The following is a 140,888-nucleotide window of genomic DNA, read 5'->3' as shown; positions in this document are numbered from 1 at the left end:
ATTTTCTTAACAAGCACAAATACGAACCTGTTTAACAAGCACAATTTCGAACCTGTTAGCTATGGAACTTCGTTAGCTATCTACCTATTTCTTGACCAGGCACATCTTTACATCATGTCATGACAAACAAAGTAAGACCAATGCCGGTTTTCTGAATGAATGCAATGTACTGTCTTATCTGGCAATAGATTTCACATTGTCGGTTTGATAGATCATTGACCCTTTACAAAAAAATATTGGCCAATTTATGTGCATAGACCCTGTATTGCACCTGTTCCGTGTCACATGGTTAATAATAACATGTTTCTGTTTCTTTCTCTACCTCTTTCTTCCTGTGGCGTTGGAATTTTCCAGGCATGTCTGCAGCGTTGCGTGTACTATATTCTGTGTCCCGGCCAGGTAAGACCTCACCTGAAGAGGGAGGGATGGAAAGATGGATGGATATTGATGATGTGGTGCACTGCTTTATTGATAGGAAAGTCAAATTGGTCATCAACAGTTCAAATTTAGGCTCTACTCAGTTATTTGGGGTAACAGTGGTTACAGATACCCAAAACACATCTCAACTGTCTATGAAGATACTGATTATAAGTCGCTCTGGATAAGAGTGTCTGCTAAATGTGAAACTGTAAGACGAGTCAATGCTATTATTTGTTAGTTGTCATTGAAGTCTTCTTGCTAATTGTTGACCTCTTGTGGTGAAAACATTTCCCTGGTAGCGCCATTCCATCCTCTGCCTTATGTCATAATTTTACTCCTTTCTTTTTTTTTTCACAGGCACCATTGCGGCTGGACACAATCTTGTGCGTCCAATCAGTCTGTCGGCCCAGAGAGAGGGATTCAGTAAGTACTGCCTCTTCCCCCGGCTCTCAAGGCACGTTAGTTTTGCATCACTGGGTGCCCCGGGTGGGCGGCATTTGCACATTCCATTAGTCCTCAAGGGACATCCCCCACCCATCCGGGGCACCGGGAAATTCAAAACGAGCACACCCAGTGTCTCTCAAATACACCTGACCACTGTATTCCCCACACAGCTGCACTTTATTTGCCTTTGATTAGTATGAATGTTCAGACACGCATTCAACATTAATATCACTCTTTTTCTCTCTACGCCCCTCTCTTTCTCCCTCCCGTCCCTCTCTCTGTAGAGTATGTGAATGCTCAGGATCTGCCCACAGACATGAAGTCCATAACAGACAGAGCCGCTCAGACTCTGCTATGGACGGAGCTCTTCAGAGGTCAGTTTCACTCCTGACTCTTCGTGACACCAACCCCCATGTCTGAAATGGTGCTATATTCCCTATATAGTCCACTACTTTTGACCAGGGCCCATAGGGTGTCATTTCAGACACAGCCACTGAATAACCTGGTCCCACATTTTTTTGTTGGTATTTTGCAAACTCCTATGACAACTTTCATAGGAGTTGACAAGAGGGCACCAAAAGATCAGGGACCAGCCTTGCAATGACTGTTATAAAGGCTACATACTGACAAAGTAGTCTTTACCTGAACTCTGTACTTGTACGGTGCCATTTTGGATGCAGCCGGTGTAGTGTATAACATCACTTCCTGCTCCGCCAGGATTGGGCATGACCATGAGCTACCTGTTCAGAGAGCCGGCCACCATAAACTACCCGTTTGAGAAGGGGCCCCTGTCTCCCCGTTTCCGCGGTGAGCACGCCCTGCGCAGGTACCCCTCTGGAGAGGAACGCTGCATCGCCTGCAAGCTGTGTGAAGCCATCTGCCCCGCCCAGGTACATAGAAACACACCTGTTTTGGCCTGTTGCACCAGTTGGGCGTAAAAACGTGGTCTTAAATGCTAGGTCAGGCGTAGCTACGTCAGACTTTGTGATCAGAATTTCCACCTGTTGCACCAACCTAAAATAAGACTCGTCGTAGCTAAGTCCCGTGTAAGCAATGTGCGTTCATGAGATTTAATGCTTCATAATCAGGGATGCAATCGAGTCACCTTTCGGCACAATTCGGCGTTTTGAAACCAAAATAGATGACCTACGTGATTCGTGTAGAGACGATGAGAAAAGTTTGGTGGGGGTGACTTTGGATCACTACTGGCTGGATCACTACTGGCTGTAAGCGAACGAGTGATGCGCATTTTGGAGCAATACTGTCTGTATCCAGGGCTCAGCGAATCGTTCACGTAACAGAATGCAGCGCAGCACGTGACTGAAGAGAGAAGAGAGAACCAACTTGTCCGTTACAGTATCAGTGCATGCTCTGGAAAGGCAGCTTGCCTGAACGATAACGAAGAGGCAATGTTAGGTGAGAAGCCTGACCACGGAGACGGGGGTGAGAAGGTGATGAAGTGTACAGTCGTGGCCAAAAGTTTTGAGAATGACACATATTAATTTCCACAAAGTTTGCTGCTTCAGTGTCTTTAGATATTTTTGTCAGACGTTACTATGGAATACTGAAGTATAATTACAAGCATTTCATAAGTGTCAAAGGCTTTTATTGACAATTACATGAAGTTGATGCAAAGAGTCAATATTTGCAGTGTTGACACTTCTTTTTTAAGACCTCTGCAATCCGCCCTGGCATGCTGTCAATTAACTTCTGGGCCACATCCTGATGGTAGCCCATTCTTACATAATCAATGCTTGGAGTTTGTCAGAATTTGTGCGTTTTTGTTTGTCCACCTGCCTCTTGAGGATTGACCACAAGTTCTCAATGGGATTAAGGTCTGGGGAGTTTCCTGACCATGGACCCAAAATATCTATGTTTTGTTCCCCAAGCCACTTAGTTATCACTTTTGCCTTATGGCAAGGTGCTCCATCATGCAGGAAAAGGCATTGTTCGTCACCAAACTGTTCCTGGATGGTTGGGAGAAGTTGCTATCAGAGGATGTGTTGGAACCATTCTTTATTCATGGCTGCGTTCTTAGGCAAAATTGTGAGTGAGCCCACTCCCTTGGCTGAGAAGCAACCCCACACATGAATGGTCTCAGGATGCTTTACTGTTGGCATGACACAGGACTGATGGTAGCGCTCACCTTGTCTTCTCCGGACAAGCTTTTTTCCGGATGCCCCAAACAATCGGAAAGGGGATTCATCAGAGAAAATTACTTTACCCCAGTCCTCAGCAGACCAATCCATGTACCTTTTGCAGAATATCAGTCTGTCCCTGATGTTTTTCCTGGAGAGAAGTGGCTTCTTTGCTGCCCTTCTTGACACCAGGCCATCCTCAAAGTCTTCGCCTCACTGTGCGTGCAGATGCACTCTCACCCGCTTGCTGCCATTCCTGAGCAAGCTCTGTACTGGTGGTGCCCCGATCCCGCAGCTGAATCAACTTTAGGAGACGGTCCTGATGCTTGCTGGACTTTCTTAGGCGCCCTGGAGCCTTCTTCACAACAATTGAACAGCTCTCCTTGAAGTTCTTGATGATCCGATAAATGGTTGATTTAGGTGCAATCTTACTGGCAGCAATATCCTTGCCTGTGAAGCACTTTTTGTGCAAAGCAATGATGATGGCACGTGTTTCCTTGCAGGTAACCATGTTTGACAGAGGAAGAACAATGATTCCAAGCACCACCCTCCTTTTGACGCTTCCAGTCTGTTATTCGAACTCAATCAGCATGACAGAGTGATCTCCAGCTTTGTCCTCGTCAACACTCACACCTGTGTTAACGAGATAATCACTAACATGATGTCAGCTGGTCCTTTTGTGGCAGGGCTGAAATGCAGTGGAAATATTTTGGGGGGATTCAGTTCATTTGCAAGACAAAGAGAGACTTTGCAATTCATCTGACCACGCTTCATAACATTCTGGAGTATATGCAAATTGCCATCATACAAACTAAGGCAGCAGACTTTGTGAAAATTAATATTTGTGTCATTCTCAAAACTTTTGGCCACGACTGTACTTCATGATTTGTAACCGAAAAACAACTGTCATTTGGAAAGTTTGAGGTGAGGGAGAAGGTGTGGCTTGTTAAGTATCTTGCTAGCTGGATCAAATTCTTCGTTAGCTAGCCAGAGACATGTTGAGCAAAATTTTCCAACTTCTCTGATCAAATAATTGAGTTTATGGTGTGAAAATTTGCTTGCTAATAAAGTCAGACAGCTATTAACATTAGTAACCTAACCAATTCGCTATAGTATTAACTGGTATACGACTCCTTGCTGTTATAACGTTTTAGTTGCTTACTGGACCCTGGCAATTGTTGATGATTAACTTACAGGAGAGTGAGACCAAATCATGGACGCTGGACAGAGTGGATTTCAGTTGTAACAAAAAGGCAGTTTATTGGTCAAAAGATATCTTGTCCTGCAGTTTAACGTGCACGGACCTGATTCATATAGCTCAGAAGGAGTTAGCTGAAAAAGGGGCTTAGACAAAGGTTACAGCAGTTTTTATACATAGAATAATGTAGGTAGAGTCTTGTCGTGACGCCTTCTGAATGGTCCCGAAGGGTTGGAGGCGGACCTGCTCTAGCCAGAGCAGGAGCCCCATTGGTGCACAGCAGAGTCTTCTGCTCTGGGCACCCGACCAGTAGAGGGGGGATGAAGTCATACTCCTGCTCCTTACTAGACAGCTCATAGACGGCTTACGCCCAGGTGGTGCAACGGGTATGATTTCTTTTTCGGCGTTAAGTGCATTTTACGTCTGAGTAGAGTTACGACCAACTGGAGCAACCATACCCTGTAGTGTTTACACGACTGTACTATTCACATCTGCATATCCCTACCATTCCCAGGGCATTAAAACACCTGCACTTTGCAATGTAAATACATTCATGGCTGCGCAGATCCCTACATATTGCACTCTATAGGCCCTGGTCAAAAGAAGTGCACCATTTACAGAATATGGTGCCATTTGGGACTAATCCTATGTCTGCCCCCCCCCCCCCCCCCTTCCCAATGCATAGGCCATCACCATTGAGGCAGAGCCCCGTTCAGACGGCAGCAGGAGGACAACGCGCTACGACATCGACATGACCAAATGTATTTACTGTGGCTTCTGCCAGGAGGCCTGTCCTGTTGATGCCATCGTGGAGGTGAGCAGAATCTTCTACACCTCTACTGTGGTCGGTGTCCCAAATGGCACCCTATTCCCTACTGAGTGCACTACATTTCACCAAAGAGAGTGCACTATGTAGGTTAAAGAGTGCCCCTCTATCATAGCTTCCTCTGTAGATGTTTGGATGTTCAAATTCCTGTGACTGAGGTTGGCGTGAAGGACCTGTAAAACTATTTGGTGTGGTGTCTCTCCTCCCCCCCCCCCCCCCCCCCTCTCTCTGTCTCTTTCACCTCTCTCTCCCTCAGGGCCCCAACTTTGAGTTTTCCACAGAGACCCATGAGGAGCTGCTCTACAACAAAGAGAAACTGCTCAACAACGGAGACAAGTGGGAGGCCGAGATCGCTGCCAACATACAAGCTGATTACCTCTATCGATAGACAGACAGGCTGGCTGACGAGCGCACACACACCGACAGACTGATCGACCGTGCTCTGTTGATAACTATGAAACACACACAGATGCGGTATGACAAACTGGCACACACATTGTATAGATATCCTTCAGCCTCTTTGACACAGACACACGTCCATCCATACTGTACTGTTGATCCAAATCAGTGTTCACACCCAGACCTGTTTCCAGAGATCCAGACAGCACTGTTTATCTATATTGCATAGATATTGAATGTGACTTGGATGATTGGGACAAAATAAACAGCAGGGAGCCACAGCTCTCCAGAACCAGGTCTGTGTGGACCACTGTCAAAATAAGCTCAGCTCACCTACAGAGAGATGCACCCTCGGTCTCCTGTACCGGCAGCCAGCCCACAGATACCTATCCTGGGGCACATTCAATAGGGATATGTTGTGGAAATTTTCATAAAGAAATTACATCAATAGAGTTGACATGATTCTTTATTCTACTTGTCAATGAGGCATGTTTGTTCTACATACCATATGTCTGAATGTTCCACAACGCTGTGCCCTGCTGAACGCACCCCTGATGTCTATGCTCAACAGTACTGTCTATCTGATTCGAGGTAAGATATTGCCCCAAACCACAGATCTAGGATCAGATCAAATTAACTTGAACCAGTAGGGACAAGGGAAAAAAATCTGACCATGTGTTAGTGGTTAGGGACAACTACCTACTCTGTGTCCCAAATGGTACCTTACCTCAAATATAGTGCACTACCTTTGACCAGGGCCCATAAGACTGGTCAAAAGTAATGCACTATATAAGGAATAGGGTGGCTTTTGAGACGCAGTCCTACTCTGTTTTAAGGGCGGCGTGTTATCATTTTGTCGGAGAGTAATGCACAACCAGTTGGCACATGATACTCGGGCTCTATTATAATTATTATTATTATTATCCTCAAACTAGAGAATATATTAGCCTGCTGCAAACACAAAGTTACATGGGGGTTTGTTGTCATGATAATTGTACAAAGGTTAAGTACTTGTGGACTTGAAATTATGAAGAATAAATATTGTTCTGTCCTAAGTTTTAAAATGGCCTGCAGCGTTGTCTTTTAAAGTCCCATTGAAGTCAAAGGTGTGATTTTCCTGTGTTTTTATATTTTCATACTATGAGGTTAGAAGAGTACTGTGGAATTGATAATGCCCTTTTAGTGTAATAGCTGTTGAAAAGACTGCATGTTACCAGGTGGTAAATTAGTTATACAGTGCATTCGGGAAGTATTCATTCCCTTTGACTTTATCCAGATTTTGTAACGTTACAGCCTTATTCTAAAATTGATCAAAAATGTTTTTCTCAATGACAAAGCGAAAACAGGTTTTTAGAAATGTTTGCGCATTTATAAAAAACAAAAACAAGTACCTTATTTACATAAGTATTCAGACCCCTATGATACTTGAAATTGTGCTCGGGTACATCCTGTTTCCATTCATCAATGTTAACATGTGAGAGGGGGAGGAGGAGTTGGGACTTAACAACCGGTCGTAAATTTAGAGAGAACTTTCTCTTTCTGGCCTGCAGTATTGGGAAAGAAATCCCTTTGTTACAGAGTGTGGCCTGCCTAAAAGGTCTAACGGCCAAAGAAGAACTTTGGAACAATTTTTCTAACATAAAGAATGTGGGAAATGGTCAGTGGGGACTTCAAGAATAAACCTGTCGCATTGTATATTTTGTGATGTCATTAAGGATGTTATATCAAGGTAACTGTAACTCTGAAAGTGTACGTGTCCTATGTATTAAGTTAGCATCTAAATGTTGTAGAAATTATATGATTAAATATGAGAATACTTTTGTGATTTTAGCCTTCTAAATTATAATAGTTTTTTATGAGAACTTGTGCCCAGTCAGTAGCCACGCCCAAGTGAGCTCAGTTCTTTTCAACATGACTGAATGACCTCCAAGGCCAGAGTGCTTAAAAGGACTCGCTAAGAATTAGCATACAGTCCAGAGAACGTGAGGCTGCGGTCCACATGTTGAAATGGTTAGAAACTTTGTGAACCAGACCAAAACATGCCAGGTTGCTGCTGGCGTGTAAAGTGGTCTCGAGCTGAACCCTGAATAATCAATTAGAGACCAAGCAGATGGACGGTATAAACCGGGCGTCACTTGCTTTTTCCTATTTTGTTGCCTTACAACCTGGAATTAAAATGGATTTTGGGGGGTTTGTATAATTTGATTTACACAACATGCTTTCCACTTTGAAGATGCAAAATATTTTTTTCTTGTGAAACAAACAATAAATAAGACAAACTGAAAACGTGCATAACTATATACCCCCCCCCCCCCCCCCCCCCCAAAAAAAAATGAGAGCATCTCCACAGAGAAACTCTGGAACTCTGACAGAGTGATCATCAGATTCCAAGGCCCTTTTCCCCCAATTGCTCAGTTTGGCCAGGATGCCAGCTCTATGAAGAGCCTTGGTGGTTCCAAACTTCTTCCATTCAAGAATGATGGAGGCCACTGTGTTCTTGGGGTCCTTCAATGCTGCAGAAATGTTTTGGTACCCTTCCCTGGGTCCATTGTGCGCTGCCCTATGTGACTCCCAAACATAGCCGGTTGTGATACAGACCAGGATCGAACCAGGGTCGGTAGTGACACCTCCAGCACTGAGATGCAGTGTCTTAGACCGCTGCGCCACTCGGGGGCCCTCATGGCTTTTTTTTTCACTGACTTGCACTGTCAACTGTGGGATCTTATATAGACAGGTATGTGCCTTTAAAAAATTGTGTCCAAATTATTTGAATTTACCACAGGTGGACTCTCAATCAAGTTGTAGAAACATCTCAAGGATGATTAATGGAAACAGGATACACCTAAGCTCAATTTCGAGTGTCATAGCAAAGGGTCTGCATACTTATGTAAATAAGGTATTTCTGTTGTTTATTTTTGATTCAGTTGGAAAAAAACTTTTTCGCTTTGTCATTATGGGGTATTGTGTGTAGATTGATGAGAGAACAATTATTAAATCCATTTTAGAATGAGGCTGTAACCTATCAAAATGTGGAAAAGGGGAAGGGGTCTGAATACATTCCCGAATGCACTGTATATTGTTTGTAGTTACTTCCTGATTTAATAGTGCTATTTAACCGTTATACCTTGATGTTAAGTGATTGTTTCCTCTGTTTGTTCCTAGACAAACCAGCTTTACTCACCTGTGACATTTCTTATAATTTGAAGCCTATAAAAGACCAACAAACCTGTTTCAATAAAAGGTCAAAAGGCTACCCTCTCCTTGTGTTCTTGCAGACATACCCATTGCGTTACCTCCCACCCATCTTACCCACACTTTAAGCTATTTTACCAACCATTACTACTGCAGGCACAATACCACTACTATAACTGATTTCAAAACCATACATATTTTAAAACAATTTAGCAAGCACTTCACATTCTCTTCAGGAAGTGTACTTTTCGGTGATCACTGTCAGCTGAAATAGAACTTACAGTAGCTATCTGTCTAATAAATAAACTATCAGTAGGTCTACATACAAACCAATTCTACATATTTTTGGTACCACAAAAATACTTTTAAAGATGCCCCCATATTTATGTCCCCAAATAATAGCCTAAAACATTTGAATCATTACATCATCATTCAAATAAAATCAAACTTAATTTACACTGAGCGTCGGAAGTTTACATACATTTAGGTTGGAGTCATTAAAACTTGTTTTTCAACCATTCCACAAATTTCTTGTTAATCTTGTTAACAAACTATAGTTTTGGCAAGTCGGTTAGGACATCTACTTTGTGCATGACACAAGTAATTTTTCCAACAATTGTTTACAGACAGATTATTTCACTTATAATTCACTGTATCACAATTCCAGTGGGTCAGAAGTTTACATACACTAAATTGACTGTGCCTTTAAACAGCTTGGACAATTCCAGAAAACGATGTCATGGCTTTAGAAGCTTCTGATAGGCTAACTAACATCATTTGAGTTAATTGGAGGTGTACCTGTAGATGTATTTCAAGCCCTACCTTCAACCTCAGTGCTTCATTGCTTGACATCATGGGAAAATCAAAAGAAATCAGCCAAGACCTCAGAAAAAATTGTCGACCTCCACAAGTTTGGTTCATCCTTGAGAGCAATTTCCAAAAGCCTGAAGGTACCACGTCCATCTGTACGAACCATAGTACGCAAGTATAAACACCATGGGACCACACAGCCGTCATAACGCTCAGGAAGGAGATGCGATCTGTCTCTCAGAGATGAATGTACTTTGGTGCGAAAGTGCAAATCAATCGCAGAACAACAGCAAAGGACCTTGTGAAGATGCTTGAGGAAACAGGTACAAAAGTATCTGTATCCACAGTAAAATTAGTCCTATAATCGACATAACTTGAAAGGCCGCTCAGCAAGGAAGAAGCCACTGCTCCAAAAGCGCCATAAAAAAGCCAGACTACGGTTTGCAACTGCATATGGGGACAAAGATCGTACTTTTTGGAGAAATGTCCTCTGGTCTGATGTAACAAAAATAGAACTGTTTGGCCATAATGACCATCGTTATGTTTGGAGAAGGGGGAGGCTTGCAAGCCAAAGAACACCATCCCAACCGTGAAGCATGGGGGTGGCAGCATCATGTTGTGGGGGTGCTTTGCTGCAGGAGGGACTGGTGCACTTCACAAAATAGATGGCATCATGAGGATGGAAAATTATGTGGATATATTGAAGCAACATCTCAACACATCAGTCAGGAAGTTAAAGCTTGGTCATAAATGGGTCTTCCAAATGGACAATGAGCCCAAGAATACTTCCAAAGTTGTGACAAAATGGCTTAAGCACAGAAAACAGGGGAGGAACTGGGGGAAGAAAGGTGACTTCTGTATTGTTGGAAATGGTGCCAGAGCTACAATGAGGGAGTTCAGTTCTTGTGCCCGACAGGATACAGCCAGACCCAGAAGATGGTATCCCGGAGAGGGTCTCATGGGGGAGACCTATTCTTTTCTTTTGAACTATTATTTAAATAAACACCTTTGAAACGGAGCTAATCCTACTCTGTCCGTGTCTGATCTGTGTAAACGTCTAGACCACAACCCCTGGTCTGCCACAAGGGACAAAGTTAAATCCCATTTCAACAGCTCAGACACGAGACGTATGTGCCAGGGTCTATAGACAATCACGGATTATAAAATTGAATCTGCCACATCGCAGACACCGTCTTGCTTCCGGACAGACTGAACACCTTCTTTGCTCACTTTGAGGATAAATCAAATCAAATCAAATTTATTTATATAGCCCTTCGTACATCAGCTGATATCTCAAAGTGCTGTACAGAAACCCAGCCTAATACCCCAAACAGCAAGCAATGCAGGTGTAGAAGCACGGTGGCTAGGAAAAACTCCCTAGAAAGGCCAAAACCTAGGAAGAAACCTAGAGAGGAACCAGGCTATGTGGGGTGGCCAGTCCTCTTCTGGATGTGCCGGGTGGAGATTATAACAGAACATGGCCAAGATGTTCAAATGTTCATAAATGACCAGCATGGTCGAATAATAATAAGGCAGAACAGTTTAAACTGGAGCAGCAGCACGATCAGGTGGACTGGGGACAGCAAGGAGTCATCATGTCAGGTATTCCTGGGGCATGGTCCTAGGGCTCAGGTCAGTTGAAACTGGAGCAGCAGCACGGCCAGGTGGACTGGGGACAGCAAGGAGTCATCATGTCAGGTAGTCCTGGGGCATGGTCCTAGGGCTCAGGTCCTCCGAGAGAGAGAAAGAGGGCCAAACAGGAAGGATATAACCCCACCCACTTTGCCAAAGCACAGCCCCCACACCACTAGAGGGATATCTTCAACCACCAACTTACCATCCTGAGACAAGGCTGAGTATAGCCCACAAAGACCTCCGCCACGGCACAACCCAAGGGGGGGGGGGCAACCCAGACAGGATGACCACATAAGTGAATCAACCCACTCAGGTGACGCACCCCCTCCAGGGACGGCATGAGAGAGCCCCAGTAAGCCAGTGACTCAGCCCCTGTAATAGGGTTAGAGGCAGAGAATCCCAGTGGAAAGAGGGGAACCGGCCAGGCAGAGACAGCAAGGGCGGTTCGTTGCTCCAGAGCCTTTCCGTTCACCTTCCCACTCCTGGGCCAGACTACACTCAATCATATGACCCACTGAAGAGATGGAAGGTTGAGACAGAGTTTGCGTCTCTGACATGGGTAGGCAGACCGCCTATAAACATAGATTAGGAATCATTACTAATGTCTCCGTATCTTGCATTACTTATCTCAAATGTATACACTGTACTCTATACTATTCTACTGTATTTTAGTCACTTTAATTGTGTGTAAATATTGCATCACCCATCTCATATGTATATACTGTATTCTATACTATGACACTATCTTAGTCCAATGCCGCTCTGACATATGTATATATTCTTAATCCATTCCTTACTTAGATGTACGTGTATTTTGGGTATATGTTGTGAAACTGTGAGATATTACTGGTTAGATATTACTGCACTGTCAGAGCTAGAAGCACAAGCATTTCGCTATACCCGCAATAACATCTGTTTAACACGTGTATGTGACCAATACATTTTATTTGAACTTTAGCTAGCTGGCTAACATTAGCTAGGTTACGGGTTAAGTTTAGGAGAGAGGTTAAAGGTTCAGGGGAAGGGTTAGCTAGTATGCTAAGTAGTTGCAAAGTAGCAAAAAAGTAAGTGATTGATAAAATGGTGATGAGATTCAAACGCGCATATTTTGGTTACTAGACGTTCGCATTATGTGCCTACCTATCCACCCCGACCAACCGCCCTCCTATCATATTTGCCTTAAGTAACTTTCTGTCTTATGTGACCATGCCAAACGTAACATATCATACTAATGAGTGTCCTGGGTGTATGTTTACAATGCCAGCCTAGTCTGAGACCGGGCTGTTTTTTCTTGATAACCTTGATAATCTGCTGATTTCATGATGCCTTGCACATGTTCATGGTCCCCAGTACCAGAGGCAGCAAACCAACCCCACAGCATTATCGAAACTCTCCCATGTTTGATTGTAGGGAGGAATGCTGTAGGAATGCTGCATTTGGTGATATGTTACTGTAGTCATACTTGAGATATCGTTTTTCAATGGGAGAAGTTTAAAAAAACAATTTTTTGAAGTGAGCCATCAAAACAACTTCATGGCTACCGACGTGAATGCTACGGGGCGGTAATCATTTAGGCAGATCACCATCGCTTCCTTGGGCACAGGGACTATGGTGGTGTGCTTGAAACAAGGAAGAGGTTGAAAATGTCAGTGAAGACACTTGTCAGTTGGTCCGGGCATGCTTTGAGTACACGTCCTGGTAATCTGTCTGGCCCCGCTGCTGTGTGAATGTTGACCTGTTTAAAGGTCATTCTCACGTCGGCTACCGAGAGCGTTATCACACAGTTGTCCAGAACAGCTGGTGCTTATGTGTTGCTTGCCTCGAAGCAAGCATAAAGGGCAGGCTGCGTATGGTGAGCTGTAGAAGCTGAGCTGGGGCCTGGTAGGGCTGAGCTGCGGTCAGGTAGGGCTGGGCCGGATACTGGTAGAGCTGGGGCCTGGGCTCCAGCCTGGTATGGATGGGCCGGAGGCTAATGGGGTTGAGCTGATTGCTGAGCTGGGGCCTTGGCTGGAGCCTGTTTTGGCTGGGCAAGAGGCTGGTAGGGCTGAGCTGGGGCCTTGGCTGGAGCCTGTTTTGGCTGGGCAAGAGGCCGGAAGGGTTGAGCTGGGGCCTGGTTTCGCTGGGCCAGGGGCTGGTAGGGCTGAGTTGGGGCCTGGTATGGCTGGGCCAGGGGTTGGTAGAGCTGAGCTGGGCCTGGTATGGCTGGGCCAGGGGCTGGTAGGGCTGAGTTGGGGCCTGGTTTGGCTGGGCCAGGGGCTGGTAGGGCTGAGTTGGGGCCTGGTATGGCTGGGCCAGGGGCTGGTAGGGCTGAGTTGGGGCCTGGTTTGGCTGGGCCAGGGGCTGGTAGGGCTGAGCTGGGGCCTGGGCTGGAACCTGGTGATGGTAACTGGCTGCCTGGAGAGTGTAAGAGTCCTGGGGGTAGGGTTGGCCACTCTGGTAGGGGCTGGTTTGACCAATTGGTTGGCCTAGATTGGAGCCTGGATAGCCTGGGTTGAACCATCAATTAACCAAGTTTTGAGATGCAAGAGCAAGCTTCATGTAATTGTAACCTTATTTGGAGCATAAAGCTAGAAAGTCATGTGTGACTTGAAGGTCCAATGCAGCCATTTTATCTCATTATCAAATCATTAACTACCTTACTGTGATTATTTTCTATTAAAATGACAAAAAAAGAAATAGCTTCTTAGCAAATAGCAATTTCTCAAGTAATCATTTTTCTAACACCGTCTGAGAGTGTTCTGAGTGGGGAGGGGAAAATGGAAAATGACCTGTTGTTGGCGGAGAGCCTTGTAACTCTCTTTCTAATTGGTCTATGAACTGGTCCTGTATGGCTCAGTTGGTAGAGCATGGTGCTCACACTATCAGGGTAGTGGGTTCAAATCCTGGAGTCTTCCCCACATAAAATGTATGCACGCGTGAATGTATGTTGCTTTGATTAAAGTGTCTGCTAACAGATGTATAAAATATAGAACTCATTTAATACATGGTGATGTCACCAGGCAGAGGACTTTCAGGCGATATTTTCTAACAGCTCTTACACTAAAAGGGCGTTAGCCACAATTTAACAGTATTATTCCAACCTCATAGTGTGGAAGTATATATAAAATAAAGTGTTTGAGCGCACTGGGCCTTTAAAAGAAGATGCCGCAGGCCATTTGAAAACATGATTTATTCAACATCGAGTCCACGAGTATGTAACCTTTGTACATTTCTCATGAAAAAAAAAAAACCTTGAACTTTGTTTGCAGAAGGCTAATATATCTACTAGAGTTTGAGGATAATATTAATAATAATGATAATAGTTCTAATAGAGCAACACACACGTGCCTGAGTCTATCATGTGCCAACTGGTTGTGTAAAGTTTTCTAACAAAATGACAACACTCTGCCCTTAAAACACAAAGAGTAGGACTGCGTCCCAAAAGCCACCCTATTCCTTATATAGGGCATTACTTTTTACCAGAGTCTTATGGGCCCTGGTCAAAAGTAGTGCACTATGTAGGAGGTAAGGTACCATTTGGAACACAATGTATGTAGAAGAAGAAGAGTCAGCCAGCCTGTCTGTCTATCGATAGAGATAATCAGCTTGTATGTTGGCAAAGATCTCGGCCTCCCACTTGTCAAGCAGTTCCCCTTTGTTGTGGGTTTCTGTAGAAAACAAAAAGATAACTAAGTTAGATGTCAGTGCTCGACTATCTGTAGGCATATTTAGTGAGGAAACTGTGGCACTTTTACACTCTCTATTCTATAGGCATTTTGAGTCTTCTATCAAAATGCCCGATAATGCTTGTAGGAGATGTCACGGCGACGTTGGTCAGCTAAGCTTATGTGCAGAAACACGTCATGGAGTCTAATGGTCGTCTTGCGCCGAACTGTGCATGTGCAGGCCGTCAAATCAAAGTCCCTCCTTCGATATGAAGTTGTTTTGACAAATGAAAACATTAGTTTGTCACAAGGTTGGAGTAATAACATGTTCAACTACTGAAGACAATGGCTCCAATCTAAGTTGTGCCTTTTAGATTGAGAAAATGAAAAACGAAGGAATCATTTTTCACTTCTCTCATTGGCTTCTCAAATGGCAAACCCTGGCCTGGTCTGCTTTTGTCTGTTTCACAAGCATTCTCAGAAGTCTCATGATGTTGTGACTCTGGGTTTAGAAACTCGGTGCTAGTATAGTTTTCTCAGCCGACACTATCGGCCTCTACGAGTAAACATTAGCCATGTTAAGAAATGCATCATAGACCAGCGCTCTTACATGAGACATGTTGAAATATTAGAGTAACTCCAGATAAAGTGTGGTCCAGCCAACCCCGCTGGCCACAATCTGCAAACCTCCAAAATGACCTGCACAATAACAAAGGTAATGCGTGCGTCTCTTTCAGGTGCTCACAAGCTACATTTCACAACGAACTCGTTACATTGTACAATACAAAAGTATCTCCTCGTCGTAACAAGAGCTGCGTTTCCATCAACTTGTCCAGTGAATTTGTTGACATTTAGAACGTTTACATAGGAAATAAATTTGACAATTGCCTGCTGCGATGTGTTTCCATTTAACAGTCTTGTCTCGATTTAAACAACTGGACATAATGACATCACAACAAAACAATTAAAATAAACTACAGTGTCGAATAAAAATGAAGTTGTTGAAGTGTTTGCCATTTAGGCAAATTGTGCATAAATAAATTGGCGACAGCCTGCATGTCCTCCCTCCTGCAGTACCTTCAGAAATTATTCACGCCCCTTGACTTTTGCCAAATTTGGTTGTGGTACAGCCTGAACATAAAATCGATTAAATTGAGATTTTGTGTTTGGCTAACTCTTGGCAAATTCTTCTGTATACCAACCCTATCTTGTCACAACTCAACTGATTGGCTCAAACGCATTACAAAGGAAAGAAATTCCACAAATGAACTTTTAACAAGGCACACCCGTTAATTGAAATGCATTCCAGGTGACTACCTCATGAAGCTGGTTGAGAGAATGCCAAGAATGCCAATTATAAAATATATTTGGTTCCTACATGATTCCATATGTGTTATTTCATAGTTTTGACGTCTTCACTATTATTCTACAATGTAGAAAATAGTACAAATAAAGAAAAACCCTTGAATAAGTAGGTGTGTCCAAACTTTTGACTGGTACTGTACATACAGTGCACTCAGAAAGTATTCAGACCCCTTGACTTTTCCACATTTTGTTACGTTACAGCCTTATTCTAAAATGGATTAACTATTTTTTTTCTCAATAATCTACACACAACGCCCCATAATGACAAAGCAAAAACATGTTTTTAGAAATGTTTGCACAAAAAAAAGCTGAAATATCACATTTACATAAGTATTCAGACCCTTTAACTCAGTACTTTGTTGAAGCACCTTTGGAGTCTTCTTGGGTATGATGCAACAAGCTTGAAGTACCTGTATTTGGAGAGTTTCTCCCATTCTTCTCTGCAGATCCAATTTGGCTCACTCTTCAGCTGCAAACTGCTCCTAAATCTTCAATGTTTGATGGTTGCCTTTGACCAACTGCTGTTTTCAGATCTCATCGTAAGTTTTCGATGGGACACAAATCTGGACTCATTGGTGGTCACTCCAGTCCAGTGTTTCTTATTGAACCATTCCTGGGTGCTTTTTTTATGTTCTTGGGTTCGTTGTCTTGCTGGATACCCACGACCTTCGACGGAGACCTAGTTTTTGGACACCGGGTTGAACACTCCACTCCAAAACCCCTTGATAATCTGCTGATTTCATGATGCCTTGCACATGTTCAAGGCCCCCAGTGCCAGAGGCAGTAAACCAACCCCACAGCATTATCGAAACTCTCCCATATTTGATTTTAGGGAGGAATGTTGTAGGAATGCTTAATTTGGTGATACATTACTGTAGATATTGTTTTCCAATGGGACAAGCAAAACAAATAACTGGAGATTTTTTGTTGTTGAAAAGTGCAAGGGGGACAACTGTAGCCAGGGATTGCACATACTGTCTAGACAAACCCAGAGGGGTTGCAACTTTTTATGTGTAAGAGATTGAGACAGCAGAAAAGAGGAAATACATCTGAGATTAGGATGGAGATTAAGAGGTATGGAATAGGTATATAAGGAAGCAGAGCTGAGTGAAAGAGAGCATCTGAAGCAAGGAGAAGCAAGAATAGAGGAAAAAGACGACATTTACATACACCAAGGTAAAACCCAAATATTTGATTCTGTAATGAGAAAATGCACCTCTCTCTCATTTGTCTCTGAGTGTGCCGGGGTCTGGTCGTGTGCCCCCACAGATCGGAACTCCCAGTTTCATTTAAAAAACACATATAATAACATTGATCTTTTCACAACAGCTGAAGAGAAGTGAAGATCCCATGATGAAGGTCCTACCCATTCTGGCCGTGATGCTACTCGGGACGTCTGCCATGGTGCTCAATGGTCTAAACTCCACCGGTACAGTAGCCTTCCCTCATCATCTCAACACCACAGTGACTGATGTAGATTCTCTCAGTAGAAGATGTATTTTCAAGGCCGGTTACTCTGACCCGAGAATAAGCCTAATCCTGGACTGAAAAGCACACTCAAATTAGAATAGCCATGTGAAGTTCTGTGTCTGCCCACATAAGAAAATATATGCTATAGTATACATGTAAATACTATAGTATTCACTGCAGCGTGAATACTATAGGGGTCTAAGACAGACCTCGATTCTGCTCTTTTCTATAACCTGTAGGGAACACAATATTTGGTATATACTTGGCATGCAGGTTTCTCACTTATGGGTGGAAAAATTGAATTGCAATATGGGTGAGGGAAATGGGCAGGTTATATGCAAATAAGATAGTATAGTATTTACTATAGTTTTAAAAAAGTGTCGTGTTTTGCGGAAAATACTGTACTATTTACAACAGTGTTTTTTTGTGTGGATAAAACTGTAGTATTTACTATAGAATTCTACAACATTCTATAGTAAGTACTACACATGCTTGAGAGATACAACAGTGTGTAGTGTAGTGTTCCACAGTTTACTATGGAATTCTATGGTAAGTACTGTAAGATTCTATAGTAAACTGTAGTTTTTTTTTCATGTGGGTGGGAAACCAGCCCTGTGAGTATATGGACGGAGCCTCTCTCTCATATCCGTCCTTTTAATCTCTCCCTTGTTCTCCCCTTGTCCTTTTAGAACCGAGGCAAGTCTCTGGGAAGGTCAAGGACTTTCCTCAATGTCCTGGCCATTCTACCTGGTATAAACTGGGGCACAAATGTGTTAAGCACTTCAGGGAGGAATTGGACTTTCAATCTGCTGAGGTAAATTCAGACTTCTCTAAGGTTTTAGTCTACAGACCCATGTTCTCTCAGTTACTTGACCTTTATTTAGGCAAGAGAGTCCCATTGAGACCAATGTCTCTTTTCGTTAAAGGTAGACATACCGTAGTGAACCTCTGTATCTCTGCATGATACGCAAAATTACCACCATAACTAACTCTCAAAGCCGCATGCTGTACTCTAGTTCAGGTTATCCACTCCATTGTCTTTACCCGTGTCCAGTGTTGTGCATTAGTGTCTAACTCTAAATGGATTTTGATGATGACAACTCTCTCTTTCGTTTTCTCATTCATTCATTCTCACCCACACAGGGTTTCTGCCACTCTCAAAAGGACAAATCTCATCTGATATCAATCCACTCCAGCCAGGAGAACAAGGATGTGGACGTTTTTGCTCAGACGTTCAGCAGAGATTCCCCTCGCATCTGGCTTGGCGGTTTTACAGTATCTGACCCCCTTCAGGTGGCGGTTTTAGACTAAAAAGGGGCAGTTTCCCGGACACAGATTGACCTGGACTAAAAATGATTATTGATGGAGTTTCTTTATTGAGTCTGCTTTTTAGTCCAGTACTAGGCTTAATCTGTATCCAGGAAACCACCCCAGAGATTCACCATTCAATTTGATCATCATTATAAAAACCAGGTGGACAACAGTGTTCATGCCCCCCAACGCCTTCTGTCATTATGCTTTGTCTCTTTGTCTGTCTGTCTGTCTGTCTGTCTGTCTGTCTGTCTGTCTGTCTGTCTGTCTGTCTGTCTGTCTGTCTGTCTGTCTGTCTGTCTGTCTGTCTCTGTCTGTCTGTCTGCCTGCCTGTCTGTCTGTCTGTCTGTCTGTCTGTCTGTCTGTCTGTCTGTCTGTCTGTCTGTCTGTCTGTCTGTCTGTCTGTCTGTCTGTCTGTCTGTCTGTCTGTCTGTCTGTCTGTCTGTCTGTCTGTCTCGGTCGGTCTGTCTCTCTCTGTATCGCTCTCTCTTTCTCTCTCTCTCACAGCCTCACCGCTACCTCTGGACTGATGGGTCCCCCATGAACTACTATTCCTGGCTTCAGAACCCCAGGCAGCCATCCGGTGACGGACAGTGCATGGAAATGAACTGGCAGCGTAAGCAAGAGAAGTCAGGGATAATGGGAGGGGAGGGAGAGAGTGATGGAGGGAAGGCAGGCGGAGAGGGAGGGAGTATTTTTTTAAATTTAACTAGGCAAGTCTGTTAAGAACAAATTCTTATTTAAAATGACAGCCTACCCTGGCTAAACCCTAACCAGGACGACGCTGGGCCAATTGTTCACCGCCCTATGGGACTCCCAATCACAGCTGGTTGTGATACAGCCTGGAATTGGACCAGTGCCTGTAGTGACACCTCTAGCACTGAGATGCAGTACCTTAGACCGCTGCGCCACCCGGGAGTAGGGGGCAAGGGAAAGAGGGGACATGACAGAGCGACTTACAGGAGCAATTAGGGTTAATTGCCTTAATCAAGGGCACATCGACAGATTTCTCACCTAGTCAGCTCTGGGATTTGAACCTATGCTCTTAACCGCTAAGCTACCAGCTACACCAAATTCAGTATGCTGATGTATTCAGAATTGTGTTAACTATTGTGGAAAAGGGAGTGGGATGTTTTTGATTTGAAGTATGACAAATCTCATAGCTTTGTGTTATATAGATCAGTGGCCATGTGGTTAGAGTGACTGTCCTGAGTTTGAGTCATACCAAAAAGCGGACAGATTCCTCATTGCTTGGCACTCAGCATTAAAGTGAGGTTTTGAGGGTAAGGCCCTGCGATAGACTAGTGTCAAGGCATTGTACTTGTATTAAATGATACGTCAAAAGCCTCATGCTACAGAAACAGTAGATAGGCTCATCTCGTTCTGTCTTGGACAAGGCTGCTTAGCTACTAATGTAGCTCAAAACTCTCTAAAAGGGATTTAATAATGGATAAAACTAACTTTTTCATTTTATCTCTCCATCTCTATTTATCTAGGCAAAGGGGACTGGAATGATAAGCCATGCAGCCAAACCAATTACTTTCTGTGTGCCTTCATACCTGGTGAAAGAGAGGAAACGAAAGGAGGAGAAGAAGAGGGGATGGTGGAAAAAGGGAGTGGGAGGTTTATCCTTTAAAGTAGATGACAGATGAGCAGTATAGCAGTATATACTACCTGTCAGATACGCTTTGCATTACAGCTTTCTCCGACATCACGACCCCAGGACCCTGTAAATTGTTAGAGAAAACCCACTGCTCAAAGACAAAGCCTTTGTCAGCTAAAAGTTCTCACCGTCACAGTCAGTTTCAGTCCGCCCAAAGATTTAATGAAACAACTGATTGTATTAGAAACTTCTAAACACATTGCATTTGAAAATTCTATCTAGGCCTATTGTCAGAAAACAGTAAAACAGTTATTTTCTTTAGGAATGTAGTGGAGTAAAAGTATGTTGTCAAAAATAGAAATAGTAAAGTAATGTACAGATTCCCCAGAAAACGACATAAGTCGGACTTTACACCACTGCAGTTGAGAATTCTATCTAGGCCTATTGTCAGAAAACAGTAAAACAGTTATTTTCTTTAGGAATGTAGTGGAGTAAAAGTATGTTGTCAAAAATAGAAATAGTAAAGTAATGTACAGATTCCCCAGAAAACGACATAAGTCGGACTTTACACCACTGCATTTGAGAATCCTATCTAGGCCTATTGTCAGAAAACAGTGTAACCCAATCTATTTTCAGGGGGAATTGTGTTGATAAAATGCTGCTTCACTTGTTTGTACTATGAAACACTGCGCATTGCTTGACTAGCAAATAAAAAAAGAATACAAAAATCTCTTCATTAATCAATAATCGTTGCATGACTTTCTTTTGTTGACCTGACCTTAATTAGCAACCAGATGGGGACAAGGGGTCAATACATAACAGTACAGCCTCATCTTATTTATAGATGGACAACCCACTGGGTGGACTTGACAGATTTAGAATTTAGCCTACTACCTTTCCATTCGGTGCCCTGTTTGAGTAGTGTGCCCAAAACAGAGAGCATGCGTGATATTTACTTTGCGTGTGTTTTTATGCATGCTATTGATCAGAGAGAGAGATTAATCTAAACTTCAGCGCCACAGGTAACTTCCACAAAGCTGTGAACGAGCTGAGAGACAAGGCAAGAAGGGCCTTCTATGCTATCAAAAGGAACATCACATTCGACATACCTATTAGGATCTGGCTAAAAATACTTGAATCAGTTATAGAACCCATTCCCCTTTATGGTTGTGAGGTTTGTGGTCCGCTCACCAACCAAGAATTCACAAAATGGGACAAACACCAAATTGAGACTCTGGAAGCAATTCCCAAACCTTCCATTACAAAGCCATCACCTACAGAGAGATGAACCTGGAGAAGAGTCCCCTAAGCAAGCTGGTCCTGGGGCTCTGTTCACAAACACAAACAGAACCCACAGAGACCCAGGACAGCAACACAATTAGACCCAACCAAATCATGAGAAAACAAGAAAGTATTACTTGACACATTGGAAGTAATTATTAAAAAACAGAGCAAACTAGAATGCTAATTGGCCCTGAACAGAGAGTACACAGTGGCAGAATACCTGACCACTGTGACTGACCTAAACTTAAGGACTATGCCTTGCTATTGAGAAAGATCACCATAGCCTGTTTTCTCTTGAGAGCCAGGTCTGCTTATGTGCAACACTGCCCACAAAACCTTCTGACAAATATACAGTACGACAATATTAGAGACACATATTTCCCTTAAATTACACAGATCCACAAAGAATTTGAAAACAAACCCCATTTTGGGTGAAATATCATTGTGCCATCACAGCAGCAAGACTGTGACCTAATTGCCACAAGAAAAGGGCAATCAGTGAAGAACAAACACCATTGTAAATTCAACCCATATTTCTGTTTGTTTATTTTCCCTTTCCTACTTTCACTATTTGCACATCGTTACAACACTGCATATACACGTAATATGACATTTGAAATGTCTTTATTCTATTGGAACTTCTGTGAGTGTAATGTTTACTGTAAATTTGAATTGTGTATTTCACTTTTGTTTATTATCTACTTTACTTGCTTTGGCAATGTTAACATATATGTTTCCCATAACAATAAAGCCATATTGAGCAGACATTTTGTAAAAAAGATTGCTTGTTTTGTTTGTTTAATGACCATATGCTAATGACCATTTAGCCTACTAAATCTTTTTACAACTAACTTTGAAGCTTATTTTTGGCCAAGTCACTGGATGTATCAGTAGGCTAATGAATTGTAATGGTCTAATTTGGTAACCGTTTAATTAGTGGTTGTAGATTAGAATATCTATTTTTGATAGTTTAGAGATTGTGACAGTGGCAACACAGTTTTGAAGATGAAGGACCGACTGGAACAGTTGAAGGCGGTAAGCTTAGTCTTTTTATACACTTGTTCATGTTTTCGTGGCCTTGCTTGCTATTAGCTTAACATATAACCGTTGCTAATCATATAGAATGATATAATAGGGATGGGGGGCGTATCTGATTTACTCGTTTGTTGTTGTCGAGGTATCTGATTTACTCGTTTGTTGTTGTCGAGGTATCTGATTTACTCGTTTGTTGTTGTCGAGGTATCTGATTTACTCGTTTGTTGTTGTCGAGGTATCTGATTTACTCGTTTGTTGTTGTCGAGGTATCTGATTTACTCGTTTGTTGTTGTCGAGGTATCTGATTTACTTGTTTGTTGTTGTCGAGGTATCTGATTTACTCGTTTGTTGTTGTCGAGGTATCCGATTTAGGAGTGTGTTTTTGTCGAGGTATCCGAGATTTAGGAGTGTGTTTTTGTCGAGGTATCCGAGATTTAGGAGTGTGTTTTTGTCGAGGTATCCGATTTACGAGTTTGTTTTTGCGCACCAGATGCAGTTGGTTCCGGATGAGCGGTTTGACCACACTGTTTGATCCCATTTTCAGGCCTAGATAAGCAGAAATAGCCTAGTTGAACATTGGGCTAATAAACATTAGAGTATTAAGTTATTCTAGGAAGGTGGTAGGCCTAATTGGGGTGTGATGATATTTAGGCTGTTTATTGGTGGTGCGTTACAAATGGAGTTGGGTGGGTAGAGAGAGGGGAACAGAAGGGTTGATTAAGGAAATATGAAATGATTGTTTTATCCTAATTTCCTCCACCTCTTCCAAGGTCTCAAGGTTATCGATGTACTGTAGGCTATTCATTGCAGCTTGTGTGCATCGCAAGCCTTATTCTGTCTGGTAATTATTTTTATAAAACTTTACAGTGGTTTTAAAACACATTGTTTCACTGACATAAGAACCACTAAAAAGCCTGTGAGTGTGATTATCTCACTACAAACCTACCACCACAACAACTCTGCTGGCTCTGTGTGTGTGTCAACAGAAAATGTGATGTGGCTGGGGACGATGTGGAGGTTCCAGTGGAGAACCAAGCCTTTATGGATGACTTCTTCGCCCAGGTATTTCTTCCACCGAAGTCAGTCCCTCTCCTTGTTCGGGCAGCGTTCGGCGGTCGATGTCACCGCCGCGCCACCTTTCATTTTCCATTTGTTTTGTCTTCTTTTCTTGCACACCTGGTTTACATCTCCTCATGATTACTATGTATATTTAGCCCTCTGTTCCCCCCCATGTCTGTGTGGGGTATTGTTTATTGTCTAGGTTGGCACGCTTCCGGCTGGTTTGCGCCTGGTTTTATTTGTTACCCGTGATTTGTGGCAGCCGGTACTTTGTACTTGGATGTTGTACTTTGTGCTGCCTCACTTGTTCTTTGGACATTTGTTTTTGTGACGCGGTTGGGTTCTGTTCTTACTAGAGGTCGACCGATTACGATTTTTCAACGCCGATACCGATACCAATTAACACATCGACAACAGCCACCCTTGAAGCAGCGTTACCCATCGCTCCACAAAAGCTGCGGGGAACAACTACTCCAAGTCTCAGAGCGAGTGACGTTTCAAACGCTATTAGCGCGCACCCCGCTAACTAGCTAGCCATTTCACATCGGTTACACCAGCCTAATCTCGGGAGTTGATAGGCTTGAAGTCATAAACAGTTCAATGCTTGAAGCACAGCGACGAGCTGCTGGCAAAACGCACAAAAGTGCTGTTTGTATGAATGCCCACGAGCCTGCTGGTGCCTACCACCGCTCAGTCAGACTGCTCTATAAAATCATAGACTTAATTATAACATAATAGCACACAGAAATACGAGCCTTTGGTCATTAATATGGTCGAATCCGGAAACTATAATCTCGAAAACAAGACGTTTATTCTTTCAGTGAACTGTTCCGTATTTTATCTAACGGGTGGCATCCATAAATCTAAATATTCCTGTTACATTGCACAACCTTCAATGTTATGTCATAATTATGTAAAATTCTGGCAAATTAGGCAGCCCAAACTGTTGCATATACAGTGGGGCAAAAAAGTATTTGGTCAGCCACCACTGTACGCTGACTCTGCGTGCAATGAACGTGAGAAGTGACACAATTTCACCTGGTTAATATTGCCTGCTAACCTGGATTTCTTTTAACTAAATATGCAGGTTTAAAAATATATACTTCTGTGTATTGATTTTAAGAAAGGCATTGATGTTTATGGTTAGGTACAGTCATGCAACGATTGTGAATTTTTTTCACAAATGCGCTTTTGTTAAATCATCCCCCGTTTGGCGAAGTTGGCTGTCTTTGTTAGGAAGAAATAGTCTTCACAGTTTGCAATGAGTCATGTTAGAATGCAATATTAACTAAATATGCAGGTTTAAAAATATATACTTGTGTGTTGATTTTAAGAAAGGCATTGATGTTTATGGTAAGTAAGCACCGCGAGTAAGCACCGCATCGATTATATGATTATATGCAACACAGGACACGCTAGATAAACTAGTAATATCATCAGCCATGTGTAGTTAACTAGTGATTATGATTGATTGTTTTTTATAAGATAAGTTTAATGCTAGCTAGAAACTTACCTTGGCTTCTTACTGCATTCGCTTAACAGGCAGTCTCCTCGTGGAGTGCAATGTAATCTGGTGGTTAGAGCGTTGGACTAGTTAACTGCAAGGTTGCAAGATTGAATCCCCGAGCTGACAAGGTTATGAAAACTTGAAATCGGCCCTAATTAATCGGCCATTCCGATTAATCAGTCGACCTCTAGTTCTTACTATTGCCTCTGTAAAGTGCTTTGTTGTTCACTCATCTCTGCTCTCCTGCGCCTAACTTCCATGCATCAACTGCACCCACCATTGACAGAATACCATACCCATGATGGATCAGCAGGAGCAGGTGCCCCTGTTATAGGGGTAGAGGAGTGCGTCCAGGAGCATGCAGCAATGCTCTACCATCTCGGCGCCGCCATTGACCGCGTCGTCCAAACAATGGACCGCTGGGAGAGACAGGGAGTCCCTCCAGCACCCCCAGCAGCACAACAGGGGCCTCCACTAATCGCTACTAACCACTAACCCTGCACCCGGTTCCGGTGGGATTCGTCTCGCCCTCCCCAGGGAGTACGATGGGACGGCTGCCCGCTGCCAGGGTTTCCTGTTGCAATTGGAGTTATATCTGGAGACCGTCCACCCGGCTCCCTCGGGCCGTGAGAGGGTGTCCGCCCTTGTCTCGTGCCTCTCGGTGAAAGCCCTGGAGTAGGCCAACGCCGTGTGGGTGGAAGGAGATGCGGTGCTGGACCACTTCGAGGAGTTTACCCATCGTTTCCGAGCAGTCTTCAACCACCCGCCTGAGGGTAGAGCGGCCCTCTGTTGCACACCTGTTTTTGCATGTAATTTTTCCTGAGTTTTCCCGCATTCCCAGCATTATAGACAGAGCATTCGCTCATAGTTTAGGGATCCCCATTGTTCCAGTGGCTGTGCCCTTCCCAATTCACGCTCTAGATAGCTGACCCTTAGGGTCCGGGTTTATTAGGGAGGCCACCGCTCCCCTGGGCATGGTGACGCAGGGGGGTCACAAGGAGAGAATCAGTCTCTTCCTCATTGATTCTCCTGTGTTTCCTGTGGTGCTAGGCCTTCCCTGGTTAGCCTGTCATGACCCCACTGTCTCGTGGCAGCGGAGGGCTCTCACGGGGTGGTCGCAAGAGTGCTTGGGGAGGTGTTTAGGGGTTTCCGTTGGTGCTACTACGGTGGAAAGTCCAGACCAGGTCTCCACCGTGCGCATTCCTTCCGAATATTCCGATTTGGCTCTCGCCTTCTCCAAGAAGAAGGCGACTCAATTACCACCCCATCGTAGGGGGGATTGTGCAATAAACCTCCAGGTAGATGCCACACTTCCCAGGAGTCACGTGTATCCCCTGTCACAGGCGGCGACGGCGGCTATGGAGACATGTCTCTGAATCCCTGCATCAGGGGTACATTCGGTCCTCCACTTCACCCGTCTCCTCGAGTTTATTTTTTGTGAAGAAGAAGGAGGGAGGTCTGTGCCCGTGTGTTGACTATCGTGCCCTAAACCAGATCACTGTGAAGTACAGTTACCTGCTACCTCTCATCGCCACAGCGATTGAGTCAATGCACGGGGCGCGCTTCTTCACCAAACTAGATCTCAGGAGCGCTTACAACCTGGTGCGTATCCGGGAGGGAGACGAATGGAAGACAGAGTTCAGTACTACCTCAGGGCATTATGAGTACCTCATCATGCCGTACGGGTTGATGAATGCCCCGTTAGTCTTCCGAGACACTTTTTTTTTGCACTGAAAAATGAAAAAAAAAAAAACTTATAAGGAGAAATGCAGGTTTTAACTAATTAAACAACAAAGAATATGATCTACATGATCAGTCTCTGTGTGTAAAATAAAGTGGTTAATGGGAACCTAACTCACAGCTAAAAAAATTCAAGATAGCAATCCAATGTCATTTGTTGCCTAAACTTTACTGCAAATGCCACTTAAGTCTTGAGAAAAAAACTATACACTAATATTGCAGTTAGCCATGACAGCCTTTATAATAGAACACTTGTGACCACACAAACATAAATATTGCACTTGGGAAAAAAACATCTTAAAGTAGAAAAGAATGAAACCAAAATGCATTCTATTTTTTCTCTATTATATATATATATATATATATACACACTATACTATAGACATCGATCAAGTGCACAAGGCTACATGTGTGCAAAAATAACGTTCACTAAATTAAAAAAATATATATACACTGCTCAAAAAAATAAAGGGAACACTTAAACAACACAATGTAACTCCAAGTCAGTCACACTTCTGTGAAATCAAACTGTCCACTTAGGAAGCAACACTGATTGACAATAAATTTCACATGCTGTTGTGCAAATGGATTAGACAACAGGTGGAAATGATAGGAAATTAGCAAGACAAAGGAGTGGTTCTGCAGGTGGGGACCACAGACCACTTCTCAGTTCCTATGCTTCCTGGCTGATGTTTTGGTCACTTTTGAATACCACTCTAGTGGTATTATGAGACGGAGTCTACAACCCACACAAGTGACTCAGGTAGTGCAGCTCATCCAGGATGGCACATCAATGCGAGCTGTGGCAAGAAGGTTTGCTGTGTCTGTCAGCGTAGTGTCCAGAGCATGGAGGCGCTACCAGGAGACAGGCCAGTACATCAGGAGACGTGGAGGAGGCCGTAGGAGGGCAACAACCCAGCAGCAGGACCGCTACCTCCGCCTTTGTGCAAGGAGGAGCAGGAGGAGCACTGCCAGAGCCCTGCAAAATGACCTCCAGCAGGCCACAAATGTGCATGTGTCTGCTCAAACGGTCAGAAACAGACTCTACGAGGGTGGTATGAGGGCCCGACGTCCACAGGTGAGGGTTGTGCTTACAGCCCAACACTGTGGAGGACGTTTTTCATTTGCCAGAGAACACCAAGATTGGCAAATTCGCCACTGGCGCCCTGTGCTCTTCACAGATGAAAGCAGGTTCACACTGAGCACATGTGACAGTCTGGAGACGCCGTGGAGAACGTTCTGCTGCCTACAACATCCTCCAGCATGACCGGTTTGGCGGTGGGTCAGTCATGGTGTGGGGTGGCATTTCTTTGGGGGGGCCGCACAGCCCTCCATGTGCTCTCCAGAGGTAGCCTGACTGCCATTAGGTACCGAGATGAGATCCTCAGACCCCTTGTGAGACCATATGCTGGTGCGGTTGCCGCTGGGTTCCTCCTTATGCAAGACAATGCTAGACCTCATGTGGCTGGAGTGTGTCAGCAGTTCCTGCAAGAGGAAGGCATTGATGCTATGGACTGGCCCACCCGTTCCCCAGACCTGAATCCAATTGAGCACATCTTGGACATCATGTCTCGCTCCATCCACCAACGCCACGTTGCACCACAGACTGTCCAGGAGTTGGCGGATGCTTTAGTCCAGGTCTGGGAGGAGATCCTTCAGGAGACCATCCGCCACCTGATCAGGAGCATGCCCAAGCATTGTAGGGAGGACATACAGGCACGTGGAGGCCACACACACACTACTGAGCCTCATTTTGACTTGTTTTAAGGACATTACATCAAAGTTGGATCAGCCTGTAGTGTGGTTTTCCACTTTAATTTTGAGTGTGACTCCAAATCCAGACCCCTATGGGTTGCTAAATTATATTTCCATTGATCATTTTTGTGTGATTTTGTTGTCAGCACATTCAACTATGTAAAGAAAAAAGTATTGAATAAGAAAATTTCATTCATTCAGATCTAGGATGTGTTATTTTAGTGTTCCCTTTATTTTTTTGAGCAGTATATAATCCCCCTCACTCACACACGTGTTACTGTCAAGTTCAACACAACAAAAACAATATATTTGGGCTACACTGCAAATTATACACTTTCTGCCTGTGGACATCTGTTCTACAATGTGTTTGAGCAAAAGTGAGAAAGAGGGAAAGTGTGTGGTGGTCCTTTCACATCTATAGTGGCATCCAGCTTAAGCCAGGCCCAGCTCCAGCTCCACTTGATCCCTGAATCCACTCATTTTCACCTAATTCTCTCATTCCAAAAATGAACCACATACTGTAGAGGGAAAACATTAGTTAACAGATAGTGTTTTGTTCGATAGCTATTTAACATTTCACACAGATTTCCAGGGTCCAGTAAGCATCTAACGTGTTATAACTTGAGCGGCAAGGAGTTGTATACCAGTTAATACTATAGCGAATTAGTTAGGTTCCTGATGTTAGCTCTGAGAGTAAACCGTTTTCTTTGCTTGCACCTAGTTTTTTAAAACTTTCGCCTTTCATGCTTTGCCGCAAAGTTTATTTTATGGCTAGCTACGGAATCAGTTTCATTAGCAGTTGACATGATGCAAGCAGTTTTCAACAATTAGCTCATTTGCTTAGTAAGAAATGCCTCCAGTCTGAGTGATTTAAGGAGACCATATAAAAAATGGATGCGTGATGAAAACGTTCCTTTTCCTCGACACACCAGGTCAAGCAGGAACATTAAAGTGTTGTTGTTATATTGCCTTCGCTCGGTGTGAGCTCTAGAAAACTAGATTCATTTTTTTATGTAGCTACAACCCTATTACTATTTGGTGTGTTCAATTGCTTATGCTATGCTGTTACTGGTATGTATACACTAGCTGTATATCTGCTAGCTAGATACAGTAGCTAATGAACTTGCTAGCTAGATGGTACACTGACAGTGTTTGTATTCAGTATCTAGTTTCTAGCTAGCTACTTACAAACCTCAATCAACATGGCTCTGATTATTTAGAGTCATGTTGACCCACACACACAGACATTCAGTTTCTTAGCCTCACCCTTGTGAAGTCAGTGTCATGTATTCTAGCTAATATTTTCATTAGATAATGTTCTGTGTTGGTTTTCTCTGTTACTTTTGTAGGACCCTCTAACACACCCCAATCAACCTGGCTCTGATGATTTAGACCGTGATGATGCCCTTGAGATGGTTAGTGTCAAGTGCACAAACACACGCACACACACACACATTTGTTTTTCTATCCTTATAGGGACTTGAGACCTAAACTTGACCCAAAAAACATGTTCCATAGCCCTAAACATAACCCTAACTCTGATCCTAACCCTAACCTCAATTACCTAATTGTTAAGGTTAAAAATCACCTGGCCCTAATGCCTAACCCTAAACTTAACCCGCAATGCCTCAAACTAATAGTAACCCCAATTCTAACTCTATATCCAATTGTATGCTTTCCCCTAAACTTAACACCCAAGCCAAAAATCGCAATTCCCCTCATGGGGACTTGCCAAATGTCCCCACAAGGTCCAATTTGTCAGGTTTCTGTATACATGTGTGGACATCAGGTACCCACATAAATGTGGTACAAACACACACAGCCATTCAGTTTTTAGCCTCACCCTTGTGAAGTCAGTGTTATGTATTCTAGCAAATATTTCAGTTAGATGTTCTGTGTTGGTTTTCTCCATGTATTCCTAATTTAGGACCCCCAGACACACCCCAGTCAACATGGCTCTGATCATTTAGACTATGATGATGCCCCTGAGATGGTTAGTGTCAGGTTATTATAGGTTTCCTTCTGGCTTAAACAAATGTCTAAATATACTTTGCATCTAACTCTTTTCAGAATGAAGAAAGGATTTACCCTGGGGAATCAGTAACAAAGGGGCAATGCCTTATGGCAATAATGCTCTTTTTTCTGCGTCATCACCTGACTGGAACTGCCCTGATAGACCTACTTGCCTTGCTGAATTTGCTTGTCTCCAACATCTAAATATCTATTCAAAAAGTTTTTGGGTAATCCAGCCCTGACAGCTGTCTCTCGTTTATTTTGTGATGAATGCCAAAATTACTTAGGAAAGCAACCCGAAGACACAAATTGCTCACATTGTGGAATGTTCTTCATCAGAGAAACGAAATGTTTTAATTTTGTCAATACCTTTGAGGCTCCTTCTGCGAGATACACTGGAGAACCATAGAATAGATGTTTTGAGGAAAACGGTGAAGGAAGAAGAATATGAAATCGAGGATGTCATGGATGGAAAGATGTACCAAACATTACTGAAAGAGAAGAGGCTATCTGCATGAACCTGGAACTGTGATGGAGTACCCATTTTTAACTCTTCAAATTACTCAGTTTGGCCCCTTCCAATTTACCATAAATGAACTGCCTCACATACATTGGAAAGAAAATGTGATGGTTGCAGAATGGATACCTTTTTATTGATTAATGTTGCGATTTAATCCCATAACTTTGGAGAGAGAACAGTGGGATTCTGAAGAGGACAAAGGTCTTCTCCTTGATTTGTTCCTCAGATGCAATTGCCAGGCCAATCCTTCATTACTGTAAGCAATTCAATGGTGAATATGGTTGTGACTGGTGCTTGCACCCCAGTAAAGTTGTCCCCAAAGGCAGATATGTAAGATCCTTACAGTCAACAACTCCAAATTGAAAGATCACACAATCAATTTAAGTGATAATGCATTTCACGCTGCTCGCACTGACATTCCGCAAAATGGTGCAAAGGGGTTGTCAACACTGTTTATGCTTCTGTTGTCCAACCGAAGAGACAGAAGTTGTAGAGTTATGACGAGGAATGCATGTAGTCAGGCACAAAACCAAACACAATGTTGAACAACGGAAGCAAAAACAGGATACATGCAACTGTTTGAATCCACGGTACATAGGTCGACAAATGGCAGAATTAGACTCTCGACTGCCAAATCTCAAGCCCTCAAAGGAAACCACAAGAATGCCGCGATCACTGCATATAAGAACATTCTGAAAAGCATCGGAGTGTTGTGGATTTCCTGTTTTATTCAATGACTGTTCTGCCATTCAGCATGCATATTTTGCTTCAAGGATCTATTTCACAGCGTGACCTTAGATTAGCTCACATTTCTTTAGTCGTATTTGTCAAGAAAATGTTTCTTTCAATTGTCATCAGCTAATCCACCTTACTGATAGTGTACTGAATTGGAGACATCTTAAGGCAATGTCATCTTTTACATTTGAGGGTAACAATGGGAGTCTGAAATCTCTTTTCCATGGGACGCAGTGCGTTCCGCAACGAATTTGCCAGCTTTTCTTTCTTTGGCGAGTCATTCCCAAGCGTCTTAGTGTTTTAGGATTTCACCCAGAGTTAGAGTTCGGTATATTCCTTACAAAGCTTGCAGACAGGAGACTGAAAGGAGAAAAAATCTCAGGCTCCCTCAACACTCTTGGAAAATCTGTACCTCTTCACCTCAGAGCTTGTGTAAAACTTGCTGTAGAATAACTAATTAGCAGATCTGCTTCGTCCCAGCCTGTGGAGACATAAGGCCAATTAATTTATGAACAGATTGTTTATCACACAACTAACTACAAAATCTCAGAAAAAAAGGGATAATACCTCAGTCGTGTTCAAAAATGGACGTTGTGGACAACTGCTGTTATTTTTCTTTGTTAGACTGAATTGCATTTGTCAAACAAACTGCTTATGTCCACCTGTTCCCATTGTTGTGGTTCAACCATATGTAATTCAAGCTGACAGCTTGTTCATCAACCGCAATCTAGGCATCTCATCATCAAAAAAAGTGTGAAGTTGAGAGGTCGAGACAACAACAAAAAAGATATCAAGTGTAAATGTATTTATGTGGATTGCTGGCTTGTCCCTCTGCCAAACACTTATGAGAGAGATTAGTTATGGCTGTTTTTTAGTGAGCTGGTTGATGTTATTGAGCTGAGTTGATCATTAGAGCTGATTCTCATTTGCAATGGTGACCTGGCCAAGAAAAGCATCAACATACAGTGCCTTGCGAAAGTATTCGGCCCCCTTGAACTTTGCGACCTTTTGCCACATTTCAGGCTTCAAACATAAAGATATAAAACTGTATTTTTTTGTGAAGAATCAACAACAAGTGGGACACAATCATGAAGTGGAACGACATTTATTGGATATTTCAAACTTTTTTATCAAATCAAAAACTGAAAAATTGGGCGTGCAAAATTATTCAGCCCCTTTACTTTCAGTGCAGCAAACTCTCTCCAGAAGTTCAGTGAGGATCTCTGAATGATCCAATGTTGACCTTAATAACTAATGATGATAAATACAATCCACGTGTGTGTAATCAAGTCTCCGTATAAATGCACCTGCACTGTGATAGTCTCAGAGGTCCGTTAAAAGCGCAGAGGGCATCATGAAGAACAAGGAACACACCAGGCAGGTCCGAGATACTGTTGTGAAGAAGTTTAAAGCCGGATTTGGATACAAAAAGATTTCCCAAGCTTTAAACATCCCAAGGAGCACTGTGCAAGCGATAATATTGAAATGGAAGGAGTATCAGACCACTGCAAATCTACCAAGACCTGGCCATCCCTCTAAACTTTCAGCTCATACAAGGAGAAGACTGATCAGAGATGCAGCCAAGAGGCCCATGATCACTCTGGATGAACTGCAGAGATCTACAGCTGAGGTGGGAGACTCTGTCCATAGGACAACAATCAGTCGTATATTGCACAAATCTGGCCTTTATGGAAGAGTGGCAAGAAGAAAGCCATTTCTTAAAGATATCCATAAAAAGTGTCGTTTAAAGTTTGCCACAAGCCACCTGGGAGACACACCAAACATGTGGAAGAAGGTGCTCTGGTCAGATGAAACCAAAATTGAACTTTTTGGCAACAATGCAAAATGTTATGTTTGGCGTAAAAGCAACACCCTGAACACACCATCCCCACTGTCAAACATGGTGGTGGCAGCATCATGGTTTGGGCCTGCTTTTCTTCAGCAGGGACAGGGAAGATGGTTAAAATTGATGGGAAGATGAATGGAGCCAAATACAGGACCATTCTGGAAGAAAACCTGATGGAGTCTGCAAAAGACCTGAGACTGGGACGGAGATTTGTCTTCCAACAAGACAATGATCCAAAACATAAAGCAAAATCTACAATGGAATGGTTCAAAAATAAACATATCCAGGTGTTAGAATGGCCAAGTCAAAGTCCAGACCTGAATCCAATCGAGAATCTGTGGAAAGAACTGAAAACTGCTGTTCACAAATGCTCTCCATCCAACCTCACTGAGCTTGAGCTGTTTTGCAAGGAGGAATGGGAAAAAATGTCAGTCTCTCGATGTGCAAAACTGATAGAGACATACCCCAAGCGACTTACAGCTGTAATCGCAGCAAAAGGTGGCGCTACAAAGTATTAACTTAAGGGGGCTGAATAATTTTGCACGTCCAATTTTTCAGTTTTTGATTTGTTAAAAAAGTTTGAAATATCCAATAAATGTCGTTCCACTTCATGATTGTGTCCCACTTGTTGTTGATTCTTCACAAAAAAATACAGTTTTATATCTTTATGTTTGAAGCCTGAAATGTGGCAAAAGGTCGCAAAGTTCAAGGGGGCCGAATACTTTCGCAAGGCACTGTACCTTAGTTCAGGTCTGTCCAGTGTGAGGACATGTTAGGGACGGGCAGCTTCCAGGTAAAACGCATGCATTTAGTTTTGAGTAATAGTTGGAGATCACAGAATGTGTGTTGAATTGAATCTGTGTGATTCTAATAGTATCACACATTGATAACTTATCAGGGACATACATCAGTGATGCAAGGGCCATGACTTATATATTGTATTGTACATGTTAACCACATGTTCAGTAAAAAAAAAAAATATTTAAATAAAAAATAAATTAACATTAATATTACTGGTCTGTTTTTACTAAGATGCAGCGTGTTTTTAATTGATGTAATGTATTGAAAGTATCCATTCCAAAAATGCACACTACTTTAAAAGTAACCTGGTTATACCCATGTTGGCATATAAAATAAATATTGGTTGGCTTTCTGTTTTTGCTTGCAGGAAATGTTTTGGCTTGGATCATTTTCATCGCCTCAACTAGAATACTATTACAAACCCGACAGGAATAGTCTTCAATAACTTAAAGGGGAATACTACAAAAAATAATGCAGGAACGCTATTTAAATTCAGAAGAATACTATAGAGATACTGCAGAATATGTATACCATTAATCTTCTTACCATTGAAAGTTATTATAGGTCAAAAATACATACTATAGAGACTCCTATAATCATTCTATAGTATTTTCATGGCAAAATAATATATCATAGCATACTATAAGCTATTATTCAAAACATACAGTTTCTTATAGGAATGCTATAGCACTTTTTCGTAATGTGTCGAAAGCTATCCACAGGGATGCTGGCCCATGTTGACTCCAATGCTTCCCACAGTTGTGTCAAATTGGATATATGTACTTTGGGTGGTGAGCCATTCTTGATACACAGGAAACTGTTGAACATGAACTGTTGGGCTCCTACTACCATACCCTGTTCAAAGGCACTTCAATATTTTGTCTTTCCCATTCATATTGTAACGACCCTGGGTTTATACGCGCGGAAATCGACTCTGCTATGTCCTATGAATAGCATACATACACAATCCATGTCTCAAGGCTTTAAAAATCCTTCTTTAACCTGTCTCCTACCCTTCATCTACATTATTTGAAGTGACATTAATAAGGGATCATAGCTTTCACCTGGATAGTCTGTCGTGGGAAAAGGTGTTCCTAATGTTTTGTACACTCACTCAGTGTCGTTTACATGTTGTCAACAATCTAGGCCAACCCCCGTCGGTTTTGTTGCTTAACAAACAACCCGTCTGTTGGAGAAGCAGTTTCTGCCTATACTCATATTGTACTCTTTGATAAAACCATCAACAACCTTCTCTGTTGACCGTCAGAGATCACGTGATAGACACAAAAGCGTCACATTCATTAGCCAAATTAATCGAAGGCCAATAGCGCCTAGCTAACTGTCCCATCCGAAATCGTGGGGGTAAGTGTGGACGTAAGATTTTTGAAAATATTCGAAATTTACTCATCCATGTCAGAACACAGACATCAATTCAAAGATCTGAATACAGAATTAGAATTGTTGTATTGACACTCGTGCCTCGTCCTAAACAACGTTTGCAATTATGTTATTTAGCTAGCTAACGTTGTATAGCTTGTTAGCATAGTCAGAGAAGACGTTGGTTCACGGTGGCTAACGTTAGCATATCGACTTGTTCCACTCGAGCTGAGATTTATCAGTGCATCATGGTCATGCAGGGTTGTAAATGCAACAGTTTTGTTTTGATACAATGTCGTAAAAACAAGTTGTTAGGTACTGGACCAAGTGTGACGCGAAGCCTCGTGAAAAAGTGCTGTAGTTCGCTAAATATAGGGGGTAGGCGGTTTGACTGGACTTATTGCATATGTAACTATATCACGCTATAACTGCAGCAAAACGGTGTATACAGTTGGACCACTTCCATAAGGCAACAGTAGGTAGGTTTCTATTGGCCCAGGTTTATTCGACAAAAATGTCGCAAATAAAATCATTGCAACTTGTAATGGAAACGATAGATATAATGGCTGTTTTTTAAAGCTCAACAACATTTGTATTCGTATGACCGGTGCGTTTTTCTTTAATAGAAATGTCCGTATTTGGAGGAGGGGCTGGTCCAGACTCAAGGTGTCATAAATATTGATTGGTTTCCTTAAATGAACTGTAACTCAGTAAAATCGTTGCGTTTATATTTTTGTTCAGTATATTTTCTACGCAAACGTTCGAATAGTTGCCATTTTAATGTAGATTTTTTGCATTGGATATATTTACCGTATCATATGGAGACAGAAACATAAACATTTTAACTTATCATAAGTAGACATAATTGCAAATGATTAAATCCTTCCAATAGAAATGTAAAAAAAAAAAAAAATTGAACTGTAATTCAATTATTTGACTCTCCCAAAAACGTTTTCAACATACATCTGTAAAATGATAGTCTAGAAATTAAAGCTTTGGTTGTCTTCCTCGGGCTTACATGTCTTCTCCCTGGACCTTCTCAATGTCCACCTCTTCAACATCAGACTCTGAGGCCTCATCTTCACTGTCACTTTCCAACCTTGATGATGGCTCGTTGTCAGGCTCAAAAAGCCTCAAAGTTGCCTGGCTGGCCACCAATTTTTCAACCCTTGTATTGGTCAGTGGGCAAGGCAGTATGGATTTTTTCTCTTACATCTGCACGCAGAGTCTGAACATCAGACAGGATGGCATTTTCTCCCTCAATTCGCACAATGGCTACTGCTATAGGTTTCAGGAGATTCAGACTGCTTACCACTCTTTCCAAAAATACATCATCCAGGAGGATCCTCTTGATGGTGCTGTCCATATCGGCAGACTGTGATATGGCCATTTCTTGGAGAGACTCCTTCCCCTCCAGGAGACAGGAGAGATGGTGACATCAACACAACCACAACGGGTGTTGCTGGGCAGCTTCAATGTGGTGCTCTTATTCTTCTCACTTTGCTTGGTGAGGTAGATTGCTGTTATAACTTGATGACCCTTCACATACCATTTAGGTATGTGTTGAAGCTGCCCAGCAACACCCGTTGTGGGGCGGCAGGCTAGCCTAGTGGTTAGAGTGTTGGACTAGTTGCAAGTTCAAACCCCCGAGCTGACAAGGTACAAATCTGTCGTCCTGCCCCTGACCAGGCAGTTAACCCACTGTTCCTCATTGAAAATAAGAATTTGTTCTTAACTGACTTGCCTAAATAAAGGTACAAAAATAATCCTTGGCTCTCTTGTAGAGTGTATCCATTGTTTTCAATGCCATGATGTCCTTGACGAGCAGATTCAAAGCACGAGGAGCAGATTCAATGCATGAGCAGCACAGCCAATGGGTGTGATGTGAGGGTAGGACTCCTCCACTTTAGACCAAGCAGCCTTCATGTTCGCAGCATTGTTTGTCACCAGTGCAAAAACCTTCTGTGGTCAAGGGTCATTGACTGCCTTCAGCTCATCTGCTCATTGTGCTCTTGTAGAGTACTGATTCAGGGGTGGAGATGATGTAGTTAATTATTCCTTGCCCACGAACATTCGACCACCCATCAGAGCTGATTGCAATACAGTCTGCTTTCTCTACGATTTGCTTGACCTTCACTTGAACTCTGTTGAACTCTGCATCCAGCAAATGAGTAGATAAAGCATGTCTGGTTAGAGGGGTGTATGCTGGGCGAAGAACATTCAGAAATCTCTTCCAATACACACTGCTTGTGAGCATCAGAGGTGAACCAGTTGCATATACAGCTCGAGCAAAACATGAATCAGCATTTCCCTGACTACGTTCCTCCGTTGAGTCAAAAACACTTCTGATTCCAGGAGGACCGTGAGCTGTTGCAAATCGATAAGGTGTCTGATTCACCATTTTCACCTCGAATAGAAGTAGATGGACTTTAGTCAGAGATTGCTTGTTGTGAGCGCTGAGGGAACTTTATGCACTTGGCCAGATGATTCTGCATCTTTGTTGCATTCTTGACATATGATTTGAAACAGTATTTGCAAAAGTACACCGCTTTTCATTCTACATCAGCTGCAGATAAATGTTGCTCTACATCAGATAGTGCCCGTGGCATTTTCCTGTAAAGATTAGAAAACCCAAATACAATTCCATGTACATATAAATACACTGCTCCAAAAAATAAAGGGAACACTAAAATAACACATCCTAGATCTGAATGAATGAAATATTCTTATTAGATACTTTTTTCTTTACATAGTTGAATGTGCTGACAACAAAATCACACAAATTATCAATGCAAATCAAATTTATCAACCCATGGAGGTCTGGATTTGGAGTCACACTCAAAATTAAAGTGGAAAACCACACTACAGGCTGATCCAACTTTGATGTAATGTCCTTAAAACAAGTCAAAATTAGGCTCAGTAGTGTGTGTGGCCTCCACGTGCCTGTATGACCTCCCTACAACGCCTGAGCATGCTCCTGATGAGGTGGCAGATGGTCTCCTGATGGATCTCCTCCCAGTCCTGGACTAAAGCATCCGCCAACTCCTGGACAGTCTGTGGTGGATGGAGCGAGACATGATGTCCCAGATGTGCTCAATTGGATTCAGGTCTGGGGAATGGGTGGGCCAGTCAGACCATCACCCCTGTTGAGACAAAACTGCGACTCGTCAGTGAAGAGCACTGCTGTCCAGTCCAGCGACAGTGGGTTTGTGTGCGTAGGCAACGTTGTTGCCGGTGATGTCTGGTGAGGACCTGCCTTACAACAGGCCTATACAAGCCCTCAGTCCAGCCTCTCTCAGCCTATTGCGGACAGTCTGAGCACTGATGGAGGGATTGTGCATTGTTGCCGTCCTGTACCTGTCCCGCAGGTATGATGTTCGGATGTACCTATCCTGTGCAGGTGTTGTTACACGTGATCTGCCACTGGGAGGACGATCATCTGTCTGCCCTGTCTCCCTGTAGCGCTATCTTAGGTGTCTCACAGTATGGAGATTGCAATTTATTGCCCTGGCCATATCTGCAGTCCTCATGCCTCCTTGCAGCATGCCTAAGGTATGTTCACGCAGATGAGTAGGGAGCTTTCTTTTGGTGTTTTTCAGAGTCCGTAGAAAGGCCTCTTTAGTGTCCTAAGTTTTCATGTCTTAACGACCGTTCCACAGGTTCATTAATTGTTTATGGTTCATTGAACAAGCACTTGAAACAGTGATTAAACCCTTTACAATGAAGATCTGTGACGTTATTTGGATTTTTTGGAATTATCTTTGAAAGACAGGGTCCTGAAAAGGGGCTCTTACTTTTTTGCTGAGTTTATATACTGTATTCTATACTATGCCACCATCTTAGTCCAATGCCGCTCTGACATATATGTAAATATATTCTTAATCATTCCTTACTTAGATTTACATGTATTTTGGATATATGTTGTGAAAATGTTAGATATTACTTCAAATCAAATTTCAAATCAAATTTATTTATATAGCCCTTCTTACATCAGCTGATATCTCAAAGTGCTGTACAGAAACCCAGCCTAAAACCCCAAACAGCAAGCAATGCAGGTGTAGAAGCACGGTGCAGTAATACTTGTTAGTTATTACTGCACCGTCGGAGCTAGAAGCACAAGCATTTCGCTACACCCGCAATAACATCTGCTAAACACGTATGCAACCAATACATTTGTAAAACTTTAGCTAGGTGTCTAACATTAGCTAGGTTAGGGGTTAAGTTTAGGGGTTAGGTTAAAGGTTTAGGGGAAGGGTTAGCTAGTATGCTAAGTAGTTGCAAAGTAGCTAAGAAGTAAGTGTTCGCGTGTTCGAATCTCATCACCATTTTAACAAACTTTGGTTGCTAGACGTTCGCATTATGTACCTACCTATCCACCCCGACCAACCACCCTCCTATCATATTTGCCTTAAGTAACATTCTGTCTTATGTAACCATGCCAAACGTAACATATCATACTAATTTGAGTGTCCTGGATGTATGTTTACAATGTTACGCCTAGTCTGAGACCAGGCTGGTTTTTCAGCCTCTTTCTCCACCATGTCTCAAACAAAACACATTGAAATGGCTTTCCTAGTGCCAAGACAGTCATGTCAACCAAGTGTCAATAACTGAATAACATGTGAATTACTCAAGTAGTTAACACTAATAGGACATGGTTGTCCGTCTGTTGCCACTTTTGGCAGGTATTGTTGTGACGCCACATCACACCAGCAGCACCCTTTGTGGCTTCTAATATTGATGATTGATGCTGTCTTTTGAGCAGCACTGTAAAGGGAAAAGGGTGGGACACAAAACACTACCAATTGTTGACCTGTTCTTCTTCTCCTCTTGTTATTCCAGTGTTTAATCACCAACTCATAGAACAGACCGCTATGGCAGAACCAGATGTACAATTTAAGGTGAGTCTTTGACTATAGTAGCCCATTATTGTAAATAAGAATTTGTTCTCAACTGACTAAAATAAAATACAGGTGTCATTTGGAATTGTTCCTTGGTCTAGCCCTAACCAGTAGTACATTGGTGTTTAGTTGCTAATCCTTTTAATCAATGCGTTGTTTAATTACTACCCGTGTTTCAGCTAGTGTTGTGTGGAGATGGAGGCACAGGAAAAACCACCTTCGTGAAGAGGCATTTAACGGGAGAGTTTGAAAAGAAATACGTTGGTGAGTTCCTTAGAATCCAGACAGTCCTCTCTCTCCCTCTTCTCTCTCTCTCAGCTTTACACACCTCTTATTTGCCGTCTTCTGCTTCTTCTCCTTCATAACCCCACCATACCTTCAATCAATAATCACACTTAATTCTCTCCGGAGGGAAATTGAGTTTGCAGGCAAGGGTAGCATGATGAACAAAATATGCTATCCATACAAGAGTTGAAACCCTTCTACATCCCTGAACCATGGCTGACCTGCCCTTCGCTCCCCCTCCTCTTCCCCCTGTAGCGACTCTGGGAGTAGAGGTGCACCCCTTGGTCTTCCACACCACTCGAGGGACCATCAAGTACAACGTCTGGGACACAGCCGGCCAGGAGAAGTTTGGGGGGCTCAGAGATGGCTACTACATACAGGGTACGTCACATTTGTGTGGGTCACATCTGTTTATAGGTCACATCCCGACGTCAGATCTCTACACAATCTTACCCTCTGGTGCAAAATGACTCAGATGATTACGGGCACCACACATTTAATGATTATCTGAAACACTCAATCACTCTCCCTCTTCTACTTTTCTGTACCCTACCTCTCTCCAGCCCAGTGTGCGATCATCATGTTCGACGTGACCTCTCGCGTCACCTACAAGAACGTGCCCAACTGGCACCGTGACCTGGTGCGCGTCTGCGAGAACATACCCATAGTCCTGTGCGGCAACAAGGTGGACATCAAGGACAGGAAGGTCAAAGCCAAGAGCATCGTGTTCCACCGCAAGAAGAACCTTCAGGTAACCGTGGCAACCCAACGCACACACTTTTAGAAAGTGTTTTGTACCTGCCAACTACCACACCTGTCTGTACAAGTCTATATTCCTCAGCTGGAGTGTTGTGTGTCTGCAGTGTTTCTCCATTCCTGGTTCATTTTTTTTTTAGATGTGTGTGTGTGTGTGTGTGTGTGTGTGTGGTATGTATATATATATATATATATATATATATACCACACACACACACACACACACACATACACATCTAAAAAAAAAATGAGAGATATGAGAGAGAGAGATATGACTATACCTAATCAAGACTCTCTCTCCACCTCCTCATCAGTACTACGACATTTCAGCCAAGAGTAACTACAACTTTGAGAAGCCCTTCCTGTGGCTGGCCAGGAAGCTGGTAGGAGACCCCAACTTGGAGTTTGTGGAGATGCCTGCCCTCGCCCCCCCGGAGGTCGTCATGGACGCCTCCCTGGCCGCGCAGTACGAGAACGACCTTAAAGTGAGTACACACACGCATGCTGAAAGCGTACACACACACACACACATGCAGGGGACCCGCAGGCAGAACACACACAAATGCAGAAGTTGCACATGCCGTACACACACAGGCTAGGTCATTTATTTACATCAGGAACTTGCATTCTAGTATTTAGTTTTACAGGTGACAAAAATAATGAATACACAATTTTTACTCACACCTCCAGGTTGCCGCAGAAACAGCGCTCCCAGATGAAGACGATGACCTTTAACCTGTGACCTCTCTCTGGCCTCTTCAGTGTTCTGGGGGTGTGGCCTATTGCTGACCTTGACCTTTAATTGTAAAAGCCCCCCCCAATGTTTTGTTTTTTTGTGTTTCAAACTGAAAATGCGTCTCTGGTAGCGTGAAGATTTTAGTAGAGACAAACAAGAGTAGAATTTCACACTGCTCACAGTAGGCGCTACACACACACACACATACAAACAAAATACTTTGTTCACTCGCTGTACGATACTGACTTAGGGTGATATGAAATCACACTAAAACAAAAAGTATTTGAATATAAACTATTTGCTGTATCAATTCATGTGAACAAAATGGGCGTGTGACTGGAATTTAGCAAAAAGCACATTTCACTTCCTTGTGGGACTGATTGTTTGACAGCATTTTATTCTTCAGAGGTGCCTGTGGTGTGGTTGATCAGGATTGAAAATGTACTGGTTCCACAACAAAGTTGTATAGTAAATACCTTAATACATATTTGTGTACAATAATCCATTTGTACTATTTGTAATATACAGTGCCTTCAAAGTATTCATACCTTTTGACTTATTCCACATTTTGTGTTGCAGCCGGAATTTTTAAAATGGATTTAAATAAAAAAATAACAAATTCTTACCCATCTACAAACAATACTCTGTAATGACATTACAAACCCCTGAGTCAATACACGTTAGAATCACCTTTTGCAGCGATTACATAAATACAATATTTTTTGAATTCTTCAAGCTCTGTCAAGTTTGCTGTTGATCATTGCTAGACAGCCATGTTCAAGTCTTCACATAGATTTTGTAGTGGATTTAAGTCAAAAATAAAGCTAGGCCACTCATGAACATTCAATGCCGTCTTGGTAAGAAACCCGTGTGTATGTTTGGGCTTGTGTTTTAGGTTATTGTCCGGCTGAAGGGTGAATTTGTCTCCCAATGTCTGGTGGAAAGCAGACTGAACCAGGTTTTCCTCTGGGATTTTGCCTGTGCTTAGGTCTATTCCGTTTATTTTTATTGCTGATGACAATGCTTGAAAATATGAAGAGTGGTACTAAGTGATGTTGTGTTGGATTTGACCCAAACGTAACGCTTTCTATTTAGGACATGAAGTTAATTTCTTTGCCACATTTTTTCAATTTTTACTTCAGGGCCTTTTGCATGTTTTGGAATATTTTAGTCTGTACAGGCTTCCTTCTTTCCACTCTGTCATTTTAGGTTAGTATTGTGGAGTAACTACAATGTTATTGAAACATCCATTAAACTGTTTTTAAGTCACCATTGGCCTCATGGTGTAATCCCTGAACGGTTTCCTTACTCTCCGGGAACTGAGTTAGGAAGTGTGTATTAATTACATTTTGGCTGGTGTGTTAACTTCACCACCACAGGAGGTTGGTGGCACCTTAAATGGGGAGGACGTGCTCGTGGTAATGGTCGGAGCGGAATAGGGGGAATGGTATCGAATGCATCAGGCACATGGTTGCCATGCGTTTGATCCCATTCCATTGGCTCCATTCCAGACATTATTATGAGCCGTCCTCCCCTCAGCAGCCTCCAGTGAACTTCACCATGCTCAAAGAGATATATTTAATGTATTTTTTTTGGTAAACATTTTTTGAGACCAATCTACCAATAGGTGCTATTTGTGAGTCATTGGAAAACCTCCCTGATCTGTGTGGTTGAATCTGTGTTTGAAATTCACTGCTCTACTGAGGGATCTTACAGATAATTGCATGTGTGGGGTACAGAGATGAGGTAGTCATTCAAAAATCCCTATTATTGAACACAGTGAGTCTATGTAACTTGTTAAGCACATTTTTACACCTTAACAAATTTAGGCTTGTCATAAAGGGGTTGAACACTTACTCAAGACAAGACATTTCAGCTTTTCGTATATATTTTTTTTGTCAACCTTTCTAAAATATAATTACACTTTGACATTATGGGGTATTGTGTGTAGACCGGTGACGCAAAACCTCAATCAATTTTAAATGCAGGCTTTAACACGACAAACTGTGGAAAAAGTCTAGGGATGTGAATACTTTCTGAAGGCACTAGGTACTTTTCTCATGTTTTGTTCTATCGTGAAAAGTTGTCTTGACAAGTTGCTCTCTTTTGAAACAACCAGCAGACAGGATGAACATTTTGTGGCCTAATATATTGCTACCCTTGCACTTTTCTTGAATAATTCATAATTCTGTCTAAAATAAGTTGAAATTGAAAATACATTTGTCTCCACACCTGGTTATTTCTTATTTCCACATTGCAGAACCATTTTTTTTGGGGGGGGTCTACAATTTACAACGGCTGTGTAGCACATTTTAGAAAAGAAAAACAAATGGCATTGACAGAATTATTATCACCCATTACTAGTACTTGGTTGCACAGCCTTTGGTCAGCATAACTGCCGGCAAAGGCTTCTTGTAGCCCTCCCTGAAGCTCACCTTGCTGTACCTTTCTACTGGCAATTTTGCTCACTCTTCAGCTGCAAACTGCTCCTAAATCTTCAATGTTTGATGGTTGCCTTTGACCAACTGCTGTTTTCAGATCTCACCGTAGGTTTTTGATGGGACACAAATCTGGACTCATTGGTGGCCATTCCAATCCAGTGTTTCTTCTTGAACCATTCCTGGGTGCTTTTTTATGTTCTTGGGTTCGTTGTCTTGCTGGATACCCACGACCATCGACGGAGACCTAGTTTTTGGACACCGGGTTGAACACTCCACTCCAAAACCCCTTGATAATCTGCTGATTTCATGATGCCTTGCACATGTTCAAGGCCCCCAGTACCAGAGGCAGCAAACCAACCCCACAGCATTATCGAAACTCTCCCATGTTTGATTGAAGGGAGGAATGCTGTAGGAATGCTGCATTTGGTGATATGTTACTGTAGTTATACTTGAGATATCATTTTTCAATGGGACAAGTAAAACAAATAACTGGAGATTTTTTGTTGTTGAAAAGTGAAAGGGTGACAACTGTAGCCAGGGATTGCACATACTGTCTAGACAAACTTTTTATATGTAAGAGGTTGAGACAGCAGAAAAGAGGAAATTTATTTGAGATTAGGATGGAGATTAAGAGGTATGGAATAGGTATATAAGGAAGCAGAGCTGAGTGAAAGAGAGCATCTGAAGCAAGGAGAAGCAAGAATAGAGGAAAAAGACGACATTTACATACACCAAGGTAAAACCCAAATATTTGATTCTGTAATGAGAAAATGCACCTCTCCCTCATTTGTCTCTGAGTGTGCCGGAGTCTGGTTGCGTGCCCTCACAGATCGGAACTCCCAGTTTCATTTAAAAAACACATATAATAGCATTGCTCTTTTCATAACAGCTGAAGAGAAGTGAAGATCCCATGATGAAGGTCCTACCCATTCTGGCCGTGATGCTACTCGGGACGTCTGCCATGGTGCTCAATGATCTAAACTCCACCGGTACAGTAGCCTTCCCTCATCATCTCAACACCACAGTGACTGATGTAGATTCTCTCAGTAGAAGATGTATTTTCAAGGCCGGTTACTCTGACCCGAGAATAAGCCTAATCCTGGACTGAAAAGCACGCTCAAATTAGAATAGCCATGTGAAGTTCTGTGTCTGCCCACATAAGAAAATATATACTATAGTATTCACTGTAGCGTTTTTGCTGACTTTACTGTAGTATTTACTGTAGTATACAGTTTTATTTACTGTAGTATTTACAGTTAATTGTAGTATATATACTGTAGTAAAATCTGTCGATGTGCCTTTGAGCAAAGCACTTCACCCTAAATCCTCCTGTAAGGCGCTCTGGACAAGGGCGTCTGCTAAATGACTAAAATGTACATGTATATACTATGGCAATTGACGTAGTGTTTTTGTGGATTGTAGTATACTGTAGTATTTACTGGAGTTTTTGTTTTATCATCTTTGACATAGAAGTCGAGGCTTTCTCCTCCAGGAAACCTACTGGAGAAATAAGAGCTAAGAGCTCATTTTCTATAACCTGTAGGGAACACAATATTTGTTATATACTTAACAACCCAAATTGCATGTAGGTTCTGGCATGTAAGTTTCTCACTTATGGGTGGAAAAAAATGCGAAATGGGTGAGGGAAATGGGCAGGTTATATGAAAATAAGATAGTGTAGTATTTACTGTAGTTAAAAAAAAGTGTAGTGTTTTTGCAGACTGGAGTGCTTTGCGGAAACTACTGTACTATTTACAAAATCTGTCGTTCTGCCCCTGAACAGGCAGTTAACCCACTGTTCCTAGGCCGTCATTGAAAATAAGAATTTGTTCTTAACTGACTTGCCTAGTAAAATAAAGGTAAAATTAAAAATATATTTTTTTTTACTACAATTTTTTTTTTTTGTGTGGATAATACTGTAGTATTTACTATAGTATTCTACAGTATACTACAACATTCTATAGTAAGTACTACTCATGTTTTCTCAGTTACTTAACCTTTATTTAGGCAAGCGAGTCCCATTGATACCAATGTCTCACTACATATTGTAGTGTACCTCTGTAACTCTACATGATATGCAGAATTACCAAAATTACCACCATAACTAACTCTCAAAGCAGCATGCTGTACAATTATTGTTGATGGAGATTCTTTATTGAGTCTGCTTTTTAGTCCAGGACTAGGCTTAATCTGTATCCAGGAACCCAAACCCATAGTGCTCACCATTCAATTTGACCATCTAGATAAAAACCAGGTGGACAACAGTGTCCATGCCCCCCAACTCCTTCTGTCCTTATACTTATACTATCTCTGTCTCTTTCATTCTCTCTCTCTCTCTCTCTCTCTCCTGTCTCTGTTTCTCTCTCTCTCTCCTGTCTCTGTTTCTCTCTCTCTCTCTCTCTCTCTCTCACAGCCTCACCGCTACCTCTGGACTGATGGGTCATGCATGGACTACTTTTCCTGGCTTCAGAAGCCCAAGCAACCATCCGGTGATGGACAGTGCATGGAAATAATCTGGCAGAGGAAGCAAGAGAAGGCAGGGATAATGTGAGGGAGAGAGAGGGGGTGATGGATGAAAGGGAGGGGGCAAGGGGAAGAGGGGACATTAAATGTTTTGAAAAGACATTTGACATTTTAGTCATTTAGAAGACGCTTTTATCCAGAGCGACTTACAGGAGCAATTAAGTTTAAGTGCCTTGATCAAGGGCACATCAACAGATTTTTCACTTAGTCAGCTCTGGGTTTTAAACCAACTCTCTTAACCTCTAAGCTACCATCTGCACCAGATCCAGTATGCTGATGTATTCAGAATTGTGTTAACTATTGTGGAAAAGGGAGTGGGAGGTTTTTGATTTGAAGCATGACAAATCTCACATGTTTTGTATTATATAACTCAGCGACCATGTGGCTAGAGTGACTGTCCTGAACTTGGAAGGTTGGGGGTTCGATCCCAGGTCGAGTCATACCAAAAGGGGCCAGATTCCTCTCTGCTTGGCACTCAGCATTAAAGAGAAGGATTCGGGGTAAGGCCCTGCGATAGACTAGTGTCCAGGTGGTGTACTTATATTAAACAACACATCAAAAGCCTCATGGTACAGAAACAGTAGATAGGCTCATGCCGTTCTGGCTTGGACAAGGCTGCTTAGCTAATTATATAGCTCAAAAAGGGACTAATAATGAATAAAAATAATGTTTTTGTTTCATCTACATCTCAGTCCAAGGGGGCTGGAATGATAAGTCATGCAGCCAAACCAATTACTTTCTGTGTGCCTTGAAACCTGAGGAAAGACAGGAACCGAATGGAGGAGAAGAAGAGGGGATGGTGGAAAAAGGGAGTGGGAGGTTTATCCTTTAAAGTAGATGACAGATGAGCAGTATAGCAGTATATACTACCTGTCAGATACGCTTTGCATTACAGCTTTCTCCGACATCACGACCCCAGGACCCTGTAAAATGTTAGAGAAAACCCACTGCTCAAAGACAAAGCCTTTGTCAGCTAAAAGTTCTCACCGTCACAGTCAGTTTCAGTCCGCCCAAAGATTTAATGAAACAACTGATTGTCTTAGAAACTTCTAAACACATTGCATTTGAGCAGTGGTGGAAAAAGGACCCAATTTTCATACTTGAGTAAAAGTAAAGATACTGTAAAAGTGAAAGTCACCCAGTAAACTTGAGTAAAAGTCTAAAAGTATTTGGTTTTAAATGTACTTAAGATTCAAAAGTATAAATCATTTATAATGTCTTATATTAATTAAGCAACATGATTTTCAGACAACATGATTTTATTTTTTTATTTTTTCTTTAAGCATAGCCATGGGCACAGTTCAACATTTCAACATGTGTGTTTAGTGAGTCTGCCAGATCAGAGGCAGTAGGGATGACCAGGGATGTTCTCTTGATAAGTGTGTGAATTAGACACTTTTCCTGTCCTACTAAGCATTCAAAATGTAAGGAGTATTTCTGGGTGTCGGGGAAAATTAAAGCAGTAAAAAGTACATTATTTTTTTTAGGAATGTAGTGGAGTAAAAGTATGTTGTCAAAAATAGAAATAGTAAAGTAATGTACAGATTCCCCAGAAAACGACATAAGTCGGACTTTACACCACTGCATTTGAGAATCCTATCTAGGCCTATTGTCAGAAAACAGTGTAACCCAATCTATTTTCAGGGGGAATTGTGTTGATAAAATGCTGCTTCACTTGTTTGTACTATGAAACACTGTGCATTGCTTGACTAGCAAATAAAAAAAGAATACAAAAATCTCTTCATTAATCAATAATCGTTGCATGACTTTCTTTTGTTGACCTAACCTTCATTTAGCAATATTTAGCAAGCAGATGTGTTCAAGAAATAACAATACAAATACAGCCTCAATTTTATTTATAGATGGACAATCCACTGGGTTGACTTTACAGATTTAGAATTTAACCTACTACCTTTCCATTCGGTGACATGTTTGAGTAGTGTGCCCAAAACAGAAAGCATGCGTGATATTTACTTTGCATACGTTTTTACGCATGCTATTGATCAGAGAGAGAGAGAGAGAGAGATTAATCTCCCTCTACACAACTGTTACTCTAATCCTCCTTGAGAGGATAGGCTTAGTAAAACTACAGGCTGGAAACACTGCTGCAGCCATATTGAACAGACATTTTGTAAAAAAAAAAATAAAAAAAAACGATTTATTTTATTTTATTTGATTACCATATTCTAATGACTATTTAGTCTACTGAGTATTTTTACAACTAACTTTGAAACTTATTTTCGGACAAATCACTGGATTAATCAGTAGGCTAATAAATTGTAATGGTCTCATTTGGTAAACGTTTAATTTAGTGGTTGTAGATTAGAATATCTATTTTTGATAGTTTAGAGATTGTGACAGTGGCAACACAGTTTTGAAGATGAAGGACCGACTGGAACAGTTGAAGGCGGTAAGCTTAGTCTTTTTATACACTTGTTCATGTTTTCGTGGCCTTGCTTGCTATTAGCTTAACATATAACCGTTGCTAATCATATAGAATGATATAATAGGGATGGGGGACGTATCTGATTTACTCGTTTGTTTTTGGGGAAGTATCTGAATTAATCGTTTTCTTTTTGCGCACTAGATGCGGTTGGTTGCGGTTGAGCGGTTTGACCACAACGTTCGATCAACTGTTGATCCCATTTTCAGGCCTAGAAAAGCAGAAATAGTCTAGTTGAATATTGCGCTAATAAACATTAGAGTATTAAGTTACTCTTGGAAGTAGGTAGGCCTAATTGGGGTGTGATGATATTTAGGCTGTGCACTTGTTTATTGGTGGTGAGTTACAAATGGAGGTGGGTGGGTAGAGAGAGGGGAACAGAAGGGTCGATTAAGGAAATATGAAATTATTGTTTTCTCCTCATTTCCTCCACCTCTTCCAAGGTCTCAAGGTTATCGATGTAGGCTATTCATTGTAGTTTATGTGCACCGCAAGCCTTATTGGGTCTGGTTTAAAAAAAAAAAAACGTTATAGTGTATTCAAATCACATTGTTTCACTGATGTAGGAACCGCTAAAAAGACTGTGAGTGTGATTATCTCACCACAAACGCACCACCACAACAACTCTGCTGGCTGTGTGTGTGTGTGTGTGTGTGTCAACAGAAAAGTGATGTGGCTGGGGACGATGTGGAGGTTCCAGTGGAGAACCAAGCCTTTATGGATGACTTCTTCGCCCAGGTATTTCCGGCCATACTCCTGATGTGTGTGCGTGTGTAGGTGTTCGCCATACTGTGTGCGTGTGTGTTCACCGGTGTGTCATCATTGCCCGTCTCGGTCTCAGATTGAGGAGATTCGCAGCTATATCGATAAGATAGATGAGAGTGTGGCGCAAGCAAAGAAGCTGTACTCGACCATCCTCTCCGCTCCTACATCAGAGCAGAGTAAACATCATCCTTCAATCCCTCTCTCTCTCTCTCTCTCTCTCTCTCTCTCTCTCTCCTTCACTCTCCCGCTCTTCGTCTCTTTGTTATCTCACCCCCTTTCATTCCCATTCCATATTTTTCCGTCCTTTGTGGCTTGTTGATACTTCTACGTTTCAACCTCTCTCTCTCTTTCTTTCTCTTTCTCTGTCTTCACCAGAGACGCAAGATGACTTGGAGGCGGTCACCAACGACATCAAGAAAGCAGCCGGCACCGCTCGCAACAAACTAAAGAGTAAGTCCTTCCTGCCCCTTTAAATATTAAACGCACCATTATCTTACCCCACAGTCTTTCTGACGACCAACCGTATTCTGACGACCAACATAAATGTATAAAGGTAGTTTTCCCTGTCAAGATCATGTGTGTTTCTTCATTGCCCATGGACGGCAAAACCATGGTTGTTATTGTTGTCGATGGCCGTAGTCATGGTAACGGGTGCCTGTTCCCATCCCTGGCAGGTATCGAGAAGCAACTTGAGACAAACACAGAGGAATGGTCGTCAGCAGACATGAGGATCCGGAAGTCCCAGGTAACCCTTTAAAAAACAAACTAACCTCAACCAGATCCTTTAACCCTATCGGTTTGCACGTCAATCATGTCCCCCATCATTTTTCCTGTTGGAGACCGGGGTTGGAGACTCGGGTTTCATTCCCACTGGTTACCATAACAACCTCTTTACCCATCTCCACCTTTTCCCCAGCATGCCATCCTGGCCAAGAAGTTTGTGGAGGTGATGACCAAGTACAACGAGGCTCAGACGGACTTTAGAGACAAGAGCAAAGGCCGCATCGCCCGGCAGCTGGAGATCAGTGAGTCTGATGCCAGTCGTAGAGACAAGATACCGGGTATAACTAGGGCCAGGGTTTTTGTTCCTGGACAAGTCAATTGTCAGGAAAAAAATCCAGGCCCAAGTTGCATTAAGTTGAAGACGGGAGTGCATGTTTCGACCTATCTCAGACAGACTCAAGCCAATACAGTGCTCTTTACCAGTTAAAATACTTGGAAAATCCTTTCAAATACTTTGAGTGTTTGCTTGAATCTGCCTGGAGTTGGGCAGGGTTGCAGTTTTGTTCATTTTCTTTTCTGGTTTATTAAGCCAGGCAAGCGGAAAAGGACACAGATAAAGTATTTGAAGTACAGTGCCTTGCGAAAGTATTCGGCCCCCTTGAACTTTGCGACCTTTTGCCACATTTCAGGCTTCAAACATAAAGATATAAAACTGTATTTTTTTTGTGAAGAATCAACAACAAGTGGGACACAATCATGAAGTGGAACGACATTTATTGGATATTTCAAACTTTTTTAACAAATCAAAAACTGAAAAATTGGGCGTGCAAAATTATTCAGCCCCTTTACTTTCAGTGCAGCAAACTCTCTCCAGAAGTTCAGTGAGGATCTCTGAATGATCCAATGTTGACCTAAATGACTAATGATGATAAATACAATCCACCTGTGTGCAATCAAGTCTCCGTATAAATGCACCTGCACTGTGATAGTCTCAGAGGTCCGTTAAAAGCGCAGAGAGCATCATGAAGAACAAGGAACACACCAGGCAGGTCCGAGATACTGTTGTGAAGAAGTTTAAAGCCGGATTTGGATACAAAAAGATTTCCCATGCTTTAAACATCCCAAGGAGCACTGTGCAAGCGATAATATTGAAATGGAAGGAGTATCAGACCACTGCAAATCTACCAAGACCTGGCCGTCCCTCTAAACTTTCAGCTCATACAAGGAGAAGACTGATCAGAGATGCAGCCAAGAGGCCCATGATCACTCTGGATGAACTGCAGAGATCTACAGCTGAGGTGGGAGACTCTGTCCATAGGACAACAATCAGTCAGTTGTATATTGCACAAATCTGGCCTTTATGGAAGAGTGGCAAGAAGAAAGCCCTTTCTTAAAGATATCCATAAAAAGTGTTGTTTAAAGTTTGCCACAAGCCACCTGGGAGACACATCAAACATGTGGAAGAAGGTGCTCTGGTCAGATGAAACCAAAATTGAACTTTTTGACAACAATGCAAAACGTTATGTTTGGCGTAAAAGCAACACAGCTGAACACACCATCCCCACTGTCAAACATGGTGGTGGCAGCATTATGGTTTGGGCCTGCTTTTCTTCAGCAGGGACAGGGAAGGGAAGATGGTTAAAATTGATGGGAAGATGGATGGAGCCAAATACAGGACCATTCTGGAAGAAAACCTGATGGAGTCTGCAAAAGACCTGAGACTGGGACGGAGATTTGTCTTCCAATGATCAATGATCCAAAACATAAAGCAAAATCTACAATGGAATGGTTCAAAAATAAACATATCCAGGTGTTAGAATGGCCAAGTCAAAGTCCAGACCTGAATCCAATCGAGAATCTGTGGAAAGAACTGAAAACTGCTGTTCACAAATGCTCTCCATCCAACCTCACTGAGCTCGAGCTGTTTTGCAAGGAGGAATGGGGAAAAATGTCAGTCTCTCGATGTGCAAAACTGATAGAGACATACCCCAAGCGACTTACAGCTGTAATCGCAGCAAAAGGTGGCGCTACAAAGTATTAACTTAAGGGGGCTGAATAATTTTGCACGCCCAATTTTTCAGTTTTTGATTTGTTAAAAAAGTTTGAAATATCCAATAAATGTCGTTCCACTTCATGATTGTGTCCCACTTGTTGTTGATTCTTCACAAAAAAATACAGTTTTATATCTTTATGTTTGAAGCCTGAAATGTGGCAAAAGGTCGCAAAGTTCAAGGGGGCCGAATACTTTCGCAAGGCACTGTATTTGTTTAAGTATTTGAAACCCAGATCTACTTTTGATGGTATGTATTAGTTTATTCTATGCCAGCATTAAGGGCCTATTATATGTTGTTAACTTGTCATTAAGCCTTTTAAACATGTTATTAACCCTTTCATACATGTTATTAACCCTTTTCTGTGATATCTTCATTCCACAGCGGGAAAAACAACAACCGACGAGGAGCTGGAGGAGATGCTGGAAGGAGGGAACGCAGCCGTCTTCACCGCAGGGGTAATTCTGTGTGTGTGTGTGTGTGTGTGTGTGTGTGTGTGTAACCAATGTGAAATGGCTAGCTAGTTAGCATTGGTACGCGCTAATAGCGTTTCAATCTGTGACGTCACTTGCTCTGAGACCTTGAAGTAGTGGTTCCCCTTGCTCTGCAAGGGCCGCGGCTTTTGTGGAGCGATGGGTAACGATGCTTCGTAGGTGACTGTTGTTGATGTGTGCAGAGGGTCCCTGGTTTGCGCCCGGGTATGGGCGAGGGGATGGTCTAAAGTTATACTGTTACATGTACAAGCGAGAATGCTTGTGATTGTGTGTGTACAAGCAAGAAAGCTTGTGAGTGTGTGTGTACAAGCGAGAATGATTGTGTGTGTGTGTGTGTGTGTGTGTGTGTGTGTGTGTGTGTGTGTGTGTGTACAAGTGAGAATGCTTGTGAGTGTGGGTGTGTACAAGCAAAAATGATTGTGAGTCCATGTATGTTCGTGCATGCATGCGAGTGTGGGTGTTAAACCGTTGTGTATATCCTCTCCAATGTGTGGGTGTTAAACCGTTGTGTATATCCTCTCCAATGTGTGTGTGTTAAACCGTTGTGTATATCCTCTCCAATGTGTGTGTGTTAAACCGTTGTGTATATCCTCTCCAATGTGTGGGTGTTAAACCGTTGTGTATATCCTCTCCAATGTGTGTGTGTTAAACCGTTGTGTATATCCTCTCCTATGTGTGTGTGTTAAACCGTTGTGTGTATACTCTCCTATGTGTGTGTTAAACCGTTGTGTGTATACTCTCCTATGTGTGTGTGTTAAACCGTTGTGTATATCTTCTCCTATGTGTGTGTGTTAAACCGTTGTGTGTATACTCTCCTATGTGTGTTTTAAACCGTTGTGTATATCCTCTCCTATGTGTGTGTGTTAAACCGTTGTGTGTCTACTCTCCTATGTGTGTGTGTTAAACCGTTGTGTATATCCTCTCCTATGTGTGTGTTAAACCGTTGTGTGTATACTCTCCTATGTGTGTGTGTTAAACCGTTGTGTATATCCTCTCCTATGTGTGTGTTAAACCGTTGTGTGTATACTCTCCTATGTGTGTGTGTTAAACCGTTGTGTATATCCTCTCCTATGTGTGTGTTAAACCGTTGTGTGTATACTCTCCTATGTGTGTGTTAAACCGTTGTGTATATCTTCTCCTATGTGTGTGTGTTAAACCGTTGTGTATATCTTCTCCTATGTGTGTGTGTTAAACCGTTGTGTATATCTTCTCCTATGTGTGTGTGTTAAACCGTTGTGTATATCTTCTCCTATGTGTGTGTGTGTGTTAAACCGTTGTGTATATCTTCTCCTATGTGTGTGTTAAACCGTTGTGTATATCTTCTCCTATGTGTGTGTGTTAAACCGTTGTGTATATCTTCTCCTATGTGTGTGTTAAACCATTGTGTGTATACTCTCCTATGTGTGTGTATTAAACCGTTGTGTATATCTTCTCATATGTGTGTGTTAAACCATTGTGTGTATACTCTCCTATGTGTGTGTATTAAACCGTTGTGTATATCCTCTCCTATGTGTGTGTTAAACCATTGTGTGTATACTCTCCTATGTGTGTGTTAAACCGTTGTGTATATCTTCTCCTATGTGTGTGTTAAACCGTTGTGTGTATATTCTCCTATGTGTGTGTTAAACCGTTCTGTATATCTTCTCCTATGTGTGTGTTAAACCGTTGTGTATATCTTCTCCTATGTGTGTGTGTTAAACCGTTGTGTGTATACTCTCCTATGTGTGTGTTAAACCGTTGTGTATATCTTCTCCTATGTGTGTGTTTTAAACCGTTGTGTATATCCTCTCCTATGTGTGTGTGTTAAACCGTTGTGTATATCTTCTCCTATGTGTGTGTTAAACCGTTGTGTATATCTTCTCCTATGTGTGTGTGTTAAACCGTTGTGTATATCTTCTCCTATGTGTGTGTTAAACCATTGTGTGTATACTCTCCTATGTGTGTGTATTAAACCGTTGTGTATATCTTCTCATATGTGTGTGTTAAACCATTGTGTGTATACTCTCCTATGTGTGTGTATTAAACCGTTGTGTATATCCTCTCCTATGTGTGTGTTAAACCATTGTGTGTATACTCTCCTATGTGTGTGTTAAACCGTTGTGTATATCTTCTCCTATGTGTGTGTTAAACCGTTGTGTGTATATTCTCCTATGTGTGTGTTAAACCGTTCTGTATATCTTCTCCTATGTGTGTGTTAAACCGTTGTGTATATCTTCTCCTATGTGTGTGTGTTAAACCGTTGTGTGTATACTCTCCTATGTGTGTGTTAAACCGTTGTGTATATCTTCTCCTATGTGTGTGTTTTAAACCGTTGTGTATATCCTCTCCTATGTGTGTGTGTTAAACCGTTGTGTGTATACTCTCCTATGTGTGTGTTAAACCGTTGTGTATATCTTCTCCTATGTGTGTGTGTTAAACCGTTGTGTATATCTTCTTGTATGTGTTTTGTAGATCATGGAGTCGGGTATATCAAAGCAGGCGTTGAATGAGATTGAGGCGCGGCACAAAGACATTGTGAGGCTGGAGAGCAGCATCAAAGAGCTTCATGACATGTTCGTGGACATTGCTATGCTGGTGGAGAACCAGGTAACCCTTCACACCTTTTAGTGTGCATCCCACACTATTCCGTACATAGTACACTGCTTTTGACTGCTGTTTGTGTGTGCGCCTCTCCCAACACTCCGCTCCGCCCACCCCCTTCAAAGGGCGGTATGATTGACAAGATTGAGAGCAACATGGACCAATCGGTGGGCTTCGTAGAGCGGGCGGTTGCCGACACCAAGAAAGCAGCCAAATTTCAGCAGGAGGCCCGTAGGGTGAGTGGGGCTGAAACCATAGAATTAGAATGAGGGTCGGTCGATGATGCGATAATAGGTGATTCTATTTCTACAGCTGAAACGTCCTGTTTATAGGTCCACTTCAGTCCGGACCCTAGACCTATTACCTATCACCTTGGTTCATACAGGTGAAGGGATACATTGGCTTTGTCCCAAATGGCACCCTATTACCTTCATAGTGCATTGCCTTTGAAAGTACTGCACTATACAGGAAAGTACTGCACTATGTAGGGAAAAGGGTGCCATTTGGGACGCACGCTAAATCTACTGTCTTGCTACAGGGGGTTCAGCATTCTCACTGATGCAAAGAATCTCTTAAAACTTCAGAACCTGCAATGCCACATTTAGTCTCGAAATACTTATCTTGGCTTATGTTTTCTCTCTATGCTCAGGTCAATTTTCCCGTTCGTTTTTCTGAGGTTTCTCTCGTTCTGTTTCTTCTCTCCCTTCCCTTCATTGTTTCTTTATATTTCTTCCTCCTCCACTTCCTCCTCTGTGTCCTCTTCCTCTCTCGCATCCTCTGTCTTTCTTTGACTGTTTCGTTCTGTCTTCCGACCCTTTAGAAGCAGATGATGATCATGTGTTGCTGTGTCATTCTCTGTGTCATCGGAGGGTCCTTCCTCTACAGCTTTATCAAATAGGAAATACCGTCCGGGTAAAACTGGTTGTAAAACTGAGATGTGTTCAAAACTCAAAACGTACACTTTTAAATCATGTAATGATGCAGAAGGATGTCAGCCTGGTCACAAATGTGTTTGTACTCTTGCAAACTCCATTCCTGTCCCTGTCAAGCCAAACGTGTGGCATGACGATGAGTGACAAGGCGTTGGCATGATAGCACAAACAGGCTGGCACTCAGGCTAAAAGGATGCAGATGTGCGTAAAGGATTTCCAGGTGTGATCAGGGCCTGTATTTATAAAGCCTTTCAAAGTATGAGTGCAGATCTGGGATCAGTTTAACCTTTTAGATCACAATGAATAAGATTACATGGACAGGCGGGGCAGGATCCTAGATCAGCACTCCTTACTCTGAGATGCTTTATGAATACGGGACCAGATTAGATAACGTTAGATCCAGGTTATTCTTAGTCTTTGTCCCACATGGCACCCTATTCCCTTTGTAGTACATAGGGAATAGGGTGCCATTTGGGATGTAGACTTAGGCTGTATCATTGGCCTCAATGTGATAATCACCTGTGACTCTGGCCTCAGGTGAAGTTGAAGAGGAGTGTCCCAGATTACCCCCAGTCTAACCTGGGTGGATGGATCAACAGTGGACACTGTCTGTCAAGAGATACATTCAGCGCTACTCAGAGGAGATACACCTCAGTCCGGCTAAAGGCCTTCCACCCTACATTGTCTTTCGTCTTCTCTCTCTCTCTTTCCTTCCATCTTTTTCTCTCTCTCACACACACACACACACACACACACACACTCTCTCTCCCTCTTTTCCCTCTCTCTCTCGTTCTTCTTTTAAGGCATGCTTCCCCCCACAGCTCCTTTTCCCACTTCAAGGATTTGTGTCAATTAACTTTGGTAGTGTGCTTCCTTAATAACCTTGGCGAAGACAGGTGAACGTTAACACTGTGTAGTCATGTCAAGTAGCCTAAAGATATTGGTAAACAAAATAATATGAAGATAAAACGATGATTAAAAAAACGATACAATTTCTCACTGCCCTACTGACAGCTAGTAATCAAAATGACCCCAAAATGGCACGCTTTTATGTTGTTATTGTATTATTGTGTGTTGAAGTTATTGCATAATATTTCACCCACGCATTTCATTTTTATCCTACATGTGTATCGATGCATGTACCACCAGGGGGCATGCCTGTGTCAAACTGTCACATGCACTCTCTCTAGGAATGATGTGTATAAACCCTGGATGACTGTCAGGGGGCGCTGTATTGAAGCCACCGTGCAGCCATCTTGGTAATCCTCCTCAAGCATTAAAAATATTTTGGAAGCAATAGAAATGGATTTGTTAATTAATGTCTACATTCGTTTTTGACACATTTTCTTTTTTTATTAAATACACTTTAATGCATACTTTTAAATAATATTATGTGAGCTAAAAAAAATATATATATATGGGGAGAGTACTTATGTTACTGTCACCACTACATAAAAACAACAACTTAAATACATGTAATTTTGTCCTTGAAATACCGTAGAATTCCATTCATTCCTATGGAGGACTGCGCCTTCAAGGGAATGCCAATATGGCCGACCGGTGGCTTCAAAGCATTTCATTGGCCAATACATAGCATCAACAGTCCAGGGTTTATTTATGTAAGTCATTGCTCTATCCTATCTAATAATAGATAAGATAGTATTTTTGTTGTGATGTGAGCAAGCAAGCAGTATCAAGTGAATAGCCAATATATGTGTTTGTGTCTTCAGTCGCATACGTTTGTTGTGATTTTGTAGGCATTTATATGGAAAATGTTATCTGATCAAAATGTAAGGTCAGATTTCAGTTTTTGTAGCCTTTCCCCTCTGTTGACAAAGAATAAAATAAAATAAAAAGATTCGCCCTTTGCCAAGTGTTTTTATTTGTAAGTTTTCATTATTCAATTATTTTAAACTGATTTGAAAAATAGAAAATAAAACGAAACGGATTGCCTTTGACATCTCTCGCCGTCTGTATATTGTTTAATTGGCAGGCCAAAGCCTCCAATTGCTGCCATCCACCCAACTGTGGGACCAATAGACAGCCGCTTCCGGATTACAACTGCCATGAATGGGCGGCTTTGCTGTAGCAACCCAAGACAGAAGTAGCTACCCAGAAAACGTGTCTCAGCAATGCAAAGCTCCGGGAGTCAAGACACAGCAGAAGCCAGGAAGCAGACTACGCAGACTGGCCCGGTCGACCGTCCTTGAACAGTTCTACTCAATCATGGTGGTGTGTAACAGAAATACATTTTATTTTTATGGGTTCATAAGTTGTACGGCTGGTCTGGCAATTTTTGTAAGGTTGAGTTGGGTAACACGATGTCTGAATTGCGTGATAGTTCATTGGCTGCCATATTGACCCCTTTTGTATGTTGACCAATTATTATTCTCCTCTGAAGACTGTAGCAAAATGGTCGCCAATTGGAGTTCGAGTCGTCCAATAACTTGCAATGTAATTGGTCATTCACGTGTCGTTTTCACTTTTTGTTGTATGTTTGTCCAATCCCTATCGACAATGTATTTCTGAGTGACATACTTACCGACCATTTAGCGCCTCGCCGGCTTTGCTGCCTTTGGACAATTTTATTGTTGTAGGCGGGTCTTGAGAAACTAGTGGTGTTTTGTGACGAGATGAAAATGGCGGCGGATGGCTGACCGCCGACTATCGGATATTATACATATATAACTGCGATTTAAACCGGCGTTCTCTGTCGATTTTAACAGAACTTAATTGTCACTTAATATTACCCGATTTTTTTAACGATTTCCTAAACTCTTTGACTAGAGTTTTCCAAAAGACAAAACGGAAAGTTCCCTTGGAAATAATAGGTTACTCGCTGTCTGCCGTTCCATTTTAAACTCGGACGTTCGTTTTAGTTTAGCTAACAGTTTGTTGTTCAGCATAAGAAAATGTGTGTGAACTAACGTTACTTGCCGCAAATAACCCAGGACTGGTAACCCCCTTACCCCCCTCACCACCCTAAAACTAGCCAGACAAGTGTCTAAATTGTGTCAATAGTAAGCTACACTCTATAGCTAACTTTAGCTATAACCACGCTAAACGCTAGATAATGAACCACACTATAATCCAAAATGCAATATTGGCGCTACAAACACAAACTAAAACTTGTTGGTTAATCCCATTCTATCGGTAGGGTTTTGTTTTGGTGATCGACAACAATGCTTCCCTTTAGTGGGGGATAGCTAGCCTCTTTACTATTTCACTAGCTATGTCCTAGTGGTAATTATCTATCGTTAGCTCTTTATTCGTACGGTGTTGTTGAATCAAATTAAAATGTCTTAACTTGGCTACATTGCTGACTGTGTATTTTAGATTTAGTTTGTCCGATTTGAAAGGCTGTTTTTAACCCGCAAGTGACAGGAGACACAGCTGATTTCTAGTAGTGCATTGTTTAAGTTAGCTTAGCTCTGTCAAATAAAGTCAAACTATTTCCAATCACGAGTTAGTTGTAGTGTTCAGCAGCTTGACAGCGCAGTCGGGGACCCACGTGTATCGGCGAATCGCCTACCAAAGCAGTCCACTGTCTCAAGTGACTGTCCATAAAATATGGAAGATAAGCGTCGTCCACGATTCAGCAAGCGACTGGTAAGTAACTATTTGGCCCAGCGTTATTTCAATGTCTCCTTGTTTTGTCTGTAGTAAGAGTTCTTAGCTAACGTTACTTTAGACGTTGGTGATGAACGATCTGAAATGGCATGGACTACCGGTAGTCACTAACTATGTTGAAAGGTGCGTGGTATGGATATTTAATTATTTGTTGTGTGTTTTTAAACTATGGATTGAGATGTTGGGATTATAAAGACAGTCAGAGAGGAAGTGAGTTAACGTTACTAGTCTACGTTTAAATTCCAATACCTCATCATTTAGGTTATGGGAATAACTAGTGTTTTTCCCCCCCCCCCTAAGTAACAATTTAATTTGTTTCCAATACCAAAAAGCTGAGAAGTTTGTCTCTGACTTGTCTTGCTTGATGGTGTCATGTAGTCCATATTGGCACTCTTGACTGCAATTTGAGAGAGCACGGAAAACAGGCTCTTTGGTCATAAGTAGTGCATTATAAAGGGGAGCGGGTGTCATTTTAAGACGACTCAGGTTCATGTGTCCATTGTTTGGGAGGTTAAACCCTGCCAGGAGTGTGCAATCATGTCACAGTCGCACCAAAACATTGTAAAAGCAAACCGAGCAGAAGACATTTGGTTAAAGAGGACCAGATCGACTATGTCTGGAGCAGTGATCACAGGGTTGGGTTGGGCAATGGCTGGGATTAGTGTCAGATCTAGCTAAAGCCTTGAAAAGGAATATTGCACATTTTTGTTACATGGTGCGTTTTTGATTGAGTGTCCAACATGTCAGATAAGATTATTGATTGTGTTTGAGGTGAGTTATCTTTTTTTGGGGGTTTTTTGCATTCGATTGTAATTGCATTTTTGGTTTGTTCTGGGTATCAGACAGGAGTATCCTTGGCTTCACGCCTGTTGAGCGAATTTGAATGTGTACTGCAGGGTTTAGTAAGGTGACTAGGATCTCAGCCTACCTGACTGTGTAGAATCTGGATAGTTACAGGTGAGGTGACACACAAAGGCTTTTACTAGACAGTGGACCGTGGACATTATGTTTATAATGTACAGTGTTGTGATTGTTAAAGTTGCATTTCAGACGATAGTCACGTTTTGTCGGAGGAGAAGCAGAACATGTATCGCTCAGAGCAGTAGCCAGGCACCATCACTCCTCTGATGCAGAGACAAAGTTTTATCAATTATGAATAGGATGAGATTTAGGCAGTAGTGGTCAGGTCTACATCTCTTAGTCTCTGGTCTGTTAGGGAGAGGGAGGGAGCTCTTTTTCTTTACCTGTACTTTGAGCCATGCATCTCCAGAAGGCATATTGCATGCAGTACAACGGTGTAAGTGGATTGGAGGGAGGGTGGTGTGTGTGTGTGTGTGTGTGGAGAAGACACTGTGGTGAGCGCACGCTGTCTGCTCTGTGTGAAGCGAGAGGAGAAGTTACTGGAGAGGCTGGCTGCCTGACTGGCCATGTGAGCAGAAATGCGGATGGAGGAGATGATGATGATGGGGGGGGGCACTGCAGAGGCGAAAGGATGACAGAGCTGGATAGACCGCAGGCCTTTTTTCCACTCTAAAAAGAGAGGCGAGGGGGAGCGGAGGATGGCGAACAGAGATGCTGCTGCACTACGAAGGGATGTGGGAAAAGAGGAGGAAGAAAGATAAAGAGAGGAAGAGGGATGTAATGGTGACACTGAAGGTGCGAGGTGTGTCGAGTCTCTCTCCATCCCACAGGATTCCCCAAGGCGCACTGCAAGAGAGGGAAAGGGCAAGAGAAAAGGAGAGAACTAGAATAAAATTGAGAGGAAAAAAGGATACTGGATTGCTGCAGTGAGGGGGAGAGAGCGCATCTGTAGCCCTGCTTGTACTGGCTCCGAGACCCACCGTCTCTTGGCGATGATCTTTGATAATAAACATGAACAATGCGGTTAGATACTGCGTCGGCCCTTACCCACTCTGGTTGCTCAGGCGTCGTGGTGTGATTGTGTAGCTCAGGGTCGTCCATTGTTTCTTCAGTAGCTGAGTGAGTGGGCGGCCTGGAGACCCAGGATCTAGACAGGGGCCATGGCTGTCCGTCGTTCCGCAGCCAAGGCATCTCCCAGACGGATCCCTCCCGCATCCCTCCAGACTGTTTCTCTCTCTAGAGTTTGTCGTCATGCAAGCCGAGTTCCCGCCTTGGGAATACTAGGTGGAGCTGGACACTGCGGTGTGTGTGTGACCAGCAGCTGGTCTGTGTGATGTCTCCGTTAAAGGTGGTTGGTTTCGCCGGGTGCTGTGGCAGCGTAGTGCGTCGCTGAGAGACGGTATGCTGTGTCATTGTCTGTGTCTCCAATGGCACCCTATTCCCTACGTCGTGCACTATCTAGGGAGCCATTTGGGTACACGCAGCCACTGTCCACTGTACTGGGCACTGGCCCAGGGGAGCACAGACGGACAGGCGCACTGCATTACACCGCTCGCTGCAATTCACTGCAATGCCGTTGTGTCCGTCTCCTCTACCAAACCGCCTGAATGGAACAAAGCTCTCTCGTCAAACCAGGCTTAAAGATGGATAATGGATTTTGAATTTACTGGGCCACGGTTGTCTTGTTGAAGGGCTGGGCTGCCCGGAGCCAAGGAGGATTGCGGCGGCTGGCAGATGGGCAGTGAGATATTGGAGGTAGGGCAGGTGCCTCGTGCTGCATCTGGTGTCACTGATTTGGCTGCTACAGCGGTGGATACTAGTGCTGTTTAATGTCCTGCTGTGGAGTGGCTGACTGGTGGACAATACAGTGAGGTCGTTTCACATTGTGCAGTGTTTGCAAGGAGTTGTGTGTGTCATGTTCAGGCTGAATATGTTTAGAGGTGTGTGTGTTCAGGGCCAGCTGAGGATGTTTGTATGTGTGAGAGACGGGTGGAGAGATTGCGTTCTCCGACATCTCTTATTGTTGTCACAGAGCTCTGGGCTGCTGGACCCCCCCCTCCCTCCCAGGGTCAGCTGGTGCATTGCTATGGCAACCCTGGCCCACTCCCTGGTCCACTTTGTGTAGCTGTTAGCGATACTGCTAATGATAACCATCTGCTGGTAGATGGAAAGGCTTTCTGAAAAACCTTCTCAGTTAAATGTTAACTAAAAAGTAGCCTCTGCCTTTCTGGCAGAATGATATCATGATTATTTGCGTCAATCCAATGGCCATTTGTTTTTGCAGAAACACTGCTAACCAAAGGGCATGCACACTTGCTTTAAAGGGTAACTACACACATAATTAAAAATGTCTTCGAATTTTCCAAGACCTCAAAAGTAGTCTCCTGATGTGGTGTATCCATTGTTGTGCACTTAGAACATTAAATGTTGTATTTCTTTAATTAAAAAAAAAATTTGTAATCAATATTTTAACAGAAACATGGAAAAACAAAACTGAGAAAATGGAATTTGGGGGGGAAATTATGTGGATTCAGGCCAAAAATTAACAATTTTATGGGGGCCTACATGTCACAGATTGCTTTCATTTTATTACCTACCTAGGTTTTTTGAAAAGTCCCCTTTGAACTCACCATGCTTTTTAAATCATTGAAGCTGTCAACCCAATGCAAGGCGGTGAGAATGGATGGACACTAAAAGGGGGTTTACTATAACCTAGCATGTGTTCTTGAGGATGATGAGTCGGGGTGGACATTGGATAACTAGATCATTTTTTCCCTCATATTTATCCAAATTTTATGTGTCCTCGTGAACTGCTTTACAAACTTAAAATCTATGGACTTCTACCTAATATCTTATAAACCTAGGTTGACAATATTGAGCGGAGGAGCAGGGGAAAGGGGCATGGTCCTTAAGTCAGGTTTAGGGGAGGGTGGGATATTATCCTTCTATCATCTGTTGTGCCCTTGAAGCACTGGGTAAAGAAAGGTTCCAAGTACCCCCCCTGTTCTTTCTCTCCCTCTCGCTTTATCCCCCCATCCCCGAGAGAAGGGAGAGTCAGTGTGAGGGGAAATTAATATAGGCTACATTAGAGAATTGATACCCTAGTCTGAACATCAATGTACTGTGTGTTGTCTGTGTTGATATGGGTTTGTGTGGGTATGTTCATTCTTCCTTGCCCCAGTGTGTGTTGTTGTATTGCGACTTCAATCTCTTGGCACGAGAGCAGGTTTCTTTTTGTAGGAGGGAGCAGCAGGCAACTGTGTGGGAGCATTGTTAACACAGCCAAACGCTGCTGTCTTTAAGTAGCGTTACATTTGACAGAAAGACCTTAAAGAACCTAGAAGTATTAAGCCTAACTATTACAAAGTACCGTAAATACCTGAAAATAGTGCTCAATGGGATTTAAAGGGTTTACAGCTGCTGAACACATTGAGGTAAATCTCTTCTCTTTATTCCCTCTTCCTCACATTCCTCTTTCCTATTCTATTTTGCTCCCCCTCTCCCCCCTCATCTCTTTCCTCTTCCCCCTCCTCACTCCAGCGGTCGGGCACGAGGCGGCGCTACCATGACGATGGTATCTCGGACGACGAGATCGAGGGGAAGAGGACCTTTGACCTGGAGGAGAAGTTGAGGAGCGAAAGGTTCACCTCAGACAGGGTGAAACGCATGGAGGGGAAAGGTCAGTGTTGGGGGGTCATCGTAATCCTATATCTGTGTCCTTCTACAGTGGAGGGTTTGGCTGTGGCTAAATATTGGAGACATTGGCTGCGTCTGAAATTGCACCCTATTCCCAATATAATGCACGTCTTTTGACAGTAGTAGTATGCTATTGGGTTACAAACTTGAGTAGCTTTGAGGATTCCTGTTTAGTTTATGGATTATCTTGTGTGTGTGTGGTTTTTCCAGACCTCACGTTTGAGTACATCCAAAGAGGTGGGTTGAGGGACCCGATCATCTTTGAGAAGCCAGACGGACTGGGTATCAAGTACGTCCCCCCCCCCCCCTCCAAACTCTGTTGGAAACGCACTCGCTTTATTCTCTCTGGGGCAATTAGAATGGCTGAAATTGCGTTAGTCTGTAAGTCTCCTTGAGTAGTATGTAACCCCGGTTTGTTGTGTTCTCTAAAGGATGCCAGATCCAGACTTCAGTGTGAATGACGTCAAGATATTTGTTGGTAAGATTCCACCCCCCTCCAGTGTTTCTATCCAATCACGCCTCTTCCCCTTTTTTCCACACTCTCTCCTTCACCCACACTCTATCTCTATGCTAACTCTTCCTCCATTTCTTTTGGCTTTTTAACACTCCCTCATTTACTCATCTCCTTTATTTCCCTCCCTCCCATTTTTAACCACACAGTCGAAGAAACAAGCCTGCAGGCTCTAGTTTGATCTAATAGTGATATGGTCAAGTGCTGCAAAGAAGGACTTAGAAAATCTGCAGCTGGCCCTAGAAAATCTGCAGCTGGCCCAGAACAGAGCAGCATGTCTTGTCCTTCAATGTGCACAGGGGGCTAATGTCAACTGTCTGCATGTCAGTCTCTCTCTGCTCAAAGTACAGGAGAGATTGACTGCATCAATTCTTGTGAGAAAGTGTTAATTTCCAAATTGGTTGTAAAATCATTTACATATAGCTCTGACAGGTGTACTTACCCACCAGACATGCCACCAGGGGTCTCTTCAGTCCCCAAATCGAGAACAAATTCAAGGCAACGCACAGTATTCTATAGAGCCATTATTTCATGGAACACCCATCTCAAAAATGTTGCTTCAAAACAAGACCTCACAGAACAAGGCCTCTCCCCATCTGACCTAATTAACCGATAGCCAGTATTCAGACCCCTTCACTTTCCCCACATTTTATCACATTATTCGTATTCTAAAATTGATGAAGTACCCCATAATGAAAAAGCAAAAACAGGTTTTTATGCATTGTCATGTTAGATGGGGAACATCGCTGCACAGCTATTTTCAGGTCTCCAGAGATGTTTGATCGGGTTCCAACCCGGGCTCTGGCTGGGCCACTCAAGGATATTTAGAGACTTGTCCCAAAGCCACTCCTGCATTGTCTTGGCTGTGTGCTTAGGGTCGATGTCCTGTTGGAAGGTGAACAGTCTGAGGACCTGAGCGCTCTGGAGCAGGTTTTCATCAAGGTTCTCTGTACTTTTCTCCATTCATCTTTCCCTCGATCCTGACTAGTCTCCTAGTCCGTGCCGTTGAAAAACATCCCCACAGCATGATGCTGTGCATGATGCCACCACCATTCTTCACCGTAGGGATGGTGCCGGGTTTCTTCCAGACATGACGCTTGGCATTCAGGCCAAAGAGTTCAATCTTGGTTTCATCAGACCAGAGAATCTTGTTTTTTAAGGTCAGAGTCCTTTAGGTGCTTTTTGGAAAACTCCAAGAGGACTGTCATGTGCCTTTTACTGATGAGGGGCTTCCGTCTGGCCACTCTACCATAAATGTCTGATTGGTGGAGTGCTGCAGAGATGATTGTCCTTCTGGAAGATTTTCCCATCTCCACAGAGGAATTCAAGCTCTGTTGGTGACCATTTGGTTCTTGGTCACCTCCCTGACCAATGCCCTTTTCCCCTGATTACTCAGTTTTGGCCGGGCGGCCAGCTCTACGAAGAGTCTTGGTGGTTCCTTAATTCTTCCATTTAAGGATGATGGAGGCCACTGTGTTATTGAGGACCTACAATGCTGCAGGAATGTTTTGGTACCCTTCTCCAGATCTGTGCCTCGACACAATCCTGTCTCGGAGCTCTACAGACAATACCTTCGACCTCATGGCTTGGTTTTTGCTCTGACATGACTGTCCACCTTATATAGACAGGTGTGTGTCTTTCCAAATCATGTACATTCAATTAAATTTACCACGGGTGGACTCCAATCAAGTTGTAGAAACATCACAAAGATGATCAATGGAAACAGGATGCACCTGATCTCAATTTCACATCTCTTAGCAAAGGGTCTGAATTCTGTTTTTGCTTTGCCATTATGGGGTATTGTGTGTAGATTTGATCCATTTGTGAGTACGGCTGTAACGTTACAAAAAGTGGAAACGGGCAACGTGTCTGAATGCTTTTAGAATGTACTGATGTGTGGGTACCTGTCAGCAGGACCTTTTTGTTGTTGTCCTGTTCTCATTTTAAATTGGTGTCGTTCAGTCCTTGAGCTGTTCTTGTCTGTTGATGTTCTGTATTATTTCACGTTCAGGAAGAGTTGCTGCTGCTGCTTCAGCAACAGTTAATGGGGATCCCAATAAAACACTAAATACACTCTGACCTTTTCCTCTCATCTTTTTGTCTGTCTCCTCTTTCTCTCCTTTGTTCCTCCCTCACCGTATCACCCATCTGTCTGTCCCCGTCCCCCCCCCCCCCCTTGGCTCTCCCAGGCAGCAGACGAATGATCGATGTGATGGATGTGAGCACTCAGAAGGGTATAGAGATGTCTATGGCCCAGTGGCGACGTTACTACGAGACGCCCCCCTCCCAGAGGGACAAACTCTACAACGTCATCAGCCTGGAGTTTAGCCACACCAAACTGGAGAACCTGGTCCAGAGGCCTACATCGGTCAGTCTGATATATATACGTACGCACGGACACTCTCTCACACACACACCGAGCTGACGATCCGGAGGCCCGCGTTTGCCAGTCTGAGACACACACACATAGGCATATTAGCACGCAGACACGCAAATCGGCGCACACACCCCCTCCTGTCTGTTCTTACCTCCTCCTGTGTATCTTATCAGGTGGACATCATAGACTGGGTGGACAACATGTGGCCTCGGCACCTGAAGGAGAGACAGAGAGACTCTACCAACTCCATCACAGACATGCAGTACCCCAAAGTGCAGAAGTAAGGCTCAAATGTGTCCCCAAATGTGCACTACATAGGGAATAGGGTGCCAACTATTGACCAGGGTTTGCAGGCTCTGCCAACTCCCATCACAGACATGCAGTACCCCAAAGTGCGGAAGTGAGACCCTCTCCCTCATCAACTGCATTCTCCTTCCCCCTTCTTTTCCCTCCTCCAACCTCTGTTCCAGGTACTGTCTAATGAGTGTGCAGGGCTGCTACACGGACTTCCACATTGACTTCGGAGGTTCCTCGGTCTGGTACCACATACTGCGGGGAGGCAAGGTAAGAGCGAAAGACTTAATCTCACACTGCAAGACTTGACTCGAGTCTCTACTTAAGACTCGGACCCCTACGACTTGGGATTTGAGTAAGAGCGACTTGTTTCCCCTCACTTCTTACCTCTGACCCCTTGCTTCCTGTCAGGTGTTCTGGCTGATCCCGCCCACGCCTCAGAACCTGGAGCTGTATGAGGACTGGGTGTTGTCAGGGAAACAGGGAGACATTTTCCTGGGAGACAAGGCCCAGGACTGTCAGAGGATAGAGCTGAAGCAGGGCTATACCTTCATGATACCTTCAGGTACCCACTTAATATGTAGTGAAATCTGGTGTACATATATTGTAATGCCTTGGCAGCAGCTAACGGGGATCCATAATAAATACACTTTGAATTGTACTTGTGCTTTGGTACATTCAGATATTTAACCGTTTGAACTTCAACCTAGTCTTGTGTGTTCCTGTTTCTGATGTTGATCTTTGTTTGTGTCCTGTCAGGTTGGATCCATGCGGTCTACACTCCAGTGGACACCCTGGTGTTTGGGGGGAACTTTCTCCACAGCTTCAACATCCCCATGCAACTCAACATCTACAGCATCGAGGACAGGACACGGGTGGGTCACACACACACACACACACTCTTCCATTTAATCTCTCTCTCCTAAATGTACTGAATGTTTTTATTCCTGAGCACTCGTAGAAGAGAAGTTCCTATGTATGTAGTGGCGGTTACTAATAAATTAAACTTGGTGTCTGTGCAGGTACCAGCTAAGTTCCGTTACCCGTTCTACTATGAGATGTGTTGGTACGTGTTGGAGAGATACCTCTTCAGTCTGACCAACACCTCCTACCTCACGCCTGACTTCCAGAAACACTCCCTGGGCATCGGTCAGTGCCAACACTACCTTCTCTCTGTTTCTGTCTCTTTGTTTCTCCGTTTCTCTCGTTTTCTCTCTTTGTTTCTATGTTCTCGCTCTCTCAACTCTCTCTCACCCCCCTCCCTCTCTCACCCCCCTCCCTCCCTCCCTCTCTCACCCCCCTCCCTCCCTCCCTCCCTCCCCCCCCTCCCTCCCTCCCTCCCCCCCCTCCCTCCCTCTCTCACCCCCCTCCCTCCCTCTCTCACCCCCCCTCCCTCCCTCTCTCACCCCCCCTCCCTCCCTCTCTCACCCCCCCTCCCTCCCTCTCTCACCCCCCCTCCCTCCCTCTCTCACCCCCCCTCCCTCCCTCTCTCACCCCCCCTCCCTCCCTCTCTCACCCCCCTCCCTCCCTCCCTCTCTCAACACTTCTCTAACCATCATTACTCTATATTAGGTGATTCCGTTTGAATGACAACACGAGATCTATAGCTTGAGGCGTGCGTTCTCCATATTGCATGTTAGACTACAAACCTTGAATTGCTCTGTGAAGTGTCTTCTCTTTCCAGCTACACTTCTTAATCTCTGTCTGCCCCCCCCCCCCTTCCAGGTCTTACGAGAGACCCCTCCACCTGTGAGTCAGTCAACGGCCACACCCAGAAGGAGGATGAAGAGGAGGCTCCCCCGACGCGGGGCTCTAAGCCCGGGGTGAAGGTTCACCTGACGCCCTTTGAGCTGGAGGGGCTGTGGAACCTGCTGGGGAAGCTGGAGTCGCTGCCCTCACAGAAGAACTGTGTCCCGGCGGGCATACACAATGCTCCCGCGCTGCTGCACGACATCAGGGTGGGTATGGGGTGTGTCTGACAGAGTTAAATATCCTAATATCAAAATGGATGCATGCAGGACTGACTGTAAGTCACTTTAGATGAAAGCGTCTGGTGATTGGCATGTATTATAAAGTGTGTGTCTTTTTTGTTCACGTATTAACCTTGCTGTCTTCTCTTAAGGCCCTGCTGAAGGAGCATGCTAATGACATCCCCAAACTGTCCTACACTGGGAAGCCCATCGTCAAGTGGCCCACTAGGGTGAGAAGGACACGCCACATTCAGTCACATGCTCATAGTAACCGTTTACACTCGTCGCCGTAAACAGGTTCAGATTGGCAGGTTTGGCCACTGATAAGCGCCTTAATTGGGACACCAGCGGCTGTACGGTAACATGCTGTACCTGACGTCAGAGCTCAGGTTCTCCACTTCACGGCTCCTGACAGCCATTATAAACTTGAGCACCGCACGACAAGAAGTTGACCTCCCACCCCTCCTTTTGGGGGGGGGGGATCGTCTGAGTGACGGAAATGCATTTTAAATTATGAGGACTCAATGTATTTTGAAAGATGAAGTGTTGAGGTTGATAATAAATACAGCTTTGACATCATACAAGCCAAACACCTGAACTGCACATTTCCATATAAAAGTCATGTCATATACAGCGTTAATGATCACTGTTTGATGTATAAGATGGCATGGTGTCATAGGCTCATTCTGTTCAGAACAGGGTATGTTTGTCTATCGTGAAGAGAATTTCTAGGCGCGTCACGCACACGAATGCACTCCCGACTCCGTTCTACGCACACCGAAATTCCCATCTGTTTCTCTGAATTGCCGTGTGAAAGCCTGACACCGTAAGATCGTATTTGACAACTTAGCCAGTCATGTTGGCAGTAGAAACACGTTTTCAAGTGATGCCCACTTGACCCAGACTGCAGTTTATAATGAGATGTTTTTGGACAGCGTGAACCACAGCAGTAATTGTGTGATGGCGGGGACACAGGGCTGTGTTCCAAACAAATCATCTACAAGTGTACTTGCTCTAGTTCCTCAACGGCACAACTAGGAGAGCTCAAAAAGGACCTTTATATAGTTGAAGACTCTTCACATAAAAGTGCATTGAATTAAATAAGTATCCAGAATACAGTAAATGTAAAATGCACATAAAATCAAGTTTAATTTTTGGATTCAATCTTGTCAGGTAAACTGTTGTCCTCAACTTTGGTTGAATCATTTTTCCATCATAACCCATAACTGTTGCTGCCATTCTTATGCATTTTGTTCTGTGAGAACCATTTCAATGTAGCCCTGTCCATATAGGCCTCTACCCACAAGTCTGAAGGGTTAACACGCGTGTACTGTACATTGTCATAAGACGAGAGCGAATCACGCCACGTTCTTAGACTTCTCCACACCCCAAACGCTTAAAATCCATGTACTTATCTGACTCCCAAATCGAAGGGTCATTTAATCCACAGAGGGATGCTTTTCCAGACAGAGATTAAGCCTTGTGCTGGACTGTTGCCTTCCTTCGCCCCCTAAAACTTTGAATGTGTCTTTATCCCATTCATTCTCATCCCTCCCACCCTTCCAGCCATCGTGGTACCAGCCTCCTCCCCCTCCTCCCCCGGTGGCTCGTCCCAAGCTGTCTGCCACGGTGGTGACCCCGCGACCTCAGAAGCCCGCCTCCTCCATGTCCGTGCTGCGGCGGCGGCGCGTGCGGTGTAAGCGCTGCGAGGCGTGCGTCAGGACGGAGTGCGGGGACTGTAACTTCTGCAGGGACATGAAGAAGTTCGGCGGGCCGGGGAAACTCAAACAGACCTGCGTGCTCCGACAGTGTCTGGCGGTGAGAGAAAGAGGGGTGGGGGGGGGGGTGTGTTTGATCTGTGTGAGCTGTCAGATTTGTACAGTTGAAGCATTGTCACTCTCCCTCTGCTAGCTGTGTGTGTCACTTACTGCTTGGATTTGATGCCTGTGTCCTTACTCTTTATCTGTTTCCCAGCTAGTATACTGTGTGTGTGTGTGTGTGTGTGTGTGTTTTTTGATTCTTTCTGACAGAATATACTAGTCTCGGTGTATTAACTCCTCTCTCTCTCTCTCTCCCCTAGCCGGGTCTGCCCCTGTCAGTGGTATGTGAGCTCTGTGGAGAGGGGAACCAGGAGGGAGGAGAGGGGCCAGTCTTCGCCCTCACCCTCATGGAGTGTTCCAACTGTGCCCAGATAGCCCACCCCGCCTGCCTCAAGGTAACCCCCGACACACTCCTCAAACTATACCTTACCTTCAAGTTTCAGCTTCATTCGCCGTAAGTACATCTTACTCACCAGAGCTCTCGCAATCTAATCCGCATGCAAACACGCATGACCACACACACAATCACTTTCTTGTTGTCTTGTGACATCAGTACAGATGAAAGTTAAACTCTCCCTCTTACCTCTTTCTTTTTGTTCTCAAACAAAATGCTCTCCACCTCTCGCTCTCTCTCTGTCTCTCTAGGTAACAGGGGAGGGTGTGGTGAACACAGATCTGCCCAGCTGCTGGGAGTGTCCAAAATGTGTTCTAGGAATCACCGATACTGAGGTAGACCCTCCTCCTTTATCTACACACTCTCTCACACACACACACACACACACCACTGTGTCCCGGCTAGCTAACGGCCGTGACTCTCTCCCTGTGCTGTGTGTCAGTCTTCGGGTACCGATGATGATGACGACAGCGGGGCGTCCGTTGGCCTCGGCGCTGGCGCAAGCACCCTCTCCCCCGCCGCCCTCTCCTCCTCCCAGGGGCCTCTAGGGGTCTCCATGGAGCCAGGCTCTGCTCCTGGGTTGGGGGATGAGGGCTGGGGCAGGGCGTTACTGCTACACCCAGGGCTGGTTCCCAACCACCCCCCCTCCTCCTCCTCCTGGTCCTCAGAGGCGCCCCTTCCCTCCCCTGGTCAGCTACTACCACAGCAGCGCGGCCTCAAGCGGGCGGGGAGATGGGCAAGCGGGCGCAGGAAGAGGGTGAGAGGCCTACCGCCGCCACCGTCCTTCCCCCCGCCCGTTACATCATCATCACGCGCCTATCGCTGCTCTGACTGACGAGGGGAGGGGCTGGGGGAGACGTGGTGCTTTGGGCTCCACAAATACTGGGCGAATGCAGAACCCTTTGCTTTAGGGTTGATATCAGACCTGAGTTTTAAGTCATTTCAAATACTTTATCTGTTCTTGTTTTGAGCTTCCCTAGCTTAATGTTCCAATAGAATAGTCCCAAATCTGCACACTCCAGGCAAACTCAAAAGTATTTCGAGGTTTTCAACCCTTTGAACCCAGGTCTAGTCCATATGAGACAGTATTTGTGAAGCAGAAAGTGTTTGTAGCCTGAACGAAAGCCCAAAGCATGCGGAGGTTGAGTGAGAGAAACGGCGGCTTGTGATGTGAATGTACTTGTCTGTCTTCACAGTGCAGCAGGCATTATGTCAACAGAGATGTTACAGTATTCAATGAACAGTGCATTTCTGTTGCATTGATGTTTTTCTTATTTGTTTGTTGATTTCAGGTGAAAGGGGACAAGAATAAAATGTTACACGCGGTAAGCATGCCAGCCAATAAAAATGTATTCAATTAAACCGAAGACCGTTTTTCATCCTTACCCTAACGGATACTTCGTTCCCTCTCTCCTTTCCTCTCTCCTTTCCTCCCTCTCTCCTTCCAGAAACGCAAGTCTTCTTCGTATCTCGACGGCCGCATAGCTAAGATCTACCGTCGCGGTGGTCACAGCGATGACTCGGGCAGCGATGATGATGATGACGACGATGATGAGGATGATGATGATGAAGGCTCCAGGGGCGGAGGAGGCGGCGCGGGAAGGAAGATGTCCGGACCACGCCCTCGCGGCAGTGGCTCCGCCTCTCGAAGAGGCTACGGGACTGGGAGGCGAGGCATTTGGAGAGGCTCCTCCCATAGAGGGGCAGGCCGTGGGAGTGGGCTGGCCCCTCACTCCTCCCTGAAGATGAGGCGTGGCAGAGGGGGGCTGGGGGTGGGGCGAGGGGACAGGGAGAGAGGCGGGAGAGTGCGCCTCCGGGGAGGCACCAGGATGCAGAGACGCAGGGACGAGTCAGAGGAGGACGACAACGATGATGATGATGATGATGACGATGAAGATGACGACAGCGAGGAAGATCCGCAGCATCACCACCGGCATAAAGACCACCGGCAACGCCGCAGGCGGAGGAGAACGGACGACGAAGAAGACGACGATGAAGACGATGAGGAAGACAGCTCGGCCCGGGACCTGGAGGGGGAGGATGAGGACGTGGACGATGAAGACGAGGATGAGGAAGATGACGAGAACCAGTCAGACTCCGAACCAGAGCCTCCTGTTCTCCTGGTGTCTGACCTTAACGACGACTTCCTAAATGGCTCGTACCTGACCGTGACCCTACAGCGCCCTCCAAGGGCTAAACGCCACCCCGGCTCCATCGTACCCAAGCTGGAGGCCGCCATGTCTCCCAGAACCCACGGCGGCGGTCCAGGTTACGTCCAACATAAAACCCTCGGGAAGACGCGGCACAAAAACGGCACGGTCGCCGCCGGCAATGGCCTGGCCCAGCCCGCCAAGAATCCAGTCGGCCGGCCGCCTCGTCACCGTATCAACAATCCCCACGGCGACACAGCAGACAGGGAGAGGGACACTGCCTCTCCTTCCTCCTCAGACTCCTCGGCCTCCCCCACCCCTCCTCCCCACTCCTCCCACTCTCCTTCCTCACTCTTGTCGCTGCCCTCCTTCAAGGATGTAGGAAATGAGAAAGGAGGGGAGAAGGAGGTGTGGGTGGCGGTGTTCCTTTACCTGAGCAGAGCCGAGCTGGCTAGCTGTATGACTGTCTGTAAGGCCTGGTACAAATGGTGAGTCACACCCGTCCCTCTGTTATTAGAGTAACATTCACAGCCATTCGCATGGCTTGTTTTAGTGAATTTTTTTGGGGGGGGGGGCTATACAGTTGCATATTGGGATATTATTTTTTGGCGATATATCGTATTAACAATATCGCAATATTATTTTTGTGCTCATTTTTCCTTCATAGCTTGTTCTCTGTCTTTTTTTCAAATATGGAGCAAATTTTGTTTTCAGCACTTATTTAAAACTCGTTTTCTCGTGGCTCTCTGAGCAAAACGTTTGGAACATCGAATCGCATTAAAATCACAGTATCGAATCGCGTTACAAATAGAATCTCATCGGCACCGAAGTGTTGCGATAATATCACACGGGGAGCTCCCTGGCAATTACCAGCCCTACTTATTGTTTCTATAGATAAAGGAGTTTATTTCCTCTTTCTGCTTCAATGCAGTTTTAGGATTTTTCATCCGATAAAGTTGCATGACTGTCTCCGTAATCTGTGGACTAAAGGACACTTTCTATGGGGCTTCTCCATAAAGCAGGGTTTTTTTTACACCTGAGGATGAGACGGTGATGTCATTTTTATGGCTGGGAAAATACTTGAGCTTTGTTGAACCAGAAACGGGAGACATCCAACAAGACTGTGTCCAGATCCTCATATCTTTACCCCCCCCACCCTGCTGGCTTCCCCCTCTCCTTTCCTGCCCTCTTCCTCCCTCTCTCTCCTCTGTAGGAGTTGTGACAAGCGTCTCTGGAGTGGTGTGGATGTATCGCGTTGTCCCTCCCTCTCCTCCCAGGCCCTGCAGGGCATCATCAAACGCCAGCCCACCTCCCTGGACCTCTCCTGGACCCCCGTGTCCAAGAAACAGATCACCCTGCTCATACACCGCCTGCCAGGTAGGACACACACACCTCAACCCTGCTGCCTGTCCGGTGTACACACACACACACACACCTGAACAATGAGAGATTAATTAACCTTCCCCACCTCCTCTCCTCTCTCAGGTCTGAAGGAGTTGATGATAGCAGGTTGCTCCTGGTCGTCCATGTCAGCCCTGTCCACCCCCAGCCTGCCGTGCCTCCGTACCCTGGACCTGCGCTGGGCAGAGGGGGTCAAAGACACCCAGATCAGGGACCTGGTCACACCACCAGGTCACTAGTCAATACTAACTGACTGAGGTGTTAGGAGTTACATCTCTCTCCTTTTCTGACAGGCTGTTGCAGGCCACCGGTTTGTGGGCGCGCGTGTGTTTTTGACTGTAGTGGTTTCTTTTGGGGAATTATCTAGCTGCCTCACCTCCCCTATGATAAATTAATCTAGTGTTTTAGGGGGTTGGGTTGGCAAGTAAGTATTTGTATTGAAGGGTGTACTGTATCTAACCCCTCTCTCCCTGCAGGCTGTGACAGTCGGTCCCGGCTGCGTGGCTGTGTGGTGCTGCGTCTAGCCGGCCTGGACATCAGTGACTCCACCCTGAGGCTGATTCTCCGTCACATGCCCCTGCTAGAGCGGCTGGACCTGGCTCACTGCGGAGACCTCACGGACCAGTCCGTCTGCCTGCTCACCGCCGCCGGCACACACACGCGTAACACACTCACGGAGATCAACCTCTCAGGTAGGCGCATACACACACGCATCCCATGAAAAACATAGAGATTAACCTTGGAGGTACACACACACACTGCAATCCCTGAGATCAACCTCGCAAGTACACACACTCAATTCCCTCTTACAGGTTGTTTGCCTCTACCTGTGTCACAGCCCTCCTCCTCCTCCCCCAGGCTGTAACAAGCTGACGGACGGCTGTCTGGCGTACCTGAAGAGGGCGTCTGGCCTGGCGCTGCTGGACCTGCGGGGCTGCAAAGGTGTGACGCGGCGGGGCTGTGAGGGCTTCATCTCGGACCTCTCTCACTGCGTCCTGTTCTGTATGACGGAGGAGAAACTCATCCAGAGGATATCGTAAAACTGACCCCCCCCCCCCCCCCCCCCTCTCGTTCGTACCCCTACGCAAGGGGCACAGAGACCCCACACCAGCCAGGCAGGGGGGAGAGAGGGGGAGCAGCAAACACCCCTCCCCCGATACGGAGAACAAGCGCTCCAGAAAAGGGGGGGCGTGAAAAGACGTTCACACTCCTCACTTAGGGTGATAGAAGGAAGACATGGAGGGATGGTGGAGGGAGAGGGTCGACTGTGCTGTTGCAGCATCATGTGTTTATTAGGCGGGTTAGGAGTTATGAATAGCACAGAGACACTTGTTAGTGTTGTTCACGCTACATGGCTGAAAATGGGAACCCGATGGATTGAATGTGGGTGTTTGTACGACGTGGTCCCACAAAGCAGTAGAGTGAATCAGGGTATAGATTTCAGAGGGGGTTGAGAGGGAAGGGGACTGGAGAAGACTCCGGACATGACTGGTGTCCCACTAGGTCTAGACTGAACTTTCCATGGACTCCTTGGGAAACCGAACAGGTGCCAAACCTGTCCTAGAAACCCCCCCGCCCCATCCTCACCCCTCTCCGTTTGATACGCTCACAGCCGTGAGTTTTGTTGGATGAAAACCGTACTGTATCGCTCATTAGGGTGCGTCCCAAATGGAGCCCTAGTTCAAAAGTAGTACACTATATAGGGAACAGGGTGCTATTTGGGATGAATACATAGTCTCTTCAGTTTTACTTGACTCCCTTTTCTCACTACCAGCCACTACAGGTCTTAACGTTATAGTCTTTGAATTCCCTTATTTGACAGAATATTTTCCTCCTCCTGTCGTATTCATCTCTTTCCTTTCTGTCACTCCTTTTCAGAGGGGTAACGTTTTGTTCATCCCTTTGCTCTATCACCCATAATGTTATTGTTGAACCGGAGGGCTCATGGGATGCGTCCCAAATGTCACCCTAGTCCCAGTATAGTGCACTACTTTTGAAAAAGTAGTGCACTATATAGAGTATAGGATACCATTTGGGATGCGGATCTTGGTATTGTGTTGGTTGCCCTACTGCAGTTGCTCAATGGGCTTGGAACATGCCTGTAGCATTGCAATCAATGATATAAATATTTTCTGAAATGTTTTGCAGAAATTCTTTTTTGTTTGTTGTTCATTTGTGGTTTTTACAAGAAAAAAAGAGAAATAAAACAAATCTTCAATGAGTAGTGTGCGTGCACGTCTTGATTTTTAAATTAAACGGAGGTCAGTATCCATATACAGTACCATTTCAAAAAAAAATTGGACACCTACTCATTCAAGGGTTTTTCACTATTATTCTACAATGTAGAAAATAGTAAAAATAGAGAAGACATCAACTATGAAATAACACAGTAACCAAAAAAGTGTTAAATAGATTTTAGATTCAAAGTAGCCACCCTTTCCCTTGATGACAGCTTTTCCAACAGTCTTGAAGGAGTTCCCACATATGCTGAGCACTTGTTGGCTGCTTTTCCTTCACTCTGCGGTCCAACTCATCCCAAATCATCTCAATTGGGTTGAGGTCAGGTGATTGTGGAAGCCAAGTCATCTGATGCAACACTCCATCACTCTCAAATAGACCTTACTCAGTCTGGAGGTGTGTTGGGTCATTGTCCTGTTGAAAAACAAATGTTAGTCCCACTAAGTGCAAACCAGATGGGATGGCGTTATTGCTGCAGAATGCTGTGGTAGCCATGCTGGTTAAGTGTGCCTTTTTTTTAAATTCTAAATAAATCGGTGTCACCAGCAAAGCTCCATCACACCACCACCTCCATGCTTCACGGTGGGAACCACACATGCGGAGATCATCCGTTCACCTACTCTGTGGCTCACAAAGACACGGATATTGGAACCACAAATCTCAAATTTAGACTCATCAGACCTAAGGACAGATTTCCTCCGCTCTATTGTCCATCGTGTTTCGTGGCCCAAGCAAGTCTTCTTAGTAGTGGTATCTTTGCAGCAATTTGACCATGAAGGCCTGATCCACACAGTATCCTCTGAACAGTTGATTTTGATGTGTCTGTTACTTGAACTCTGAAGCACTTATCCTCTGCAGCAGAGGTAACTCTGGGTCTTCCTTTCCTGTGGCGGTCCTCATGAGAGCCAGTTTCAACATAGCGCTTGATGGGTTCAAAGTTCTTAATGTTCTGTATTGACTGACCTTTCATGTCTTAAAGTAATGGACTCTCGTTTCTCTTTGCTTATTTGAGCTGTTGCCATAATATACCACCCCTACATTGTCACAACACAACTGATTGGCTCAAATGCATTAAGGAAGGAAATCACACAAATGAACTTTTAACAAGGCACACACGTTAATTGAAATGCATTCCAGGTGACTACCTCATGAAGCTGGTTGAGATTATGCAAAAGGTGGCTACTTTGAAGAATCTCTAATGTAAAATGTCGATTTAACACTTTTTGGTTACTACATGATTTCATAGTTTTGTCTTCATTCTACAATGTAGAAAATAGTAAAGAAACCCTTGAATAAGTAGGTATCTAAACTATCATTTATGTTGGCTGCCGTGTTTATACTCAACATTGTAGTGGATTTTCAGTAAAGTAGAGACAATCCACAAGCTTTTAGGGATTATAAAACAATCCTTTAATGGCATTCATTTATAAGTGGTAATAACATAGAAAGCTCCCATGCACATAATGGTGCCCCAGTTGTACCCTGGGAAACGTAGTGCACTCCTACAGTAGCCATCTTTGTTGTAGGCTCACCATTAAAGAGAAACTTGCAAGTCAAAAACCGCTTCCTGAGCAAAACAAACGCTAACTATATTCACAAGTTCCTCTCCTTTTTAAGAAGGATACCATCTGCAAGATGAAAATTCAAGTCAAAAATTGTTAGTATCAAACAATAGCTTATTAGGCTATACATGTATCTGAAATGGAACCCTAAAACCTATATAGTGCACAACCTTTGACCAGGATCCATAGGGCTCTTGTCAAAAGTAGTGCACTATATAAGGAATAGGTTGCCATCCCAAACACCCTACATCTGTCAGTATTTCATATGTAACATAACGTCCTGTGTTGAAAGCGGTATATAGAACAATGCAAGCTTATTATTGGGCTATATCTGTGTAGGTACTGCAATTCCTCTGTAACAATGTCCTGTGTTGAAAGCCTATACAGGGTTCAGGATGGAGGAGAAGGAGAAAGGGTTGAGCTTGTATCCCGTTCCACTGTAGAACTTATTCTGGAACTCCACCCTGGGAAGAGGAAAAATAGGAATATTAGGGATGGAGAATGGTGTGGCTTGAAGGACGTCACGCTGCTTATTCAGCGACGACCACTTCCTCCTGACGTGGCTCGAGCTGAGGCTCGAACCAAGCATCTCTGCTTTGCTAGCACACGTGACTGCCCTCCCGAAGCGTCTTACCATCCGCGCCACCGAAACGCTCACAATTCTGCGACACTTCAGGCTGAGAAGTTTCACATGTCCCCGTGTGTGCTGTGCGTGCGTGGGATACAAATCAACTGGTTGTGTTTGTGGGCGTGAGAGATGGAAAACATTGAGGGGCAACAGTTTGGTATGTGAATGACAACAGGGTGTGTGTGACCCACCAGTGCAATCTGAGGGCGTGCAGGAACGCGGACAGCCCCTCCATGACGAGCAGGATGGAGACGGTGAGTGTAGCGAAGAAGGAAAAGATGACGGCTAGAACTACAGATCCCACGTAGCCCTGCCACGACAGGCTGATACGCATCACCATCACCCATAGCACCTCCGACAGCTCTGCAACACACACAACTGGTATTATGCCGTACTCAAAACTACTGGGAACTCTGACTTGAGTGAGTTCAAGACAACTGGTAACTCTGAGAAAAACTAGCTCCGACTGGGAAAAGTCATTTTGAACGGTCATCCAACTCGGAAACTGTCATCTTTCTAGAGCGCCGACCTGAAGCTCACTGACGTCATGATTTGACCTTGTTTTTTTTAAAGAGTTCCCAGTTGTCTTGAAAGCACCATAAGTAGGCTGTCACTTTTCCATTTAGCAAAGAGCATACAAATATGTGGCTCTTATTTTATATAATCACCAGGTCACACAAATATATAAATGATTATGTATGTAGAAGAGCTGCTTAAAATGTACACTACTGTCAAAAGTTTGGGGTCCAGGGAGGTTAAAATGACATCAAATTGATCAGAAATGCAGTCTAGACATTGACAACAGTGAAGAGGCAACTCTGGGATGCTGGACTTCTAGGCAGAGTTGCAAATAAAAAAACATCTCAGACTGGCCAATAAAAAGATTAAGATGGGCAAAAGAACACACTCTGGACAGAGGAATCGCCTCTTCAATGTTGACGTTGACACTGGTGTTTTGCGGGTATTATTTAATGAAGCTGCCAGTTGACTAGTTTTTCAAACTAGACACTCTAAAGTACTTGTCCTCTTGCTTAGTTATGCACCGGGGCCTCCCACTCCCCTTTCTATTCTGGTTAGAGCCTGTTTGCGCTGTTCTGTGAAGGGAGTCGTACGAGATCTTCAGTTTCTTGGCAATTTCTCGCATGGAATAGCCTTCAATTGTCAGAACAAGAATAGACAGTTTCAGAAGAAAGGTCTTTGTTTCTGGCCATTTTGAGCCTGTAATCGAACCCACAAATACTGATGCTCCAGATACTCAACTAGTCTAAAGAAGGCCAGTTGTATTGCTTCTTTAATCAGGACAACAGTTTTCAGCTGTACTAACATAATTGCAAAAGGGTTTTCTAATGATCAAATAGCCTTTTAAAATGATACACTTGGATTAGCGAACACAAGAGTGATGGTTGCTGATAATGGGCCTCTGTACACATTCCATTTAAAAAAATCTGCCGTTTCCAGCTACAATAGTCATTTACACCATTAACAATGTCTACACTGTATTTCTGATCAATTTGATGTTATTTTATCGGACAACACATTTGCTCTTTCAAAAACAAGGACATTTCTAAGTGACCCCTAACTTTTGAACGGTAGTGAATATATGTGTACAGTACCGGCCAAAACTTTGGAGCCCTTGACTTTTTCCACATTGTGTTACGTTACATCCTTATTCTAAAATGGATTAAATAAATCAAAAATCCTCAAACAAAAATGTATAAAACATTTTTACGTAAGGATTCCACCCCTTTGCTATGATATTTGAAATTGAGCTCAGGTCCAGCCTGTTTCCATTGATCATCCTTAAGCTGTTTCTACAACTTGGAGTCCCCCTGTGGTAAATTCAAATGATTGGACATGATTTGGAACGACACACACCTGTCTATATAAGGTCCCATAGTTTAGTTGACAGTGCATGTCAGAGCAAAAACCAAGCCATAAGGTCGAAGGAATTTTCCATAGTGAGCCGAGACAGGATAGTGTCGAGGCACAGATCTGGGGAAGGGTACCAAAACATTTCTGGAGCATTGAAGGTCCCCAAGAAGAAAGTGGCCTACATCATTCCGCCCTAGAGCTGGCTGCCCAGCCAAATTGAGCAATTGGGGGAGAAGGGCCTTGGTCAGGGAGGTGACCAAGAACATAATGGTCACTCTGACAGAGCTCGAGAGTTCATCTGTGGAGATGGGAGAACCTTCCAGAAGGACAACCATCTCTGCAGCACTCCACCAATCAGGCCTTTATGGTAGAGTGGCCAGACAGAAGCCACTCATCGGTTAAAGGCACATGACAGCCCGCTTGGAGTTTGCCAAAAGGCACCTATAGACTCTTAGACCATGAGAAATAAGATTCTCTGGTCTGATGAAGACAATATTGAACTCTATGGCCTGAATGCCAAGCGGCACGTCTGGAGGAAACCTGGCACCATCCCTACGGTGAAGCATGGTGGTGGCAGCAGCATGCTGTGGGGATGTTTTTCAGCGGCAGGGACTGAGAGACTAGTCAGGATCAAGGCAAAGATGAACGGAGAAAAGTACAGAGAGATCCTTGATGAAAACCTGTTAAGACGCTCAGGACCTATGACTGCAGCGAATGTTCACCTTCCGACAGGACAACGCAGGAGTGGCTTTGGGGCAAGTGTGTCCTTGAGTGGCCCAGCCAGAGCCCGGACTTGAACCCGATCGAACATCTCTGGAGAGACCTGAAAATAGCTGTGCCGCAACCTGACAGAGATTGAGAGGATCTGCAGAGCAGAATGGGAGAAACTCCCCAAATACAGGTGTGCCAAGCTTGTAGCATCATACCCAAGACGACTCGATGCTGTAATAGTTATGTTACTTGTTATTTGGATATTGCATTCAAAATGGCATCCCGATAGCCTTTTAGTTTTGGACTCAACCACAACATACTGTGTGTCCATGAACTGCAGTGCTATGTTGGCATTGTTCAACATTTGGAGTCAACTTGGGAATAGAATGTGGGCTCTCGTTCGATTGCTTAAAGGTGATAGGAAAAGGGTTTCCTGATAAAAAATAAAATAAGTAGTCTTCTCCTTGTCTCCCGCCCTTTATCTATTCTGATAAGGAAGTACTTGACAGGTGAAAGAATGTCATGTGATGGAAGCTGGATTGCATTCAGTGCATTCAGTTGTCCAACTGACTAGGTATCCCCCCTTTCATCATTAGGCCAGCTTTCACCTGGTCAGTTCTTTCAGATCAGTGCCATGAAGGATGGATTTGAAAAACAATTGTGTAGATAAAGCAGGAGACTTAAGATTTAAGTTTATGTGTGTGCGTGTGTGTTATGACAATGTCACACACAGGCACAAACGTCACTGGCACAATGTGACTGTGTGTGTGTGTGTGAGTGTGTGAGAGAGAGAGTGAGACTCACGTGCATGTGCAAGGCTGAGGGCCCACAGTCGTAGATAGGAAGCTGTGTTGGAGATGCAGCCCAGACAGTACTCTATAGTGTGGATGGCCTGGTGCATGAACACATCCGCTGTATCAAACTCCTGCAGGGGAGGATAGAAAGGGTTAAAACCAGAATCCCAAATCAACACTTAGCCCTGGTCCATATTTACGAGACACAGACCGAAACCTGGAGGGACTACCTTGTCCAATAAGAAAAACCCATTTTCGTTTTCAGTTGGTACGGTTTACATTAATTAACAAGACCCAGTTTCCTCAAATGAACCCTCCTACTTTCTACCCCTCCCTCACCTCCTCCTCTCTGGTTCCTCCTTCTTCCAGGTCTCCTTGTAACGCGTTGATGGAGCTGGTGTCCGTCACAAGGTGGCGCCCTTCTCCCTGTCGCACACACACATGTGGCATCTATTACTTACAATCAGAGGGTTGAGGTCTAGAACCAATGACTCAGTGGGGTAAACAGGCTTCATGTCTCAATCACACACACTTAACTCCTTCGCCTACAAGCAAAAATGTAGTTATCCACTTCCAATCCCGGTCTTTCTCTCTCTCTCTCTCTCACTCTCTCTCTCTCTCTCTCTCTCCCTCCCCCCCCTTACCCCTCTTGTGTTGGCTCGTCTCCTGTGGTTGTAGTAGAGATAGAGTGGTTTCCCTAGTAACAGGACAGGCACTGACGCCAGAGCGACCACCACCAGGACCCTCTGGACTATCATCTAGAGGGAGGGAGGGGACAGAAGAGAAACAGACATTTGTTCAAGTTGTCCATTGCTAGAGCTTCAATGCAGCTAGGTGGAGAGGACAGGTACGATCACGTGTGTGTGTGCATGTCTGTCTGCCGTCCACACGTGACGTGCGTGCGGGTCTCACCTGTCCGCGGTAGAGGGGCGGATTATCCTCATTCTCAGTGAACAGGAACATATCTATGAAGTGTATGAGGATGCTGGGGGCCAGGTCGGAGTCCTGGGGGCTGAACACCACCCACTTCAACAACACCATGAAGACCAGGTAGCCAAACAGACACTGCATGAACAACAGCTCTGGGATCAGTACCAGGAACACACTGCTCAGCTGGTTCAAGTGACTGGAGGGTGTGAGAGAGACAAAGAACATGACTGTGATCAGATGTGTTACTAAGGTCTCCTTGGAAAAGACAGGGTTCATTATAATACAAACCTCAATTCATAGGGTTAGAAGAAATAATGCCAAAAGATGTAGACTATATATACAGTGGGGCAAAAAAGTATTTAGTCAGCCACCAATTGTGCAAGTTCTCCCACTTAAAAAGATGAGAGAGGCCTGTAATTTTCATCATAGGTACACTTCAACTATGACAGACAAAATGAGAATTGTTTTCTCTCCAGAAAATCACATTGTATGATTTTTAATGAATTTATTTGCAAATTATGGTGGAAAATAAGTATTTGGTCACCTACAAACAAGCAAGATTTTTGGCTCTCACAGACCTGTAACTTCTCTGTTCTAGGCTCCTCTGTCCTCCACTCGTTACCTGTATTAATGGCACCTGTTTAAACTTGTTATCAGTATAAAAGACACCTGTCCACAACCTCAAACAGTCACACTCCAAACTCCACTATGGCCAAGACCAAAGAGCTGTCAAAGGACACCAGAAACAAAATTGTAGACCTGCACCAGGCTGGGAAGACTGAATCTGAAATAGGTAAGCAGCTTGGTTTGAAGAAATCAACTGTGGGAGCAATTATTAGGAAATGGAAGACATACAAGACCACTGATAATCTCCCTCGATCTGGGGCTCCACGCAAGATCTCACCCCGTGGGGTAAAAATTATCACAAGAACGGTGAGCAAAAATCCCAGAACCACACGGGGGGACCTAGTGAATGACCTGCAGAGAGCTGGGACCAACGTAACAAAGCCTACCATCAGTAACACACTACGCCGCCAGGGACTCAAATCCTGCAGTGCCAGACATATCCCCCTGCTTAAGCCAGTACATGTCCAGGCCCGTCTGAAGTTTGCTAGAGAGCATTTGGATGATCCAGAAGAAGATTGGGAGAATGTCATATGGTCAGATGAAACCAAAATATAACTTTTTGGTAAAAACTCAACTCGTCGTGTTTGGAGGACAAAGAATGCTGAGTTGCATCCAAAGAACACCATACCTACTGTGAAGCATGGGGGTGGAAACATCATGCTTTGGGGCTGTTTTTCTGCAAAAGGACCAGGACGACTGATCCGTGTAAAGGAAAGAATTAATGGGGCCATGTATCGTGAGATTTTGAGTGAAAACCTCCTTCCATCAGCAAGGGCATTGAATATGAAACGTGGCTGGGTCTTTCAGCATGACAATGATCCCAAACACACCGCCCGGGCAACAAAGGAGTGGCTTCGTAAGAAGCATTTCAAGGTCCTGGAGTGGCCTAGCCAGTCTCCAGATCTCAACCCCATAGAAAATCTTTGGAGGGAGTTGAAAGTCCGTGTTGCCCAGCAACAGCCCCAAAACATCACTGCTCTAGAGGAGATCTGCATGGAGGAATGGGCCAATATACCAGCAACGGTGTGTGAAAACCTTGTGAAGACTTACAGAAAATGTTTGACCTCTGTTATATACCCTTTGTTGGCAATGACAAAGTATTGAGATAAACTTTTGTTATTGACCAAATACTTATTTTCCACCATAATTTGCAAATAAATTCATAAAAAATCCTACAATGTGATTTTCTGGATTTTTTTCCCTCATTTTGTCTGTCATAGTTGAAGTGTACCTATGATGAAAATTACAGGCCTCTGGGAGAGGAGAGGGAGAACTTGCACAATTGGTGGCTGACTAAATACTTTTTTGCCCCACAGTAAATCACTGTTGATTTGTTACGGTAATGGTTTTAGGGTGTGTTTGTGTCGGAGTAGAAGTGGAGACCTACATGTAGTTGAAAAAGGACAGGCAGACTCCGAAAGTCATGTGGACGACCCCGATGATGACGGACATCTTCATCTTGTACGAGTTCAGGAACGTCAGGTGGTTGTTGGCCAGCCGCCAGATCTACAGGTCAAAGGTCAGAAAACAGAGCCCGACAGACATCGTTTTGGAATGTGTCGAATTCAAGTATTCCGCACACAAGAATGTTTCTTTACGTTTAGTTTTGTTTCTCTTTTTCATTTCTTGTTGAAACCAGCACAGTACCTAACATATTTGTACGGTTATAGGCCTATGCCTGTTAGTAATCGCCATTGCAGGACAATAAAAGGAAATGGAATTGCGTAATGTTAACGCCATGTTTCCATTTGACTCAGTCCTGGAAAATGTTGATGTGGCATCACCAGAGCCGACTCACTCCAAAGCAGCAGTATGAAAGAGCTAGGATACATGTTTCAAGGGGGTTCCCAGTGCCGGCTCATTCAGTATGGAATGAAGACGTCGAACGGGAAAACAGGCCAAACCGATATAGATAAAAGAGATGGACGGATGTAGTTTAGAGTTAGTTACCGGGTCGATGCCAAACGGATAGGGTCCCTGGAACACTCCGGTCACGTTCGGGTCCAGAGTAAGATACTGGTTCTCTCTCAGAGTCTCATCACTGACACAGAATGGAGAGGACAATGTTAGCGTGTGTGTGCGTCTGTGTGTGTGTACGCATACATGTGTGTGTGTGTATCCATTTACGTCCAGTTGTAGTGCTGGAACATAGGTTGTAGGTGCCATCCCGACGGGAAGGGGCTGAGGCCTTTACTGAAACACTCGTTGTAGACGGCTCCGGTGTAGATAGAGAATAGACCCATCAACAAGATCAGATACCGACCACCAAACATCATCTGCCAGATCTGAGAGAGAGTGAGAGAGAGAGTGAGAGAGTTGCTCTTCAGTTGGATGAGGTACAGTGTGTGGCTGGGCCAGTTGAAACACTTTCATTTCCAGTACTGATTTTACATGAATACAAACTAGAGACAGGAAACTGGGATGATTGTGTGTTTGGGAAGAGGCTCTAGCTTCCGCTCCAGTCCTCCGGCGCCTGATGGGTGACACACCCTGGAGTCACCCACCCCTGCATTAGAGGGCTCTCCCCTCCTCCTGTTTACCTTGATGCTCCCGAGTGGCGCAGCGGTCTAAGGCACTGCATCTCAGTGCTAGAGGCGTCACTACAGACACCTTGGTTCGAATCCAGGCCATGATTGGGAGTCCCATAGGGCGGCGCATAATTGGCCCAGCGTCGTCCGGGTTTGGCCGGTGTAGGCCGTCATTGTAAATAAGAATTTGTTCTTAACTGACTTGCCGATTTAATTTTTTACATTTTTATTTTTTTTTAAATAAAATAGTCCTGAGTTTCGGGTCTTTCTCCTGTAGTACCATCCACAAGGAGAGTGGTAAGCTGTGTGTACCTCGTTGTCGTTGGTCCTGAGATTGAGGTCTCTTTCCTGCAGCACCATCCAGAGGGCGGCCATGGTCATGAGGAGGCCGTGGCCCACGTCCCCAAACATCACCGCAAACAGGAAGGGGAAGGTGATGATGGTGTACACCGCTACGGACGGAGCCACAGGAGGGACAAACACACAAAACATACACAGAGCGAGAGTTAGGGTTGACAGAGTTGGTGGATGACTGTTGAGTTTTCGTGTGTGTGTTTGTGTGTATGTATATATATATACCTGGGTTGACCTCTCTGTATCTGGCAACACCGTATGCGTCTACAATGCTCTGGAAGCCGGCTGTGAAGGAGTTGGTGTGGAAGAGGGTGGGAGGAGTAGTGCTGGGGTCCGGGAGGCGGTTATAGAATGAGTCCACACCACTACCGTTCTTCCTCTGTGGGAGAGGGAGAGATGCGAGAGAGAGATATTCCTGTTAAAGTAATCATAACACCAAAATCTGATTACGCATTCTTATGACGTTTCTACCTGACCAAAGTCTCATTTCTTTCACCTTGATCATCCCTGTCTATTCTTTCACATTGATCATCCCTGTCCTCCCTATCCCTCCCATCTCAGAGCAACTTTGATGGGGGTGGGGGCCACACAAAATCCTAACTGGTCATGAGGGGCTGCAGTAAACTTGCGGGTCTGCGTACCCACATCCATACACACACATGTAGTCGACTGATTTGTGCAATCAATCCATCTGTGCAGTTAAACTACATTGAACAAAAAATATAAAAGCAACATGCAACAATTTAAAAGATTTTTTTCAAATTATTATATTATTTATTTATTGGTATTTTACCCTCTTTTTTCCTCCCCAATTTCGATCTTCTCTCATCTCTGCAACTCCCGAAGTGGGTTTGGGATGCGGAGGTCGAGTCATACATCCTCCGAAACGTGACCAGTCAACACCCGCCCGCCCGCCCGCTCTTAACACCCGCCCGCTCAACCCGGAAGCCAGCCGCAACAATGTGTTGGAGGAAACACTGTTCACCTGACGACCGAGGTCAGCCTGCAGGCGCCCGGCCCGTCACGAGGAGTAACTAGAGCGCAATTAGCCAAGTAAAGCCCCCCCCCCCCACCAAACCCCTTCTCTAACCTGGACAACGCTGGGTCAATTGTGCGCCGCCCTATGGGACTGCCGATCACGGCCGGTTGTGATACAGCCCGGGAACGAACCAGGGTCTGTTGTGACGCCTCTAGCACTGAGATGCAGTGCCTTAGACTGCTGTGTCACTCGGGAGCCCAATTTCTATGATTTTACTGAGTTACAGGTCACAGAAGGAAATCAGTCAATTAAAATAATTAAATTAGACCCTAATCTATGGATTAGCTATTGATTGTGGCATGTGGAGTGTTGTCCCACTCCTCTTCAATGGCTGTGCGAAGTTGCTGGATATCGGCGGGAACTGGAACATGCTGCTGTACACGTCAATCCAGAGCAACCCAAACATGCACAATGGGTGACATGTCTGGTGAGTATGCAGGCCATGGACAAAATGGTCATTTGCAGCCTCCAGGAATTGTATATATAGTTGAAGTCGGAAGTTTACATACACTTAGGTTGGAGTCATTAAAACTCGTTTTTCAACCACTCCACAAATTTCTTGTAAACAAACTATAGTTTTGGCAAGTCGGTTAGACCATCTACTTTGTGTATGACACAAGTCATTTGTCCAACAATTGGTTACAGACAGATTATTTCACAGACTAATTTACCAATCTAAAAATGATGAGCTGACATGGATAATTGAGTGACTGTCAGTGACTGACATAACAAGAGGAAAAACTGCTGATGCACAACCAAATGTAGAAATTGCACCTTGTATATTCTACTATTCTAACTCGTAAGTTGAGACCTCGACTGAGTTCTTAAAAGAAATACAAAAAGAAATGTTTTTGGAAATTGATCCGAGGGCTTACAAAAGCTAAAAAAGAGAGAAAAAAAAGAGAGAGAGAGAAAGCCGCCATTTGCCCATCCCTCCTCTATCTCCTCCCCTCCCTCCTCCTCTCTCACCGTTCCCTCTATCAGGGCGCTCTGCAACAGTAGCAGTTTCCTGACGGGACACCAGGCCTCGGCGATCAGACACTTGTCAGTGACGGAGGGGCTGCAGAGGTTGAGCACGGCCTGGACGGCCTTACACTTCTGGACCCGCACCTTCCACTGGGGCAGCACGGACATCGAGCGACACAGCAACTGCTGCAGGTAGTGTTCCGTCTGGGAGAGGACCTGAGGGAAACCATGGAGGGAAGGAAGGGGTTTAATAAACACAGAATAGATAAGAATCCATACAAATAGAATGAGAACCATTCTAATGATATGAATAGAACACCTTCCACTGGGGCAGAACCTCCTGTCTGGGAGACCTGAAATAAATCATGGCGAAGAGGAAGGGGTTAACAAACCAGGGTGCTGCCATAGGAGTATTTTTTTAAATGTAAACTTTATTTAACTAGGCAAGTCAGTTAAGTCAGTCAAACCCAGACGACGCTGGGCCAATTGTGCGCCGCCCTATGGTACTCCCAAACACGGCCGGTTGTGATACAGCCTGGAATCGAACCCGGTTCTGTAGTCACACCTCGAGCACTGAGATGCAGTGCCTTAGACCGCTGCGCCACTTGCGAGCCCAAGGTAGAACAGGCGTAGCCTGATATCTACCCAACATCGATGACGACTGACGAAGACACAGAAAACTGAGAGATAATGATTGTTCCAGCTCAAAATGATCTGCTTGTCTCTGCCCATCTCTCTCTATCGCTCAATCTCGCTCTCTTTTCTTACCGTTTTGATGTCTACTATCCTTCCCTGCAGCCCGTGCAGAATCTTCTCTCTCTCCGTCGTACCCTCTGGGTAGTCAAAGGTGTGGGTGTGGAAACTGAGAGAAGGACAGAAGAAGAAAGAGACGGAGGAAAGAAAGAAAGAGAGACAGGAAGAGAGAGAGAGAGAAGGGGTAAGAAAAAAAAGGAGACCAAGAATCATTAGATTAGACAATAAATTAGACAAATTCAACATGTAACTGAAAATTGTTAGAAACTTTGGATCTGCTCTCACTAACCAATCACAGATCTTCTTGACTTTCTGTCCAATTTGCTCGCCCCAGAAAGAGATGAGGAAAACTGTCCACTGGACCATCTCACCCTGTGATTGGTCGTAAAAAAAATGAAGTAAGGAAGTGGGATTTAGAAGGGGGGGAAACATAATTTTGCTGATGTGTGTGGAAAGGGAAATACGTCCATTCTTCATAAGGATCCTCCGACATTCTTTCCTTGGCTCGTCCATCTTTATTCCTTATTTCCTGTATTCATCCCTCTACTGTCCACCCTCTCATTTGTTACCGTTTCAGGAAGCTCCAGACTCTCCTCCATCTCCCTGAAGTCGACGATGATGTAACCGCGGCACGCTCGCCAGAGCAGCCGCTCAAACGACGGAACCTTCCACGGGTGGACCACGCCAGCCACAAAACTGGGAAGGAGACGAAAGAAGACACGTGAGGGAAAAAAATACCCGGAAACACTTTATTTGGATAGTCCGCCTGTCTACTGACTATCAGTAACATTTCGGCCAACTATCTACTAACCCTAACCCTAGCTCTAACACTAACCTTGACCCTTATCTTAACCTTGACCCTTATCCTAACCCGTACTCTAACCCCAACTTTAACCCTTAACCTTATGCTTAACCTAACCCTAACCCTAGCTCTAACCCTAACCTTGACCCTTATCTTAACCTCGACCCTTATCCTAACCCGTACTCTAACCCCAACTTTAACCCTTAACCTTATGCTTAACCTAACCCTAACCTTAGAAAGCAGTTGCTTATCAACAGATAGTCTATTGATCATATGAAAATCCGGAATATACAAATAACGTTTGACCAAATATCTTTCATCTTTTCTCCTCTTGACACTGGTTGCGTCAAATGGCAACCTATTCACTATATAGTGTACTTATTTTGATCGGGGCCCTTAGGGAATAGAATGCCACTTGGGACGCAACCACTTTTGCTGATCACATATTCTCTTTTATATATTGCAATGCGAACTCTATTTAGGCTGCTTGTCAAGCCAGCAGGGAAAGTCCATTGGATAGTGTTCTTCCCAAATGGCACCCAGCCCAATTGCCTTTATAGTGCATTACTTTTGACCAGAGCCAGACCACTGCATAGGAATTAGGGTTCTATTTGAGATGCAGCCATTGACAAGGAAGTGATTGATATCAAAGGAGGCTGGTGGGAGGAGCTATAGGAGGACAGGCTCCTTTGTAACGGCTGGAATGGAAGGAACGGAGTCCAACGTGGTTTCCATATGTTTGATGTACAGTGGGGCAAAAAAGTATTTAGTCAGTCACCAAGTGTGCAAGTTCTCCCACTTAAAAAGATGAGAGAGGCCTGTAATTTTCATCATAGGTACACTTCAACTATCACAGACAAAATTAGAAAATAAATCCAGAAATTCACATTGTAGGATTTTTAATGAATTTATTTGCAAATTATGGTGGAAAATAAGTATTTGGTCAATAACAAAAGTTTATCTCAATACTTTGTTATATACCCTTTGTTGGCAATGACAGAGGTCAAACGTTGTCTGTAAGTCTTCACAAGGTTTTCACACACTGTTGCTGGTATTTTGGCCCATTCCTCCATGCAGATCTCCTCTAGAGCAGTGATGTTTTGGGGCTGTTGCTGGGCAACACGGACTTTCAACTCCCTCCGAAGATTTTCTATAGGATTGAGATCTGGAGACTGGCTAGGCCACTCCAGGACCTTGAAATGCTTCTTACGAAGCCACTCCTTCGTTGCCCGGGCGGTGTGTTTGGGATCATTGTCATGCTTTAAGACCTAGCCACGTTTCATCTTCAATGCCCTTGCTGATGGAAGGAGGTTTTCACTCGAAATCTCACGATACATGGCCCCATTCATTCTTTCCTTTACACGGATCAGTCGTCCTGGTCCCCTTGCAGAAAAACAGCCCCAAAGCATGATGTTTCCACTCCCATGCTTCACAGTAGGTATGGTGTTCTTTGGATGCAACTCAGCATTCTTTGTCCTCCAAACACGACGAGTTGAGTTTTTACCAAAAAGTTATATTTTGGTTTCATCTGACCATATGACATTCTCCCAATCTTCTTCTGGATCATCCAAATGCTCTCTAGCAAACTTCAGACGGGCCTGGACATGTACTGGCTTAAGCAGGGGGACACGTCTGGCACTGCAGGATTTGAGTCCCTGGCGGCGTAGTGTGTTACTGATGGTAGGCTTTGTTACTTTGGTCCCAGCTCTCTGCAGGTCATTCACTAGGTCCCGCCGTGTGGTTCTGGGATTTTTGCTCACCGTTCTTGAGATCATTTTGACCCCACGGGGTGAGATCTTGCGTGGAGCCCCAGATCGAGGGAGATTATCAGTGGTCTTGTATGTCTTCCATTTCCTAATAATTGCTCCCAGTTGATTTCTTCAAACCAAGCTGCTTATCTATTGCAGATTCAGTCTTCCCAGCCTGGTGCAGGTCTACAATTTTGTTTCTGGTGTCCTTTGACAGCTCTTTGGTCTTGGCCATAGTGGGGTTTGGAGTGTGACTGTTTGAGGTTGTGGACAGGTGTCTTTTATACTGATAACAAGTTCAAACAGGTGCCATTAATACAGGTAACGAGTGGAGGACAGAGGAGCCTCTTAAAGAAGAAGTTACAGGTCTGTGAGAGCCAGAGATCTTGCTTGTTTGTAGGTGACCAAATACTTATTTTCCACCATAATGTGCAAATTAATTAATTAAAAATCCTACAATGTGATTTTCTGGATTTTTTTCTCATTTTGTCTGTCATAGTTGAAGTGTAGCTATGATGAAAATTACAGGCCTCTCTCATATTTTTAAGTGGGAGAACTTGCACAATTGGTGGCTGACTAAATACTTTTTTGCCCCACTGTATATATATATATATATATTTGTCCGTCTGTCACCTCAGCCTGATGTCTTGTCTGTTGTCCAGTAAGGCAGCAGTCTCCAGAGTAGAGGGAGGATGAGCCTGACAAGAGAGGGAGATAGGAGAAGAGTACAAGGCGCTCAACCAATGAGAGAATAAGTACAACCAAAAATCATGAGAACATTTGGAAGGAATAGGTGCAACTCTCGCTTAAAATTCTAATCTTGATCCATTATTTATCAAATTCGAGGTAAAATCATGATGTTTTGGCCGTCAATGTCCTTTATCAGAATGAAAGCTTCAGCTAAAGAAATCAACGCTTTTCCATACACATCTGCTGTGTTCATGAGTTCCTCGGAAACTTGGCCCATCCCGTTTGAAAATAACCGAGGTTTACTTGAATCGTTTTTTTTTACATTGGAAACTCAGAATTCCAAGAGTGTGTGAGTGCAACAATGGCCGACCACAGAGCAGCAGAGAGAACACTGGGATCTGTAGTTCATACCTGTGAGGTGATTAGAGGCCATGCTGCGAGCTGTCGTTCCTACCTGTGAGACAGTGAGAGTGTGTGTCTGGATCAGAACCCCTCTGTATTGGCTGAGCTGGATCAGCTGGTTCATCAGGCAGTCTCTGTTCCTGGACACCTGGACCAATCAGACAGCAGAACAGTATGAATAGCCCAAACAATGAAAGGAATCAAAAATAACCTGGCGTACAGCTGTATATGGTCCTGTAGAGTCAATTGCAACGTTTCGACTGGAATGTCTAAGGAGGGATATATTTTCAAAGTAGGAAAACAATGCCCCCTCACTTCCTCTCCCATTTTCCCCATCCATTTTCTCCCATCTCCCCTCTCCCTCTCCCTCTCCCATTTTCTCCCCCCTCCTAGCTTCTCTTTCTCCCCTCCTCACCTCTCGTAGCTCCCGGGCCAGCCTCTCGCTCTCCTCCTCGATGGCCATGAGTTCTCTGGGCTGGGGGGCGGCGGGCAAAGGGCTGGGGGTGGGGAGAGGACCCGCCTGCGGGGGGAACAGGGACCGAACGATCTCCTGCTCCAGGTACGCTGGGGAGAGAGGGACGAAGAGAAGGAAAGGTGGGGCGGAGAGATGAATGAACGGAGTAGGCGATGAACAGAAGGGCGGATGGAGGGATGGAGAAGGGAAAGAAGATGTGCAGAAAAGGAGAGTGGAAGAGGGGTGAGGGAGCAAGTGGACATCAGGTGCAGATTATCAAAGAGGAAGTGAGGATATGTAGAGGAGGCTTGATGAATATCCCATATGGGAATGCTCTCTGATCGTATGGTGTGAAGGTCAGAGGTCAGAGACTCACTGAAGGTCTTCTCCATCTCCTCACAGCGCCGCACCTCGTTCACAAACTTCCTCTGGAACGAGTTGACATTGGGGTTCAACTGGAGTGGAGGGGAGGGGAAGAAAAGAAGGAGAAGGAAGAAGAGGAGGAGTTAGAATACTAGAATGGACGTGAGCCTTCTTATGACGGATTAAAAAGTCAGCCATTTTAGTAAGGGAGTTGGTCAACCATAGTTTGCCAGTGCTGTAATAAGATAATTGTGTAAAACAATGAATGTGAATATTATCTGCACTGTATGTTCGCTAGCTAGCTAGCCAGCCATACAGTCTTAGAGGAATAATCCCGTTATTTGTTCCAGATTAACTGCCAATATCCCAACACTCCATTCAAACAACGCAGTCAATTCACAGCCACACACTGGCTGAAATCAGTTGATGATAGGACTTAGACAATTTATGTCGTACTACATACCTTAATTTCACTTTACTGCTTAAGTATAAGCAGGAAATGCATCTCCTATGCATTTAATACCATTCATTCCAATTAGACTGGTTTGGATTTCTCACTGACCCCAATGGCTGATATTTTCACCCCAGTCTGGAACTGAGGATTTGTGGCATAGCCCCTCCGGTAATTTAATAGGATATCTATGGTTTTGACGTTAATTATACATTTATAAGCCAAGTAAGCTTATTGTCTAATTAGTCTACTATCAGCGTTTACAATAGATGTTCAATACTAAAATGTCAAAGTTAAGAACTCACGTCTCGGAATTCGACCAGTCCCAGCTCTCCAAGCTCGCTGACGCAGTTGTAGGCTGACCCCGATTGGAGAAAGAGCTGCACGAGACAGACCTCCTCGCTCCGAAAGAAAGCGCCCATGGCGGCCTGCAGAAATGAGTGTCAAATAAACAATCAACTATAAAAGACATTATAAATGACCTGTTCAAAACTTCCGATAGACTCATTATTGGAAAAAGACAATAGCCTGAGTGTCAATGTTTGGCCTGACGCTGACCAGCGATGGAGTTCGCAAAGAACACAAACAGATCTGGGACCAGGCTAAAAAAAAGAAAAGGTGTTTCTTCTCAACTTTACCTGTCAGGTTGGTTAACTAACGGTGACAAAAATGTCAATAAATAAAAGCTAATATAGACCGTCCGGAGAGGAGCGTAAGCATCAAGAGATGGAGAGTAAGAAGAGGTAAGACCAGGCAAGAGGAGTTGTCGCGAGCTACTGAACACAGAAAAGTTCATTTCTCGAATATGTGACTCTGGGACAGATGGCCGGACAGTAATTGAGTTAAGATGAGGGGAAGAGAACAGGATACCACCCCATGTGACTGAGAGATGGTAATGAGAGAGACACTGATGAAATACTACAGTCTCTCAAACCTATAATCAAAGTCAGCTGAGGCGTAGCGGGGGCCCTAAAACACACACACACACACACACACACACACACACACACACACACATACACACACACGTATGTACTGCAAATAAGAAAAAGAAATCAGAGAGCTGTAGTACACTTTAGTATACATGGAAGTACTATCACTACTAATATAAATAGTAGCTAGTTACCATTTAATTAAATTGATAGAATTAAGTATTCAGACCTACTTAGAGGAAGACATAGCAAGGAAACATGTACAGGCTGTATTCAACAGTGATGGACTCTCACGAGGACTGTGTGCTCTCGTTCGCCGTGGCCGACGTGAGCGAGTCGTTTTAGCGCGTAAACCCTCGCAAGGCTGCCGGCCCAGGCGGCATCCCAAGCTTCAGAGCATCTCTCCATATCCCACTCTGTTGTTCCTACTTGCTTCAAGATGTCCGCCATTGTTGCTGTAAACCAAGAAAGCGAATGGCAACTGAACTAAATGACTATCGCTCCGTAGTACTCACTTCTGCCATCATGGAGTACTTTGAGAGGCTAGTCAAGGATCATATCACCTCCACCTTCCCCGACACACCCCTAGACCCACTGCAATTCGCATATCAAATACACAAATGATGCAATCACCATTGCTCTGCACACTGACCAATCCCACCTGGGCACGAGAAATACTTATGTAAGAATGCTGTTCATCGACTAAAGCTCAGCCTTCAACACCATAGTGCCCCTTCCAAGCTCATCACTAAGCTGGAGGCCCTGGGTCTGAACCCCTCCTTGTGCAACTGGGCCCTGGACTTCCTGGCGGTAGGAAACTACACCACCGTCACGCTGATCCCCAACACGGGGGCCCCACAGGGGAGTACAGCTCTCTCCTGTGCTCCCTGTTCACCCATGACTCCGTGGCCAACTCAATCATCAAGTTCGCTGACGACACAACAGTGGTAGGCCTGATTACCAACAACGATGAGACAGGAGGTGAGACAGGAGGCGAGACAGGAGGTGAGACAGGAGGCGAGACAGGAGGCGAGACAGGAGGTGAGTCAGGAGGTGAGGGCCCTGGCGGAGTGGTGCCAGGAAAATGCCCTCTCCCTCAACGTCAACAAAACGAAGGAGCTGATCGTGGACTACAGGAGACAGCAGAAAGAGCTCACCCACATCCACGTTGACGGGCCGCAGTGGAGAGGGTCAAAAGTTTCAAGTTCCTCGGTGTGCACATCACTGACAACCTGAAATGGCCCCTCAGATCCTGAAAAGGTTCTACAGCGTTGAGAGCATCGTGACTGGCTGCATCACCGCTTGGTATGGAAACTGCTTGGCATCTGACGCCACAGAGGGTGGTCCCGATGGCCCAGGACATCATTGGGGCCAAGCTTCCTACCATCCAGAGGTAGGCCTGTAAAACTGTCAAACACCTCGAGCCACCCAAGTTATAGACTGTTCTCTCTGCTACTGCACAGCAAGCGGTACCAGAGCACCAAGTCTGGTACCAAAAGGCTCGTGAAAAGAGTTAACTGTTCAGACTGCTGAACAGCCATCAAATGGCTACCTGGAATTTATTTGACCCTTTCTTTCCCATTGACTATCATTGACTCTATGCACACTCATATACTTATATTGACACTCCAACACAGACACACACACACACACACAAGACATATGCTCACGCACACACTTTCACATACGGTGCTCCTACTCTTTATTAACTATCCTGACTGCCTAGTCACTTTTACCCCTACCTACATGTAGATATTACCTTAACTACATTGTTCCCCTGCACATTGACTTGTACTGTTACTCCTTGTATATAGCCGGGTTTATCGTTTATTTGTGTTACTATTTTTTTTGTGCTGATTTTCTTACGTTTTAACTCTGCATTGTTGAGAAAGGGTTTGTAAGTAAGCATTTCACGGTAAAGTCTAAACCTGTTTATTTCGGCTTATGCGACAAATACAATTTGATTTGAAATGGTCTATTCAGACAGACAGCTTGGTGAAGGCGACCTCAGGGGGCTCAAGAAATTCGGCTTGGCCCCTAAGACCCTCACTAACTTCTACAGATGCACCATTGAGAGCATCCTGTCGGGCTGTATCGCCGCCTGGTACGACAATTGCACCGCTCACAACCGCAGGGCTCTCCAGAGGGTGGGGCATCCAGCCCAACGCATCACCGGGGACGCACTGCCTGCCCTCCTTCCAGGACAACTACAGCACCCGGTGTCACATGAAGGCCAATTTAGATAATCAAGGACCTCAGCCACCCGAGCCACGGCCTGTTCACCCCGCTACAGTTAAGAAGGCAGAGACAGTACATCAACGCTGAAACTAGAGCTCTGGAATCCTAGGGGCAGTGATGGGCTAGTTTTAGTTTCATCGGATTCAGCATAGCTAGCTAGGATACGATGCGAGGACGACACAATTACTCACCACGAGGCAATGTCGCTAACTACTACTCTCTTTTGGAGTCATGCAACACTGTCCCGAATCGTTGCAGTAGGAGACGCTAAACTGGCTAGCGGCCATCAATCAGCAGCATCAAAACGGCTAGCAGTAACCTAGCTGGTAAAGGCAAGCTAGCCGACGTTGGCTCGCATAGCTGTACACATGCCCGTCAAAAATAGAGATGGTTGACCATTTCATCGAAACGTCTTCACGTCGTAGGGCGATAACGGTTACCTGGACCGAAAAGGAACTTCTGTAACTTACCGTTATCTCGGTAGCTCGCCGGTTAGCAGTCTATTAACTGGGGCATGCTATCCCAGCGTTTCTCCCTCTAGCAGGTGGTGCAACGTGCACGATGCAGAGATGTATGTAAACAAAGGGACTACAGTACAGATGACCGTTACGTTAGATAACGACGTTAGATGGCTGAAACTATTTGACCCCCCCCCCCACCTAACCTGTTTAAAATTCTGGGACAGTGTTGTCACACACACCGGGGTAATTGCGTTGTATAACAATGTGTGTAATAAGCCTTTAATAGACAACACACAATGAGAGAGGATTAGACTGTTTTGACGTTTATTGATTGATGATCCAAAAACAAAAACAGTCTTCACCTGGCAAAAGCATAATGCATAAAGCATAAAACAGGCATTTCATGAAGAAAAGAGGGACAATACGATAATAAAATAAAGATAAGGTTTTTTTTTTAAATATACAAATATTAGAATTTCCTCAAATCATTGGCATCACTTACCAACTAACCGAAATCATTCACATTGTACAACAATGGATAGTAAAAAAAAAGGATGAGGAGAATAAAAGGCATGAAATCAAGATGACATTCACAAGCTGGAAAGACTAATACCACATACTTATACTGTAATGATATATATTATATATATCTACAACAATAATGTTCACTCTGAAGTCACCTCTGTGTATGTGGGGGGGGTCTTACAAGGTACGATATACACATTGATGAACGGACATGGTCTACAATATCCTTGTATGGTTCTTGGTGTGATTCAGTCAATGCTTGCGTCCCAAATGGCACCCTATTCCCTTTATCGTGTACAACCTTTGACCAGGGCCCCATAGGGCTCCTGTCAAAAGTAGTGCAGCCCTATATAGGGAATAGGGTGCCATTTGGGACACGCCCCATGGCTCTTAGTATAGTATGGGTCATATACAGTAGGATTGTTGCATGACGTATTTTCGGTGAATTCCAGTCGCCCGGAATCCAAACTGATGTGCTCTGTTTCACCATTGTTCATGGAGCATATCAGTTAAAAATCCATTCTAACATTCCAGCCTCAGATTACTATCCAATCAGGCTGCATTTCCCTTCTGATCAACTGCTGCAGGGTCTGTGTGTCCCCCAGATGGCATCCTATTCCCTAGGGTGCCATTTGGGACGCAGCCAAAGTCTCTTCCCATGCGTACATCATCAGTGTGACCTCAGAGAGGCCAGCCAATCAGAGCCATCCATCACTCTGCCCATATGATCTTTGATCCCTGTTGTTACAGGCTGTAGAACTTGAGGCTCCTGTCCATTCCGGTGGAGGTGAGGAACTGGGCGTGCTCCCCGAACGCCACGCCAGTCACCACCCCAGTGTGTTCTGGGTAAAGAAAAACAAAACAATAACAAGGCAAAAATGTTTGACCTGAACTCAACTCAAAAGCATGAGTTGACGCACACCCAATAAAGTTGGGGAGGTGCTGATAAACAGAATAGTACATTTCACAGATACACTTTTAAAATATTTCATAAAGTACTGTATATACATACAAACATGCTATCATCATCAACCCAGGCACTCTGAAGACCCACCTCTAGACCACTGTTTCTGTCCCAAGCTAACTCAGCACCACTTGCCACTGCATCTCTAGCAGTATAACACACACGCACTGTGCATTCTCTTACCTGTGAAGTTGAGGACCTCGGACCACTGCTTACAGATGTAGACCCTGATGTCAGTGCCACCCACAGCCAGGTACGTCCCACTCTGGTCAAACACCAGGGACTTCACCTGAGGGAAAGGAAAGAGACTCGCATATCATTTACCTACATTGACAGGGTAGTTCAGTACAAGGAGATTACAGTAGTCATACAGGGCAGACCGTTGCTAGCCTGGGTGCCAGTTGGTTTCTGCTCTCTTGCAAACTCCTTATGGAATTGTCATGCCAGTGACAGAAATGAAGAATGCAAGAGCACAGATGTGGGACCAGCCTTGATTGTAGCACGACTAGCTTCTGAATGTCCAGTGTACAGTCTACAACGACTGTCTCAAATAGCAGCGGATTTCTTAGATAGTGCACTAGGCTCTGGTCGAAAGTAGTGTAGGGGATAGGGGTCATTTCAGATGGGCACAAATTATCTTCTGCTTTTTTTTTTACCTCGTAGTTGTTGTCCAGGGTGATGGTTTTGAAGTTTTTCAGCTTCCTCAGATCCCAGAGCTTCACTGAGCTGTCCTGGGCACCTGGAGACAGAAGAGGTGGTGAGGCGAGCAGGGCCAAAAATGTACTCAGATTTTTTTAACCAGCCAAAATATTTTGGTTTGCAATAATTACACCAACAAAACAGAAAAAAAAAACAGATGAGTGTACTTTAATGTTTTTAAAACAATACAATTTATAACTAGTAAGAAGTAGTGGTATATTGTTTAATTTAATTTTTTTGTGACCCTAGTCTCTTAACCAAAATATCAGATGACACATAAATGTTCACCTGCCCCTTTAAGGGGGAGGTTACCGTGGTAACGTGAATCAAATCAAGTTTGTGCCAGTGAGATTGAGTCTGAATAGTAGGTAACCTCCCCCTTAAAGGGGCAGGTGAACATTTATGTGTCATTGACTTGAAACGAAAGTCTACCGAAGTGAGACGGCATTGTTTTCTCTTTCCTAGCAGATTAAACTCAAACATTAAAAAAAACAACCTAGCTTGTGAATAAAACAATGTACATAGCCAAGAAACACAAGGACAAAGTCTCACTTCGGTAGACTTTCGTTTCAAGTCAATTATACCAACTTTTATGCCAGTGTGCAGCGCTTCTAAAAATGAATATTTCAACTCAGCTCTTCACTTACACTGTTGCAGCACGAGGTGGGATAGGCTATAGGATTTGTAGTGATTTGACTTGCGATTCATTTTCCAGCTATGAAACAAAAATCGGCAGAAATTCCTTGAAAACAGCTGCTGCATCATTTATTTTGCTATAATGTGATCACACTTGACTATTTTTATTCACAAATGTGAGTGAAATGGAGGTGAGCAGTGGCGACCCGTCATTCAGAGCCCCACCTGTTTAGCTAAAAATATATTGGACATTAATAGGTGTCACATATCAGTTTGCAAACAATGTAAAAACATTTTTTAATAATAATTGAGTTAATAAAGCCGCATACAAACATGGTCTCTTTCTTTAGTAAGGCAGCTCCAAAATGCAGGTGTTTCAGTCTAGCTCAGTGCTTTCTCTGGTGGTGGGGCAGCCAGCGGAAAATACGGAGTGCAGGGGTTGGTAATGTTCTCTAGTTGCGCCGTAATTGGCTCTGTGTTCTGTCACTCATGGGGACACTACCTCACTACAAAATCTACAGGGAGTGCTTGAAAATTCAAGCCTCTTGGGTGCTGCCATAGATTTACATTAGAAGTGCCCATCCAAGATGGCTCAAGGTCATTGGCCATCAAATCAAGTGATATCTACCGTAGCTTTGATTGATGTCGACATGACCAGTCCATTCTTTCAAAATTGTAGCTAGCAAGCTAGACAAGCAGTCGTCGTCATGAATCAAGTCGACAATCTACTGGCAAATCCTTTTCAATCCTTGTCATATGAAGATAAAGTATAAATAAAATATATCGGTGCTCATGGGCCATTGGACATAAAGATTATACAACAACTTGGAAATCGCAAATTCAACAATGAGTGGTTTGGAAGGAATCAGTGGTTAACTGCAAGCGTTGCAAAGAAATCACTAGCCTGCTACTCAGTGGAGTGGGTGTGTGGTCCAAGTCTGGGTTTAAGGGTCTCTTGAAAGTATAAACATTCACGTGCCATGAGCCAGAAAAGGTTGAATACATTGGCTATGCTGTCAATACAGCATGACATCTGCCGCATTCAAAACTGGAAAATCTTAGACTTCAGTGAGTTCAAGACAACTGGGAACTCTGGAAAAAAAATGAGTTCCGACTGGGAAAATATGTTTTGAAAGGTCCTCCAACTTGGAATTCCAAGTCGGGAACTCAGGCCTCTTTCTAGAGCTCCGAACTGAAGATCACTGACATAATGATTCAACCTTGTTTTTTCCCCGAGTTCCCAGTTGTCTTGAAAGCACCATAAATCCAGAGAATGCTAAACTTTGATGACAAACTTTGCCCACAAAAAGGACCACGTCACCACCTTCCTGTTCAAGTGAGCACAGCACAACAAAGTGAGTCCAAAAATGTATTGTATGCTGCTGCATAAATTATGTAATATGCCAGGGAGATATGTATACTGTAGCCAAGAAAGTTATACTAAGTGTTTGTTGTGTAGTAAGCTGTTAGTAGCCCATGTGCCTCACCCTAATAATTTGGTCCCTTTCCCCCTCATAACTTAGCCAACTGTTCTGACTTGTTGGTGCACATGTAGCCTATAGCCTGTTTTAGAGAAATGTAATTGAATATTGTAAGAGCATTCATTGTCTGCTTATATGCCCCCTTTATTTATCCTACAGTTTTGACTTGGTGTACAGGGAGAACACTGTAAGAACGGCCCATCTTCTGAATTCTGTCGCTTTGACTACGTCCGTCCTAGCTCGCTCATTAATGTCTTAATCGAAATTACGGATTGCCTCTTATCTGCTCGTCGTTCCCTTATGACACAGTTTGTACATCTCAATTGTCAGTAGAAACCACATTTGTTTAAGTCAGTCAGCCATATCAGCTATGTGTTTTTTTAAAGGCAGTAAATGAGGCTGAATGAACTGTTTCACTGCCAGATAAGGCTCCGCTGATAGCCAGGTGTAGCAGTGGTAAGGATTCACTCCATGGTGCTGAACAGAAAGCTCTGCTGTTGGGACAGCTTTTTGTAGGCCCTAACAGTTTATGGGCACCGGTTGTCACCGTTATAGTGCAATTCATGTATTGTTTAGTGTTGCGTTGTGTAGTGGCTTTGCTGCCTTGCATCCCAAATAATGTGGGGGAGTTTGCCCCACAAAAATGTATATGCTAAAATTGCCCGTGTGTAACACACAGGAACAAAGACAACTTTCCACACAGTCACTCAGAGAGTAACAGAGACTGACACACACACGCTAGTCTTCTCTCTCATGTGTGCCCTCACACACACACATAGAGTCCTCTCTCTCACACACACAAACAGCAATCTCACCTGTGGCCAGGTAGTATCCGTTCTCAGAGAAGGCGATGGAGGTGACAGGGCCGATGTGGCCGGGGAAGTTGGCCACGTTGGTGCGCTCCTTCAGGTCCCAGATCTTGATCTGAGAGTCGGCCGTCCCCGTCCCGAATATCAGACCGTCAGGGTGGAACTGGGCACAGGTCAGAGCTGGAGGGGCACAAGACAGGATGTGTAAAGAACATGCATTTGCAATGTATCAGTGTGCTTTCAGAGAGTACAAGGGATGGGTTGGTTAGAAATATTACCACAGTTAGGTACTAGGTCAATCAATTCACAGGGGGAGGGTTGGTTAGAAATATTACCACAGTTAGGTACTAGGTCAGTCAATTCACAGGGGGAGGGTTGGTTAGAAATATTACCACAGTTAGGTACTAGGTCAGTCAATTCACAGGGGGAGGGTTGGTTAAATGTTATTGTTTATTTACATAAGAAAGACAACCTGGCATTTAAGGGGCCTGATATGTTTTTATTTAACTCGACAAGTCAGTTAAGAACAAATTCTGACCCCACATTTAGAAAATGCTACTTTTGGATACTGACAGACAATGAGAGGAAGCTGGTCCCTAGCAACATGTGGCCAATAAAACATCTTGTCCCTAGCAACATGTGGCCAATAAAACATCTTGTCCCTAGCAACATGTGGCCAATAAAACATCTTGTCCCTAGCAACATGTGGCCAATAAAACATCTTGTCCCTAGCAACATGTGGCCAATAAAACATCTTGTCCCTAGCAACATGTGGTCAATAAAACATCTTGTCCCTAGCAACATGTGGCCAATAAAATGTCTGGGAAGAGAGAGAGGGTCCAACGGTGTGGTCCAGCGATTAGAGCTGCCACAGTCGCCATGGGTTCGAATCCGGCCCACTGCCCTTTCACTCACCCTCCCCCTACCGCCCTGTGGTGGACTAGTGTCATGTCTGGGGGGGGTGTACTTATACATCAAGCTGCCTCACACTACAGAAACAGGACAGATGCTCCTGCCCTATATGGGCCGTTCTGGCTTGGACAAAGCTACTTTTACTTACTCCCATCTTTCATGTCTTTTCACCACAGTCTTATCTCCTCAATTAAACATAATAATTGGGTGGGAGAGAGATAGAAACACTCACCACATCCTGCAGCCTCATCAGTGACTTTGGTGAGAACACGACCTGTTTGGATGTCAGAGAAGGCCCAGTACTGATGGAGAGAGAGCGAGAGAGAAGGGAAGAGATAGCAATTGGAGAAAGAAGGGGAGACGGCGGATTGTGAGAAAAATCATAATAATAGGTCTTTACATAACAGTAGCGTTCTCGACATCCAAATCCACGTGTGTGTTTTTGTGTGTGTACATATGTTACGTGTGTGTGTGTGTGTGTGTTTTTTTTTTTACCTGATCCTCGGAGGAGCTGAGCAGGTAGTCTCCGGTGGCGTGGAGGGAGAGCCCGGTGACGCTCGCCTCGTGAGCCCGCACCACCTGGACACAGTTGCCCCCGGTAACGGACCACACGCGGATAGTGCTGTCTGGAGAGGCCGAGAACACTACCGACTGGAGGGAAGAGAGTGAGAGGAGGAGAGTGCGCAGAGAGAGAAAGAGAGAAATTGTTGAGGTAAGGCATATTAGAGTTACAGAGTAATTCCAGTGCAAGACATTGCTGCTGACTACGTCAACGGAGAGAAAAGGAAAGGAAGTGTGTGCGTCTCACCTGAGAGGGGTGGTAGATGACAGAGGTGACCTTCTTGGTATGTCCTTTCAGGGTTGCGATGATCTGCTCCTCCTTCTTATCAAACACCACCACGTTCTTATCAGCCCCGCCTGTAGAGGGAGACAGAGAGAGAGGTTAGGGGATTGTATCTGGGTCTGGCCAGGGTCTCCATCCCAAACGTCACCCTTCTGGTCAAGAGTAGTGCACTATATAGGACATGTAGAGTAACTGTTGGGACACAGCCATAGTCTTTTTTTATTATTATTATTTTTTCTTGAGGAAGGAAGCACTTTGATGGAATTCACACAGAAACAATGTGTGTGTGTATATCTACAATGGGCAGTGGACGGTGTGTGTGTATGTCTCACCAGTGAGCACTTTGTTGGTGTCGGAGGGACACAGGTCCAGAGACAGGATCCCAGGCACACTGGCACTGTGGAGACCCTGACAGACAGACACACAGAGAGAGAGAGAGACATAGAAACATCATTTAGGGCTGCGTTCAGTAGGCATGAAACGGAAGAAAAATTATCTGAAACAGGGAGGAACTTTTCTGAACTTGCCCAAGGTTTGAAAAATAAGTGTTCCAACACCAGCCATAGGTAGAGGTCATACACACACACACTCACTCACTCACAGCATGAGTAGCCACTTGTCTGTACTTGCTGAGGTCCTCGGTTCGGACCAGCTCTTCTGGAACTGTCTTTCCTCTCTGTGGGAAGAGGAGAGACGGTAGAGGTGAGGTCCGGACAAAAATGTCTCCCAGCGTGGCTATGTCCCAAAAATGTCACCCTATGGCCCCTGTTCAAAAGTAGTGCCCCGTGTAGGGAGTAGGGTGCCATTTGAGACACAGCCCATAGCTTATACTCAGCTGACAACTGGTTGGACATTGGGTCGGTTCTTCTATGAATAACAACAGGGAAGTTTGAATTGGTACCTTCTTTCTCTCCGTGGTCAAGACAGTGGCCTTGTCTTGCAGCTGTGGAGAGAGGCAGACATCTTAGTATAGGTCACTCTGTGCTGCGTTGACTGATTGGATGGTTGACTGCATGGTTGATTGGTTATTTCAAGGTTTTATACACCACGGCCTTATATGGTACTATTTGCAATGAACGCTCATGATGGTCGAGTATAACGGTGTGGTATCGTTTCTCTTGTACTGTGGATGTGAATGTGCGTGAGGTCATGTATCATCTCTTACCTTCTGTATGATCTCTGGTATCATTCCCACCTGCTCACTGACCTCCATGGGCTCTCCTGCACCTCCAGCCTGTGAAATTAAATACAGAATGAATAACAAAACGAGAATTGGATATTTCTTATTCGAAACTGTGTGTTTGCGTCAGCTGTCCAAAAAAATATTTTTATTTTTACAAATAGATACAACTTTACAGGTCTTAGTTAGACAGAAGACTTCAAGTTTATGAGAAGTTAACCATCAAACCAGTTAACTATCAAATTAAACCCATTAACTGGAGGGCTGTGAGCTAATCACTGACCGTGACAGAGGGCTGGGAAGCGACTGCCTGAGCAACCACCAATCCCGCCTGTGGCTTCAGTGTGGCCAGAGCTACGGGGAGAGAGAAGGGTAAAACATAGAAAAGGAGAAATGAGAAGTGACGCCCCATGGCCACTAACATCCAAAGCTGTTTCCAGATGAACATAAAAGAGTGTGTGCAAGTATGCTTGTGTGTGTGTGTGTGTGTGTAAGTGAAAGAGAGTGTGTAGGTATGTTAGAATGGACAGTGGCAAAAAAAAAAGCATGTGAACCCTTTGGAATTACCTGTTTTTCTGCATAAATTTGTCATAAAATGTGATCTGATCTTCAATTTAGTGACAACAATAGACAAACACAGTGTGCTTAAACTAATAAACACAAATGATTGTATTCTTCACGTTTATATTGAATACGTCATTTAAACATTCACAGTGTACGTTGGAAAAAGTATGTGAACCCCTAGGCTAATGACTTCTCCCAAAGCTAATTGGAGTCAGGAGTCAGCTAACCTGGAGTCCAATCAATGAGACAAGATTGGAGATGTTGGTTAGAGCTGCCCTGCCCTATTATTTTTTTTATTTTTTATTTGCTATTCACAAGAAGCATTGCCTGATGTGAATCATGCCTCGAACAAAAGAGATCTCAGAAGACCTAAGATTAAGAATTGTTTACTTGCATGAAGCTGGAGAGGGATACAAAAGTATCTCTAAAAGCATTGATGTTCATCAGTCCATGGTAAGACAAATTGTCTATAAATGGAGAAAGTTCAGCACTGTTGCTACTCTCCCTAGAAGTGACCGTCCTGCAAAGATGACTTCAAGAGCACAGCGCAGAATGCTCAATGAGGTTAAGAAGAATCCTAGTGTCAGCTAAAGACTTACAGAAATTTCTGGAACATGCTAACATCTCTGTTGACGAGTCTACGATACGTAAAACACTAAACAAGAATGGTGTTCATGGGAGGACAACACGGAAAAAGTCCCTGCTGTCCAACAAAAAACATTGCTGCACGTCTGAAGTTCGCAAAAGAGCATCAAGATGTTCCACAGCGCTACTGGCAAAATATTCTGTGGACAGATGAAACTAAAGTCGAGATGTTTGGAAGGAACACAACACTATGTGTGGAGAAAAAAAAGGCACAGCACAGCAACATCAAAACCTCATCCCAACTGTAAAGTATGGTGGAGGGAGCATCATGGTTTGGGGCTGCTTTGCTGCCTCAGGGCCTGGACAGCTTGCTGTCATCGACAGAAAAATCAATTCCCAAGTTCATCAAGACATTTTGCAAGAGAATGTTAGGCTATCTGTCGGCCAATTGAAGCTCAACAGAAGTTGGGTGATGCAACAGGACAACGACCCAAAACACAGAAGTAAATCAACAACAGATTGGCTTCAGAAGAAAATACGCCTTTCTGGAGTGGCCCAGTCAGAGTCTTGACCTCAACCCAATTTAAAATGCTGTGGAATGACCTTGAGAGCGGTTCACACCAGACATCCTAAGACTATTGCTAAACTGAAACAGTTCTGTAAAGAGGAATGGTCCGAAATTCCTCCAGACCGTTGTGCAGGTCTGATCCGCAACAACAGAAAACGTTTGGTTGAGGCTATTGATTCCAAAGGCGGGTCAGCCAGTTATTAAATGCAAGGGTTCACATACTTTTCCCACCCTACACGGTGTGTTCAATAAAGACATGAAAACGTATAATTGTTTGTGTTATTAGTTTAAGCAGACTGTGTTTGTCTATTGTTGTGACTTAGATGAAGATCGAATCAAATTTTACGACCAGAAATCCAGTGTATGTATAATCACATGTGTTGAGTGTATATACGTGTATAGCGTGTGTGCGTGCGTGCGTATGTATACGTCTCTCACCCTCTCTGGCGGCAGTGACCTCCTTGGTGAGACGGGCGATGACCCTGCAGGCGGCGTCGTGCTGGTAGAGGGCGTGGCTTAACTCCTGACGTGTCGTCTGTAACTGCTGCCTCAAGGTGAAACTGTGGAGCATCACCGCATCCTGAAAGAGAGAGAGAGAGAGAGATTTAGAAGACTGTGTGGTACGAAGGGGAGTGTCTATGTGTGTGTCTCGGTTCAGACACAGCAAAGGGGAGTGTAGGAGAGTATACATGGACTCACCCACTCGTCCTGCAGAGCTTTGAGGATGGCTGGGATACTAGTGGATGAGGGAGCTTTGGGTCTGATGGGGTGAGAGACTGAAGCGCGGGGGGGGGGGGGGGGGGGGGGGGGGGCGAGACAAAAATAGCTTCATGTGTTGAGATATCTTTTGACTCCTGACTAGTGGGGTTATCATTATTGTTGAAGTGGCAGAATGCACTCCAGCCTAGAGATTGCTGGGCACCATGCAGGAATAGTTGGAAGTACAATTATATGGCTAACCCTTACTGTGTCAACTTCAGCTCTACATCAGATCTGAACACACTCTGCTCCATGTCTCCCTCACCTTTAATGTCTATCAGCTGTTCCTCTGACAGAGGCTGCCCATTCATAGGGTCTGTTCCATTCTCGGCGATGTACTTTTCAATCAGCCGCCGCTCGAACACCTGGTTGGACACCGGCGACACGCAGGGGTGCTCCGGCACCTCATTCGAGACTGGATGGACGGTAGAGCGAGAGGGGTAAATTAGCATGCCCGAAATTACAACATAAATACGGCAAACATTACTAGAGTCAGAAGATGGAAGAACACATTACTGTTTAAGTGTACTTTGCACATAAATAAACTCAGCAAAAAAAGAAATAACCCCCCTTTTCAGGACCCTGTCTTTCAAAGATAATTAAGGTCACAGTTATGAAAACTTAGCACACTAAAAGATGCCTTTCGACTGACTCTGAAAAACACCAAAAGAAAGATGCCCAGGGTCCCTGCTCATCTGCGTGAACGTGGCTTAGGCATGCTGCAAGGAGGCATGAGGACTGCAGAGGTGACCAGGACAATAAATTGCATTGTCCGTACTGTGATACGCCTAAGACAGCGCTACAGTGAGACAGGACCGACAGCTGATCGTCCTCGCAGTGGCAGACCACGTGTAATAACACCTGCACAGGATCGGTACATCCGAACATCACATCTGCGGGACACGTACAGGATGGCAACAACAACTGCCCAAGTTACACCAGGAACGCACAATCCCTCCATCAGTGCTCAGACTGTCCGCAATAGGCTGAGAGAGGCTGGACTGAGGGCTTGTAGGCCTGTTGTAAGGCAGGTCCTCTAAAGACATCACCGGCAACAACTTCGTCTATGGGCACAAACCCACCGTCGCTGGACCAGACAGGACTGGCAAAAAATGCTCTTCACTGACAAGTCGAGGTTTTGTCTCACCTGGGGTGATGGTCGGATTCACGTTTATCATCGAAGGAATGAGCGTTACACCGAGGCCTGTACTCTGGAGCGGGATCGATTTGGAGGTGGAGGGTCCGTCATGGTCTGGGGCGGTGTGTCACAGCATCATCGGACTGAGCTTGTCGTCATTGCAGGCAATGTCAACGCTGTGCGTTACAGGGAAGACATCCTCCTCCCTCATGTGGCACCCTTCCTGCAGGCTCATCCTGACATGACCCTCCAGCATGACAATGCCACCAGCTCGTTCTGTGCATGATTTCCTGCAAGACAGGAATGCCAGTGTTCTGCCATGGCCAGCGAAGAGCCCGGATCTCAATCCCATTGAGCATGTCTGGGACCTGTTGGATCGGAGGGTGAGGGCTAGGGCCATTCCCCCCAGAAATGTCCGGGAACTTGCAGGTGCCTTGGTGGAAGAGTGGGGTAACATCTCAGAGCAAGTCAATGGGATTGCAGTCCATGAGGAGGAGATGCACTGCAGCACTCAGTGCAGCTGGTGGCCACACCAGATACTGACTTACTTTTGACCCCCCCTTTGGGACACATTGTTCAATTTCTGTTAGTCACATGTCTGTGGAACTTGTTCAGTTTGTCTCAGTTGTTGAATCTTATGTTCATACAAATATTTACACATGTTAAATTTGCTGAAAATAAACGCAGTTGACAGTGAGAGGACGTTTCTTTTTCTGCTGAGTTTAGTAACACCGATGTCAAGCTGATCCAGTGTACAATGTTTGAAAAAGGATGCTTGCTAATTTAAATGTATAACATGCATAGGGTGACAATAATAAGGGAAGGTTCAAGAGACATTTTTATACACAAACATACGTGATATGTGCGGTCTATATAGTTACCGCTAACGTTACGGAAGGGCAGCTCAACTCATTCATTCATTTGAACTTACTTGCACAAACCAGGGACATTTTCAGTAGCTAGCTAAACCCTCGGTCGTTCGTTTCCTCCAATATCACCGTATCAGTACAGATAAATGAATGTTCTTCGGATCCAAATATAGTTTGTTTTTGTGTTGATTCTCATATAATAATAATCCGGCTAAATAAAATTTTGATGGATGAATTTTCCTTTCCGTATTCATGCACGCTGTTCCGCGGCTGCGCGTGATGGGTACAGCTCCGACTATTGCATGCTGGGATAGCACGGGTCCTCCGAACCCGCCCCTAGTCTGTAGTCCCCAACAAACTATAGTGTTATTCAAAATCCTTGGGACGCCCGTACCCTAATGTAAACTTCAATGGGGGTAAGGACACATAACAGAGATAGCCTAAATACTATATAGTCATCAAAATGTGTCAAAGGCAGTGCTGAAATGTGGGTGAATCTGCTTTCACCATTCACCACTGGGCTTCCGAGGGGCGCAGCGGTCTAAGGCACTCCATCTCCGTGCTAGAGGCGTCACTAAAGACACCCTGGTTTGATTTCAGGCTGTATCACAACCGGCTGTGATTTGGAGTCGCATAGGGCGGCGCACAATTGGCCCAGCGTTGTCCGGATTTGTCCGGTGTACGCCGTCAAATTAAATAAGAATTTGTTCTTGCTTAGTTAAATAAAGGTTACATAAATACACCCAGAAGAAGTAGACTTATAGTCTAGACAAGTGGGCTAGGGCTATAAATAAAACCAGGCTGGGCACGCCCCCTTCCTCATCAACGGAGCTGCCACGGAGACGGTCAAAAACATCAAGTTCCTCAGCACTCCAAGGAGCTGAAATGGTCAAAGCACACGGACACCATGGTGAAGAAGTCACGACTTTGACTCTTCAACCTCAGAAGGCTGAAGAAGCAGCCTATAGGGAGGAGGTCAGAGAACTGGCAGTGTGGTGCCAGGACAACAACCTCTCCCTCAATGTGAGCAAGACAAAGGAACTGATCGTGGAATACAGCAAAAGGCGGGCCGAACAGGCCCCCATTAACATCAACAGGGTTGTTGTGGAGCGGGTCGAGAGTTTCAAGTTCCTTGGTGCCCACATCACCAATGATCTATCATGGTCCAAACACACCAAGACAGTCGGGAAGAGGGCACGACAAAACGTTTTCCCTCAGGAGACTGAAAAGATTTGGCATGGGTCCCCAGATCCTCAAAAAGTTCTACAGCTGCACCATCGAGAGCATCCTGACCTGGTATGGCAACTGCTCGGCATCTGACCATAAGGCGGTACAGAGGTTAGTGTGTACAGGCCAGTACATCACTGGGGCCAAGCGTCCTGCAATTCAGGACCTATATAATAGGCGGTGTCAGAGGAAAGCCCATCAAATTATCAGAGACTCACCCAAGTCATAGACTGTTTTCTCTGATACCGCACGGCAAGCGGTACCGGAGCGCCAAGTCTAGGACCAAAAGGCTCCTTAACAGCTTCTACCCCCAAGCCATAAAACTGCTGAACAATTAATCAAATGCTATTCGCTGTTTTATTATCTATGCATAGTCACTTCACCCCTACCTACATGACAAATTACCTCAACTAACCTGTACCCCCGCACACTGACTCGGTACCGGTACCCCCTGTATATAGCCTCGTTATTGTTATTTTATTGTGTTACTTTTTATTATTTGGTCAATATTTTCTAAACTCTTCTTGAACTACACTGTTGGTTAATGGCATTTTCACAGTAAGGTCTACACTTGTTGTATTCGGCGCATGTGACAAATAAAGTTCAATTTGATTTGAAATGTGGCCTGTCCTCGAGGGCCCTCACAGTTTTCTACAGGAGCACCATCGAGCTGCATCAAATCAAAATCAAATCAAATGTATTTATAAAGCCCTTCTTACGTCAGCTGATATATCAAAGTGGTGTACAGAAACCCAACCTAAAACCCCAAACAGCAAGCAATGCAGGTGTAGAAGCACGGTGGCGAGGAAAAACTCCCTAGAAAGGCCAGAACCTAGGAAGAAGCCTAGAGGGGAACCAGACTCTGAGGCGTGGCCAGTCCTCTTCTGGCTGTGCCGGGTGGAGATTATAACAGAACATGGCCAAGATGTTAAAATGTTCATAAATGACCAGCATGGTCAAATAATAATAATCACAGTGGTTGTCGAGGGTGCAACATGTCAGCACCTCAGGAGTAAATGTTAGTTGGCTTTTCATAGCCGATCATTAAGAGTATCTCTACTACTCCTGCTGTCTCTAGAGAGTTGAAAACAGCAGGTCTGGGACAGGTAGCACGTCCGGTGAACAGGTCAGGGTTCCATAGCCGCAGGCAGAACAGTTGAAACTGGAGCAGCAGCATGGCCAGGTTGACTGGGGACAGCAAGGAGTCATCATGCCAGGTAGTTCTGAGGCATGGTCCTAGGGCTCAGGTCCTCCGAGAGAGAGAAAGAAAGAAAGAGAGAATTAGACAGAGCATACTTAAATTCACACAGGACACCGGATAAGACAGGAGAAATACTCCAGATATAACAGACTGACCCTAGCCCCCGGACACATAATCTACTGCAGCATAAATACTGGAGGCTGAGACAGGAGGGGTCAGGAGACACTGTGGCCCCATCCGATGATACCCCCGGACAGGGCCAAACAGACAGGATATAACCCCACCCGCTTTGCCAAAGCACAGCCCCCACACCACTAGAAGGATATCTTCAACCGCCAACTTACCATCCTGAGACAAGGCCGGGTATAGCCCACAAAGATCTCCGCCACGGCCCAACCCAAGGGGGGGGCGCCAACCCACAACCTGGTACAGCCACTCCACTGCCTCTGGCCCCCCCGACCGTCCCCCAATGGACATTTACCCTGCCTCCGCCCCAATGGACATTTACCCTGCCTCCACCCCAATAGACATTTACCCTGCCTCCACCCCAATGGACATTTACCCTGCCTCCATCCCAATAGAGATTTACCCTGCCTCCGCCCCAACGGACATTTACCCTGCCTCCGCCCCAACGGACATTTACCCTGCCTCCACCCCAACGGTCATTTACCCTGCCTCCACCCCAACGGACATTTACCCTGCCTCCACCCCAATGGACATTTACCCTACCTCCCCCCCCAATGGACATTTACCCTGCCTCCACCCCAATAGACATTTACCCTACCTCCCCCCCAATGGACATTTACCCTGCCTCCACCCCAATAGACATTTACCCTGCCTCCACCCCAATGGACATTTACCCTGCCTCCACCCCAACGGACATTTACCCTGCCTCCACCCCAATGGACATTTACCCTGCCTCCACCCCAATAGACATTTACCCTGCCTCCACCCCAATAGACATTTACCCTGCCTCCACCCCAATAGACATTTACCCTGCCTCCACCCCAATAGACATTTACCCTGCCTCCACCCCAATGGACATTTACCCTGCCTCCACCCCAATGGACATTTACCCTGCCTCCGCCCCAATGGACATTTACCCTGCCTCCGCCCCAATGCATATTTACCCTGCCTCCACCCCAATGGACATTTACCCTACCTCCACCCCAATGGACATTTACCCTACCTCAACCCCAATGGATATTTACCCTGCCTCCACCCCAATAGACATTTACCCTACCTCCACCCCAATGGATATTTACCCTGCCTCCACCCCAATAGACATTTACCCTGCCTCCACCCCAACAGACATTTACCCTGCCTCCACCCCAATAGACATTTTCCCTGCCTCCACCCCAATAGACATTTACCCTACCTCCACCCCAATGGATATTTACCCTGCCTCCACCCCAATAGACATTTACCCTGCCTCCACCCCAACAGACATTTACCCTGCCTCCACCCCAACAGACATTTACCCTGCCTCCACCCCAATGGACATTTACCCTGCCTCCCCCCCAATGGACATTTACCCTGCCTCCACCCCAATAGACATTTACCCTGCCTCCACCCCAATGGACATTTACCCTGCCTCCGCCCCAATGGATATTTATGCTGCCTCCACCCCAATAGACATTTACCCTGCCTCCACCCCAATGGACATTTACCCTGCCTCCACCCCAATGGACATTTACCCTGCCTCCGCCCCAATAGACATTTACCCTGCCTCCGCCCCAATGGACATTTACCCTGCCTCCACCCCAATGGACATTTACCCTGCCTCCGCCCCAATGGATATTTATGCTGCCTCCACCCCAATGGACATTTACCCTGCCTCCGCCCCAATGGATATTTATGCTGCCTCCGCCCCAATGGACATTTACCCTGCCTCCGCCCCAATGGATATTTATGCTGCCTCCGCCCCAATGGACATTTACCCTGCCTCCGCCCCAATGGATATTTATGCTGCCTCCGCCCCAATGGATATTTATGCTGCCTCCACCCCAATGGACATTTACCCTGCCTCCGCCCCAATGGACATTTACCCTGCCTCCGCCCCAATGGATATTTATGCTGCCTCCGCCCCAATGGACATTCATAATTGTTACAGTTGTAAATATGTATAAATGATTACCTGCTGCCCCTGTCCTGCAGACTTCCTACCCCTGCTTTAATTTATTGCTATCAATGTGAATTAATACAATTTCTTTCACTTTAGGTTAGAGGCAATACCATTTTAGAGTAAGCTAAACTAGAATGAACGCCTAAATTAGAGCACATCACTTAGGCCTAGGCTCTGAGAAAACAAAGTTTTATAGGCTTCTAAAGACTATTAATAGTAAGCTATAACAAGTTATCATTTTCAAACAGTAATTACCATTATTTTGAGAGAATCATCTAGATACATTTTCTCCTCCTGTATCTTCTAGACTCTTGCATCCCAAATGGCACTCTATTCCCTGTAATGCAGTACTTTTGGCCAGAGCAGTGCACTAAGAGGAACAGGGTGCCATTTGGGACTATCTTACTGATGAATCAATGTGGGAAGTCACGTGTGCCCTGGATGGGCTTCAGTGTTAATGCCGCGTTTAAGACAACTGGGGACTCGTGACATCAGTGATCTTCAGGTCGGAAAGTCGAAGCTCTAGAAAGAGGCCCGAGTTCCCGAGTTGTAATTCTGAGCGGGTTGACCTTTCAAATCGATTATTTCCAGTCGGAGCTCGTTTTTTTTTGTTCACAGTTGTTTTGAACCCACTAAAGTCGGAAGTCGTAGATTTCCTAGTTCCCAGTTACGAGTTCCCGGTAGATTTGAACGCGGCATAAATACGCGAGGAATTTCTGCTGCCTTGCTTGACCACACCCTCCTTCCTTGCTCCGGGCCTGCCCTGCCTCTTCCACCAATCCAATTGTTTCTTATGGACAGAAAAGAGCAGAGGCTCTGAGCTGTCCGATCAGGTCCATTGTCTGCCCGTCCGTCATTAGCAGCCTCAACACGCCCGTGCGTTTTTTTCCCACTAAACTCAGACTACCCTTTTAGTTCTATCATCTCCCGTCACTGCGTGAAGCTCCTCCCGGAAAATAGAGAGAGACACTGTTATGAGGAGAAAAACAGCTAAATAATCACCTGGATTCTTTCATATCAAGGTATGTCGCCTATCTATTTCTTCTGCATGCACAATAAGAAGTGTGTGTGAGATCCATGTTTACTGCTCAAAATGAAATGTTCCATTGTGGCTTTGTTTATTCAGCCTGTTTCTTTGCAACAGGCAATTGACACTCTGTAGGATTTACTTCAATTGCCTTGTTCGGTGATGTTTGTTTGGAATTTGCTTTGGAGATTCTTGTTATTTTTATTGCATCGTAATCCATGGTGTCTGGGCGCTTGCGTGCGAGTCTCCCTGTCTCGTGCAAGCTGGGTTGTGCGTGTGTGCATATTGTTTTGAGTCAGACTCGCTATCTCCCCGGTCACAGTGAACCGCACTATAGGCGTTAATGGCACAGTGCAGTCCAAAACGTGACAATCCTGTGTTTTATGTAAATGTGTTTCATTCCAAAACACTGCATATCCATGTTCAGAAATGTTGATTAAATACATTGTTTTTTTCACTATCTAATCATGGCATGGGGTTGTTCAATTAGACGTATTCGTTTAAAATCTCAATTGATAAAAAAAAAGTTACTTATTATTTGGTAAATATTTTCTTAGCTCCTCGTGAACTGCACTGTTGGTTAAGGGCTTTACACGGTAAGGTCAACACTTGTTGTATTCTGCGCATGTGACAAATTAAGTTTGATTTGAAATGTGACCTGTCCTCGCAGTGTAGGAACACCATCGAGATATTGTCGAGCTGCATCACAACCTGGTACAGCCACTCCACTCCAATGCCGCTGACACCCGACCCTCCCCCAATGGACATTTACCCTGCCTCCACCCCAATGGACATTTACCCTGCCTCCACCCCAATGGACATTTACCCTGCCTCCACCCCAATGGACATTTATCATTGTTACAGTTGTAAATAGTATAAATTATTACCTGCTGCCCATGTCCTGCGGACTTCCTACCCCTGCTATAATTTAGACTTTACCGTGTAATGCCCTTAACCAACAGTGCAGTTCACGAAGAGCTAAGAAAATATTGACCAAATAATAAAAAGTTAAAAAAACAAACCAAGTGATAGATTTTAAACGAATTGGCCAGAGCAGTGCACTAAGAGGAACAGGGTGCCATTTGGAACTCTGTCACTAATGAATCAATGTGGGAAGTCACGTGTGCCCTGGACGGGCTTCGCAGTGTTAATGCCGCGTTTAAGACAACTGGGAACTCGTGACATCAGTGATCTTCAGGTCGGAAAGTCGAAGCTCTAGAAAGAGTTCCCGAGTTGGAATTCCGAGCGGGTTGACCGTTCAAATCGATTTTTCAGTCGGAGCCCGTTTCTTTCCCGATTTCAGTTGTTTCGAACCCACTAAAGTCGGAATTCGTAGATTTCCTAGTTCCCAGTTACGAGTTCCCGGTAGATTTGAACGCGGAATAAATACTGTGAAAATTATAATAATCCCCTTTTTAGTGTAATAGCTATTTGAAAAGACAGTCTGATTTGGTGGGATGGAGTTTTGGCCTGCTTTGTGACATCACCAGGCGTCAAATTAGTTTATAGACCAATAAGAAAGGTCTATTAACTAGTATTTCCCTCCCTTCCCGTTGTCTCCAAACCTCTCTGCCAATTACAGCTAGTTTTCAATTTTACCCTCCCCACTCCAACCACTCCAAGACAGTCCTAGCAAAAATCTTGCTTGAGAAATGTCTCTTTGCTAAGAAGCTACTTTAAAAAAAAAATGTTTTTACCATTTACATTGAAAACAATAACAGTAAGATACTTAATTGTTACCCAGAAATGATTTGACATTGAGATAAAAACATCTGCATTGGACCTTTTTTAAAAGAGAGGCAAAAAAGTATTTAGTCAGCCACCAATTGTGCAAGTTCTCCCACTTAAAAAGATGAGAGGCCTGTAATTTTCATCATAGGTACACTTACACTATGACAGACAAAATGAGAAAAGAAATCCCAGAAAATCACATTGTAGGATTTTTAATGAATTTATTTGCAAATTATGGTGGAAAATAAGTATTTGCACAATTGGTGGCTGACAAAATACTTTTTTGCCCCACTGTATAAAATAGTAGACTTCCTTCATTCCTAGAAATCTGCTTGAATGTGGTTCTGGTTCATCATTGTTTGTTAGAATTTAAGCAACAACAAAAATCTATTGTCCCACTCCCAAAGTAAAAGCATCATTCTCTGTAGATTATACAGCCCCATGTGAACTGCTAGTTCTCTGCAGAGACTGCCACTACTAACTGTAGTTTTCTATGGATCCTCATCAGGTTGAGGCCATTTAACCTCTATGTGATCGCTAACGTGCGCTAATGGGATTAGCATGATGATTTTAAGTAACAAGAACATTTCCCAGGACATAGACATATCTGAAATGGGCAGAAAGATTAACAAGAATATAAGCTAACTGCCCTGTCCAGTTTACAGTAGCTATTACAGTGAAATAATATCATGCTATTGTTTGAGGAGAGTGCACAATTATGAACTTAAATGTATTGATAAATCAATTAGGCACATTTGGGCTGTCTTGATACATTTTGAACAGAAATGCAATGGTTCACTGGATCAGTCTAAAACGTTGCGCATTCACTGCTCCCATCTAGTGGCCAAAATCTAAAGATTCCTTAGATTCCTAAGTCACATATTGGCCTTTCTCTTGCATTTCAAAGATGATGGAAAAAAAAACGCATGTTTTTTTCTTTGTATTATCTTTTACCAGATCTAATGTGTTATATTCTCCTACATTAATTTCACATTTCCACAAACTTCAAAATGTTTCCTTTCAAATGGTATCAAGAATATGCATATCCTTGCTTCAGGTCCTGAGCTACAGGCAGTTAGATTTGGGGGGGGGGGGGAGAATGGTCCGATCCTTATCAAACGGTAATGCTTGTTTCCTAGTTTTTATAGATCATGCCGGAGAGATGCCCGAGGATAGGTTATACGTCATAATAAATCATTAATTTAAAATAAAATAAAAATACATATTATAAATTGCATGCGATGGTCTACAGGCCTGTGGAATGGTCGATGTAGCCTAATCATAGATATGATCAGAGTCTTTATAACATCTCTGTAATCATTTCAAGTGACTGATTATATTGCCCACCTTCGGTTTAGTGTGGCAATGATTAAAATACAGTTTCAGAAATTGTTTGATGGTTAGGCTACACAAAGGTATAAAACTATTATAGCGTATCACAGAGCCATATTGCCATAGAATCGCGAAATGTGAAGCATCGAATTCCACACTCACTCTCTCACTTCAGTAGCGAGCAAATTCCAGAGGATGTGGGTAAACTGTGTATTTTTCCACATTGGCTGTGCTGTGTATGGGAGAGGACTGTAAGCATTACAACAACAGGAAGGGTTGTACAATAAACTTTGTTCTGAGACATGACGGGGGGTAGCGGTGTGACCGGCCATGTTGTGTAACCTTTATTTAACTAGGCAAATCAGAGAAAGTTCTTATTTACAATGATGGTCTACACCGGGCAAACCCGGACGACGCTGGGCCAATTGTGCGCCGCCCTATAGGTCTCCCAATCACGGACGGTTGTGATTCGGGAGCCCACGTTACCTTGGTAACTCCATGGACCCCTAAGTGTCTCAGAGTAGGAATGCCGTGGATCTAGGATCAGTTATACTTTTTATAGTAAGAGGGGGGGGGTGATCATTTCAGTTTTACGATTTTTACTTTAACATTCCAAATTGTAAAGGTAAAGCTGCAAATAGCCTACATTATTTATCACTATTTGAGCTCCGTCGATTTGCATTATTTGCGCTCATCTCTAAATCTGAACTCATCATGAGGGTCTGCTGTTGCCCACAACGTTTTGGGGAAATGTATCTGAGGGCCTCCAGTTTCCCATCACTGCACTAGAAGAACTGCTTCTGACTCACATCGATGCCACACATGCTGTTTTCAAATGGATTAGTTGCTTTTTAAAGGCAGTCACACTTTGTGTTCCATGAAGTTTACTGATTACAATTCTATATTTCTTTTGGGGGGTGGGGGGGGGGGATTGATCCAAGGGCCTGCGGACCTCTAGTTGCCCGTCCCTGTTGCTCTTCACATCTTCTCCTGACCCACTAGAGACCTCATTTCCAGTCTGGACAGGCTGCGGCCAAAATGGCACCCTGTTCGCTATCAAATGCACGACTTTTGACCAGAGCCATGGTCAAAAGTAGTGCACTATTTAGGGAATCTGTGCCATTTGGGACGCAACCTCAGTCTCTAGTCTCCTCTATCCAGTACCAAAAGAGCCAAGACCAAACGGTGGGGTACACTGTCCTAACATGCCCCCCCCCCCCCCGGTTTTGTTGTGACTATTTAGATTGCACAGAAGACATTTTTTTGGTGTAGTTTTACTGTATAAATGATCAGCATCACTGTAAATTGGGGTTATTCTTTTATTTATTCATAATTTAGTTACTTTGGTGTTTGTCTGTCTTACACCCCCCCACAACCTGTTCATAACATCATTTATCATATTTCTTGTGATATGCCAATACAGATGATGTGGAGTCTTTGGATCCTGCTGGGCACTGTTCTCAGTGTGGGTGAGTTGGAGCTTCCTGTGTATTCCCATATATATATATATTTTTTTTAAAGAGAAAATAAAATAAATGAGAAATGACACAGGGGTGGAGAGGGGAGAAAGCTGGGAAGAATGACATAATGATTTTTAACCCGGTCCCCAGCCGGGAGTTGCGAGCGGGGAGTGTCACCAGCACTCCCGCTTTATTAGCTCTTTTACATTCCACTGAAAGGTCACGAACAAAACAAAAAAAAAAAAAAACATGTGAAAACACAGTTAATGGACAAATGATATTCGGTTGACATTTCAAGATGAATAGTCAGGAATGTTCAAAAGCACACTGCCGTGTTGGTAGGGCCCGTTACGGCTCCTGCACCACACCTTCCTACACCACCAACTGCATTAGGCAACAGCAGAAACCTAGGGCCCGTCACTAATGGCACCCTATTCCCTATATAGGGCACTACTTTTGACCACGGCCCATAGTGCACTTTTATAGTGAAGATAAGATGCCATTTGGGACAATGTCAGCAGATGCCAAGAATTTGTAGATGAAAGTTGTTTTTAAAAGGGTTTCAAGCTACATTATCTGTGTTTACCACGGCTTCAGATAATGTGGAGTAAAATGTGTTAATCCTCACTTCCACACACCCTTTTTCTCTCTCTCTCTCTATCCCCCTCCCCACTTTTGCTCTCATCCATATTCTCTCACTCACTCTCACTCTCTCGCACTCAGATGGCTACGTGGTGCCCGACCTGCACAAGCGTCTGTCCCACGGGCATCAGCTGAAGATCTACCTCCCGAAGAGCGCTGAGAAGCTGGAGTTCACCCCCGCTGCAGAGCCCCTGAAGACGTACCTGTACTGGGACCGTGGATCCCGGGCCACCAGAGGAAAGGTGTCTGGGACAGGAACCGACAGGAGCTGGTATCTGGACAAAGTGAGTGACTGTCTCTTTAATTGTCTACAAATTCCCCCCCCCCCCCCCCCCCCCCCCCCCCCCCCCGGGGACAATAAAGTATATCAACTCGGATCATACCAGAGGTCATTAAGCGGGGATTTGAGGAGATGGTATCCTACTTCTAACAAAACTCACCACTTGGTTTTGACCGGTACTGTTAATATTACTTAACACCCGTCCCGTCCCAGCAATGCACCTACCATCCTCTACCTCTTCATTTCATATATTATTTAAACATTTTTGTGAAGAGATTTTAAATGCACTTATAAATAAAGTTTGATTTTATCATCCCTGTTAAGTGTTTGACCTTTGCCCCCTGAAGGTGACTTACAAGGACCAGGGGACCTATGTCCAGAGAGACTACTGGAACAAGGAGATCTCCTCGCTCAAAGTGGCTGTGACCAGTGAGTGCTTTGCATGTTGTTTAAAGGGACATTTCGGGATTTTGGCACGAAGCCCTTCATCCTACTTCCACAGAGTCCGATGAACTCATGGATACCATTTTTATGTCTCTGCTTAAGTTTGAAGGAAGTTGCTAACTAGCGTTAGCGCAATGACTGGAAGTCTATAGGAACAGCTCGCATGCTCTAGAGCTAGTTAGCATTGGCTTGCAAAACTACCTCTAATGTCCTTCATAAATGGAATCCACGAGTTCATCTGACCCTGGGACTATGGCTATCCCTTTAATTAGATAGCCATAACAATTACTTTGTTATTGTCTTGGCCTTTTGTCTCTCTTTCTCTCACTCTCTCTCACCCACCCCCCTCTCTCAACCTTTCATGTACACCCTCCTCCCCTCTTTTTCTCACCCTTTTCCCCTAATGCAACATGTTCTTCCTTTTCTCAGCCAGGCGTGTGTACACGAAGTGCGTGGTGGGCGAGGAACTCCACATCTCATTGGAGGGCATCAACCAGGCCGACGCCACGCTCTCCTTCTCGGGCGCCAACGTCAACGTCACCCTGGTGCATGATGGGGCAGTGGTGGCCCAGGACCTCCCGGACTATTGGAACCGGGTCAAGACCCTTTCCACCAAGATCAGCATCCAGAACGTCAACACCTCGGACGTGGGCTACTACATGCTGAAGGACACGCGAGACCGGGTGGTCGCCATCGTCAGGATGGAACTCACAGGTTGTGGTTTCGCTGTGTTGCCATAGATTGTTAGTTAGCTCTGCAGCGTTACTCACTTCTACTGAGTTATCGTGAGTGTGTTGGGAGGGATACTACTTCACTCCAAACCTTGGTCCTGCGTTCCAAATCATGAAAAAAAAAAAATTCTAGTTATTTGTCACATGCTTCTTAAAACAACAGGTGTAGGACTGGTGAAATGCTTAGTTACGGGCCCTTCCCAACAATGCAAAATAAAAAATAATAATAAATAACGAGGAATAAATACAATGAGTAATGATAACATAGCTATATACACAGAGTACCAATACCCAGTTGATGAGCAGGGGTATGAGGTAATAAGGCTGTAACGTAACACGCCTTATTCTTACAATTGTCTAAATAAATCATCCTCATTACTTTACAGACAAAACCCCATAATGTCAAAGCGAAGACAAGTTTTTAGAAGCTTTTGTAAAATACAGAAATATTAAGCTCAGGTGCATCCTGTTTCCATTGATCATCCTTGAGATGTTTCTACAACTTGATTGGAGTCCACCTGTGGTAAATTCAATTGATTGGACATGATTTTGAAAAGGCACGAACGTGTCTCTATGGTCCCACAGTTGAAAGTACATGTCAGAGAAAAAACCAAGCCACGAAGGTCCATATCGGAATTGTCTCTAGAGCTCCGAGACAGGATTATCGAGGCCCAGATCTGGGGAAGGGTACCAAAAAAATGTATTCAGCATTGAAGGTCCCCAAGAACACAGTGGCCTCCATCTTTCTTAAATGGAAGAAGTTTGGACCCACCAAGTCTTCCGTTACAGGAATTCTGTAACGTAACAAAATGTGGGAAAAAGTCGAGGTCTGACTATTTTGCGACTGCACTGTACATATACAGTGGGGAGAACAAGTATTTGATACACTGCCGATTTTGCAGGTTTTCCTACTTACAAAGCATGTAGAGGTCTGTAATTTTTTATCATGGGTACACTTCAACTGTGAGAGATGACATCTAAAACAAAAATCCAGAAAATCACATTTGTATGATTTTAAAAGTAATTCATTTGCATTTTATTTCATGACATAAGTATTTGATACATCAGAAAAGCAGAACTTAATATTTGGTACAGAAACCTTTGTTTGCAATTACAGGGATCATACGTTTCCTGTAGTTCTTGACCAGGTTTGCACACACTGCAGCAGGGATTTTGGCCCACTCCTCCATACAGACCTTCCCCAGATCCTTCAGGTTTCGGGGCTGTCGCTGGGCAATACGAACTTTCAGCTCCCTCCAAAGATTTTCTATTGGGTTCAGGTCTGGAGACTGGCTAGGCCACTCCAGGACCTTGAGATGCTTCTTACGGAGCCACTCCTTAGTTGCCCTGGCTGTGTGTTTTGGGTCGTTGTCATGCTGGAAGACCCAGCCATGACCCATCTTCAATGCTCTTAATGATTCCTCCTCTGGATCATCCAGATGGTCATTGGCAAACTTCAGACGGGCCTGGACATGCGTTGGCTTGAGCAGGGGGACCTTGCGTGCCCTGCAGGATTTTAATCCATGACGGCGTGGTGTTACTAATGGTCTTCTTTGAGACTGTGGTCCCAGCTCTCTTCAGGTCAGTGACCAGGTCCCTTACCTTCCTCATGATCATTGATGCCCCACGAGGTGAGATCTTGCATGGAGCCCCAGACTGAGGGTGATTGACCGTCATCTTGAACTTCTTCCATTTTCTAATAATTGTGCCAACAGTTGTTTCCTTCTCACCAAGCTGCTTGCCTATTGCCCTGCAGCCCATCCCAGCCTTGTGCAGGTCTACAATTGTATCCCTGATGTCTTTACACAGCTCTCTGGTCTTGGCCATTGTGGAGAGGTTGGAGTCTGTTTGAGTGTGTGGACAGATTATATTCCGTCTCTAATGATTGAAGTGTACCTATGATAAAAAAAATACAGACCTCTACATGGTTTGTAAGTAGGAAACACTGCCGATTTTGCAGGTTATCAAATACTTGTTCTCCCCACTGTAGATAGGAGTAAAGTGACTAGGCCACAGGATAGATAATTAACAGTAGCCGCAGCATATGTAATAAGCACCCCATGGCACCCTATTTGGTACACTGGGCTCTGGTCAAAACTAGTCCACAAATATCCAAGTATGCTTAGTGCATAGTGTAAGTAGTAACAAGTCCGATAGATACAAACTGGTGCTGTATAGAGAGAGACAAGTGGTGTTGGCTGCATAGAATTCTTAGAATTAAATTACCTCTGTTAGGTCATGTTGAAGTTCGAGTAGGTCATGGAAATAGACACAGCATCAGGATCCCTTCCCAATGGTCTGGTATACTGGCCCTTCGTTCCAAATGGCACACTATTCCTGATATAGTGCACTACTTTTGACCAGGGCCCATAGTGGAATAGGGTGCCATTCGGGATACACATTGTTTGGCTCGCAGCTCATATGTCCCTGTTTGTCACTAATTAGTTGGTTATTTGTAGGACTACAGGGCTGCTCAGTAAGCTATGGGGTAGTGGGAAAGAGGGGGGTGGGGTGAGGGGGGATAGAATACAACATGCATAGAGTGAAACATATGTCGCCTGTCAATCACTCCCTCCTGTTCCCCTTACGGCTTTGCAATGTCTCTCAAATTAACTTCCCCGACTCGCTCCTTCTGCATCTCTCTCCCTCTCCTCCCTCCCTCCAGACAAACATGAGAGTGAAGCAGGCAACCCCCTCATGGCCCTCCTCCTCCTGCTTGGTATCCCCGCCAGTATCTGTTTCTGTTGCCGGAAGAGGATCTTCAAGAACAAATCCCCCGACACCACCGCCATCCAACTGGACAACCCCGAGACTCTGCACCCCCCTCCCGGCTACAACATGCCCGGAGGAGGGGTGTCCCCTGGACCTGGTGTGCCGGTGAGGGATAGTTAGATGGTGGCTTGGCTACGAAATGGCACCCGATTCTCGCCATAGGTCTCCGGTCAAAACTAGTTCACTCGGGAATATGGTTCTGTTTGGGACAAATCCCATTTAGAAGTTGCCCTTTAGGTTCCTCCCTCTAATCGGTCTCTCCTCGTCTCCCATGCTGCACTACTATAATAATGACATTGTTGCAGTAACTCGTGGTGTTTTGTAGTTGAGCGGTAATAACGTGACGAGTTTTATTTTCTGTGGTTATTGCAGACGTTCTATCATGGCCCAGGTCCAGATCCTAACATGGTACATTATCCATTTATTCTTTATACACTTAACTACATACTGTGGTGTGTTGGTTTGTGCATGCCTTGTGTTTTATGTCATTGGAATAGATAGTCGTGGCCAAAAGTTTTGAGAATGACACATTTTCACAAAGTCTGTTGCCTCTGTGTCTTTAGATATTTTTGTCAGATGTTACTATGGAATATTGAAGTATAATTACAAGCATTTCGTAAGCGTCAAAGGCTTTTATTGACAATTGCATGAAGTTGATGCAAAGAGTCAATATTTGCAGTGTTGACCCTTCTTTTTCAAGACCTCTGCAATCCGCCCTGGCATGCTGTCAATTAACTTCTGGGCCACATCCTGACTGATGGCAGCCCATTCTTGCATAATCAATGCTTGGAGTTTGTCAGAATTTGTGGGTTTTTGTTTGTCCACCCGCCCCTTGAGGATTGACCACAAGTTCTCAATGGGATTAAGGTCTGGGGAGTTTCCTGACCATGGACCCAGAATATCTATGTTTTGTTCCCCGAGCCACTTAGTTATCACTTTTGCCTTATGGCAAGGTGCTCCATCATGCTGGAAAAGACACTGTTCGTCACCAAACTGTTCCTGGATGGTTGGGAGAAGTTGCTCTCGGAGGATGTGTTGGTACCATTCTTTATTCATGGCTGTGTTCTTAGGCAAAATTGTGAGTGAGCCCACGCCCTTGGCTGAGAAGCAACCACACACATGGTCTCAGGATGCTTTACTGTTGGCATGACACAGGACTGATGGTAGCGCTCACCTTGTCTTCTCCGGACAAGCTTTTTTCCGGATGCCCCAAACAATCGGAAAGGGGATTCATCAGAGAAAATGACTTTACCCCAGTCCTCAGCAGACCAATCCATGTACCTTTTGCAGAATATCAGTCTGTCTCTGATGTTTTTCCTGGAGAGAAGTGGCTTCTTTGCTGCCCTTGACACCAGGCCATCCTCAAAGTCTTTGCCTCACTGTGCGTGCAGATGCACTCTCACCCGCTTGCTGCCATTCCTGAGCAAGCTCTGTACTGGTGGTGCCCCGATCCCGCAGCTGAATCAACTTTAGGAGACGGTCCTGATGCTTGCTGGACATTCTTGGGCGCCCTGGAGCCTTCTTCACAACAATTGAACAGCTCTCCTTGAAGTTCTTGATGATCCGATAAATGGTTGATTTAGGTGCAATCTTACTGGCAGCAATATCCTTGCCTGTGAAGCCCTTTTTGTGCAAAGCAATGATGACTGCATGTGTTTTCTTGTAGGTAACCATGGCTGACAAAGGAAGAACAATGATTCCAAGAACCACCCTCCTTTTGAAGCTTTCAGTCTGTTATTGAAACTCAATCAGCATGACAGAGTGATCTCCAGCCTTGTCCTCCTCAACACTCACACCGGTGTTAATGAGAGAATCACTGACATGATGTCAGCTGATCCTTTTGTGGCAGGGCTGAAATGCAGTGGAAATGTTTTTGGGGGATTCAGTTCATTTGCATGGCAGAGGGACTTTGCAATTAATTGCAATTCATCTGATCACTCTTCATAACATTCTGGAGTATATGCAAATTGCCATCATACAAACTGAGGCAGCAGACTTTGTGAGAATTAATATTTGTGTCATTCTCAACTTTTGGCCACGCCTCTGTCGTTTTCTTATCTTTGTCTTGTCATGAACCATAATGTGAGTATATAAGTCCTTCTATCTAACTTTGGGAACTGTGGTTGTCCATGTTAGTATCTGTTTATGTAGAGTACTTGTATGAGTATATCGCATATAGTATTCAATTCAAAATACTTGATTTATGCCACGAGGGTTAATTGTGTAGGCAGGAGTGCAGATACGTAAAAAATAGCATCCAAGAACATACAACATAATCACAACTACACAACACCAATAGTGTTTGAGTATGTTTGAGTCCCTCTGTTTTTACTGTGGTGCTCCTCCATGTACAGGGAGGTTACCCTCAGGTTTACCCTCCCCCCAACCCTGGGATGCCAGACCAGCCTCAATGGACCGGACCCCCACCTCAACCAGTGAGTCCATCCATCTCTCCTCCATTATGTTTCTCTCTGTGAGTCCACCCATCTCTTCATTATATCAGCGGTTGGTATGGTTGTTAGTGAACCCTCATAATCCCCCCCCCCCCCCCCCCCCCCCCCCGTCAGGTGTGAAACTCCTCGGGAGAAGAAACAAAAAGAGTGTGACAGTGTTTTGTTGTGGTTTGTTTCAGTGCTTCAACTCAGGCTACCCCTCCCAGGACCCTTTGTACCCCCCTGCCCAGCCCCCACAGTGGACTGGCCCACCACCCAACCAGCCACAGTACAACCCTGGTGCTCCTCCGATGGTAGGGATTTATACTCTACAATCTTAGAAAAAAGGGGTTCCAAAAGGGTTCTTTGGCTGTCCCCATACAAGAGTCCTTTTTGGTTTCAGGTAGAACCCTTTTGCATTCCATGTATAACCCTCTGTAGAAAGGGTTCTACCTGGAACCAAAAAGGATTATCCTATTAGGACAGTCAAAGAACCCTTCAAGGTTCTACATAGAAAAAAACATGTACTGTTCTATTCCACTCTGCTAGTCAACCCTATTCGATTCTATACAACTCTATAAATCAGCCCCTACTCCTCTTCCCCCTGTTCTACGATCTAACTGTGCCTGACCACTAACAGTAGAGTGGGCCACCTAAGCAGTACCCTGTGGCGCCGATGGTATATCTCTACTTAACCGTTGCATAGTGTCTTTTCTCACTCCACTTCCCTCTTTTCCTTTGTGGCTGTCATATTCCACTCTGGTTTTGATCCTTCTCATCTCAGAGTGTAGTTAGTGTGTGTGTGTGGAAGCTTGCGTAACTGTGTGTGTTTCAGGGGTATGCGCCGGTGATGTACAGTGCCCCCTCAGGGAAGGAGGAGATAAAGATGGAGAACATGTCTCCTGCTGATCCCCTCCTTGCCCATCCACCACCCCAGGTCAGTACTCACTCACTCTCTCATACACACACACACTCATACACACACCTTCTGACATTGTTCCTCCCTCCTCCCCCCCAGGTCCCCCCGCCCACCTCTGAAGCTCTGCACTCCGCAGACGGAGCCTTCCAGTTCAACATCGACACAGGAAAAAACGCCCCCACCAACTTCCTGTAGAACGCCTGTCATCGGTCCAATCAGGAGCGGCCTTAGTAATGTTGCCACGGCTCCCGAATACGGTTCAATGGCTTCCTTTGCTCATCTCCTTGACTGTGACCACTTCTATAAATGGGGAGAGATAGCAGAGGAAGCAGTATGTCGTAGATGTAACTGTGACCTAGACATTGCCCCTCAAATCACCTATCTATCCTTTTCTGGTGAGTGTTATACTGTTTTCTGACATTATACTGTTTTCTGACATAAGACGGTCCCCATACATTTATACATTTATACATTTAAAAATGCATATTTAGGTTACCCCCGTTAAACCATGGGGCCCGTTTGCGATTCAAACTAGGGAGGTGTTAAACAATGGAAGTGTTAATGAATTTCCCTGCAAAAAGACAGATCTATTCTCACAGATACCGTTTTTCTTTTTGGTTACAGGGTCTGTGAAAAAACAGGTTTCATTACTAGCTCTCTTTTTTTAAATGTACCCATGTTTTTTTTTTTTTTACTCCCTACACCTTTCACGTATACAAAAACGAAAGTAACCAAATTTAAAAGTTTTTTTTTTTTTTTTTGTCTCTGTGTAAATGGGATATTAGTGAAGGAAAGGAGATCATTTAAAATGACTATTTCCTGTATAGCTGTGATGAAGTCAGTCAAAATGTCTGGGTGGGGGGGAAAACATGTCAAACTGAATCAGAGGCCATGATCCCCACCCTTCTCCAGAAGTGTGCACTGATCCACTCCCTCTAATGCATTTAAGCATTGGATTGGTGCAAAAAATTGTCTTGAGGGAGTTTCCACCATATTCCCAGTCCATTTATTTTTAGAAGGGGAGTGTACAAGAGAATTGGAATGTAGCCAGTGTGTAGCCCATAGAGAATGATATAGAGGCCTCTAGTGGCCAAAAGGCAGTATTGGCATGGGCAGCGCCATTGAGGGCTTCCACCAATTTAATGTATGGCATCTATCAAACACTGGTTGTGTTCCCCTGCGGAGACGCTGCATGCATCAACCAATGGTTGCGTGCCACGTCATTGGCTGTGCAGTCGTGCACAGTCGAACATGTGGTTAGCTGATACGTAAAATAGCTATCCAAGAGTTGTAAGATCTGGCATTCGTCAGCCATGTCTGAGGAGAGGAACACAACCGATAACTGCCTTTCAGGGTTCTACTGGAACCAAAAATAGGGACAGCCGAAGAACCTTTTTGGAAATGTTTTTTTTAAGTGTATCAGAACCCACATCACTCCTAATCATACATTCAGAAGGTGCTAGGACAACTCATCATCCACTCGGTAGACCAAGCAAAGCTCTCCGCCAGTCAGGTAGCCACTTCCTGTTGTGTATATTTAAAGTGTGTATGTGTGTGTATATCCTATCTATCTATATATGCAAATACGATCAGAAATGCCTTTACTTCCCAAAGTATAGCCATTTTTCATTATATGCATGGTGTATCATTTTAGTTCTACATATGAAACTGCTGTCATTTCAACAGGGTGGGCATGTAGCGTCAAATAACTTATTAATACACTGGGAGGGCGCTATTTTATTAAGATGTTATACATTGTCTGCATCCCCCTTAAAAGTAGTGTACTATAGGGTGCCATTTGCAACACATATCATCTTGGTTTAAAAGGCTCATTTTGGTATTTAAACATAAAATCCTATTCGTCTCTTAAATAATGAAGCACTCCTGAAGGTTTTACAGACAGTTTGAGCGGATCACTTTTGTTAAGTTGGTGGCCACCACCTTTCAAAGTGTGATCCCATTATGGGGATAAAAATGATCCCACTTGTGCCTACATGTCAACTGCATGAACTTTGCAAAAAAAAGGTCATGAAGTTTTGACTGCAAGTTTCTGCAGTTGCTCTTCACCAACTTCCTCCTGCAGCCATCACCTGCATTGTGGGAGGCTCTATTGTCAACCAATCACTAGGATGTTTTTGTTTGACCCACACGAACGTGACCAAAGACATAACTGAAACAGGAACCAACTTTGCCTTGATTTATGTATACAGTGGATATATACAAAATGAATGTGATACGAGTCTCTCATTGTTTGTACAATGTACACACGCATGATTTCAAATTATGATCATGTGATATGGGAGTTGGAGACATGATTATTTGAACGTTACAAATAAATACTTTTATAACAATGGCAACACTGCTATGTTCGTCTGAGATTTGGTACAAAACCACGTGCCCAAAATTTTGGCTGTCGCAGTTGCTCCTTCCCCGATTTCACTCCTCAAATTTCATCTAGTCGTTTGCTTAAGCCTTATCACGCAAACGCATCCAGTGCCTTCTTGTCCTGGGGTGTATTCATAAGTGCACAATGAAGCAAACAGTAACCTTTTGGGACAAATTCAGTTAGTCCCTACCCGTTTCAACCTATTTGCTTCCGTTGGGTACATTCATTAGGAACCTCTGGTCAGGTCAGGAGGTGAGAAATGTATTTTACATGATTATATTCAGGGAGAGGTCATTTCCAGACCATGTAACCAGAACAGTAAAAACTCCTGGCCCTAGTTGGTCAAGGGATAATCTCAATTGGAGAAGGGCAGATAAGAAGGCCTCTTGATTACGCTTAAACTTTTGGAGTTACTTTTAAAACGTTCTTCCCAAAACTGCTTTTCTCACCAACTGTCTCATCCCCCTACACCCAACACGCTTTAAAAGGAATGGACAGATCTCAAATGTAGGTAATAGGAAGTATGCATCCGTTTTGTTTTATTTGAGAACTTGTTTGTGTTGTATGCTGCCATAACTGGAAAGGCACGAGAATGAAAGGTGATCTGTGTAGACATGAAGAAAATATGATTTCCAATGCCATATCGTTAGACCTTATGGAATGTTTAGTGTTTCTATTCTGTGAATATCAAAAGCATTTATTGTAGAACAGTCTGTAGGACATGCATATGTCCACCTCAATAAACAAGACACAATACTCTGTCTGTTTCCTTTAAAACAAGCTAATCATATTTGCTGTCAATTCTGTTTCACACACAAATTAAGATCTTTATGAAAAAGGCAAAGTGCTTCATTATGCAAAACAATATTTTTTTTTAAACAAAACTTTATGTACAACGTCCTTGTTACGATCCTTGACCTAGGTTAATGTACAAAACAAGGCCTTTCAGTTCCCATCCATCCACCCCTCACTTGTCTTTCCTCCTCTCCATTTCTCTCACTCGTCTCTCTAGCACCCTCACTTGATCCTCCAGGTAGGTGTTGTCGCCACCGGTGCCAGAATGCCCGATACCCAATAGGACGCAGACGCTCACCAGGCCGGCCAATCGCAGCGCCGTAGTCTCCGTTCCAGCACTGCTGTCACTTAGGATTAGGCAAAACAGTCCTAAAACCACACCCAGTTTCAGTAGCCACAGGACCCGCCTCAGAGTGGACGCCACCAATCGGAAGGCCAGGGACAGCAGCCAGTAGCCAATGAGAGCCAGCAGAAGCCACTGACCGATATAGACCACAGCATCTGGGGTGATACTGTTAACAGGCATTTCAACTGGAGGAGAGAAAGAAATAGATACATGATATTAGTGCATTTTCTGGCCTAGCAATCTTAAAATGCTCCCTTTACTTGTCTCCATTCCAAGACTTGGCAAAATGTGGTTTTAGTATGTTGCTATGTAATTATTGTACCGGTAGTTATAGTCAAAGCCTAGTAGGTTACTGTTGGCAATGTGGAGAAAAAGGTTTCCCCGTCTGGCGCACACACCTAATCCAGGGCATGTCTGCCAGTGGGTAAAGGGCTCCCTTGGCAGGTCAGACTTTCATCCGGTTTTGTGTTGTGTGTCTACAGAGAACAGTTACAGTAAGTGACAATGTGAGTGTACCATTGCTCTGTATATGGGTTGTGTGTTGATGTTGCACGATGTGGGATCAATCAATAGAATGACTTATTTGAAATTATTATTTTTGTATTGACAACTGTCTGTTCCATTATTGAATAGTGCACCGGTTATCAGCCCTGGTCCCAGGGAGCCACTGGTTGTGCAGGTTTTTTGCTCCAGCCCCGCTCTAACACACACGATCCAACTAGTCAACTGCTCATCGAGACATTGATTTGGTGTGTTAGTGCTGGGCTGAAACAAAAGCCTGCACGTTTATTTAGCTCTCTGGGAACAGTGTTGGTGACTGACTAGAGTATTGCAATAGCTTTCTGGGCCTGTATTCCTAAAGTGGGAATAGGAGTGTTGATCTAACATCTGTTTTGCCTTTAATATTATAAGGAATGATCCCAGCTGTTTACCATCAACTCCTGCTGCCATCAGGAACTGGGCGAGGTACTTCATAACCACATTCACTCCACTGGCCGCTGCCTCAGCCAGATACTTGACGACCTGAAAGAAACACTGATAGGAGGGTCGAGAGAGTTGAGAGGGTTCTGTTTGAGGCAAACACATGGGTCACTAAATCCGGAACTAAAACAAGCGTGCATAAGGGTTCCCGTATATGGTCGACTTGTTACTACTTGCACCTACCTAATTCGAAAAAAGAACTGACATCATTAGACTAAGAATTTATGATTCGGACTACTGTTAAATCTAAACTTAGAGCCGGCTATTCTTTGTTCCTCACCTTCTGTGCATTTTCAACGGACCTTGCCCCGAGAAGGTGGACCAGGTAACCGTGCGCCTCCTCGGACAAATCCGTGAGCGTCTCCCGGAGGACTTGCATCATTCCCGGGGAATAGTTGAATGACTTCTCGAAGCGACTATTTTCTCCCGAACAAGAAACTACCACCCTGCTCAGCACACACACGACGAAACACACTTTCATTTTGTTCAGACGCCTTACGTAAAGTCAAACAATAAAGTAAAAAAAACATCCAACGTCTTTAAATTTAGTTGAATATGGTTTCACTGCAAAAAATATATGCTACAACAATCTAAACCGGCCACTTTACGGACAGGAACATATTGGCTACAATGTAGCCTATGTCTTACATATGGCAAGAAAAAAAAGTCAGTTTCTAACGGAAGTTTCCAGGATATAGTAAGTAGGCAGGCCAACTCAAAACGTACTGCAGTAGTTGCGTTGCCTTTCTTCTTCATCTTAAGTTTTATTGGCGAATCGCAATTAACTGACAAGCGCATACACCGCCACCTACTGTACTGGAGTGTGAAGACCTACCTATGCCACGATATTCTCTTAACCAACCCCGGATTTCTAATAAAATAACTCCGTACAAACCTCACTACTCCCATCACCCCCACCCCAAATACCACCCACTCCCGTCCAACCTCTGACCCTGTCAAACAACCTACACACATTCCACAAAATGGAATGTTCAACCGTTTCCTCTACCGTATAGCCATTACACATTCCAGTACCATGTTACCCTATCAATTTCAAAATATAAATTCGATCCCATATGCCCGAATCTCATCCTACACAACATAACCTCCTCCCTTCTGTTCTCATTATATGACACCATCTCCCGTACAGATTTCCTTGTACTATAAAAACGTCTTCCTTTACTACTTCCATCCCATTGTCTCTGCCAGCGATCTAACCCATTTTGTTTTCGAATTAATGTTTTAATTTCTCCTCTACCCAACTGCACCTGTATATCAACAATTGTACTTTTCACTGCTGTTTTTCAATTATATCTACTATATAATTTCAATAAACTCCTATATGAGTCGGAATTCAACTGAACTAAATTTCAGTACCATGTATTTGTAACCCCAACGAACTGCGTCATTATTTCTAACCATACATCCTCTCGTTTTGACTTTTCAGATCTTAAACTACACAGATCTGATGTAGTCCCGACGTATTACTAGTCTTCTTGGTTGCGCCTCCTCTATCGGGTGGGTATAATTTGTGGAACGTTCCAAAAGGAATCAACAAACAACACATACAAAGTTGTATAGAGGCAGATTAAGATACCAAACAAAGTTTGGCAGTCGACAGCCCCAAATGTATTTTATTTTATACCAACCTTTATTTTCATACCCTCATCTCCCGTTGTCTATTTGTTCAACATTTTTTGTTTAATGTAGTAGCAATAGGCCTATATATCACACGCAAAATAACTAAAATAACTGTATGAACATACGTGAAATCAAAGTGCATTCCTTCAAGTGTTATCCCGCCCCGGTGAAAAGTAGTGTTTATTTAATTCCCTATGGACCTGGTCAAAAGTAGTGCACTAGGGTATAGGGTGCCATTTAGGACACATATCAAAGTCTTCTTCCTTTACTTGTTCCTCTAGGCTTGAGCTTTGCAGGTCAGGTAGGCCAGCTTGGTGGTGAGCTGCTCGGTGAAGACGGGGTGGAACGCCCTCGTGATCCTCAACATGTTGCCTTCACGGGCCTCGTCCACCAGAGTCTGGCCCCAGATATCTATCTCCTGGGTGGGAGGGGAGGAGAGAGAAGAGCAGGAGAGTGGACACGAGACGAGAGCTGAGGTAAGTGGGAGGAGTAAATCGAACTTGAAGGTGAATTAGGAAAAATGACATTCATTGCCATTGTCAGATTTAGTGGTGGTATGTTGAGGATGATGCTGAAACCCCAACTGTAGAGTAAAAACACTTAGGAGGTATAACGGTCCAGTTGCTACAGTGCTTGGGTGAAGTCTCAATGAAGATCTATTTTACCTCTCCTACCCCACCCTGAGATGAGCAGGGTCGCACTGTAGAAAAACGTTTCAAAACATTGTGCAAGGGAAAACGTAAACAAGTGTTTCTTATTGGACAAGTTCAGATAGTACCATTTCGGCCTGTTTGCTTCCGTTTAGTGCTTAGTGAGTAAATATGACACTGGTTTTTACCAGAGGGTGGCCCCAAACTGCCCACAGGACTTATTTTATTACATCAATTTGATGTTATTTTAATGGACAAAAATGTGCTTCTCTTTCAAAAACAAGAACATTTCTAAGTGACCCCAAACTTTTGAACGGTAGTGTATATTTATTTATAAAGAGCTTTTGATATTTGTCCCTCATAAATAAAATCAAATGCAGTAATGTAGTGAATAAGTAAATGTAAAGAGTGAGAAAGGAAAAATGGAGGATAGGAAGGGTGGATGAAAAAAGAGAGGGGTGGATTGTGTGTGGCTGTCCATGTGGGAGGGAGAGTATGCGATGGAATGGGAGAGGGAGCCAGAGAGGAACAAAACAATGAATTCATTTCTAGAATAATCTTCAGTCAGACTCCATCAAAGCAGTGAACGCTGCCGTTCCGGCTCAGCCACTCCACTTCCCTTTAACCCTACACCCAATATAGTGCAGTACTTTTGACCAGTAGTGCACTATATAGGGTGCCATTTGGGCCAAATCCCATGTCTCTGAGAGGAGAGACTGTGAGGGAACAGAACTGGAAGAGATGAGGATGGTCAGAAGTTCAGCATCTGGATGGAGACGAGAGAGTGGATTCTCGCTGGCCTAGTGCCTAGAAATGGAGGGAAAAAAAGCTTTGATTCGAAAGATACCAGGAAGTGTACTGTACATGGGAGCCAACCAAAATGAAGTCAACTGTTCCATATGGTTTCATTCAGTTCCATCCATTCCACAGGAGGTTCCATCTGGTTCCCAGAGCAGATACATAATCTGGTTACAGAAACACTTCCTGGAGAGTCTTAAGATGACATTTGATGACATTGCTGTCTAAACCTTCATGTTGTTCTATCATTCCTGCCCATGGGGTGTACTTGCACATCAAGCCGTCTCACGCTTCAGAAACAGGAGATAGGCTCCTGCCCTTATGGGCCGTTCTGGCTCGGACAAGGCTCACTTGTGTTCTAGAGAGAGACAACACTTTGTCCTGACTATCCAGAGAGAAGATGAGCGAGATGGAGGGAATTTCACAAATGCATTTTGAAGAACAGTATTTTTGATATAAATGATTTTATTTCAGTAAAAATATACAAAACAAATGAGTAATTTGGGGGAAATTTAAACCATTATTTATCACTGCATTGTAGTAAAACACTACATACTAAGGTCGGCCGTCATTGTAAATAATAATTTTGTATTGTACATTTAATAAAGGTTACATTTATTTATGTTTTTAAATACTATGGAATCACATCCATATCAATGCCACAGCTTCATGCTACACATTCAAAAACAATAACATAAAGCCACAATGGTAGAAACTTAAACAAACCATCTGTGGTGGACAAATCATGAATATCATAACAGGGGAATTGGTGGACATCTGTCTGCAGATGGGATTGGTCAGTTAAAGTCCTTCTGCAGGTGTTATTGGTCAGTTGAAGTCGGGAGCAGTGACCAGTATGGGAGTCGAGGGAACACCTTGATTGAGAGACTGGAAGAGAGAGAAAGAGGAGGAGGAAAGAAGAAAAATAGATGAACTACTGTGAAGGAACATTTTATTTTGACTTCAGGTGTCCCTGGTGGTAATTTCCACGGCACTACTCTATTGCCTGCCCTGTGGCATCCTCTGTGTATTTACACAATCTTGTAAATATTTTATTTGTATGGAAACAATCTCTCCAAAAATATGGGTCTTGCTTTTATCCCCTTCCATTTTGTTTGGATTCTGTCTTGAAATATTATTCCTCATTGCCAGAACTCTTGTTTTAAATATGGCAAGCATGTGTTGTGACTACAAACAATAAACATATATGAATATCATTTAGACTAAACATATCCGCAAATAAATCCAAGTAAACAAATGAAAATATCCATTCCCACCACACCCCATGAATAATATGATCACGGTAATTAAGCAATAATACCCCAGATAATAACGAATATTACAGTGCTGAACAAAATATTAAAGGGGAAGCGTTTTACAACTTGATGTTAGATGGTTCCTAGCCTGGAAAGTAGTCTATGGGCCAGGAGACACTGTAATCTGTAATCTACATGTGCTCTACACACATACATACACATTGTCATGTTGCTGTATTGTGGATTTTATATTGTACATTTGTAATAATAGAGTAATAATGTATTTTATGATTTCTTGTTTTATTTATGTTGTAGGCTGTTGTATTGTACTGTGATCTAATTATTTTTAACCCTGTTTGGACCCCAGGAAGAGTATCTGCTGAATGGGGATCCTAATAAATAATACATATGATGTACATGGTAATCTTGTAATCTACAACTGTAAATTGAATGAAATACTGAAATTCCCCTTTAAATGCATTTTCCCGTCTGTCTTACTGAGTATGGTCCGTAACGCCTCCTCTCCATGTACAGGATGTAAGAGAGCGTTGAGGAGATGGTGATCTGGATGATGGTGAAGAGAAGGAGGGACGACTTTACTCCATAACTGAACATCTGAGGTAATGAAAGGAGCGAGGGGGGGGGACAAAAGTAAATCTGTGAGCAAGTCATTTTGGAAGAACATTTTTCACACACAGATTGTAATATTGCATTGTGATAAAACAGATCATTTGAATTTGAGAGATTTATCATTTCAGATGAAATATAATTTCTC

The 140,888-nt window shown here is 44.2% G+C and overlaps 10 protein-coding genes and 1 pseudogene across 19 annotated transcripts in view; 7 read left to right on the top strand and 4 right to left on the bottom strand.

Moving 5' to 3' along the window:
- LOC110497443 (NADH dehydrogenase [ubiquinone] iron-sulfur protein 8, mitochondrial) overlaps window positions 1-6,489 on the top strand; it is a 7,276-nt gene extending 787 nt beyond the window's left edge. The window contains exons 2-7 of the mRNA XM_021573547.3: window positions 355-399; window positions 778-843; window positions 1,149-1,238; window positions 1,582-1,754; window positions 4,886-5,014; window positions 5,283-6,489. Of these exons, the coding sequence (XP_021429222.1) occupies window positions 357-399; window positions 778-843; window positions 1,149-1,238; window positions 1,582-1,754; window positions 4,886-5,014; window positions 5,283-5,414 (633 nt within the window). The 5' untranslated portion in view covers window positions 355-356 and the 3' untranslated portion in view covers window positions 5,415-6,489. The remainder of the gene's footprint in view (window positions 1-354; window positions 400-777; window positions 844-1,148; window positions 1,239-1,581; window positions 1,755-4,885; window positions 5,015-5,282) is intronic.
- Window positions 6,490-17,033: 10,544 nt separating this feature from the next.
- On the top strand, window positions 17,034-21,202 carry LOC110497442 (C-type lectin lectoxin-Thr1). Its single transcript, XM_021573546.3, has 6 exons — window positions 17,034-17,247; window positions 17,401-17,500; window positions 18,231-18,355; window positions 18,685-18,834; window positions 19,360-19,468; window positions 20,349-21,202. Exons 2-6 carry the CDS (start codon window positions 17,422-17,424, stop codon window positions 20,486-20,488), a joined length of 603 nt encoding a protein of 200 aa, XP_021429221.1. The 5' UTR covers window positions 17,034-17,247; window positions 17,401-17,421; the 3' UTR covers window positions 20,489-21,202.
- Window positions 21,203-31,038: 9,836 nt separating this feature from the next.
- LOC149975146 (uncharacterized) lies at window positions 31,039-31,846 on the top strand (annotated as a pseudogene).
- Window positions 31,847-35,856: 4,010 nt separating this feature from the next.
- Window positions 35,857-44,075, top strand: LOC110497439 (GTP-binding nuclear protein Ran). Of its 2 annotated transcripts, none has more exons than XM_021573544.3 (7): window positions 35,857-36,112; window positions 40,970-41,028; window positions 41,208-41,292; window positions 41,569-41,694; window positions 41,877-42,064; window positions 42,384-42,554; window positions 42,760-44,075. In XM_021573544.3, the coding sequence occupies exons 2-7, from the start codon at window positions 41,002-41,004 to the stop codon at window positions 42,802-42,804; spliced, it is 642 nt and encodes a 213-aa protein (XP_021429219.1). In that variant the 5' UTR covers window positions 35,857-36,112; window positions 40,970-41,001; the 3' UTR covers window positions 42,805-44,075. The 2 variants fall into 2 exon arrangements, with proteins under 2 accessions (XP_021429219.1, XP_021429220.1); XM_021573545.3 differs by having other exon boundaries at window positions 35,870-36,124.
- Window positions 44,076-45,844: 1,769 nt separating this feature from the next.
- LOC110497437 (syntaxin-3) lies at window positions 45,845-59,622 on the top strand. Of its 4 annotated transcripts, XM_021573543.3 has the most exons (11): window positions 49,835-50,179; window positions 50,876-50,950; window positions 51,054-51,153; window positions 51,353-51,427; window positions 51,652-51,722; window positions 51,894-52,002; window positions 54,136-54,209; window positions 56,697-56,831; window positions 56,951-57,061; window positions 57,646-57,737; window positions 58,295-59,622. In XM_021573543.3, the coding sequence occupies exons 1-10, from the start codon at window positions 50,150-50,152 to the stop codon at window positions 57,721-57,723; spliced, it is 858 nt and encodes a 285-aa protein (XP_021429218.2). In that variant the 5' UTR covers window positions 49,835-50,149; the 3' UTR covers window positions 57,724-57,737; window positions 58,295-59,622. The 4 variants fall into 4 exon arrangements, with proteins under 4 accessions (XP_090066739.1, XP_021429218.2, XP_021429216.2 ...); XM_021573541.3 differs by lacking the exon at window positions 57,646-57,737 and having other exon boundaries at window positions 50,062-50,179; XM_090210613.1 differs by lacking the exons at window positions 49,835-50,179; window positions 50,876-50,950; window positions 51,054-51,153; window positions 57,646-57,737 and adding exons at window positions 45,845-45,982; window positions 46,136-46,235.
- A 187-nt stretch (window positions 59,623-59,809) lies between these two features.
- On the top strand, window positions 59,810-79,085 carry LOC110497438 (lysine-specific demethylase 2A). Of its 4 annotated transcripts, XM_090210612.1 has the most exons (22): window positions 59,810-59,989; window positions 65,789-65,927; window positions 66,155-66,233; window positions 66,376-66,422; window positions 68,645-68,823; window positions 69,006-69,112; window positions 69,303-69,396; window positions 69,538-69,691; window positions 69,886-70,001; window positions 70,149-70,275; window positions 70,852-71,084; window positions 71,249-71,326; window positions 72,663-72,914; window positions 73,177-73,311; window positions 73,562-73,645; window positions 73,753-74,067; window positions 74,603-74,635; window positions 74,759-75,948; window positions 76,674-76,837; window positions 76,946-77,092; window positions 77,338-77,553; window positions 77,720-79,079. In XM_090210612.1, exons 1-22 carry the CDS (start codon window positions 59,828-59,830, stop codon window positions 77,899-77,901), a joined length of 4,233 nt encoding a protein of 1,410 aa, XP_090066738.1. In that variant the 5' UTR covers window positions 59,810-59,827; the 3' UTR covers window positions 77,902-79,079. The 4 variants fall into 4 exon arrangements, with proteins under 4 accessions (XP_090066738.1, XP_036810258.1, XP_036810259.1 ...); XM_036954363.2 differs by lacking the exon at window positions 73,753-74,067 and having other exon boundaries at window positions 59,812-59,989; window positions 77,720-79,085; XM_036954364.2 differs by lacking the exons at window positions 59,810-59,989; window positions 73,753-74,067 and adding an exon at window positions 60,357-61,366 and having other exon boundaries at window positions 77,720-79,085.
- Window positions 79,086-80,485: 1,400 nt separating this feature from the next.
- On the bottom strand, window positions 80,486-100,718 carry LOC110497434 (T cell immune regulator 1, ATPase H+ transporting V0 subunit a3a). 2 transcript variants are annotated; one of them, XM_021573538.3, is made up of 21 exons: window positions 100,414-100,718; window positions 97,079-97,201; window positions 96,336-96,414; window positions 95,921-96,069; window positions 95,558-95,653; window positions 95,047-95,111; window positions 92,433-92,559; window positions 92,153-92,235; window positions 91,879-91,972; window positions 91,114-91,326; window positions 89,331-89,484; window positions 89,064-89,203; window positions 88,351-88,508; window positions 88,174-88,264; window positions 87,611-87,729; window positions 85,579-85,792; window positions 85,311-85,424; window positions 85,006-85,092; window positions 84,677-84,797; window positions 81,481-81,652; window positions 80,486-81,125 (listed from the first exon to the last, which is right to left on the bottom strand). In XM_021573538.3, exons 2-21 carry the CDS (start codon window positions 97,193-97,195, stop codon window positions 81,041-81,043), a joined length of 2,478 nt encoding a protein of 825 aa, XP_021429213.1. In that variant the 5' UTR covers window positions 97,196-97,201; window positions 100,414-100,718; the 3' UTR covers window positions 80,486-81,040. The 2 variants fall into 2 exon arrangements, with proteins under 2 accessions (XP_021429213.1, XP_036810254.1); XM_036954359.2 differs by lacking the exon at window positions 100,414-100,718 and adding an exon at window positions 97,412-97,715.
- Window positions 100,712-117,880, bottom strand: LOC110497435 (pre-mRNA-processing factor 19). Its single transcript, XM_036954362.2, has 17 exons — window positions 117,746-117,880; window positions 113,000-115,414; window positions 111,196-111,345; window positions 110,871-110,947; window positions 110,610-110,751; window positions 108,738-108,808; window positions 108,440-108,508; window positions 108,176-108,217; window positions 107,876-107,950; window positions 107,607-107,682; window positions 107,239-107,348; window positions 106,926-107,081; window positions 106,663-106,732; window positions 105,525-105,698; window positions 102,550-102,632; window positions 102,077-102,182; window positions 100,712-101,771 (listed from the first exon to the last, which is right to left on the bottom strand). The coding sequence occupies exons 2-17, from the start codon at window positions 113,016-113,018 to the stop codon at window positions 101,674-101,676; spliced, it is 1,518 nt and encodes a 505-aa protein (XP_036810257.1). The 5' UTR covers window positions 113,019-115,414; window positions 117,746-117,880; the 3' UTR covers window positions 100,712-101,673.
- Window positions 117,865-134,402, top strand: LOC110497432 (uncharacterized). 2 transcript variants are annotated; one of them, XM_036954357.2, is made up of 11 exons: window positions 117,865-118,512; window positions 123,004-123,049; window positions 123,764-123,966; window positions 124,310-124,391; window positions 124,836-125,120; window positions 127,803-128,014; window positions 128,282-128,317; window positions 130,264-130,344; window positions 130,542-130,655; window positions 131,177-131,278; window positions 131,360-134,402. In XM_036954357.2, exons 2-11 carry the CDS (start codon window positions 123,004-123,006, stop codon window positions 131,453-131,455), a joined length of 1,257 nt encoding a protein of 418 aa, XP_036810252.1. In that variant the 5' UTR covers window positions 117,865-118,512; the 3' UTR covers window positions 131,456-134,402. The 2 variants fall into 2 exon arrangements, with proteins under 2 accessions (XP_036810252.1, XP_036810253.1); XM_036954358.2 differs by lacking the exon at window positions 128,282-128,317.
- LOC110497433 (voltage-gated monoatomic cation channel TMEM109) lies at window positions 134,155-136,540 on the bottom strand. The gene is made up of 3 exons (XM_021573536.3): window positions 136,049-136,540; window positions 135,720-135,822; window positions 134,155-134,972 (listed from the first exon to the last, which is right to left on the bottom strand). Exons 1-3 carry the CDS (start codon window positions 136,247-136,249, stop codon window positions 134,614-134,616), a joined length of 663 nt encoding a protein of 220 aa, XP_021429211.1. The 5' UTR covers window positions 136,250-136,540; the 3' UTR covers window positions 134,155-134,613.
- Window positions 136,541-139,304: 2,764 nt separating this feature from the next.
- Window positions 139,305-140,888, bottom strand: part of LOC110497431 (membrane-spanning 4-domains subfamily A member 12) — a 16,903-nt gene continuing 15,319 nt past the window's right edge. The window contains exons 6-7 of the mRNA XM_021573534.3: window positions 140,612-140,728; window positions 139,305-139,745 (exon numbers count right to left, since the gene is read on the bottom strand). Of these exons, the coding sequence (XP_021429209.1) occupies window positions 139,686-139,745; window positions 140,612-140,728 (177 nt within the window). The 3' untranslated portion in view covers window positions 139,305-139,685. The remainder of the gene's footprint in view (window positions 139,746-140,611; window positions 140,729-140,888) is intronic.

The sequence above is a fragment of the Oncorhynchus mykiss genome, chromosome 19 (genome assembly GCF_057628025.1).
Source record: "Oncorhynchus mykiss isolate SJ-2025 chromosome 19, ASM5762802v1, whole genome shotgun sequence".
In the NCBI taxonomy this organism is placed as follows: domain Eukaryota; kingdom Metazoa; phylum Chordata; class Actinopteri; order Salmoniformes; family Salmonidae; genus Oncorhynchus; species Oncorhynchus mykiss.
Note: the sequence above shows the minus strand (reverse complement) of the source record. Positions and strands in the feature narration are given on the sequence as shown.

Excerpts from the sequence above, each read along its gene's own strand:
- LOC110497442 (XM_021573546.3), top strand. The coding sequence starts at position 17,422 with ATGATGAAGGTCCTACCCATTCTGGCCGTGATGCTACTCGGGACGTCT. Across the intron at positions 17,501-18,230 it reads CAATGGTCTAAACTCCACCG|AACCGAGGCAAGTCTCTGGG; the intron begins GTACAGTAGCCT and ends TTGTCCTTTTAG. Across the intron at positions 18,835-19,359 it reads CAGTATCTGACCCCCTTCAG|CCTCACCGCTACCTCTGGAC; the intron begins GTGGCGGTTTTA and ends TCTCTCTCACAG.
- LOC110497439 (XM_021573544.3), top strand. The coding sequence starts at position 41,002 with ATGGCAGAACCAGATGTACAATTTAAG. Across the intron at positions 41,695-41,876 it reads AGATGGCTACTACATACAGG|CCCAGTGTGCGATCATCATG; the intron begins GTACGTCACATT and ends ACCTCTCTCCAG. Across the intron at positions 42,555-42,759 it reads AGTACGAGAACGACCTTAAA|GTTGCCGCAGAAACAGCGCT; the intron begins GTGAGTACACAC and ends TCACACCTCCAG.
- LOC110497437 (XM_021573541.3), top strand. The coding sequence starts at position 50,150 with ATGAAGGACCGACTGGAACAGTTGAAGGCG. Across the intron at positions 52,003-54,135 it reads CGCCCGGCAGCTGGAGATCA|CGGGAAAAACAACAACCGAC; the intron begins GTGAGTCTGATG and ends TTCATTCCACAG. Across the intron at positions 54,210-56,696 it reads CAGCCGTCTTCACCGCAGGG|ATCATGGAGTCGGGTATATC; the intron begins GTAATTCTGTGT and ends TGTGTTTTGTAG.
- LOC110497438 (XM_090210612.1), top strand. The coding sequence starts at position 59,828 with ATGGGCGGCTTTGCTGTAGCAACCCAAGACAGAAGTAGCTACCCAGAA. Across the intron at positions 66,234-66,375 it reads CCAGACGGACTGGGTATCAA|GATGCCAGATCCAGACTTCA; the intron begins GTACGTCCCCCC and ends TGTTCTCTAAAG. Across the intron at positions 75,949-76,673 it reads TGTAAGGCCTGGTACAAATG|GAGTTGTGACAAGCGTCTCT; the intron begins GTGAGTCACACC and ends TCTCCTCTGTAG.
- LOC110497434 (XM_021573538.3), bottom strand. The coding sequence starts at position 97,195 with ATGGGCGCTTTCTTTCGGAGCGAGGAGGTCTGTCTCGTGCAGCTCTTT. Across the intron at positions 91,327-91,878 it reads GGATAGTAGACATCAAAACG|GTCCTCTCCCAGACGGAACA; the intron begins GTAAGAAAAGAG and ends GGTTTCCCTCAG. Across the intron at positions 85,093-85,310 it reads GACGAGCCAACACAAGAGGG|GGAGAAGGGCGCCACCTTGT; the intron begins GTAAGGGGGGGG and ends TGTGTGCGACAG.
- LOC110497435 (XM_036954362.2), bottom strand. Across the intron at positions 110,752-110,870 it reads AAGCTCTGCAGGACGAGTGG|GATGCGGTGATGCTCCACAG; the intron begins GTGAGTCCATGT and ends TCTCTCTTTCAG. Across the intron at positions 108,218-108,439 it reads TACCAGAGATCATACAGAAG|CTGCAAGACAAGGCCACTGT; the intron begins GTAAGAGATGAT and ends CTCTCTCCACAG.
- LOC110497432 (XM_036954357.2), top strand. The coding sequence starts at position 123,004 with ATGATGTGGAGTCTTTGGATCCTGCTGGGCACTGTTCTCAGTGTGG. Across the intron at positions 123,967-124,309 it reads GGAGCTGGTATCTGGACAAA|GTGACTTACAAGGACCAGGG; the intron begins GTGAGTGACTGT and ends TGCCCCCTGAAG. Across the intron at positions 131,279-131,359 it reads TTGCCCATCCACCACCCCAG|GTCCCCCCGCCCACCTCTGA; the intron begins GTCAGTACTCAC and ends CCTCCCCCCCAG.
- LOC110497433 (XM_021573536.3), bottom strand. The coding sequence starts at position 136,249 with ATGAAAGTGTGTTTCGTCGTGTGTGTGCTGAGCAGGGTGGTAGTTTCT. Across the intron at positions 135,823-136,048 it reads CCGTTGAAAATGCACAGAAG|TGTTTCTTTCAGGTCGTCAA; the intron begins GTGAGGAACAAA and ends CCCTCCTATCAG. Across the intron at positions 134,973-135,719 it reads GATGGCAGCAGGAGTTGATG|TTGAAATGCCTGTTAACAGT; the intron begins GTAAACAGCTGG and ends TCTCTCCTCCAG.